Genomic DNA, 139,959 nt, shown 5'->3' with positions numbered 1-139,959 from the left:
CAGCGCTAATGATTGCGGCCATCTTTGCTGCCGCCCACGCCTCATGTTTCCCTGCAGCACCCTTGCCGATTGCCAGGACTTCGGATCTGCCGAATGTCTCCAGCGTCTCCGGGACTGCAGCGTCTTCAAGGAGACCCCAGCAGGGAGAGTGGAGGCTCACGGGAGACGCATGCGGAGACACGGCGCCCTGCTATGAAGTAAGAAGCTTCTGTGTTCTGGGGCGGGGGGGCGGGGTCTGTGCTTAAGCTTAATGAATATGTCCGTTACGTCAAGCTGACATGTCCTCATAAGAACGAGACATTCTAATGCTTTCTCAACTTTCTTGCGGTGGGATGTGAGACGTAGCAAACAAGAGCTCGGGCCAACGCACTTAACAGAACATAGAGGAGATTCTACGCGTATAAAACGTTGACAAATGTTAAGTCGGGCGTTGAGTGAAAGGATGTATGCGCCTTACGGTCGTAGACGTCCTGCAGACAGCCAGACAGACGGAGGACGAATGACCTGTGGTAGAAAACCTGCCTAATGGCGTCTGGGTACCTCAGCTCTCTCACTCACTCAGTCTTTATCCATCTCCTCGCTCTCTCACTTCATCATCTGTCGCTCACTCACTCTCTCTCCCTCTCTCTCTCGTGCTCTCTTTTGTCACCATTACCACAATCTGCCACTCTGGCTTTTATAAAACCCAGGTGCTGGCGATTGAGCGAGATCGAGTGCAACGTGCCTGAAGTATGAGGGAAAAGCCTTTCTGATAGTTAAACAAATCGCACCGAGGTCCAAAGCCATCCGTTTCTGCAGACTGGGAACGCTGGGAACGTCACGCAGAGTTCAGCCCGGGCCCGGTCGGCTTCTCCGGCCTGGATTCTGTTACAGGAAAACTGCTGGTTATTGTCTGCCGTGCGTTTGTTTGTCGGTTAATGTTCCTTTTACTAGAAAGCTTCCTCGGATGGCGCTGAGGCGTGGGAAAAAATACGAGTCTCTCCAGCCTGAATATGTTGTGGATGCTGGTGTCGTTTTTTACACAGGAGAGCAGAGCGCCTCTGTCCTTCAGCTCTTTTCCTGCAGCCGCGTTCTCGGTCCCGGTCAGTAGACCGTCATGGCGGACCCCTACTGGGTAAGATGCATGAAGAACACCCCCCCCCCCCCCCCACCCCCTCCATCTTCTAGCCTGCAGCTTCACTGTCTTCCACTGCTTTTGTGTTTGTGCATAACAAAAATACCTTTTCCTTATTGTCAATTATTTTTAGTCAGAATTGTAGTTTTTATTTGGAAGTGCTTTAGAGCAGATCATCCTGATTAAATACAGCCTGAACAGGATTATTGATTATTTACTTGAAGTAAACATCAATGCTGCATCCACAGTTACATGCTACGAACTACGTACCTCCTCCAGGTCCACATGTTTGGGATCCGTCATTAAAACAGTAAAACAGTAATCAATCTCAAAAACGACACTTGCACATTGATTGGAATAAAAAGCCTGTGGGTGTGGACTTTTGGATGCTTGCAGTAAGCTGACATTTGATTGTACAGATTTGATATCAGTTTGTCCTTACGGCAGGTCTAGCGGCGCTCCGACCCCAGCCGGAGGTCGGAGCTCGCAGCCGGACTGGGATCAGTCTTCGTCTCAGGACAGGGAAGATCAGCAGTCGTCGTTCCGATCACAGATCTCCAAAATCGAACAATTCCTCAACAGGGAGAGGCTCCATCTTCCCAAAAGGCGAAAAACGGACAACTGAAGCAGCAAAAGCTGCATCGGTTCATGTTAAATTACAAACTTAGTGTGATAGATAAACAAATAGCTGTTATTCATGATGTTCTAAGAGTTTAATGTGTGTAGAAGTAACACGGATATACCGGCGCCGTTCCTTCGTTTGTGCACGTTCTGCTTCGTTTGACAGCTCGGAGTCGTTGGACTCTCCAAACCGACAAACAGCCATCTGTGCTTTTATAGACGGAGGGGAATTTATTGAAAGAGCAATAGAGTGGGCATTAATTTTGGTTTACTGGAGTCACAGATCCATGCCGCGTGTCCCACAGCAACCTGCCAAACAAATAAACAGTAAAGGCCACCGCCGGCTGAAAGGGCCCGCCACCGTTAACACGCTAATTAGCGTTAATTAGCACCGTTGAACGTCTCGGAGGAGCTCTTACTGTGGAAGCAACCTTCGGCTGTTTCTCCTGTTGTGGAAAGGATCCGTTAACACATATTAATTAAGAAATATCAATTAGCACAGCCCCTTCCCCTCAAAATTCCAATTAACCAGAAATCAATTAGCAAGCCGAGTGTAATTAACACGAGCCTGTCGTTAACTTTATGTTCCCTGTGAGGCCGATGGTTGGAGGAGCACGTGGCCGGACCGTAGCGCACGTCTTTAATGAGCCTCTAGAAGCATGCTGGAGGATTGGCGTGGCGTGGGCGAGGTTGGGTTAGGAGGTAAAGGCAGGAATCCCCCCCCCCCATGTGGAGCCGTTCAGCGAGCACGCAGCGTTCTAACCTGTTTGTCACTTCAAGCTAATCTTTCTTTTGATGTTTCTCCATTCATTCATCGATTCATTGTAAATTTAAAAACCTCCAATTAGCATTTGCATTTAATAGGACTCTTTCCATGTCTGTTTTGCTATCAGTCACCTTACATAGCAGCTTATATCGGCCAATCACAGGTGTTTCAGCCTTACGCTCACGTTGCCCAGGATGTGTTGAATAAATGGAATGTTTCCTGGAGATGTTCAACATTCCAGCTCCATAATAAAAGTTCCTCTCACTGCCCAGAGGCCTCGGCTGACTTTTGTTGGGGGGTATCATTGGGATTAAAGGTGGAGCCGGACAGGTGCTCTGATGAGGAATATCCTGTCCCTCCCCGTTTAAAGACAAGAAGACACCCTTGGTGACCTGATAAAGCAAAGACTCCTCATTCCCCTCACGTCAGAGAATTAACAGTGCTCGTTTTGGTTCCTCTGACTACATTTACTCATAATGAATACGCTTGAATGTTAATGTGCTCATAAAGAAATCCAGAGCGTTTGAGGGGCTCTGCCCACCGCCGCTGACCCTTATCCTTACTGGGAGGATGGGAGGAGCTGGGAGGAGAGGTGGGGGAGGTGTGGAATATAGAGGAGTTCATTTTAATACACCGGCACACACACAAACACACACACAGAGTCTGGGTTATGAAGTGTTGGTGCTTTGAAACAGTCAATTACCCTCTGCCTGGGGAGGATACCTGCTGTTAATTACTGCCCAGTGTTTTATATGGAGGGTAAATAAAGAGAGCGCTGACATTCACATTCCATCATTGTGTCCCTCAGCGCCTGCCGTATCATGCGTGTGTGCCACGACGCTTCAGAGAAGGATCACAAGCGGGACTTGAGCTTCTCGTTTCACTTCCTGTGTTTGTGCAGAAGAGTAGAATATTATGCACCGATAAAATGCAAATGAAAACACACAAAGCTCAGAACAGACGGTACACAACCCCCCCCCCCAGCTCCAATACGGAGGCCCGTACAGTAAAGGAACGGTCAAGTTTGAATTCAAGCCTGATTTACGGCTGCGTTTTATTGAAATTCTGTACACGAGAAGGGAGGGAAGCAATATATTTGCCAGTCCTCTAGCTAAATGGGTCTCGCCACTAAACATTGTTGAATATCCCGGGGTTATTGGGCCGTGTTTTGTCATATTATACCGCTTTGCCTCAAAAGCCATCACTGTAAATCTGGTGGGGAAGTCGCATTAAACGGTGCAGTAGATGTCTGCGGAGACGGAGGCTGAGTGCAATCCTGGCACTCTGAGTGTACTCTGCAGTCTCAAAGTGAAGATGTGCAGCTGCTCCTTTGGCCCTGTAAAATACTTAAACGAGCAGATTATTATAGAGAGAGCAGATTCTGCTCCTCCTCACCCCTTATCCTTTTTCCTCCATATGGTGACTCTTCAACGCACCGTATATCAAGCTAATGTGTAATTCGTTCAGATTTAAGGGCTCGCTTTTTCTGTTTTGATGATTATCTTTGGTTTCAGATACAAGTTGGACGGAAAATTATTCAACCCCCAACGTGTATTAGGGGATATACTGGAATTAACACATCACACAAGAACAGATCAAATGGCATAGGATTATTCTACCCCCCCGGATTGGTTTTGCTCAGAGCTCAGATTTGTGAATCGGCTAGACTTGACTTCAGCAGCAGAGTCACAAAGTTGTTTGAAATAAAACGCTCCGGTCCTGAACTCCGACTCGTTCACCGCTGCTGATACCAGGAAAGCCAGAGAAGTCAACGATCTTGATAAGACCCAGAAGTTCTGGGATGCTGGTTCTGTGCCATGAAACCAAACCGTGTTGGATTGCGGCTACTGTCGCGTTTAACAGGATAACAGAAAACTGCTGGATGGATCTTGGTCTAACTTAGATCCCATTAAATTTTGAGAGCAATCCTGATTCCCGTCTGGATGCAAAAAAAATCGGTATTTTCCCATTTACTTATAATGGAGGCTTTAAAATCTTGTAAAATATGCATTCAATGCACTCACCAGAACTCACAGTCATAAAGGAGTCAGATATGAACCATCATGAAACATGTCTTCTGGATCTGATCCAGAATAAGGTCAGGAGAAAATATTACATTTTAGCATTAAAACCATTCATGGACTCAAAAATACACATCAACTCTGATTCACTTTTACTTAGTGTTTAAAGATACCGAGAACAATCTCTGCACATTTTTTTACTGCGGTGAAACCTCATGACGCTGATAAATAACAGGCCTCACCTTTAGCATGACTCCTGGTCTCTCTGAGAGTCCGTCCTCAGCTGTGAATCACTCGTGTTCCACGCAAACACGTACATGCTCGTCTTTCACTCGCGAGGAGAGAGCAGAACGCAGAAGATAATATCTGAAACGTTGCCCTGCTGTCGAAGGTCAGCGGAGTGGAAAGGTCGCCCTCCTCATCATTTATAGGCTCTTAAATAAGCCCGGCTTCATGCTGCAGCCAACTCTCCCTTTTCAGGCAGATATCAGGCTCTACAAGTTTAATTATGCTCCTGATGTGCATCCATGTCTATTCAGAGATCTGAGAAGGAGTAGGAAGGAGAGCGAGCGTTGGTGAAAGGTGTAGAAGTGTAAGAGAGAGAGAAAACAAAAAAGTGGTGCAAAAGGACAGTGGTGCTCCGTCCGCGGCCTCGTCTCTGGGGTTTTACCACAAATTAAACCGCTTTAAAATATAAAAGTCCTTTGAAAACAAAGGGGAGACAGGAAACAGGTGATAAACACTTATACATTTATGCTTCCAGGTTATTTTTCATTACTCTGCTCTCTCACATTGTTGACCGCTGGGTAGCTGTCACCATGGTGACGACTCGAGGAAAAACACAGATGCAAACAGCATCCACTGCAAACTGACGTTCTAGAAACTGAAAGATGAATGATCTAATAAAAGGTTTGTCAATAAGACTTCATCGTGTGTCAGAACTGCCAAGTCATCGCTATCGCTGCCAAAGAGATTCTCTCGAACGGCGGGGTGGATGTCCATGGAATGTGATAGAACTTTGGGACGTGGGACTATACATTTTGTAATGGATCAGGATTGGTTTGCAATCTGCACAAAGCTTTAAGCAGGTTAGATGATCAGTCCTGCGTAGGGCGATGACTCAGCAGAAGTATGCACGTTAATCCATGCCGTTTTACTCTGCTGTTGTTTTATGGCACAAAAGTTTTATAATCTACACAGCCATAAATAAAAAAAATCTGCTCTTCTTTAAATAAGATAAATTATATTAAAGGCCAACATCGTCTCAACTCGGCTTCCAGCAACATGAATCTTCCTTTTCATCATTAGACAATTGCACCATTTACTGGGCTGCCGTTAGTTCAACAGTGCCGTTTTCATTTCTTTCAACTGAAACGAAACCAAAGGAGCAAATGTGGGTCGTTAATGGACGCTATGCTCTTACCTAACGACTTATATTTATCTTATTGCTTTGCATCAGTCCATTTTTAGTGTTTTCCAAAGTCCTAATCCCCGGGACCCAAGGTGCTCCGTGACCTTATAGAGTCTTCGACAGTAGGAGTCCTTACGGATGTGTCAGACACAGAAACGATAAGAGCGGCAAAGATCCGATGAAGCGGGAGATTGGGCGCGCTGATCGGGCGGGTGATACTCTGCGGGCCGCGCTCGGGACCACCGTGTCCTCAGACAGACGTTTGTGATTTCCTGGGAAGGCTTTAACGTCTTTACGGGTACGCGGCCCCTCCCACAGACCAGCACCGTTGCTGATGCCTATACACCTAGTGGAATGTGTGTGGCTGTCTGTTCATATACGCCACACTCCAGAAGACTAAGCCATGTTGTTATTGATGGAGCCGGGGGCCTAAAGCTGGGCTCCGGGTCACACGGACACCGACACACAAACTCAGGAGGTGTCGGTTGGTGAGTCCCTCCCTCGCCGGGTGTGATGGAGAGCTCTTCCGCACTCCAGGGGCTCCTATAAACCTGTCAGGACCATGATCTCTCTCCCCGTCCCTCTCGCTCTCTCTCTTGCTCTCTCTCTCTCTGCTTTTCTTTTTGTCTTGTTTCGAGATTCCAGTTTTGTTTCTGCAAGTAAATGTTGCTTTTGCAATGTCGTCTCTCTTTTATCTCCCTCTGGCTCACACACTGCTCTCTAAATCAGAGGCCTAAAAATGAGCTGCCAAACCCGCCTGAGCTACAAAATGTATTCATTTATCCAAATAGCAGAGATTGCCGTTGCTTCAGTTCATGAAAACACCTTTGTGTTCGCCTCGCTTTGGCGTCCAACCTCAGCTCGAACCGACGGGTAGCGGCTGCTCTGTTTGACCTTGTATTCGTGGATTTTGTTTCAAATAGATGGCAACCTGTGAGGCTGAGACAATAAGCCCAGGGTTTGTTGTGTAAGCTTCGGACTTTGAAAAATGTGTAAGAAGTGGACACTGAACATGGCAGTAAAATAAATAAATCAGTCAAAGGAGAAAGTTAAGGCCAAAGGCAGAGCTGTTTGAACCTCCTCAAGTATCTGGGATTTAGTCTTTTATAGGCAACTATGAACTTTTTATCGACTGCAAACCAACTGTGGGGATCAAGAACCGTGGCTGCTCTCCCTTTTCACTTCCCCTAATGGGATGGGGTGCCATATTTGCTTCCTATTGCAGAGTTAGTCTTGTCTCCGTGTTTACTTCCTAACTTATATCAGCGAGGTCGTAGAAGGCGCCCGAAGCGGCTTTCATTCCACGGACACGGTGACTCCTATGGCTTTGCTAACTTTGACCGGTTCCCAGACTGTTTTGCCCCAACGCCCCACAAACTTCCTGCTACGCTTAGAGTCCTGGAAATCAAGGTAATTAATGTAGCACAGACAGGCTGCATTATGTTCAAGGTAATTTATGCAACAACAAAAAAAGACCGACAGGAGGGCGTGGCAGTCGTGATTAACAATGGAGAAGTAATCCCTGACTGGGCCATTAACCGCTCAGACACGTCTCAGGTCTGTTTGTTGTGATAGGTAAGGCGGCAGGACACAGATGAATGTCTCTCTCTATTATGATTCCATTAGCACAGCCAGTGTCGATTTTCCCACTCTCCACAGCCCAGAGCATCTGTGGATTTCCACGGACAGGTCTGTCCAGATTCCCACTCCCCTCTAACCGGAGAGAGCCTCCTCATCAAAGGGGGGAGGGGGGTGCGTCTGGATGACCCTTTGGAAGAGCAAGGCCAAGAGATAAAGAGCGAATTCCGGCAGAAAGCAAATTCAGGAATAATTGAAGAAATGTTTCTTGTGCTCTCTTGCAAAGTTTGAACAAGGTCAAAGATATAAATATAAACATGAGTGGGAAGTAGGCCCTATGAGACGATTTTGGAACTCCCTCTGTCCATGACTCATCCAGATCAAGTACTGGTCTGGCGATTGGGATCTGTAGTTCTGAGTTGCTCCAGGAGTGGCGAGGTCGCGTCTCACTTCCTGTCCCGCTTGTGGTAGCCGAAGACTTGACTTATTACATATTCCTACGCTTTACAAACACCATAAAAGTGAACATGAGCCGGCCAGCAGCTCGTTCTTCAGAAACCCAAGACACGGGGTGAAGTCGTCCTTCTGAAAACTCCAGAGAATCAAGTTTAGACCTTCGTCAAATCAAGTCCACAAACATTCCCCAAGTCATGAGCTGTGGGACAAAAGTCAAACCCAAGTCGAGGCAAACAAAACCGAGGAAAACCTCAGGTCAAGAACAACAAGATCCATGCCCATGCATTAGGAGCAATAATTCAAAATTAAAGTCCCAGGCAGAATATCCAAAATCCAAGTCAAAATGCTAAAAATCAATAGCAAGAAAAAGGAAATCAACATCCAGATTATTCCACCGATGCGATAAAAAAAAACACAGAGTAATTATAGTTTTTCATTTTGTGGTAAAATTTATGACGTAGATTATTACTGAAGGACAGAAAGTCATTTTTAGTTCATTGTCAACTTTAAGAACTTTGGTTGTTACATATTGATCATCACAACAGTCGTATTTAAAGTCGATCAAAGCCAACGTTCAGTTTTCTATTTTGAGACTTCACGCTCTGACCGGTAATTTTAGAAATGGCTCCAGTGGCTGATTTACTGTTAAGCCAAGGTCATTGGTTTGATTTTCTTGCTTCCTGTAGTTCTTGTCTGTTGTTTGTTCTTTTTTTCCCGTCTTAATGTTTTTACATGACTTAAACATGTTCCATTGGCGATAACTCTTTATCCTATTTTATTTGATTGATTAATGCACATTTATGTAACTTAATAAGTACAAGACACAGAAAACATATGCGTTAGATAAAGGTCACAAGGGGTCAAGTCCCTCTTTTTTTTTTCTCCTGAAAACAGCATGTTGTTGACTAATTGATAAAATGATTGATCAAGTGTTTTTGCTTTCAAATAAGTATTTGCAGGGAGGCAGTAATGCAGGTTGATGGCAGTCGGTTAGTTGTTGATTGATGCCATTCAGTCCGACCCTTAATGATGCGTCACATGGTGGGGAAAAATGAGGTCAAAGGTCATCGGACTCAGCCCAGCGGACCTCCTGCCCGCTGCCACTTGTTTTTTCATGTGGTTCTTCCGCGTCGGAAGTGAAGTCGGGCCGTCCTCCAAGGGCAAGAAAGTGCTAGAAATAGAAAGTGGAGATTTACAAGGGAGTCCTGCTGAAAAGAAAACAGACAATAGAGACGCTGACATAACGCTAAGAGAGCAGAACGATCTCCTGCTGGGCTGCGCCGGCTCGCCACTCAAACCGTGAACCAAACTTCACAGCGTTTCTGCTTCCAATCCGAAGTAAGGATCTAATTTAGCATCGTCTCATGCTTTTTTTTTTATTTGGCAAGAGACGCTTCCAGAGTCCACAACCAGAAAGGAATCTGTTAACACGCCTGACTGAGCCCAGACCGACTGTGACCAAGACGCACAAATCCAGAAACGGCGTCGCTCTGCAGGAGGAGGAGATCAAAAACAGGTTCGCTCAGGCCTCCAGCCTCAAATAGACCCGGTCATCACAGGTAGCGCCAACGATGGGGCTTCCCTGGGAGGTTGTTTCCTGTTCGGTGTCTTGCCTGGCCCGGGGTTTGTCCGCGGGGGAACGGTTTGTTGGATCTGTTGGCTTCGTGCAGGTCAGCAGATCGCAGAACTCGTGTTTCTAATAAATTGGTGATTAAATAAAAATTCACAGTGACCCTTCCTTCTCCGTCCGCAGCAACTCGGAGGGTTGTCTGTGTTCTCACAGTTTGTGCTTATCAAAAATATAATGAGCCGCTTTATTGTTTGTGCTGTGGAGTAAATTAACAGGGATGTCGGGGGCTGTGGAAACTCCCCCGGGACAGTCTGGATCCCAAACGCAGGTAAACGCTCTGACCGCTGAACACGCCATGTTTTACTGCACATTTGAAAACCTTGACCTCCTGGTGGTGCCGGCAAAAATGTCAAAGGATTGCTGAGGTCAGCAGCGATCATCCTCTGGGGAGCATGAATCTCTGTACAAAATAGGACATATCCATCCCCCGAGCTTTGCCACTGTCATAACCGCAAAATGTGACTCGCAGTCGGCGCGGTTCTCCTGCTGGAAGGACAGGACGATAAAAAAAAAGAGTCCTTAGATATGGAAACTCAAATGTGACAAACCTGCAGGAGAATCTCTAACATTGGAATGGACATTTACGGTCTCATGTTTAGGACCTGTGGGGGACGTTCTCAATACAGAGACAACGCCTGAAAGACAGCGGCGAGCCCGATGTGATGTCCTGCCGGTTAAAGCCGATCCACATGAAGGGATGTCAGTGGAACAGAAAACGAGATGATGCTAATCGACTAAAACATGATAGTTGTTTGAATGACATGATGAAACAGTAGGGTCCAAAACAAAGATGGCTCCACGTCTCCCTGCGGGGAAACCCCCGGTTTGTGCAAGCTGACAGCGGCGTTCTGTCTCCGGTTGACCAGCCAGTGAACCCGACACACGAGCACTGGCGGTCCTTCCTGGTATCTTTTTCACTCTTCTTGCCAGCGAGGTCATCGGCCCCCTCCTGCGTCTCCCTGTCTGTCTGCTGTACTGTGCCGGTTGGCTGAACGACTCGGCCTCATTATGAGCAGGTGACGGGGACGAGATGAGGATGGACGCCGGCGTTAGATCACCGGAAAGCCAGGAAGTCAGTCTGCTGTGGAAGGGGCGGGATCAAACGGGCTGAATGTCAACTCGAGCTTTCCGTGTGAAAGAATTTATCTAATATCTTCATTTATCATTTCAGCACTTATTTATGTCTGGGAAGGAGAAACGACTTCTCACACGCGCTAAATATGAAGCTAAAACGCAGCACTTATCTTAGCATAAAGGTGGATCTGCTTCCTACTGGTTATATTTTGTGCAGGGGTAATACTGAATATCATGACATCATATTATCTATATGTCTTCTGTAAAAACATCAAAGTACAGTCAGCAAAACAACATGTTTGTCATTTTTATTACCTCCACAAAGGAGGTTCTGTTTCTGCTGCCTTCACCAAGACACCGGGATTAGTAGAGGACAAATGGATTCGTTGTGTCTTCAAAAGCTCTGGATTGAGACCCAGAAGAAACCGCCATAACTTCTAAACTAGTAATGAGATCAACGTGAATCCAGTTTGTTTTCATGGTTAAAGAATCTAAAAATAAAGAAATAATAAATGTAGGACAATAACGTTTGGTGTAAATCACAATATAGGAGGACTGAGCTGCTTGGCGGAGGTCTGTGCCCTCTGAGTTTCCCAATCTGTTTTATTTGTCAGTAAATCATTATTCCAACAGTTTTTTAGTTTTAGTTTGTCGTTTCTGTTGAGCCCGTGCGATCTCAGTCTGTCCCTGCCTCCTATGTAAAACCTTTGATTTAACCGTTGGACTGTCTTTATCAGACAAGAGTCAACTCTGGTTTTGTGTGTTTACACCAGTCTGATATGTCTTTTTTTTATTATTTTTTCATCCCATTATTTCTGCACTTCCTCTGAACATGACCTGAACAGATGCTGAACACCAGCTCCACGTCTCCCGGCGGTTTAATGGCTGCAATAAACGTTATCGCCTCGATTCGCCGTAGCTGCATTCTTGTTTAAAATGATGGACGGTCACAAGAGGCTGACGAATCGCCAGTTCCTTTTGGGCTGTTTCAGCTTCAGAGTCTGTTAGTTAAATCAAAGTGGATCAGATGCTTCCATCTATTTTCAGACCTACGTTAACTCATGGCCGTAGCTTCAGATCGTGTCTGTGGATTCGGCTGGAGCTGTGATTTGTTGCTCCAGTATGCAACTCTGAAAATATATATACATACTGATTTAAGAGTCTCCACTTTGGCAGTCCACTCGCAGACCGAGATAGTATCTTTAACATTCAGCATCAGTTCATCTCTGCTTCTGGGCTTTCTGCCCAAGAGTGAGATGTGATCTGATCCCTTGCAGCTACAAGGAATCCAGATTATGTGCGTCTCATAATTGGTTTATCAAGTTTGCTTGTTTTCACATTTCCAGGCACATTTGAGGCTCAGCAATTTTCTGTGTCCTTGAACACAAACTTTAGATTTGTATAACTTTTAATAGCTGATTATTTGTATTTTTTTTATAATAATGGCAACCTATCCGAAGGTGGACAAATTAGTGATTCATCCCATTCCACTCCAGCAGATGAGCGCTATTTCAAGTGTTTACTCCTTTTCCTGTGAGTGTATGAGATTGTGTGTGTGTGTTGCTAATTCAAGGTTGCATGACTGCTGCTGCTGCTGCTGCTGCTGAGGCTGCAGCTGGCGCCGTCTCTGTCACACATCCTCACACGGAGGCCGATCCCCCACACGCTCTCTTTCATATAATGAGCAAGGTGGCGGCGGCGCCTCCAACATCTCGGGACGGGGTCCGGTGGAATCCTGCTCACCACCTGTGCTTTCAGGGCGAGGCTCTCCCTCCGCCGCTGGTTGTAAAACATCATTCAGAGGTTGAGGGTCGCTTAGTTCAGTCACAGACGTTACTTATCGTTGTCTGAGAGGCTAAAGAGCTCCAGACTCATTTCTGTGTGTTGATTGAAATATGAACGCATTTGTTCTGGTGACCAGTGCGTAACCTTTTCTCCTTCCATGCCTCTAATCTGACTGGGAGTCGTCAGAGCGATGAGGGGCGAGTTAGAAGGGAAATGTGCACACTTTGAGCCAACTTCAACAAGAATCCAAAGTGCTTCAGTTTCGTGACAGCGCCTAAGCTCCTCTTTCCCTCCGTTTGTCTGTTTGTTAGCAGGATTACAAAAAATGGAGAAAACAAACTTCTGAAGATGGGTCATGGTCTAATTTAGATCCCATAAAGTTTTGAGAGCGATCCAGATCCCTGTCTGGATAAAAGAAAATCCAGACTTTTACATTTACTTATAATGGAGGCTTTTTCATTCATCATTCCTTCATCCTCTTAACATCTTTGTCCATTACCGGGTCGTGCTGGAGTCTATCCCAGCAGTCAATGGGCGAGAGGCGGGGTTCACGCCTAAGCTGCATGTTTTGGGTGGTGGGAGGAAGCCGGAGAACCCGGAGAGAACCCACGCAGACACGGGGAGAATGTTCAAACTCTACATCAACTCTGATTCGCTTTTACTTTTCATGGTTGGCATATAAAGATACCAAGACCAGTTTAGAACCTTTTATAGCTATAAAATGAGATGCTTCCTGTCTGCTGAGGTGTATTTTCTCACGTTCATTTCTCTTTTTACCGTACTTAATTCTAAGTTTTGTTATTTGGATAGGAGTAAAATATTAATTCATGAGTTGAGATATTCTCTCTGGACACTTTCTTGTCTGGAGCTTTGCAAAAACTGAGAAGAGGAGCGTAGCTCATCCTTCCTCCTTCATATCAGTCAGCGGCTCAGATAGGAGGATCCAGGACTTCAGGGAGTCACCATCTGGCCTCCAGACATGACCCGCTGGAACAAAAGAGGCCTTCACACATAAAGATAATGTATGCAGCGGTAGAGCCTTGCTCTCATACGAACGCTCTTTTAATCTGTTGATCTCTAACTGTGATTCACGGCCCATAAATTCATTTGACCTACAGCACATATACATAGATGGTGAGACCTTAATGCTGGTTGGTACAATGGAAAGCTTTGACTTGTGTTTCTGTGTGTGCGATTATAGAGAGGCTCAGTCGGGAGCGTAAAGATGCTCCACCTTAGCATGACTCTGCTGCAAACAGGGAAACTAAAGTCTTCCCGGGAAGCGTGGATCTGTGCTTCCAGAAAAAGCAGCACCGGGGATGAGGTGGCCGGGTTTTCATTCAAGGATAATTTGTTGTTCATTGAGCAGGAATGTGTTCCATTGGCCGTGGGGGCAATCAATCTTCAAACCGGATTGTTCTAGTGGTCGGATGCCTGAGCGCTCCTCTGGGACAGGAGGTGGCCGTGTCAGTTTGGAGAGGGCTGGAGAGCACAAATGCAGCGCTCCTGTATTTATGTGTTCCTAAGAAAGGAAAGGAGTGGAAGAGCAGACCAACTTGTCCCTGTCGTTCGTGTCAGTGCCGCTGGCTTCTTTCTCAGCCCGTCCTATCACAGATCACAGGGCTTATCATGATGGATCAGTGTACATTTATCAGCAAATCACAGAACAAAAGGCACAAATACGTCGTTTTTTGCAGCCGTTATCCCTGCGGGAGATGAAAGAGGGTGAGATTGTGGAATAAATGACACTCAGGGAGACCAGCTTTGGTCCTTACAAATGTATATTTTCTCCTTTCAGCTGTTTCTTCATCGCCTCCAAGTCCTGAAGAAATATCTGCTAAATGCTACGCCACGTTCGCCATCCTAACCGGAAGCTAACCGTGTCGGCCGTGCTGGCGGGAAGCACGCAGCTGCTTTATCAAGGCGTTGTCACGAGAAATACATGCTTTTCTCATCTGAACACGAGTTCTGATGAGAACGGCAAGCGTGAGCATGAAGCTTTTGTGCAGGAGAACCGAAACAAGAAACTTAAGGATGCTAAAACCTCTTGAGATTTGGGGGTCAGATGATTAGATGGATAAAGTGTATGAGAAAAGACTGTATGGAAAAATGTGGCGGTGTGTTCAAGGACACTCCAGATTTACACAAGTCTTTTTTGTCTTTTCAAGTTGTAGCCAAAGAACATTTGCTGCACATTTTGTGCACACTGTGCACATTTTCCATCTGTTTGCATGTTTTAATCAGCAATTTGTGCAGAGAGAGGAGCTTCATTTGATTTCATAACCACAACCTCCATTCATTGTGTTCCTCTGCCAGCCGCTGTCTGAGTCCGGAGGAAACGGCACGAGGGAAGCTGCGTGTGCGTGTGCGTCTGCACATGTGCTCTTATTTCAGGACCCTTGGTGATGGCTGGACAAAGTAGTCTGACATCCTGATTCCTCCTCATGACAAGCACTTTTAACACGGCGCTCCTCCTGCCTCCCTCGCTCGCTGCTCCTTGAGGAGCAGAAGAGTTGAATCATGGGTCAGCAGTTTTTTTTTTTTTTTTTGCACAGACAGAGCCAGACTGGATTTCCAGATGCTCGATTCACCATATATTTCTGCTCACCGTTTTTTTATACGCCCAAACTCACACGTTCGTGCAATTAAACCAATAAATGCCCCACATTACACAATTGCCCAGATGTGATTGAAGCCTCTCACACACACACACACACATCTGACTATACCTGCCCTGCTCTCTTTGACATGGCGTGTCGGGCTAATTGAGACATGTCGGCGCTGTAATTGGTTCCAGCGTAAGAGATGAGCACTGAGTGGACACTTCCGTTAAAAGGGGGAAAACCCACTGCAGCTCTGTGTGTGTGTGTGTGTGTGCGTGTGTGTGGGTGGGTGTGGGTGTGTGTGTGTGTGTGTCCACCAGTGGCAGTTTGCCAGTGAATTACTGGTTGGCTGATCCATTTGTCTTGAATAGGAAGTGCACAAGCTCAGGAAAATACAAATACGTCCCAAAATCAAGACATCATGTTCAGGACGTTTCAGATAATGATGCTGAAGACTAAACATGTCCAGCTGTTTGACGCTGAAACATCTGTCTCGGCAGCTTTAAATGCACATTGTGTTTCCATCCAAAGTCTTCGCGTTGATGTTTTGGGATCTGTTTTACGGGATGATAAGGGGAACATTTAGGTTATCCAGATAGTCATTTCCCACTAACAGTTCCAGAGGCTTGTGTGTGGTGCGTGGCGTCAGGTTGTGGGTGTTGGTTGCCATGGCTGCAGGACAGGAGCGCCGGTCAGGCAGAGATAACCTTAAATTGGTCTCGGATCAGAAGCAGCGGCCTCGGTCGAGGACAACACGGTCAGAGTGTGTGTGGGAGGAAACTTTTTGGAAGCATTCAGCTTCATTCAACTTTGTTTGTTTGTTTGTTTGTCAGCAGGATTACAAAAACACCACAGAAAGGTTTTTCAGCAAAGATCAAACAAGTTGGGGTCTCTCTCTCCAAATTGGTGACATCATGAGATGCCGTTCTAGAAATCTAGAAATCCCAGAACCGACTTTCGCCCAGATTTGCGTTGGGGTCAGACAAGGGACACAGGACGGTTGGACCTCGGCGGAGGTATGGACGCCATTCTATACTTTCTGAATACAAAATGTTGTTGTACGCAACAAAGAGGGTGTCAGATGTCAAAAACTATGATGTAATGCTGTATTTGACTCATATTGGTTATTAATTCAATCATTAAACTATAGGTTAGAATCTTAGAGAGGGACGATTAGGAAGAACTCATGATCCTTCAATGACCTGGTGACTTGTCGAGGGTGTACCTCATCACCTCTCAACCCCCCCCCCCCCCCCCCCCCCCCCCCCCCCCCCCGCAATCAGTGTGGGACGGGGTTGAGTTAGTGCCATGAACATGACTCACTCTCTCTCTCTCTCTGTATACCCACAAATACAAATAGCTGCAGTTCATCTGATCGCCGCTAGGCACTTACTTTTAAGTGCCATAAAATCAGAATGACTGCGGACATCAGAAGCGACTATTTTTAAATGATTCATTCTGAATCATCACTCAGATCTGATGTTTTTTTTTATCTGCTCTCATGTTTCATCTCTTCGGGTTTCATATTTCACGCGTGTCGTGATTTATTCCACAAACCTGTTTGTTTACGTGTTTGTTGTTGTTGTTTACTGTGCTCTGGATTGACAGGCGTCTCGTCCTGCTGCGCGCAGCTGTTTCAGATCCGCTCATCCAACTCGCCTTTACGCACAGAAGCGATTCTTGTTCCCGGAGCTGCCTCCGCTCAAGCGGCCGACAGACGGCCGTGTCACTCTAACCTCGACGAACGCGCTTTTATCAGGCCTGACATTATTCCCAACATGAACCCGCAGTGAATATTCCTCCTGCTGATTGATACCAGCGTCCTGTGGCTGAAGCGCGTCGCTTTGAAACCTTTTTGAAGAAATGTTTGGCAGCTCATTAAATAAAAACGTCAAATAAAAAGAACACAGATATTAAAATAGAGCATGCGTTTGTATAAAAGAAAAGCAACGGCGTGTGATAAAGTTTATATTTGGTGTGTGTGTGTGTGTGTGTGTGTGTGTGTGAAGTGTTTTTGTGTGGTTTCCAGGCCTGGAGGAGGACAAGAAAGGGAGTCGCTCGTTTTACGCACCGAATGTGCCTTAAAAAAATCTGCAAACACTGAATCTGAATTTTTGAAAGATTCAGCAAAGATATTCTCCTGTTTTCTGCAGGCTGTTTAAACGAAATAATTAAATCCCGACGTTTTATTTAAAGCGCGTTTAATAATGATCAGAATTCAGTACTGCACACCGGAACGAATGAATGAATTCATGCTGACGTTTGTTGATCCGTTTCAATCTTGAACATTTCTTATATTTTCGCTCTAGTTCTTCATGCGGAGGTATACACATTTAATTTCAATACTAGAAGTTGTTTTTATTAGTTCTTATTATTGAGGTTTCGATGCAGGAGGTGAAAACTTCATCTTTCATTCCTCCTTTCTCGCAGGCAACGCTCCGACCAAAACACACACACACACTCATGTACATACAAACAAATTATAGCAGGTAGACAAATAAATCAAAACCATCCACATCAATCATAACAATAATTGTTATAATTATAATAATATAATAAGAATAAGAATAAATATTAATTATAATGTTATTTACATATCTCATAAATTTTCTTACAACTGATTAAATGATTATTTTGATTGTTTTAAGGCCTTGTCATGTGATTTAACGTGTCGTTTTTTCGCGACATCGACTGTTTGAAATTTGAGATATAAAAAATCCAGTCAGCAAAACTAATATTTTTTAAAAACCCATAAACATAGATTTTAAAGCCTGGGTGATTTATTCCCCGGCAACTGATGTGCTGAAAATCAAATTAAAATCACCATTTATTTTTTGTCTTAATTACCATAAATCATTAAAAAAAACTTGTAGGCAAACACGAAATAATATTCTGCGGTTTTCATAAGGAGCGTTTGATTTAATTCCTGTCTGGCCCCAATTTGTTCTTCACTCTCTGTCGGTGCTGGTGAATGTGAGGTTTTATAGAGAATTTTTAATTATTTCCCCCCCCTGATTAGGAACTTCTTAAAATATATCATCTGGTGGAAATTGATTAGAAAAAAGAAAAGATCCTGACCCTAAAGAATCAAGTAGCTGAAAAATATCATCCTGTCAGGGAAAGTGATTTATATCCTGAAACAAGAAAGAATTTCAGGAGGAGGAGTTTTCATATTAGCCAACGTGTAAGAACATATTAGATTATTTTTGTTTTAGTTCATGAGTAAAGTGTGTGTGTGTGTGTGAGAGAGAGAGAGAGAGAGAGAGAGAGAGAGAGAGAGAGACATACCGGTACAGTAAATGAATGAAGTCACAGGGCTCCTGTCCTTCATCACCTCCTGACTCCACCTCCTATACCCTCCTCAGACTCTCACACAGAGGCTGAGCCGGAGGGAAAAGAGGGCTACTCCTCCTCACTCCTCCTCACTCCTCTTTCTCCATTCACTGAGAAAGCGCTGAGCACGATCCTCTCTCCTTCCTGGATGGACTTCCATCTCTCCCATCCTAAACATCTCCTCCTGCCGTTGTGGACAGAAGAGGAGAAGGTCCCGGCTGGCCGTTGAGCCACACTTTCCTTCGTTCCTCCTCTGCTGCTGAGAAAAGTTAAGCGCTGCGTTGTCATGAAGTTTTGTCGCACTTAAGAAGTTTCCACAGCAGCTGTGTGGCGTCGCGAGCAACCGATGGACAAAACCCAAACCAGAGAAGCCTTGAAAGAAGAAAAAGTAAAGTTCTTCCAGTGAAAGAGAGACTTGAGGATTTAGAGGGTTGTGGCAGATTTGGGTTTGGGTCGGCAGGACGCTCAGGCAGGGGGGTGAACAGGTAGAAAAGGCTCTGACAGATCAGATTAGACCTCGCCTCGCTCACGCTCCTGGTCCACGATGGGATCAGATGTTCGTGACCTGAACTCCCTGCTGCCGCCGCTCCCGGCGTGCCCCAGCCCCGGCTGCCCTGCCCTGCCCGTCAGCACGGCGCCGCAGTGGGCTCCCGTCCTGGACTTCCACACCGCAGCCTCCCCTTACTCCACCCTGGCTGCTCCACACACCTCCCTGGGGCCACACTCCTTCATCAAGCAGGAGCCGAGCTGGGGGCCCTCCAGTGACCCCCACCACCTGGACACGGACCCTCACTGCGGACTGAGCGCCTTCACCGTCCACTTCTCAGGGCAGTTCACGGGGACCGGGGCCTGCAGGTACGGGTCAGCATTCGGGGCGCCTCCGCCACCGACCCCAAGTCAACCTCCGTCGGTGACCGCGCCGCACCACCACCAGCCCCCCAGCAGGATGTTCAGCAACCCCCCATACCTGACCAACTGCATGGACACACAGCAGGCAGCACGGAACCAGACAGGTAGGGCTGGAGGAAGGGGACAGGTGTGTGTGTGTGTGTGTGTGTGTGACTTTCAGCCATGCAAGAAAACAAAATGAACAGTTTGATATGAGGCGTCAGAAGTACGAGCTGCATTTACGATCTTTATCTGTGTTTTTTATTAGACGTATATGTTTTATAATTTGAAGTTGATGTAAATTCTGACGCTCCACTTTCCAGAACATCAGATTCAACTCCTCTTGAATATTAGAAAAAATATATTTCACAGACAATAAGAGTTTAGTTTTTCTTAGAAATGTAAAAAGTGATTTTTGCATCCAATATTTCTTCCTATTTCTTTTCCAGCTGATCTAGTCTGTTTGTTGACCTAGTGCTGATTTTCATTTCTTCTATTTGAGACATTTATTTCACTTGAAGTTTCAAAGCTAAACTTACATGTTCTGTGCAAAATCTTAATATCTCATTAAAAAAAAGAATCTTGCCGTGTTTTTCAGCTGCCGTGTGAAATGGCAAATACAAGTGATTCACTTTGATCAGTTTACAATTCATTTGGAACGGAGTTAATTTCTTTTTTTTTAATTTGACCTTTTGATAGATTTAATTCATTTTCATTTTCTGGAGCATAATCTTAATCTTTAAGTAATTTCACCTTTCTGCTTTCAGGCTTCACTAAAGAATATCTGATGCAATGAAAGACCCCTCATAGTTTATTATTCCTTTAAAACATGAGACAAAAACTAAATGTTCAACATTTGTGAGATTCTAATTATTTTTCTCATGAAGTGAAAAGTGGATTTTGTGCTTTCACTAATATAATAATATGAAAACCTCTGAGCCTCTCTTGGGTCTAAACTCCTGACCCAATCCCGGGTCCCCTCCATGCGGGGTAATGGATCTGTTAGTGGTTCCCCAACAGATTAAATAGTAATAACATGCTTATCAAGCAGATAATTTAGGAATAACATCATAATCAAAGAGCTGAGCCGACCTCTAACCCGGTTTATCTGCGGCCCGCTGTGGCTGGACGAGCACAGACAAACAAACTAACATCAGGACAGTAGAGCTGATAATGGGGGGGTCACAGAGACTGTCGCTGCAGCAGGGGCCTCCAGCCCATTACTGAGTTTAATATTTCTGGAGGCTATAACCCGATGGCGTAAAATATGAGGCTGTTTTTTCACAATGCAAAAAATAAATAAATGTGCAGATGGACACATTTTACATTTTTATTATGTTCTTTCGGTTTTAAAAGTGTCATAGTTTAGTTTTGCACCGCTCACGTTAAAAAATCTGACTTTTTATGCACCTAAAACTATATCAAATATATATATTTATATTATTATATTATATATTGTAACTTATGTTAAAAGATAACGTGCAGTATCTGCAGAAATGCCTAACTATGATTTTAAGATTCTTTCATGAGTAAAAGTAATAAAAACCACATAATATCTGGAAAATTAATCAGAATTTTCAATTGGTGCAACAACAAAACAAAAGTGAATATTGACACCTCTCCTAAACATGTGAAATATGTGAAAAGTATTTTCTAATAGGAACATAAATACTCAAATATATAGGAGGGAATGTCATTCATCAAATCGTTTTATAGTTGTAGATTTAGACACCTGAGCGCTGGATGTCAGACGGTAATCTGGTATTTCATTGAAGCTGGGTTTCTGCTTGAATATAAGTTGATGTTGTGTGTCTGTGTGGGGGTGGGGGGGCAGCATGGGTTTGGGCCTCACACACGTGCACACATGGGGGAGTCAGACCGGGGTGAGGAGTGGGAGATTAATGGAGAGATTTAATGAGCTTTTCTCCCTCTGCTCCTCTCAGCCAACGATCCGCCGAGCCGACCGAGAGAAAGTGCTGCATTTTAATTAATGAATCATGTGTGTGTGTGTGTGTGCGTGTGAGTGTGTGTGTGAGGATGATTTATGGGATTGTGTTTGTGCCCTTCAGGTCAGCTGAAGTCATGAGTCAGGTCTGGTTTGGGATGTCAGAAGCAGATCGAGTCTCCTTCAAACAGCAGTGTGTGTGTGTGTGTATTTTTAATTGAAGCAAAATGAAGTAATCATCTTTTTCACCCAATCAGAGATTGATCTGTCTCCAGTATCTGTTTCTTAATGGTTAAGTTTTTACTAAATTATATATAAGTGTACAAATATATAAAGTTGACATTAAAGTACACACTTAGAGTTACTGCACTGGAAATCCACCTCAGCGTACGCTAGTGTTTTGTAAAGGTTGTCAGGTATATATATAATCTTCATTCGATAGATAATCAATCTTTCAGATGGCTTTAAAACACTTGTGGAAACAGTTTTTCCAGCTATTTTCCCATCGTCATAAATCTCCAGTGAGGATTTACTCCGTAACCTGTGACTGTCAGGGAAGAAGGGTCAAGGAATTTTTTAGATTTGAAATGTTGCACATTTTTCAGAAGAGAAAAAAAAAAAAACACTTTACGGAGACTTTCTAACCTGATAAGAATCTCAGCTCACATCCTCAGTTCACCTGGAAGCTTTTTAAATATACGGCATAAGAACAAGGTCATCATTCATGAAAAGGAATAAAATACTAACTTCATGTACTTTAGAGGTCAAATGATGAGTGAAGAAGTGAGAGTCGTGTCCGGTGCTGAGGAGGTCACCTGTGATGTCAGGTGAGTCACTGCTGCTCATCTGTCTTGCAGGTTACAGCACGGTCGCGTTCGATGGAGCCGGTAATTACGGCCACGCTCCGACACACCACGGCTCCCAGTTCTCCAACCACACCTTCAAACACGAAGACGCGTTGACCCAGCAAAGCACCATGGGTAAGAGAGTCCGCCGGCCCCGCGAGCTTTCAGTCACACTGTGCTACTTGACACATTTATTGTTATATATCAGTTTTATATTGATGGTTTTATCACCATCTCAACTTCACGCTCTGATTTTATCTATCTAATGTCTCCATTTGATGGTGGCTGTGTTTAGGAGTGACTTAAAAACTGACAATCTAATTTTTAAGTAATATAAATAATTTTCCAGTTAATGAAATGATGACAACGTGCTTTGCAGGTTGGGTCCTTTGCATTATAAACTGCAAGGCGGCCTCTCGCCTCCAAAGCCGTATACAAGTGGGTTTTAATTTTACTTCACGATGTCGTAACATCTCCTGCACAGAGCTGCAAAACTAAAATCATGAAAATAATAATAATAAAAAAACAACCCCCCCCCCCCCCCAAGCATTTTTCCAACATATCCCCGTGTATTTGAATGCACAGCTGCGTCTGCGTGGCGGCGCCGTGGCCCTCACCCAGGGAGCGTCCCTTATTCTGACGTCTCCAGGCTGACCTTGACTGTCGGCGGTATAAATCAGCCACATCCTGACTGAAAAACTCCCTCGTCTCCTCCTCTCATCCCGTCTTTCATCCGCCCACCTTTCCCTTTAATCCCTCCTCCGCTCATGTTATTGGTAAACATTGAGTGTGTTTGTTTTATGCAGCCGCGTTTTCAAAAATCCGCTAAAGATAAGTGGGAGAACCGGAGCCAAGAAGGCTTTAGGAATGCTGGGAAATGTCGAGGGAGCCATTCGCCTCGCCGCCGGGGATGCTTGGCGAGAGAAACACGAAGCGGAGAGTCTTGGTTTGCAGAGACGGATGACAGAGGGCAGAGTTGAACAGGGGTTCGAGTGGATGTTCAGACAGCAGACATTTGCACATGTGAGTGTTTGTGTCCGTGTCCATACAGGTGAGCAGCAGTACACCGTACCGCCTCCCGTCTACGGATGCCACACCCCTTCAGACACTTGTACCGGCAGCCAGGCTCTGTTGCTAAGGAACCCTTACAACAGGTAACACTCATCCAGACACACACACTGTGCACACGTACAGCTCATCTATATTTAGAGTGAACAGCGGCCATTAAAGCTGGACATGTTTCACCGACCATTGTTTGCAGAGCAGCGAAAGGTAGCAGGATGCGGGTTTGAACAGGATGTTCACCTTCGGCGCAGGTCTGTCTGCCACGGCGGCTTCCTTTCTCTTCTTGTTCTCCTTCCTCCGGTTGCGTTTCTCCACTGTTTCTCCCGCTGTCATGCTAACACGCCCTTAAAAACGGCGGCGTTCCTGATTTCGGATGTTATTCGTATGCAGATTAGAAGCCTGTAGAAGTCATGGTGCCCATGAAGGAAGTAAACGAACAGTGGCAGGAAGTTCTCAGGGATTGTGGGTTGAAGACATTCAAACAATAACATAAATCAAGTCACTCTGTCTTCGTGCCTTCTCCCGGCACTCGTGATAGTCCAGGAAAAGCCTTTTTCTTTTCAAGTTTGTGAGCATCATTTGTGACGCATTTATCTCTCAAGCTCTAAAGATCGAATGAAAATTCATTATTTTCCAGCAAAGAAAGGAGGTTTTATCGACTTAAACCGGGATAAGTAACGAAAACGTGCAGAAAGTAAAAGCTAAGCCCCGACGGCAGACTGCTCCTCGTTTCATCGAGTGGCATTAAGCAATTTTCCCCAAACCGTCCGCAGCGGATGAGTGAGTGGACTGAGTGGAACGCTACGTCAGGAGTATTTCCACTCGCCCGCCTTCTGTCTGCTGAGAAGCCGCAGCTGAAACCATCCTTTATCTTGTCACGCTGCTCATTCATTCAGCCGATGGGTCGCTCCATTTTCGCCGATTCTAATTATGACGCTTGGCTGCAGATGTTTGGAACGTTTAACCGCAGGTGTTTTTGACTCCTACAGGTCGCTAAAGCACAAGCGTCCCACTCATGGCAGTGAGGATGGAATTTTTACCTGATTTTTCCTACTCTAAAAGATTTTTCGGTCACTGTCAGAACATTAACGGAATCGCCGATGACGGTTTTCCCCCCCGAAAGGAGTGATTTGTCTCCATTCCGAGCTCAGATATAAAATCTTTACACACATATTGGCGCCTCCAGCCACGCTAAACCGCTCTCGTCCACACAAAGTCAGCACGCTGACATTCTGACCTCGTCGAAGCCGCTAGAGGAAAAACTCACTCGTCTCCCCTGTGACTTCTTCCACGATGCTGGTACTTCATCGAACTACCTGCACACGCCTGTCACGAAAATAAATCCAACGCGGGTTGGACTAAGAAAGATTTCTCGGTTTAATAAACAACATTTTTGAAGGAGCTCCGCCTCCTCGCTCGTCTCCAAACCATTTGCCTGTTGTTATGATCCAAAATGAAGCATTCTTCACATGCCATCGACACGGTGAAGACCAGAAGGGTGCTCGGGGATGGATACCAGTGTGTGTGTGTGTGTGTGTGTGAGAGAGAGAGAGAGAGAGAGAGAGAGGGAGATATGTGAGCTGGACATAGGCTGTCTTGAAAGTCTCTGTTTGAGGGTCCTCTCTGTCATAAACATAACTGATACTCTGAGATAAGCATGCAAACACACACACGCACGCACACCCACACACACACACACACACACACACGCACACACACACACCACTGGGAAGACTCATGTGAGTTGAGTCATTCGTCTAATCTTGCAGCTTGGTACCAAAAGGACTGTATTTACTCTGCAGGCCGACAGCTTGGCCCGCTGGAACAACATGAAATGAAACCATGCAGAGAGTTCAATAATCTACACACACACACACACACACACACCTACACGCACACACACACTACTGTAGTTTAGCCTTCAGTGTGCGTCTGTTGCTCGGTCCATATTTTAACTGGATCTCATTCATGTTTAAGAGAAGAACTTGAATACGTTTTATGATCCCCAGCTTCCTCATCCTCTTCCTCTTCCTCTTCCTCTCCCCACCTCTCATCCCCACCTGATCCATCGTGTCTCTTATCGACCCGGTTCTGGTCCGGGCTGCTGTGGGTAATTCTAGTGTCTTATCACCGGTCATGAGTCTGCATTGGTTTGGTTGGGTTTGCTGGGAGGCTTCTGGGCCCGGTTCTGGTCTGAGCAGAGTTAGCCTAGGACGGCTAACTGCAGCTAGCTTTCTAAGTCAGCGGTTACTCCCGACGGCTTTCCAGGCGGTGTTTCATCCATGGCGGCCATCTTTATGGCCTCTATATCCTCTTCTGCTGCAGCCTCCTTTCCGTGAACTGGAGGGGTTTCCCATGAGACGCCTGTTGCAACACAGACACGGCGTTCAGGACGGCGATAGGACGAAGACTTGTCATTGAATAGATTCGGCCTGAGTCAGCGATAACTTCTCCCAGTCGGCAGCAGAGACGAAAAGCAGACACATGTCATGGATCATTACGTTGTGCTCTTCAATCCCGACGATATTTCAGCAGAAATAACTCGAGCGCTCCGCTGGCTGCGTGCCCCCGCCATACTGTAAAATAATAGCTGCATAACGAGCAGGGTACCAGGCACCACATCTACCCTGCCCCAGCCTGCAGGTGGTGTGATGTGTGTGGGAGGATGAGAGCTATAAATCCACCGTGTGTGAGTGTGTGTGTGTGTGTTCATGTGAAATCACATGGCAGGTCTGAAGAATGGCGGCAGAGTCTGCTGCGTTTAATGAAAGACGGTTGTCCGGGGAGGATTCGGCTTGCTGGGTGCGCTTCTGTTGCGGACAGCGTCACAGACGCAGTCCACAGCTCATGAGCTTTCTACGTTTTGTCCCCCCACAGTGGAGAAAATGTTTATCAAATGGCCTCTCAGTTGGAGTGTGTGGCATGGAACCCTGTCAATACACTGGCGTCCACCATAAAGAGGTAGGAACACACCCATCGCTCTCTCTACGCCGCAGCCCTCAGGGCTCGGTGGGAAACATCCAGGAGACGTGGACCGGCGCCGAGCCAGCCTCAGCTCGGATTTAAATGCCTTTAATAGCAGCTACTTTTGACTTATTTGACCGTGATCGGGAGGGATGCCGTGCAACAAAGGTCCGAAAGGCCGATCTGCCCCCCCGCTGCTCTGGGCTACCTGGATGCCCAGGTGGCTGCGTTTTAGATAATCCATCATCCAGTTGATTTGGTTTAGAATTGAAGAACTGCTGGTGCTTGACAAAAGGTCAGGTTGTCCCTCAGGAACCATGAAACCCTGTAATAGATTACATGTCCAGTTTGAGATATCATGTGTGCCAGGAGCATTGTGCCGGCGAGGAAGAAAAATTACATTTGGATCGTTGAAAATGGTTTGTTTTGCATTTACCAAACTTTTAAATAAGAATAAGAACAATGAGAAAATAGTTATTTAGAAACCCACTTCCCAATCCTCATATTTTCGAGGACATTAAACGGAAATCGGTTGTAAATAATCACCGTTCCCACGGAATGTTCAATAGCGTGTGCTGGCCTGCATGTCAGCGTGACCCGCAGAGCTGCACACGGGTCGGCGCCTGAGCCAACGGGCCGTGATCACATGAATGTGTGCGCTTGTGTGTCTGATAGCAACATGTATGCGCATTGCTGCATTGTGAAGACGTAGCGAGAACGTGTGTGTGATTCAAGATGCTAACAAAGTCGTAAAAAAAAAGCAAATGTGAGGATCGGATTTTCTTTTTCCCGATGTTCAGAGAAGGTTTTTAAAAGTTTGTAAATGCACTTTGCTGCACTTCAACTTCTGGTCACACTGTCGATGAGGGGGAGCAGATGGGAGATGCGAGGGAGTAGTGAGGATGGGGAGGATGAGAAAAGGACAACGGCGGCGAGAGGAAGGCGGCAGTCAAAGACGTGGAGATAAAAAAAGGATTGAGGAGAGGAGCTCAAGATGAGGAAGAGGAAGTGAAGGGAGGTTGAGGTTAGGGAGGAAGAGCAGATAGGCCTGTTTCCAGTGTTGGCGCTGACCACAGAGGGTTTCACCCATCAGCCCCTCGAACATTCTCTAATTCATCTTGTTTATTTCTGGTTGTACTTTTAAAAGCTTTTTGGCGTCTCATCTAGTCTATGGTTGACGCACAAAACACCTGTTCAATACCAAAAATACTCTTTGGTGGAGTTTAGACTCACAAAAAAAGATCATTTTAGCATCTAATGAAGATTGTGTCTGGGGGGATGGGGGGTGTTGGCACGTGGAAGACGGTCTGTTGTCTCCTGATCGCTCAATGCTAAGCTAACCGGCTGAAACCTTACAGCGAGGCAGACAAAGAGTTCCTTTATCAGCCTTCAGGTGCATTAGATCCCCGTTTCAGGGGCACAGCATGCAACCCCCCCCCCCCCCCCCCCCCTGCTGCCGCTGCCCCGCCCCCCAGGACTGAAATATAACTCATTTAATTCACAGTTTCTCCTTGTGTTATCAGGAGATAGAAGAAGCCGCGGCGCACAGAGCAGGTTTTGTTCTGCTTGTGTCTTACCTCATTCTCCGCTTGGGTAGCAGCTGGTGATGCAGCGGGTTCACCCAGCTGATCAATCACCTGATCACCAGATCAATACTGAAGAGAGACATTGTATTCATACTTTAAGACAAATATGTCAGATTCTCTAAAGGAGATTTTTTGTATTTCTCACCTCTGTCTTGTGTTCTTCAGAATCAAATCTGTTTGGGTTTGAACTGTTGATCAGAAAAGCGATTAATGATGATCAATTGATGATGAAAAAGCTGTAGTGTTCGCAAAATTGGTCCAAATAAAAGCGCAGATAAAGTCATTCATTTTTCAATTTAATTAACTTTAAATTTGGATTTAAAATGTTATTTTTAATTACAAGTGTTTAACTAAATTATGGTTAAAAGATCAAAGTGCAATAAGAAGACTTATTAAAATCAGAAAACAAAAACTAAATGTAAACAAACATATAAGTACTGCAGCAACTCAAAACCATCTCAGAGATGATGACTGTGTCTGGAAAGAGGGACATTGCATCCAAAGGTCAAAGGTCAACCTCTGGGGTCGACTGTTTTACAAACACCATACATATATGTGCTTAGACAGAGGCGTCCACACACAACCACAGGCTTCAGGTGAAAGTGTGGAGCTCTGACGTTACACGTCTGCAGCCGGCTCATCTGTGATTGATTGATTGATTGATTGATCGGCCATTTGAATCATGGGTTCTGGTTCTAATAATGACGACTCGCCGTCAAACAGAAGTTTGTCTTCTATTGATCTGCCGCTGGAAGGATCTGTGCATCGAATCATCATTCCGCCCAGCTTCGATGCGGCTGCGCGGAATGCGTGGAAGCGATCGGCATCTGTTTGAACGATCTCATTGGTTCCTCTCTGTGTTTGTGTGTTGGCAGCCACGCAGGAGGATACGACAGCGATCCCAACATGCTGTACAGCTGCAGCACGCAGTACCGCATACACACACATGGAGTCTTCAGGGGCATACAGGTACGACACGCATGCAACAACAACACGCTAAAGAATACATAGCCATCCGCCTGAGGCCACGGCGAGGAGAGGAAACGAGGAAAGGAGGACGATGAGAGGCCAGAAGGAATCTCTTTTCCCCACAAATCCATTAGCACCAGAGAGATGCACGCACGCACGCACGCACGCGGGTGGGTGAAGGTACTATTTCCATGCGAGGAGCAGCATGTTAATAAATCATTAGATTTTAATTACTGTCTGTCAGCGGCTCTAAAGGACAGCGAGCAGAGACTCTCCAGACCCGCAGCAGGACGTTTTCAGTTCGCTTTTTCGTTTTGAGGCCCATTTTCATCATTCACTCTGCCCCCCCCCGACCCTCTCTCTCTTTCTCGTTCATAGAAATAAATTGCACAAAACACACATAAGAGGTCTGGCTCAGCATGAAAGAATAAACAAACTCTCACTCTTCCGCCTTTTAAAGTATAATTTAAGAGCTGCGAAAATGTGAAGTCACAGATTGAAGTGATGCTTCGCTCCGAGATTTCTGTAACGGGGGATCATACAAATTCTCGCTGGTTGCCAAAACAAACAGCGTTGACAGCCGTGGAATTTAATTTGTCACTAATGCTGGGTCAGCAGCAGGAAAAAGGTGATTACACAGCTCGTTGAGTCCTGAATCCAGTTTATAAGAAACACATAACAAATCACCGATTTTTGGATCGTTCTGCCGTCACAACGTCTATCGCTGCCTTCCGCGGATAATTACCGGATTCAATTAATTGCATTGTTCGAAGTTACTATCGCTTATTGGGAAATCAGAGATTTCAATGTGGTCAAAGATAAAGAAAGGAAGCAATGATCCTGAAGTATATTTAGAATTATCATAATTACGGTACATGTAGAATTTCTGTATATTGTTATTTTTTCATTTCGCAATAGATTTTAGGAGAGTTTTGCATCTTTTAAGGATGCTTTTATTTTTTGTCAGATCTAATGATTAAAAATGCAGATCAATTCATAAAAATACCCCCCCCCCCCCCCACGCGATCCTTTTAATGTCTTAGCAGTGAGGCGTCAGTTCATGCATGTTGCAGCCTGCGTTTTGGATTAGACGGCCGTGCAGTAAAGTTGTATGCAGCGCTAATTACAGCCGGGGTGACCTCTGAGCGACTTTATGGCCATTGTGATCGACATTGAAGAAATTAAAAGCAGATGGTTGTAGGAGGATGAAGAAAAAAGGAGGGAGGTGGAGAGAGAAAAGTGAAAGGAAGGAAGAAATTGCAGAAATATTTAGGAAGAAGAAGCAGAAGCAGCTGAAATGTCCTGTAAAGAAAAATGAGGTCAACTTTGATTAAGTTGCAAATGAAGCCAAACACTTTTGTCCACACACGTGTGTCATTCTGTGCTCTTCTTCTGTGGTGGTGTGGAGCGGGCTGCAGGGCTGTGATGGGGTGCTCTGGGGGGGGGGCTGTCTAAACGGCGTGACTAACAGCTCCCTCTGGGCCGCAGTCAGTCTGGGGTCATTTTGCTGCTAATTTCCATTTAATGAATATATTCCCATGAGCCGCACACATCACACACACACACACACACACACACACATTACACACATTTATTTACACACCCAAGAGACTGAGTTGCCTTATTTGAGATGATATTACACCGGGATATTTATTGATGCATTTTTCTTTGAGTGATTTGGCTTCAGATTAAAGTGTTTTCTCTCTGTGTGTGTGTGTGTGTGTGTGTGTGCGTGCAGGATGTGCGGCGGGTGCCCAGCATCGCCCCGGCTCTAGTTCGGACCGAGAGCAGCGAGAAGCGTCCTTTTATGTGCGCCTACCCGGGATGCAACAAACGCTACTTCAAGCTGTCCCATCTGCAGATGCACAGCCGCAAACACACAGGTGACACCAGAGGAAACGGGGGAAAGGAGCGGCTCCCCCAGTTCTCTGAGAGCTCTTCAGTTCGGCTTTAAGAGAACAAACGATTTCCTTTTTATTCTGGTGCCAGAAAGTGTGTTTCCTGTTTGTACAAATTAAATCTGATGCTTTTGCAATGCTGAAAATCCACAGCACAAAAAAAAGAAAAAAAAGAATCATGCATCCCTTTCTCGCTTCCAAAAAAATAGCAATGTCAATATTGTATTTAATATTTTAAGAGCCTACAGCTGTTGGAAGGAAGAGGTGGTGGCACCAAGTAGCTGTTAGCATGAGCTTCACCACACCACTGCTGACTGTGAAGATGAGCCTCCTTGCATTTTTTGCGAAGCTGGATGCGTGATATTCAGGGAAGCGACGGCATCATTTCCTGTGTCCGTATCCTGTGTGTGTCCAGGGGAGAAGCCCTACCAGTGTGACTTCCCGGACTGCGGCCGGAGGTTCTCCCGTTCCGACCAGCTCAAAAGGCACCAGAGGCGGCACACAGGTTTGATCCCCTCTCCACCTCAGCCGTCTGTCTGACTTTCTCATCAGTTCTTGGATTGGCTCTTTCTACTCGCTCTTCTCTGCTGTTTTGCATGACAATTTTCAACAATTTTTTTTTGGACAATGCAGTCTTTTGATTTGCACAGTTTGCATTTTGTGCACAGTTACTCGTGCACTACACTCAACTCAGCTCAGATGACGTTACTAGAGCCTGGCCAAAACTTTGGAATGGCTTCCCTGCAAGCCTCTGCTCTACTGTATTTTTCTATCTCCCTCTGTCTGTGTTTGTGTGTGCGAACTTGGACTTGTGTGCTGTTCGTGTGTGTGTGTGTGTGTGTGTGTGCGCGCGTGTGTGTGTGTGTGTGTGCATGCTTACTGTACATGTGTTTAGGAGTTAAACCCTTCGAATGCGAGACGTGTCAGAGAAAGTTCTCTCGGTCTGACCACCTTAAGACACACACCCGGACTCATACAGGTAAAACAAGTGCGTAAACTTTTATTTTTCCATTTCTTCTTCATCCATTTGATGTTTTATATAAATAAAAAATATGTGTACAGTATTGGAAGGTCACCATGTGTTCTCATGTGATCTTTCCATTTAGCTTTTTATCGCCATGATATTTTAATATCCCCCCCCCCCCCCTTTCTTTTCACATCTCCTCTGACTTCTTCTTCAACCCATCTTCTGCCTCCTCCCACCTGTCCATCCATTCCGCCTCCCCCCTCAGGTGAGAAGCCGTTTAATTGCCGGTGGCCAAACTGCCAGAAGAAGTTTGCCCGCAGCGATGAGCTGGTGAGGCACCACAACATGCACCAGAGGAACCTCACCAAGCTGCAGCTGGCCATCTGAGGCGTGCAGCCGCCGTGCCGCACGTAAACGTCTGGGTTACGTCTCTGTCTTCGGTTACCTCAGACCCCCTCCCCCCACCTTCGCACCCGGTCCTACTGGATCCTTAACGATCAATCAATCAGTCAAACTGTCAATACAAATGCCAGTCAAAACTGAAAGACATGGGCGATTGTAAAATCTGTGGGCTTTCTTAGTCTGAATATAAAAGACAAGGCTGTTCATATTTGCGTTTCTTTAATTGTCATCAAATCAATCGGTTATTGATCGGGAACAGGAGTCTGGACTGTTTCCAGCTGCTGAGTGGGTTGACTTGTGACGGAGTCATTGTTGGTTCTGGTCTTTTGAAAGGATTTAACTACAATCAAAATGTCATTTCATGTCTGTTTTTCCTGCCACCGTCCAGCCCCAATGCGAACCGTGAGGTCAAAGGTCAGCCACACACTAGAGCTTAACGCCTTCAGCAGCTGTAAATATCTCCTTTGTTTTGGGAAGGCTTATTTATTATCTTTTTTGGGGGTAAGAAATGCTTTCACTGGAATGACTGAGTGAGACGTTTGCTCTGTCAGCCTTTTGTTATCATTTCACCGTTATACTATTAGAGATAAACGCTGCAGGGGGGATTAAAGGGACGAGATCATGTCGTAAATTTGCAAGTTTGCAACGCTAGTGTTTTTCGGCATGAAATATGCATCGCAAACAGACAAATGCCGTTCTGGTCGCTTGTAAATAGCTGAGCTGTTTTGGTAGTGAAGACTGCATTTCCTTTCTGGCAGCGCTTTTGCCGCTGCTTCGTCTGCGTGTCTTGTCTCCGTGGTGTGTAAATATTGCTGGACTCCGACGGCGTCGTCGACGCTGCGGGCTCTGAAATATGTCTGCTGGGTCACACTGGCTCTGTGGCCGGGACATTATGGTCAAGATGTAAATAATACGTCTTCGCCATGGGAACTCTTTCCATGGTGGAAATCACGTAAGTTAACTGCTTGTTTTTTCCCTTCGGAGTGATCCAGGATCTGTTTATAAATCCAGTTTTCTTTCTTTCATGTGCGTTAATGTTTGAGTCATGTCAGTGAAGCATTTTGTACTCAAGCGTGTGAAAACGATGCTTTCTCTCTGTGTAAAATGTAACGTGACTCTTTTGATACACAAACTGCCCGTCTCTGTGGTCTTTATTCATCCAAAGGAACATTTAGCCATCATTTATTTGTTATTTCTCATATTGCCACTGAGCTCGTGAAGGTCAAGGTCGTGGTTCTACGTTCTCTGGAGTCTTGAAACATTAATTATTTAACCCACACAGTAACCGCTCTGACACTGTCGGCCCTCTTGTCTTGATACGGTGAATCTGAAGCCTGAACATCAGCTGACCTTGAGTCAGTCTCCCTCCAATAACACACAAGAGAACGTTCTCTCCTTCGGGACGCAATCATGTCCGGAAACACGCCTCTGTGACCTTTAGAGGCTGGATTCAAACATTACAGCGACGACCAGAAGAAGAGGCTGACAGTGCTTTACAGTACCGTCCACTTTACTCTCTTTATCTCCCACCAGATTCCTCGTTGCATTCCTTGGCTCTCTGCTCAGAAAAAAAGAAGAAGAAAAAAGACAGATAAAACCATCTCAGCGTGGTCATTTTCTCTCTTTGTAAATCTTTCATCATTCCTTCCACAATTAGCTTCTTTTCTGGGGTTAAAAGCAACTATTTTGCTGTTTGTTCAGCTCCATCACACTGGATGTGATCAAAACGATGAGTTCCCATGTTTGAAAGCAAAAACTTTAGAAGTGTTGTGGGCCGGCGGAGGGAGGGAGAGAGAGAGAGAGAGAGAGAGAGAGAGGCTGAAGGAGGCAGAGACAGATGGAGGCACAGATTGATAAAGACAGATTCAGCCATGTTTCTTTTGTGAACTTTTATCACAAGTTTAGCCAAAGTGTTAGCGTAAATCAGACAACGTGTCCGATTCCCTGGGTGGAAATCCCCTGAAACTCCCCAGGGCTTTGGTGCTATATCTCAGCTGTCGGACACGGGCTGTATCTCTCATCTGTGTGTGTGTGTGTGTGGGGGGGGGTATTTCATCTCTGTCCCAGGATAACGCCGCTGAAGGCTTTTGAAGAGCGATAGCTGGCCAGTGTATCCGAGGTTTTGTCCACTTTCAGTAGTCACATTAAACTCTGTATCTGGATGTTCTACTTAGAGCAGATACAGAAAACAAGGATTAGGCCCCTAAAAAAGCACTAAGGGAAAAAAGCGCACACACAAACCTATCCTGGGACGCCATCACTTCTGCGGCTCGTCCAATCAGAATGTCTCTATGGTTATTTTAGCGAATAGCTCAGCATGTTCTCACTCGCAAAAATACAGGTAATCGTCACAACATCAGTATAAAAGTGACCCAATATTTATCTGCACAATGGAGGGAATGAGATAATACTATATATTTTGAATTTCCAAGATGGAACAAATAGATGGCTTCCCGTGCTGTCAGGGGAGGCATCTTAAAGTAAAAAAACAATTAATGACAAAAGAAAATACATTTGTAAATATTTGTCTAACTGATTTGTGATGGAAATGTTATTATTGTATGATTCCAATCATTCCAATGATTTTTATTGTCAATATTCCTGAATGTGTTTATTTTCCTGTTAGAATACGGTGGAAAGACGCTACGTGAGGCAGCGATGAGCTGAGCCTCCTCGCAAACTGGGTCGAGCTGCTCGGTTTTTTTGCTCTGTATGTCCCCAATGTAATGTCGGCACACACTCTATGTGTCCTCACATTCCATAATCTAGGTAGTTCATGTGGAAAAAGCAGGAGGGGAGGCAGCCAGTAATTCGTCCTCACTGAAGGGGGCTCATCCTGCTATTTTTCTTCTTCACGTATTACAGACAAAAAGCATTGTGGGTAATATGCTAGCAAAAAAAAAACATTCAAGTGCACCGCGTCGGTTTGTTTATTTTTATTTTTTTACCCTGAATGCAAAAATGGAAGATTATATATATATAAGTTTAAAAAAAAACTTCTCAAAACTAGATGTGATAAATAATGGAAGGCCGATGCCTGAAATAAAAGATTTGCTTCAAACAACGAGACAGAAAATAACAGACTGTCTGTGTGGTTGTACAGTCCACAGCATTTAAATTAGACATTCTACCTGACCTATCTGTGTGTGTATGTGTGTGTGTGTGTAAAGAATGCTACTCTGTTGAATTCATATACAGTATTTGTAAATCTGACTTTGAAAGAGTGAGTGCCTCCCCAGCCACAAACTTCACCGCACGTCACCGGCTTTTATGATTCCACCTTAAATCACTCACACACAGAGATTCTATCTCAGTGAGGATAAAGAGAGCGTATTAAAAACGCAGAGTCGAGATGGGATAGTTTATTATCCAGATAACATATCTGCATGCTGATCCGCCTCTGTGTGTGGTCTCAGTTTGTTTCTGAGGGAAAGCTCAAACCAGAAACAGCTAACAGCTAATATGAATTTACACCTTCAACTTCCAAATCTTTTCTGCATCTCCTGAAGCAGTCAGAAATCACCTTTTTTGACAAATGATCCTGGATCCGGATCCAACTCTGACTCAAGACCTATTCCCAACGCCCGTCGCACCACATTTACTTTAAATTCCTTTTTAAAACTTGAGCAACACAGGTGACGACATTGTCTCCAGCCGGCTCGGCTGCCAGAGGCCGTTTCATGTGGCTGTTATTTACTACTTGTTTCTCCTTCCCAAGAAATGTTTAAACTACAATTTAATCTTAGTTTAAGTCTGTATAATTATTTTTTATTAGTTTGCAGTCATAAATTTTCCATGAGCCCTGAAAATTTTAATGTTCTGGTTCACCGGAATGTCATTTGGATCCAAATCAAACTCTTGAGTGTGATAGGAATGCCACTGGAAGAATTATCCATGAAGACAGATGCGGTGACAAATCCAGATCTGATGACCTGGATCGCTAAATAGCAAGATCAATCAAGCAGACATGGAGACAGATAAGAGACAGAGGCCTGTGGACCGAGTGGAAAATGTAGCTGATGACGTGCTAAAGGTGGAAATTCTCTTATTGTGACATCTCCAGAGTGTCTGAGTATCGACTCAGCAACAGCAACGTTGTGATTCCCCAAAGAACGGAGGCAGAAAAAAAGACAAACTTATAAAGAGCACTGGGATAGGAAGGAGAAGAAGGAAAGGGAGGAGGGTAACGTAAGAGACAGAGACAGAAGAAGAAAAAACAGACACATCCTCCGCGGTCATGATGTTCTCCGAGCCGGCGAGGAAGGGGAGATGATACTGATGTTTAGGTCCTGGTACGGCTCAGCACTGCTCATTACGCTGCAGCCGACACACACACACACACACACACACACACACACACACACACACTGCTGGGAGCGCTCAGTGCAGCTTGTTTCTCAAGAGGCTGCATTCCTTCATTCACTGTCAAAGAGTTGCTTCAAGAGGATAAAATATGCTGTTGTGTGTGAGGCGCAGAGATTAAGAGGAAGTGCTGAGCGAACAGAAAATATATAGCAATAAAATACACCATTTATCATGTCGTTGGTGCTCGTCCTACAGTTTAACATCACTAACTTATCAATTAGTGATTGGCAGCCTGACCAGCAGCCACTCTGTCTTTTTCATTTTGTGCCTCTGGGTTTGGATTGGAAGGAAAAATCTGTTTTATTGCTCTGTGGCACCAAACAGGAAGGAGGTGACGCTCCTGCAGCCCAGACCCGAGGTGAAGCTTTGACAGGCTCTGGCAGCGGCGGATGAGAGGAGTGAAACATGTTTATCCTCTACGGTTCATCCAAGAGAACGAGAAAACGCCGAGATGTGGAGCGGATGAAAAATGGCCTTCTATTATTAATAAATGTGGTTTGGAGATAAACTGGTAAGAAGGGAACATTCTGAATAAATATCAGGACCGAGACCGCCTCCTTTTTTTTGGACCGAAACCCATCTGCTTGGTCCAGACCTTCATCCTGGGGAGGTTTCACACATTCCATTTTGATCCGCATTAAACTTAAAAGCGCAAAAGTCTGGACCAAACAAGACGGGATAGGCCTGAGAGCAACATCGTGACAAAGCCGCGTGATGTGACGAGCTGGGTTGCTGCACCTATGTACTGGTTCACGTAGGACATTGATCAGTGAACGGGAGACAACATCAGGTGTGATGCGCTGCGGGGTCAGAGGTCAGGGCACATTCAAACCTGTTAAAGACATTTTAAAACCATGTGCAGGAGGTTGACGCATCTTGAGACCCCAAGAAAAGAGACTGGTGGAGTTTATCTCTACAGATTTTAAACCGAGTGAGTATCTGTAGTGTATATTCATCTCTTTGATCTGTGTATTGATTATAGAAATATTTGGAAATACAAAAGCACTTGGCCAAGCTCCTCATTCCCCTCCTAACTGGATTTACACCGTCCACATGGTTAAAAAATGATCCAGAATCCAGGATTATCTTCTGGATCATCACCAAAATGTAATCATATTTTCCTGGTAACATTAATTAGACGTTTGAACGGCGGTCTCTACCGCCACCTGGTGGTCAAGGCTGTTTCAAACGATTGGCCCAGTCCTCACAGATTCCACAACTTTATGTCATCAGACTCATCATTCACAGCAGAGTCATCAGCCGCCGTCGCCACCACGAATGCCTGTATTCCATAGACGTGGACCTTGACTGCTGCGACAGACACGGCGTTTCATGGTAGAACGTTGTGCCAGATGAAGGGAGATAAGATGTTAAAATGATCAACACCAAGAGTAAAGTAGTGAGTGCCGTTTTATCTTTATTATCATAATGGACATAATACAGTAGTCAATTACTGGATCTAGAAAAAGAAGCACGGAGATACATTTTAGTGGAAGCCAAAAAGGTTTAAAATTACCATCAAAGCAAAGCAAGTGTAGATATTAAAAATATATTGACTTTGAATTGCATTTAGGCTAAAAGGAATTTGTAAATCAATGCATTCTGTCCTTCATGACATCTGATATAATATCCAAACATAATTAGAATTGCGGGGTTATATAATAATCATCATTTATGCATAGACAGACTTCACTGTAAAGAGGCATAAATGCGTTTCATGACGTAGGCATGTCCTGTGACTGGAGGGTATTTGTTGGAACCGTCCACGCAGGTGATCAGAGCTTCATCATCCGGATTGAGGAAGAAAGCCACAGACAGACGTGTGTTGGAGGCTCCAGCAGCGGGCAGCAGAACTCTGTGTGGCTGAGGCGACAAGAAGAAGACTCGACACGTAAACGCTGTTGGCCGGTGGTGTTGCTTAATCAAGAACTTTATTGATTTTTTTTTTGGTGGTTTGTCAAAAGGATTTATCCTTGGACTTTTGCTTGCTCGGTTGTTTAATCAAGAAAAACCCTGCCAACCTTCTAACTCTGCAACCATGGCATGTTTTGTGAAGGCTTTCGACACATATGGTTCATTAACCGACAGCAGGTGTGTCGAATATTAAATACAAAGCCCACACTTTTTTTTATTGCGTGTTAAGCAACACTTTAAAATGAGGTTATAATTAAGTCAAATAAGAATTTATTGACATCTTATTCATGTCAATACAAAATAATTCACTAAATTACTCCACCAATTGCAATTTTTATTTGTTATTCGTAATGACTCAGTCCATCCATTTGAGCTGTGTTGCTATGGTGATGCTATTAGGGCCATCGGCATGCTGGGTGTTATTGTAGCCTACCATGTAAACTAATGCTGCTATTTTTCATTCAAGGTAAACTATTTCAGATCCGACATCGTTTTCTTTTAACAATTCCGAATGTGTTTTAGTAATTCAAGAATTGTTGGTTGATACCTTTTCAAGCAAAACTTGGACTTGATGAAAACGGGACTAAAACCTTTTCTTTCAGATGTGAGAAACTCACTGCAGAGGTGAACTGATCGCTGGTCCAGCGCTGCATCAGGTCACCGATATTGATGAGGATGGCTCCGGGGATGACGGGAACGTCAATATATTCACCTGAACGAGTACGCACCTGCACATGAAGACGAGCCCGGTGCATTGCATGTTTAATGTCGTATTCGGGCTCCGCCTCATTGATGATGATGATGTTTGCATCTGGAGAGGAGGAGATGTTACCTGCAGCCCTTCGTTATTCTGAAACAACAGCGTGACGGTGCCGTAGTCCGAATGCTCTCCACATCGCAGCTGACTGTCCTTCACTTTCTCCCTGTTCACCGGAGGGTAAAACAGCAGCCGCACTATTGAGGGATTTTTATTTGCTGGAGGAAAGTGAAAAGATGGATGACTTCTGGGGCACAGAAATTTACATTGACCTCAAGATTCATTCGATTCAACCTAGAAAACTAAAAGTGAAGTTCCTCCAGATAGTCAGCCCCTAATCAACATGAGACGTGGAGAAGGCTGTAAGACGTAGCAGCTGTATTACCATGTATATTACCATGTATATTACTATGTATATTACCATGAGTATGCTCTATATTCCTCACTGGACTTTGGCTTTCATTCCACCAAACATAAAAATGATCCAATTTAGAGATCAGTGCTTTTTAATTGATCAAAATGGATCAAGCTGCATGGATTAGAAATACAAATCTAAATACCTGGACTTGTACTAAATCCTAGCAAGTGAGTACGTGTGCTTCCGCCGCTGCATATTTGCCAGGATCGTCCTCACACAGTCCAAAGATTAAATAAACCACTGAGTTGCTTCAGTCGACTGGTCTTGCATTTTTATCTCACTTCAGTGACACACAGCTTGAACACGCTCCACATTCCGAGCTGCGAGTGTTTCTTACATACTTCCAACAAAACGATGAGCGCCGAGGAACACCTGGGGGTCCAGGTCCAGGCTGTGGGCCATCGCTGTTAGCAGCCGCAGACCGAGCTCTTTACTACGGTGGAAGAAAGAAGTTATGACCTCCCAGAATTCTGCGACGGGCGGCCATTTCTATCACAGAGGAGAGACCAACTCAGAGCCTGGCAGGAAAGGTTTTGGTACAGCTGATCTAGAAAAATGATCAATCGCTGATCAGACACATCTTTGGCATTTCTGTGCAGCAATTTCCTGCTCCAATCATTCATCAATACAGGATATATATTCTAAATATTCCATTCTTTCGCAGTCAAACTGTGACGGTGAGTCGTTACAATATCAGGCTGAAGTAGGCCAACGTTGAAGCACTCCTTTAGGTCTGGGGGTCGAAGCGGATTCAACCTGAAATGCAGTTTTTTTTTTCAAATTTAAAAGTTGTGAATTCAAAACAGATGATTAAATAAGAAGTGTGCTCTGCTTTCTGGCCCTGACCTCTCTTCCTCATTAAAAACCCAGCCGTGATTGGGGTTGTTAAAATTTGCCCAGCTGAAAGGTCGTTTCAGTTCATCGGGTTGCTGGAAGAATTCCTGGGATTTGTCCAGAACGCGTTCCATCTGTCCGAACACGGCAGGGGGGGGGAAGGCCCAATTCACTGTGAGCACATTCAGCAGATTGAATTTGACTTTTAGCATCTCCTCACCTCCTTCTGAGTGATCCCAGTGTTCTTCAGGAAAACAAAACCGACTTCTGTAAGTGCTGCTTTCAGCTGTCGACTCAAGTTGTGCATCGGCTCCTCAGGGACTTCCTTCTCATCCAGGCTGTAGGCGCCAAAGTCGATCACTGGGATCTTCATCTTAAAAACCAAAGGCCTGTTTGATGGGAAAGTAAGGCAGAGTTCTGAGTTGTTCCACTACCAGATGCAGGTTAAAACATGTTTGTCTAGTTATGTGATTTTGTTGTATTGTCATGTGACATTTCCAGCCAATAGGAAAATAGGTCAAGAGTTGGAAATGGTTTATCTTATTGCCCTTTGCTGGTGCTTGCAGGTAAAACAGAGGTGAGGTCTTTGTTTACAACCAGTTTTATAATTTGTATGTATAGTTCTTTTTTAACCTGTCCTGTAACCTCAGCATTCAGTATGAAGGAGTCTGTCGTTACCCTGCTATTGTATTGTGTGTTTTATTTATATCATGGTATAGTACTAGTTGTTGTAGTAGTAGTACTAGAGTGGTATAGTAATATTAGAAATATAGTAATAGTAAAATAGTAGTAGTATAGTATCAGTAGTATAGCAATAGTAGTAGTAGTAGTATAGTAGTAGAAGTAGTAGGTATAGTAATATTAGAAATACAGTAATAGTAAAATAGTAGTAGTATAGTATCAGTAGTATATGAATGAAACTGTTCATTTAAAATAATTGGAAAAACTAAACATCTTTTCTAAATTATTGTAAATTAACGTTTTAGTTGTATTGCTTTGCTTTGGTTTTCTGGATTCCGACTCTTCCGCTGCGTCCCTGAAGCCCTCCTGTTCAGCGGTCAGACAGCGACACTCGGTGGCAGATTTGTGAATGGAGGCGGGACATTGTTGTCAGGGCCTCACGCCATTGGCCATGTCGTGAAGGGTTTGGAAATTAGAAACCAAAACCCGCGCTCGCCATTGGCTAAAACGCGAAACTTTCTTGGCCAGTATCCAGCCTCTTCAGCCGACCGCCACACCTACTGCAGCCGAGTCCGGCGTCCAGTGGACTCCTCCGGCACTAAATCCACGCGTTCTGCGTGATTAACCAGCAAACAGGACCCTGCCGATCAGACCCGAAGCTCCACGGTACCGGTAGGTCCCGGCTGCTATGACGCTTTAGCTGACATACCTCCCATTTGTTTCATTTTTTACCAATAAAATGCTTAAAAATCTGCGTCTTCTCTGAATCCGATTAAACGTTCGACCCAAACGGAATTTGAAGATCCGTCATATTAAATAAAATAAACTGTAGATAACATATCCGACACCGTGTTTGCTGCTGCTAGCATGTTAGCTAACAAATTGTTCAGGGTCGATGTTCGCAGTGTCTTCGTCCCGCAGCGTTAAAGAACATCTGCAGATCCATTTGTCGATGATGTCGGGAGCGACTTTACAAAATCACACGAGCAGTTTAAAAACGCTGCTTGAACTTGTACTGCGATCTAAAAAAAATGGTTCGACCTCTGATTGGAGGTCACATTTCCCAGATGATCGATAAGCTGTCTTTCCATCTGTCTGCAAAAAGTACTTGTATAGCAACTGTGGGGAAGAATGATTTAGAGTCTGCAGCAAGTAAAATACTTTGTTATATTTGGGGTAAATATTTCTTCTCTAACATCTTTTTTTTTTTTTGTCTTTCATATTGAACATTGATAAATCAGATATTCCAGAAAGTGACTGTGGAGCGTCATGTTTAAGAAGGAATCGGCCACGGGCGTGGAGAGCCAGACCGGCGTGGAGCGTGCCGTCGCCGCTGCCTGGGGGGCCGTGATCAAGCTGCCGGACCGGCAGTGGAGCCGAGTGGCGATAGGGTGAGCAACATTTAAACTATCAAATGGGAAGTGAAACAAGTCGGGTTTGTAATGGTCCAGATGTGTCTGCAGACCCGTCTTATTTACCAGCTGTGCTGCCTCCTAGGGTGAACGCCTGCGTGGACGTGGTGGTCTCTGGAGTGGCGCTCCTACGGGCTCTGGATGTGGATCCCGGCGCCGGACGGGATCACGAAGTGTTGAGCTCCAAAGAGGATCTGAAGGAGATCTTCGTCCACTACATGGAAAGGGGCGCAGCCGCCGAGCGCTTCTTCCGCGACAAGGAGGCGTTTCAGGGGATCGCGGGCGCTGCAGCGGAGAGCCTCGGTGCACAGGCAAGCCCCCCTCCCCCCCCACGGGAGGCTTGAGTTGTCTTTTTAACACTAAGCTTTCCGTCTCTTCCCAGCTGTTCGTTGGAGGGAACGCTGCCCTCATGGGCCAGAAGCTCGCTAGCTACCCCAGCCTGTCGGTACGGCGACGCATTTATCACTGCATGAACTTCCTGTTGTGGAGTTCAGACTTTTTATTCCCTCACATAATTCCAGGATTCCGTTCTTCACCCACCATAGCAGGAGTTTGTCAAAGTCCAATCAGCTGTTCTGCTGCAGGTCTTGCTCTGTGGCCCAATCGGACCTAAACTTCACGAGCTGCTGGACGAGCGAATGATCGTACCCCCCGAGTCTCTGCAGGAGACGGACGAGTTCCACCTCATCATGGAGTTCCAGGCAGGTAAGAGGAAGCGCCGGCCGCCGGTCGGCTGCGTGCGGAGCGATTCCACAACGCCGAGGTCGGGTTTTCTCGTCTTCTCTGTCTCCAGGCGAAACGTGGGGGTCGACCGAGGCGCCGCGAGCGAACCGCTTCATCTTCTCTCACGACATGTCCAACGGGAGGATGAGCTCCCTGGAGACCTTCGTGGCGAGCTTGGCCGGGTTCCAGCCGGAGCTGGTCGTCCTGTCGTGCTTCCACATGATGGAGGGTCTGGGCAGAGACACGTGGGAGGGCCGGCTGAGAGAGGTCAGAGACTGGGTGGGGGGGGGGCTTTTTTTAGTTTAATTTAATAAAATAAAATAAAATCGGTGGATGCCGCTCGTACTGGCGTGCCAGATCCCTTAAGGACACGTCGATGGATAACTTCGTGCTTCCTGTCCATCGCCATCGTGTCTTTTCTTCTCACCGCCTGGGGGAAACCCCGTTTACTCTTAAATGCATCCAATACTTGAAAATATCCCCTGAGAAATATACTTTTCGTGTACTGAATGAAGGAAATGCAGCGACTCTGATTCTTCGGCCGCCTTCATGCTCCGTTTAGTCTCACGTCTCGCTCTTCCTTCCTCCGTGCAGTCCGTGTCCATCATGTCTGCCGTACCTAAAGGTACTCCCATCCACCTGGAGCTGGGAAGCATGGCCGACAAAGATTACATGAACCGCATCTTGCTGGAGGTACGTGAATCGACTCGCCGCGTCCCTTAAAGAGGAACGAGCTCGTCTTGAAGCGCTGAATACGCAGCCGAAGCTCTCCCCTCCGGTTTCTCTCGGCAGTTCATGCCCCTGGTCAGCTCCATGGGGCTGAACGAGCAGGAGCTGCTCTTCCTCTCCCAGGCCGGCCGGGGGCCGCACGCAGACATGGCTTCGTGGGAAGGCGTTCCTGACGTAGGAGGGGTCAGCGACATCCTCTTCTGGATCCTGGAGCGCTACGGTCGCAGCGGACCCCCGTCGGAGGCCAAGCTGACCCGCGTTCACTTCCACACGCTGGCCTACCACGTCCTGGCTTCGGTGGACGGCCACTGGGGTAACCAGCGGGCGGCGGTGATGGCGGGGGCGCGGGTGGCCACCAGTCAGGCCTGTGGCCCCCAGGCTGTTGATGTCAGCAAGGTGGAGCTCAGAGCGCCGCTGGAGTTTCACAGCTCCTACTTTGAGCCCCGAGAGACGCTGTCCCTGAATCCATCGGAGCCGGTCGCGGTGTGGCGCCGCGGGAACGTCACATTCTGCCTGGCGCCGGTGCTCGTCTGTCTGGAGCCGCTTCGGACGGTCGGGCTCGGGGACGCCATTTCAGCCGAGGGGCTGATGTACTCTGAGTTTAAGGCCCAGTGGGCTCTCTGAAGGGAATCATTTAAAATGATCCGGATAAATAATGGCCGGTCCAGAGGTGTGGTTGCTGGGTTGGTTTTCATGTCCAGCCTGTCCACTGGTCCGGGTGGTTTGGACATGTCCAGAGGAGAGACGGGGACTATATCGGTAGAAGGATAATAATAGTACTAATAGTATGGCAAATAAGAATCTAGGTCAGGGGTCACATTTTGCACGTGGGCGACCACTTCCGGTGCCTGCGATCCTGAAAATGTTGATATTGATCAGTATTTTAATATCTACACTTTTCTCACTATTTGCTCTGATGGCAACTGATTTATTAAACCTTTCTCACACTTATCTTCATGCTTCTTTCTTGTTTAAGATTCAGCTGTGACTATTATGTCCATTATGATCATTTGCTGCTTAACAAAGATAAAACTGCCCACGGCTCCGGTTCGGTTTCGTTTCTCTCTAACGGGTCGCTGCGCCGTCGCCTTCGTCAAAAGCGACGGGAACGCGTTCATTCTGCGCGCAACGGAGCGCAAGGACGGAACGAGAGCCGTGGAAACGCAGAGTGTGGCGCGTCCGCGTGACGTCACAGCTCGGATGAGCGCTCTTTCTCCATCTCATGCGTGTTTCTCCGCGTTCGTTCCAGAGTGCGTTCAGTGTAAAGTGAAGATTCGGGCTGTGCGTTGCGCGGATGAAACCGTCACGCTGCTGTCCAAGGAGGGCATCGTCTCCTGCGTGGACGCGACGCGCACTCCGCTTATTCCACGGTAAGAAGGAAAACACGCCACAGAACCTCCTGAAGTTGTCGCTGCGCCTGAAAACTCAGTCATTATTGGGTTACTTCTGACTCATCCGACATTGTTTATTTCATTCTCCTCAAGGACACCCCCCCCCCCCCCCATATGTAAGATAATATTTTGATTATAAATGTCGCACTGTCGCAGAAAGCGCATTCTTCACCTCCCTCGGTGTGCACTAGTGTTAAAGTGAAAGAACAAACAACCTGCCCTGAAGTTAAATGTGAACCACCGCTACACAACGTGGAATGAAAAAAGTATTCTGATTACATTCTGTGTAATCAGAAAGTTCTTGAACTAAAGTACTTAAAAGTACTGTAGCTGCTCTGGCTGCATAGAAGATGTTAACAGACAAAAAAAAGCAACTTGATGCTTCATACTTTCCTCCAATTGGTGTTCCTCGGGGTTCCTGTATTTAGAATGGACTATATCAGAATGATAATACAAGAAAAGCAAGTCCAGAGTGACTCTCCTGACCAGCACTACCCCGAGTCTCTGACGTGCTACTCCATACTGGTTCTACCCTTATACTCAACCAAGGAGATCATGCGAGACAGACTGACGGAGGCCCTGATGCCAGAAAACATGTTCTTGATGTGATGGTGGACCTGCTAGATGTGGGCGGGTCACTCCTATAATAGATTTAGGTGAAGATTATATTTGACCAAATGCCATCCTGTTCAGTGTTCTTGACATAAATATTAATGTAATTGCATTTTTTTGTTTCTTCCTGAGAATACTCGGTCTTTAAGTTAGTGATGTTAGACCTGTTGTTTGTTGCATTAAAGAGCAGTTCACCCAAAAAGTAAAAATTACCCCCCATGTGGATGGGAAGTCAGGACTTTTCCACATTTCTGGAACGTTGCATTAAACAGCATTGCAGTATTCATCGAAGCAGCATAAAAAAGTCTGAGATATCTCAAGTTATGTGTAAAGTTTCACTTTTTGAATTAAAGTACGGTAAAAACATATTGTGTGTTTTTTTTAATGCACCTTTATTCTCCATCCAACTCTAGCAGAGTTTTTGTGTTTGTGTCTTTCTCAACCCAACCAGTCCAGACAGATGGCCGCCCACTATGAGTCTTAGGTTCTGTTCAATGTTTCTGCCTGTTCAAGGGAGGGTTTTCCTTGCCTCTGTCTCCAAAGTGCTTTCTCTTGTGGGACGAGTTGGGTTCCATCTGTTCCTGCAGATGGAACCCTTTCTGTAGGGCAAAAAAATACATATTAAAATGTATAAATGAGAAAAAAATTAATAATTTAACAAGAGAATATAATTATTACAAAAAAGTCAAAATTTTATGATAATAAAATAATTTTACAAGGAAGGATGTGATTTCCTGTGTCGAATGAATCAAAGGAAAACTAGATGGCGCTATCGATCTGCAAGTTGCGTGGAAAACTGTAACAAAGAGCATCTGGGATGATTCTACGAAGCAGACTCCTGCGTGGGTTCCGTGCAATGTTCCCTCTAATTTTTCATGCGTCTGAGCAAACACACAAACCTGAGCAGCCCCTTGGACAACTTTGAGCAACATCATAATAATACATTTTATTTTAAACGCACTTTACATTTGAAAGCAAATCTCAAAGTACACAATAAAAATAAATAACATAAAAACAAGCGATAAAAAATCAACAAATAAAACAGATAAAATCAACACGCAAAGGATGTGTGTTCTGTGGTCCCGCGAGAGTCCTGGAACTCCGACTACAATGGCGTCTATCAGATGCGTAAAAACATGTGAATCTCATCGTTAGCCAGAGCAGCCAGTCACCGGCCACTCACTGACGCACAGTGGGAAATAGCACAGAATTAATTTTCACAATTTATGTCATTTTCAATTTAGGTTGGATTTTGTTTTTGTGCGCAACGTAGATTTTCGCTGCGGGAAGACCGTATCGGCTGTGCGTAATTACGCACTGACGCGCGCTCGCGCTGGTGTATCGACGTCAGAATGAAGCTGGACGCGCACGCGCGGCTCCGAGCTCGTGACCGTGCGCGCACACATGGAGTATCGTGAAGGAAACGGCGGCGGCGTCGCGGTCCGCGTTTGACGCGTGAGGTTCGGTACCGACAGACGGGAACCGTCCAGCCCAGCGGCGCAGCGATGGTAAGTTGAGAGTGGGTTACCGTGATCGCATCGCCGTGACCGGACCGCGACGTACCCGTCAGGGTTCCGTGGGGTCGTGGGGCATGCAGCGGCAGCTCGCGGTCCGGACCGTGCAGCGTTAGTGGATCGAACCGGTGAGGCCGCCGGTCCAGCTGAGGGAGGCGGGGCTTCGATCGTGTTGTGGTGAAGGATGCTCCGCGCAGAATCAGTGATTTAATCACATTTCAGTCTAATTCAGTGGTGAAGGTTTCATTTAATGACCTAATGAGAATAAATCCATTCATTCTGATTCAATTAACTTGATGCCACCTTAAACTCTTCAGGTCGGGTTTGGGTTCGGGTTCTGGGTTCTGTCCTGTCCCTGATGTGTAACTTTCTATACATGAAAAAAACAAATACTGAAATAGTCTTTGATACTTTTTCTTTTATTTCCATGTCTACAAGTTGAATTTATTTTCACTCTTTTATTGTGAGTTTACTTAAATTATTTCTCACACTCACTGAACATAACAAATTAAATGAGATGGGGGATTTTATTTGTAAATAAAATGCTTATTTGATATTTTAGGCTGTTCTATATATTCAGGGAAGAGGGCGAAAAAACTGACAACAGCTACTGTGTTGATGATGAAGATGATGATCATGGTGATGAAGATGATGGCAGCTGAACCCGCTACCCTTGGGTAGATCTGATGATGACATCATCAGGACTAATACCACCTTCTGACCCTATTAGCCAAGCATATGCCACACACACACACACACACATTATGGTTTCCTGTTACAGTATTGATTGGGCATGCCATTTGTGCTGGATGCGTGTTATTTGAGATAGAACCAAACACAGCCCGTCAACTTCACTGACATGTAAGAGAAGAGTTTGCCCTCTACTGCTCCCACTGTAATATAAAAATATAAATGCATATAAATATAAATAACGAATGAATCTAAATCTTTACGTCTTTGTGAGGTATCAATCTATTCCTGGTCCCGAGCGTGACGTGCCGAGACGTTGGCCTCATCAGCTCCATTTCCTTCTGCTAAAATGTCCTCAGCGTTGTCATTTTGTCTCATTGTCCTCTCTTTGTCCTCCCAGGTGTCCCCCCACTAGTGAGGACTCCTCCCCCTCCCTCTGTCCACAGCGCGTCCATTTTCCCGAGGCCCAGTCTCTCCGTCCGCCTCCCCTCTTCTCCCCAACATGGACTCCTCTGGAGACGCAGCCTCCGCCCTGGACGGACACCCCGACCCCGGGGGCTGCCCCCGGCGCTCTGACCTCAGCGGACTGTACCATCTCGGTCGGACATTGGGCAGGGGACACTTCGCTGTGGTCAAGTTGGCGCGCCACGTCGACACCAAGCAACTGTTTGCTGTCAAAATGATTGACAAGACAAAACTGGACGTGATGGCAGCGAGCCACCTCCTGCAGGAAGTGAGGTAACGCCAACGAGGAGCCGCTTCTTGATGCTATTGCAGCACATTCGTGCGTGATCCGTTGAAATGTTACCGGAGCTAGAAATAGAACCAGAGGTTTTTTCTTTGTGTGTCCTAATGTTTCAGGTGCATGAGGCTGGTGCAGCATCCCAACGTGGTTCGCCTCTACGAGGTCATCGACACGCCCTCCACCCTCTACCTGGTCATGGAGCTGGCCGAAGGCGGCGACCTCTACGACTACATCCTCCGCCACGAGGGAGGCGTGGCCGAGGGCACGGCCAAGCGCCACTTTGCCCAGATCGTGCGCGCTGTGGCGTACTGCCACCGGCTCCACGTGGTGCACCGGGACCTGAAGCCGGAGAACGTGGTCTTCTTTCCCCAGCAAGGGGCAGTGAAGCTAACAGACTTTGGGTTCAGCAACTTATTCCAACCCGGGACGATGTTGGCTACCAGCTGTGGGTCGCTGGCGTACTCGGCTCCAGAGATCCTGCTGGGAGAAGAGTATGATGCTCCAGCCGTGGGTGAGGAACGCACCTTACACTCCGACCGATAGCGCTGTGGGGACGCGAGTAGACGAAACACTTTTGTCGCTGCTCTGGAGCTGCTGATCGCCTGCAGCAGAAACGGGCCGCACGGCGAATTCAGCTTCAGGGTTACATTTGTTATTGTGTGTTCCTTTGTCTCTTTGTCTCTCCGTGTGTGTGTGTGTGTGTGTGTGTGTGTGTGTGTGTGTGTGCGTGTGTGTGCGTGTCAATAAGGGATTACTGCGTGTATCTGGGTCAGTCTGGACCAGCCAGACAGTCATGAGTCAAATGGGCTCGTTCTGCAGTGGAACCAAACACTGCAGCTCACCACTGTGTTCTCTCAGTGTGCAGCAAGCGTGTGTGTGTGTGTGCGTGTGCGTGTGAGAGAGATAGCACCATGTATCACTGTTAATCCATAGCAGAGTGGTTGTTCTGTTGCTAATGATGACTGATGCGATGCAGTAGAGAGATTTGGTCCACGGTAGTGGGTGAGGAGGGGGGAGGGGGGGGTGTGTTTGCTGGACACGATGGTCTGGATTCTATAAATGCATCTGCACAGAATGAAAGTGTTTCAGCTGCACGTGAGTCTGACTTCAAAGGAACGAGTGAAGCCCGTAGAGTTTGAGCTTCAGTGCTCCCGAGCGTTCATGTTGGGTCCTGGACGCCGTGCACGTAGCGCAGCCATTATTGTTCATCTAGCCGTGTTGGGTGCATCGTGCAGATGTCAGTGTGGCATGCCTTATCCCTCTCTGCGCTTCACGTTTGTTCTAATAGATCAGTGGAGCCTATAAAAAGCTTTCAGTGTTGGCTCTTAATGCGTTGCCCCAGCAACCGCAGCTGAGTGTTCTTTCGCTCCTGTTGCGTTTCGGTGTTTGTGCGCTCGTGACGTTTCATCGGGATGCTGATGAAGCTCACATGCATCTTTGGCTTCAGCATGACTCAGCATCAGTTCCTTTTCGTGTGTGAGTTCCCGTTTCTGAAAGTGTCGTCACCAGGCGCAGTCGTCGAGCTCGCGTCCCCCGAGACGTGATCTTTTTCTGCTGCACTTAAGACGCAAAGCTCTTCCCTGGTAAATCCTGCTCTGACTCAACGCGGCCGTACGGTTGCATCATCACTCTGTACATGCGCGTGGTCATAAATATGTGTGTGTGTGTGTGTGTGCACAGAGACGTTCCATCGTGAGGTGACTCGCAAAGCCGTCCACGCCGGATCCTGTCCGTGTCTTTGATATATAAGCAAGCAGCCGTTACGTCCTGTCAGTAAATGTGCGTTTTGTTGATTGTCACATGATTTTCAATACATTTTTTATTTCTATAGCGTCAGATCACAACAGGAAAATTATCTCCAATGAAGCTCAACTGACTACAAAGTCGTAAAAATAAGGAAGAATGTCGAATAAATGGGCCTATTTTTTTGTTTCCCAGTTTTACTTAGATAATCCGATCAGAGTAATCTGATCACAGCTTCCTAGTGGAGTCCGGTTTGTGTCCTTTTAAATCAGCAACCGATGACCCAAATGCACCATTTGGGTGCTCAAACGGGCTGAAAAGGCTAACGTTTATTTTTCGAGAACTTGGAGGACCCTTCAGAATGGGTCAGCCAAGGCGACCCTTTATGACGCACTTGGTTTTGAAAGTAACAGAGACAGAACCTACGAAGACCCACAACCAGCTATAGACAAGGATCATTACTCCTCTCTATTACAGAAGTGTGTGTGTGCGTGTGTGTGTGTGTGTGTGTGCGTGCGTGTCTTTAATGCATGGTGAGAATGTGTGACATTCCCCAGTGAGTAGAGAAAAGTACACTCTCAGCTCAGCCTCTCCTCCTTGTTGCATAATGCTTCTCTGGACTGGAATATGTGTGCATGTGAGCGTGCGTGTGCATGTGAGTGCACATTGTGTGGCGCAGACTCAGGGCTTTTTGTTCTAAATTGGACAGTTGCTGAATGTCCGGGGGGGGTGGGTGTAATCCCTGGATTACTCAGGTTAGAACCAGATGATCAGAGATTTTTTTACCAAAACATTTCCTGTTTTGTCAACCAGTCCAACTGTCGAACTGTTCTGATAAGTATGCGCTATGGAATAGCAATATCTACATATGCACATATAAAACCAGTGTGATGTAAGCCGAGGCATCGCAGCCGTCCTCTGTCTAAATCCATTGTTACGTAAGCGTTAAATCTGCCGATTTAGCGTTCCTCCACTTGTGTTGGGCTAAACACAGGAAGAGAACTCGTGCTCCTTCTCAGAAGCGTACAACAAGCCCTCTGTCTGTGTGCACGCATGTGTACATTTCCTTGAAGGAGCCACTGTGTTCTGGTTCAGGCTGTTCTGGGTTTGTCTGCATGATTGCAGGGTGGGGGTGGGGGGAGGAAAGGGAGTAGAAGGGAAGGAACACAGTGTCAGCAATGTCAGTCAGCAGGACCAGGAAGCCCGGCCAGATCCGGTGCATCCAGTCTGACTTCCAACCGTCACGCCGCCCCTTCCTGACGTTTCCCACAAGAGCAGTGTGTAATGTTGGGATTCTAAACTTTACATTTGTAGAATCAGATGTTCATCTCGTGTTTTTTGGCTGTAATAGAAAATAATGACCAGGTATAAATAAAACAATAGACACCAAAAATACAAGATGTAATTGTTGGAAAGAATGCCTAGATCCACATGGTGATCTGCTTCCTGCTTCCTTCTTTGTCCAGATATCTGGTCTCTGGGTGTGATCCTCTACATGCTGGTGTGTGGAGTTCCTCCCTTTCAGGAAACCAACGACAGTGAAACTCTCGTCATGATCCTGGACTGCCGCTACTGCGTCCCTGAACACATCTCAGGAGGCTGCAGAGAGTGAGTTCTGCCGGACGCCGCTCTCGCTGAGCTGTCTCTGAAATACAAATCTAGCATCTTGATGGTAAACCGGTTTGAATGTCGCCGTAAATGAACTCGTCTCATTAGCACGCCTTCCACTGGACCATGTTGGCGTCCCAGTTCTGTCAGAGGCTTCTCCGCTTTGCTGAGAGACTAAAATATGTCATCGTCTTTAAACCGAGAGCGTTAAAATCTGACTGCATCGTCTGTGTCTGAGTCGTAAACCACATTTGGGTTCCTTCAGCATTGCAGAGTCGGCTGTTTTAAATGGATTTAAATGGTTTAATGGCTTAATTATGTTTTCATGGTCTTATCTGGGTCACATTGAAGCTAATCACGCCGAGCTCTTTGCTCCAGCTGCGTTCTACTGAAACGTGTATTTCTCTCCCGGTTTTCCGTCACACTCGATGATCGTGATGGGGAAACATCTTATTCCATGTTGGCTTTAACTCGGATTGCCCAGCAGAAATGGTCAAATAAAAATAACCCAGGCTACAGGGTGGCATACTCACGACTATTATGGATTAATACACAGCTGAATATAGTCCAATAAACGGGAAATTTGACAGAACAGAAGAAGATTCTGGATTTCAAATCAGAGAAAATCAGACGGAATCAGGCCCTTAGCTCAAACCCTCCTCTAAGCGGCTGTAAAAGCTGATGACAAGATGTGTTACAGAAATTGAAGCGGTGAACTGACATCCTCCCTGTCTTCAGTCTGATCTCCAGGATGCTGCAGAAGGATCCGGCTCGCCGTGCCTCACTGGAGGAGATTGAGGCTCATACCTGGCTGCAGGGGCTGGACAACGCCCTGCTGACCCCAGAGCCCCCACCTCATTGGCTAGCAGGAGCCCTCTCCCCCTCCTCTCCTCGCTCCGGAGGGCCTGAGTGTGGGGACCTCCTCGCCGTGAGACCTCCCAACCAGCAGGCTTTCCCTGGACCATGGCAGCCCAGCCTCAGCGTCGCAGTCCGTCCACCTCCAGCCGGAGAGCCTCCCGTTCCCAAGAATCTGCCTGCGCTGCAGCAGATCTGTGAAGAGGAGGAGGAGGAGGAGGAGGAGGAGGAGGAGGAGGAGGAGGAGGAGGAGGAAGAAGAAGAAGAAGAAGAAGAAGAGGAGAAGGATGAGGAGGGAAGCTTGGGAAGAGAAGGGCCGATGATGTCTCCTGTGTTAATAGAAGAATCAGAGAGGCAGGTTGATAGAACGGATCATCCATGTGGGTTCCAGCCCAGGGCGGATGAACAAACAGAAGAATCTGGAAGCTCCTTGGAGATGCTGGCAGAGGAGGAGGAGCAAGACGACAGTGGGAGCATGATCTCAGACCAGCCAGGAGGTCATGGAGACAAGCTGGACAGTCTGTCACCTAAAGCTCCACCATTGTTCCTGCGTGGTTTGAGGGTTCCCTGCTGCCGGGGGCAGCCGGACCCCACAGACCGAGAAGAGGAACCCAACAACAACACTGATAAAGGTCCTCCTGCCCTCGCAAAGTTCCCTCCAACCCTCCTCCATCCATCCATCCAACCTCCTCCATCCATCCCTCCAACCCCCCTCCATCTGTCCATCCAACCTCCTCCATCTTCAGCCAGGCCCATTCTGAGCGAGAAGCAGGCCGCGACAACGGGCCGAGAACAAGACGGGCGAACTGATGAAGGTGGGAAAGACGACCTCGGGACAGATAGATCTCGACCCCGCAACGCTCCGGGGACCCGGGACGAGAATGCCTCAAAGGCAGAGCCGGGAAAACGGCACGGCGTGAAGCTGCGTGAAAGACTCTTCCAATTCCCTCTGTGTGAGAAGGCTCTGGCCTTCAACATACCAACGCAGGACAAGCCCAAAATCCTGCCGCTGGCTCAGTACAACTGCTGCCGTGTGCTGTGAGCGAACCCGGCGAGCGCCGCCCGCCTGGGACGCGCAGGCTGTTTCACCGTGGACTGGCGAGCTGCACGGCGGCGACGACGTGCTCGGCGTCCGACCTTCACACGCTTAGTGCCGGCATTATGCATGTAATAAACGTGTTGAGCCAGGAGTCAGGACCGAGTCGTGGAACCGCTGCCACTGGACCGTCAGGAGAGGCTGGCGGCGGTGGCGGCTTTATAGAATAAGCTAACGTCTGCGTTGTTTGTGTGGACGCTGAGTCGTTTTAGTTCTGACCCGTCTTTACGGGCATTAAAACGCAGCGTGGAGCCGCTGCTGCTGCAGGGCAGCACAACCTGCTTCTCTGGTATAGTTCTTAGTCAAAGACGGAGACTGTTACGATGCCGTGTGCAAAATACACCGGAAAACTGAAGCCATTGTTTTCTGCTCTGTTGGCTTTATAGCATTGAGGGGATGGATGCAGGACTTCCATAGTATTTTACTATTTAATAATAATTAGCTTTTAAATTATATATATAAACATATTACTTTTGTTTTGGATGTTCAGATATGAAATTATTTGATTTTTTAAGATATATATATAATGTAACGAGGATGCTAAATCTGTGCAGACAGAAGTCTCTTGCTGCATGTTATTTCCGTCGCGTTCGAATACACCTCCATGTGTCTTTGTTCTGACGGGACATTGTTCTGCTTTAAATACCTTTATGGAACCCACTGAAGGATGAATTGCACAAAGTACGACTACTGCTAGATTTCTATAAGGAGTAATCTATTACTGATTTGCTCGCGTAGACAACCACACATTGGTGTGTTTTGGTTCCTTTGTATGGTGCCTCTGTGTGTTTCTAAATTCTTTCATGCACTGTCTTTACCTTCTTTTCAAGATTGGACAAGAAATGGAACATATTGTGAAGTTAAATAAGGCCAAAGTTGTACAATGATCTGCCTCTCACTTTATTCCTGTCAGCTGCAGCACATCGGATTCGGTCCCTGCCTACTGTGTATGTGGAGCGATCCGATTTGCACTCATTTCATCAGCCACGGAGCGGAAAATCTGTGCAGACGAGTTGTTAAATCCCATAATTTGTTCCCCGTGACTGCAGCCTGTGTCCTCGGCGTGTCTGCTGACCTGCATTGTAACTCGGACCACAGCTCTGTGGAGATATGAATGGATTTCTATTTATTTATTTATTTATTAAAGTTGACCCAACCAACAGGATGGGTTGCTGCTGATTTTCATTTCAACATGGACAAGGGCACTGTAGTTTCTCTAACAGATCTGAAAGAAAAATCTGAAGAAGGGTCTTGGTCTAAATTTTGAGAGCGATCTGGATTCCCGTCTGGATAAAAAAAAGAAAAATCTGGACTTTCCCATTTACTTATAAAAGACACTTTAAAAAAAAAAATCCTATCTTGTAAAATATGCATTCCACTCACCAAAAATCAGTCATAAAGGGTCCAATATGAACTACCATATAACATGTCTTCTGGATCTGATCCAGAATGAGGTCAGGAAAAATATTACATTTTAACATTAAAATTCATTTATGGATTAAAAAATCTGTTAAAATAACTGATTTACTTTTACTTTTCATGGTTGGTGTATAAAGATACCAAGAACAATCTAGAACCTTTTGATGATCCAGATCACCACGTGGACGGTGTAGATCCAGTTAGGAGGGGAACGAGCTGCTTGAAGGAGATTTAAAAAAAAATCTCACATTCAAATTTATCAAAAAAAACTCTTGTATAGGCTCTGAGCAGATTTCATTGCCTTTGAACGAAGTGATTATTTTTACTGTTCAATCTGTCGTGGAACATGAAACTAATAACAAACCCTTTACTTCAGTGAGTTTATTTTAGGACAGCCAGCAAAAAAATCAACACCTCACACCTCTGAAGTATACTGATCCTGGATCAGATTGTCTCAAACTAATGATCACACACACACACACGCACACAAACACACCTTAGATGTCCTGCAGCCACCAGGGCTTGTTAAAGAGTGCACAGCCCCCACTGGTGGCTGGAAAGAATACAAAATAAATACAGTTTGTGAAATAAGTCAAATGTTCTCTGGTAAAATGAAGTTCACTCAGAGCATTAATGTGTCAGGTGATGCAGCACAGTGACGTGAAGCAGTCTGCATCGCAGAGGTACACATTATAAAAGAGTAAAGCTGGACTCCAACCACAAAAAAAGCTGATTTTTGTTCTGTTTCTTCTTACCACATTCACTGCAAAGCCAAACTCAGCCCATGAGTTTGTTAGCCACTGATCATTGAACCACAAGCTACCGATCATTGTGTTAAAAATGTATTACTTTATGAAATTAAAGCTATACTGTGTATTGTTGACCACTGGGACACAGCAGAACATGCTGAGAACACAAGGGCTAATTATTGCACAGATCCAGATCCATGTTAGATCTAATTTGGGCTGCCTGCAGGATTGATCTTGTTCTCTGGATGCTAAATGCTCCACCTTGTTCCCCGCCTAAATTAAGGGTGTCTGCTGCTTGATGCTGAGCAGGTCGTGGGTTTATCGGTCTTTAACTGGAAACAGCTGAATGCACGTCGACAACAGCTGATTAAAAATGTCAAGTTTGGAGTTTAATTCAGCTAAGAGATGAAAAAAAAAATCTGACAGAGTTCTCACTCGGAGGGAAAAAAAGAACACCAAAGCCTGTCTTTTGCTCCCCGCCTCTGTAAATATGGATCTCGCACACTGTTGCCATAGTGATTATACACAAGCTGCTCAGCTCTGCCTCTTTATATCTGATCAAACTCTTTGGAAACCTGCTTTATTAAAATTTCATTTAAGGGTTCTCCTACCTGCATTACATTTGCTGCCTTTTACTTGAGAACAAAAAGCTTTAGCTGCTGTTTCTGTTTTACTTGCAGTGACATTGCGGAAGTCATTTGCATTTAGAGGGAGCAGTATTAGTAAAGTATACAGGAGGAGGAAGAGGAGTCGGAGAAGGAGAACACAGCAGGATGCACCGTAGGCGCTTTAGGACATTCTCTTCCATCCAGGTCGACATAATACTGAGAGGTGCTGCATCTCATGGTTGTAGTAGCTCAGCAAAGGATGACAAAGTATCCCCAAATGCACTCAGGAATCTTTACAGGTCACCGTCTAGAATGAAAAGAAAGACATGCTTGTCACACAGATGAAGAGCACCGAGCTGTTAAGTGATGAACCGTACGGCCGGTTACCTGCTGTTTCAAAGCCTGCATGGATGTGTACTCGATGTGCGCTCTCCTCTTCCGGATCCAGCTCGGCTCATCTGGGATCAGCGCTGCCATAACCAACTTAACCAGGATCAGCACATGCTGCAAACACACGGAAATGTCACACACATGTGATTGCCGTTAAAGGACCCTCCACTCCACTTCCTTACCTCCGCGGAAACGGCCAACAGCAGGGTGCTTGTGTTGCTCATCTCGTGCTCCTGAAACAGCTGCCGTAGCCGTGGCGACAGCATCAGCAGCCAGCAGTTGGAGATGACGGAGACATAGCTTAGGACCTCGAATGCGATCTGAAATGCAAAACAATGGCACCGACTGTTCACTTGTAAGTGGGAGGCGTGTGACTGCCTGCGTTTTCAAATGCTGCGTTTTCTGACCAGCCAAACGCCCATGTTAGCCACAGGGGGGTAGAAGGGTTTGCGGAAGAGTTTGCAGATCTTGTAGGCGTCAGTTCGGATCTCTGTCAAGTTGTTGATGAGCAACAGTACGGCCGTCAGAGGGTACACGCAGGAGAAAAGACTCAAATACCCAAACTGCACCAGGAGCTCGATGTATTCTGCAAATAAGCCCTGTGATGAAACGGGAAGCTTCATCAGACGTTTCCCAGAGTGCATCTGAATCCTGTTTTTATGTGACTGCTCTACACTTACAGGAAACACCGGCAGGGAGCCCTGGTTCCTTAGTTTGTCCTCCTCTGGGTCGTCTTCACTCTGTGTCCTGGCGGGGACACTGATGAACCGGTCCACCAGGAAGGGTATGATCACCTCTGTCACCTGGTTGACAAGCTGCGTGATGACCAGCAAGGATGCTAGACGCTTTAGACAAAGACGTTAATAGTGTGTGAGCGCGCGCCCTCGCACTCAAGGAGCCTTTTTCTGTTTCGTTCTCTGGTGCTTTTTGAACACATCCCAGCTTTGCGTTAATTCCAGGAGAGACAATCAAAAGATTCTATATCTGATTCAGTCCTGAACTCGGATTCACGCTTTCATCCAAATCTGTGCGTTTGCGGAAAACTCCAAGTCGGTTGGAGAAAATAAAATGGACCAATTAAAGCTTCAGACGTCAGAGAGGCCGGTGCAGAATTAGGGCAGCTCGTCGGTTACCTTACGAAGCAAAGGCAAATCCTGCTTGAAGAAGGCGATGTGGAAGAGCACTGCAAAGTAGTTGAAGAAAGTGAACTGAGGGAAGAGAGAAAAGAGCACAATAAAAGAGCATGGGGGGGGCAAAAAGGATGTAGGAGCTCGAGGATGAAGAGGAGAAGAGGAACTAACCACTAAGACTTTGGCTGTCAGGTGATTCTGAAAAGCCGACTCCTCTCTGTGGTTCTCTAAAGGGAGACATGAGGAGACGTTAGAGCAGGCATGGGCAAACCCAGGCCCGGGGGCCATATGCGGCCCGTTGGTCTTTTTAATCCGGCCCGCCAAACTTGTCCAAATTATATTATTAAATAAAATTGTATTATAATTAAACCTCATTCATTTGACCTTTTCTCTGTAATGCTACCTGTAAAAGGCCAAATCCTTTAATGCAATAGCTTTCATGTGTCATTTATATTAGCTCACACAAATACTCCATCCATCTGTTCTTGGTCCGGCCCCTCTGCCAAATTTTAGAACCTATTGTGGCCCGCGAGTCAAAAAGTTTTCCCACCCCTGCGTTAGAGGCTAATATTCTAACTTCACCTGGCTGCATCTTCGTCTCATCGTTACTCTCATCAGTAGGACATTCATGGTTCTCACGTCTCCTCACTGCATTCCCTCCATCTCACCAAATTCAGTCAAGGTCTGCGCCACCCTTCTGTAAACGGTGGCGAGCACGTTGGTGTAGACGATGTGAAGTATTGAGGGCAAGTAGACGATCGTCTGAGACAGCAGGGAGTCCCACTCGTTGTGCAGCTCCTGCACCTGGGCCTCCCCCCAGTAGAAGCAAAGCATCCCCCCAACCACCATGCCTGCGGGAGGAGGGCGCGACAGGGTGAGGAGGCGCAGCGGAGGGGAGGTTTAAAACTTTTCTTTAACAGATTCATCCTGTCGACATTTACACAACCCTTTGAAGCTCAATACAAGGATACTTATTGTCCTTTTTTTTAATGCATGAATATTTTTCACTCATCACACGTACTAATCATCCACCCATTTCCTTGTAGATGAGATGATCGTTTCATCTACAGCTGCTTTTTCCGCCTTGCAGGTCACAGGTGCTGCCGGAGCCTATCCCAGCTGGCTATGGGCGAGAGGCGAGGTACACCACGGATGTGTCGTCAGTGCATCTCAGGACACACAAAGACAGACAACCACTCACGCACACACTCACACCCACGGACAATTTTGAAGTAATCAATTCACCCAAATTGCATGTTTTTGGAGGAAAGCAGACACGGGGAGAACATCCAAACGCCGCACAATGGAAATCGAATAAAAATTAAAGATCTACCTAGAAAAAGCAGAACTGCTGGGACCGACACCAGCGCCATACGCAGGTCTCTCTTCCAATCAGGAAATAGGGGCTCCACCCGACCTGTCACAGGGTTGACCCCCAAGCTGCCATGGAAACCAGGCCGGGGCTCTGCAAAGCGCTCTGCAAGGTGCAGCGTCCCCCAACGGTAGGAGAGGGTGGCGCTCTGACGTTTCCACAGCTCCATGACCACAGTGCACCACAGCATGCTGAACATGGCCTGCAACATGTACCCGCTGACAGCCGACACGGACTCCTCCTCCTCCTCCTCCTCAGGCTCCTTCTGAACCTCAGCTGCAACGAGAGGAGGAGCTAAAAGTGACTGTCAGCTTGTTGTAACTCCATTTATGTATAAAATACAGTCTGTGCTAACAGTTTGCATGCATACTGTAAGTTAGCTGTGGATGCAGGTTGGACAAATGATGGGCGTGGCGCCGGAGGAGGCGCTCGCTCCGACGGCTTGTTTTTCTGATTCTCCAAAGTAACAGTGCATTTCTCTCATGTTTAGTGTTTTGCATACATAAAATATGGTATATTTGTGACATGTTGCTCAATTCAGCCTCACAGTTATACATTTGCATGCTAAATCTAAATGCTAATGTGGTTTTTTTTTAACCCTTAATCGGTCCACTTTGGTAGCTTCTCTTTGTGCTGACAAAAAACAAAATACCTGCCTTCTATTAATGGCTTTAGGTGCTAAATACAACATAAAACACACAAACAAATCATAAACACACCCTGACCAGAGAAGTATGTGGCAGAGAGCCCCAGTAACGCTGGTGGGAGCAGGGACCAGGTGTAGAACCCCAGGAAGCCGAAGTAGAAGGCCACAGAATTCCCAAAGTAGCCATTGACTGAATCTGGAGGAAGCAGCAGAGGAACGACAGAAAATATGAGAACAGAGACTTCAATCATGACTTTTAATTCTCATTTAAACGAGAAAAAGAGCGCAGACCTCCGCCAAGCAGCTCATTCCCCTCCTAACTGGATCTACAACGTCCACACGGTGCTCTGGATTGTCATCAAAAGGTTCTAGATTGTTCTTGGTATCTTTATACACCAACCATGAAAAGTCAAAGTGAACCAGAGTTTTTAACTGATTTTTTAATCCATAAATGGGTTTTTAATGTTAAAATTTAATTGAATAAATTAAATGGGATCCAAGTTAGACCAAGACCCGTCTTCAGATTTTTTTCCCGTAATCCTGCTAAGAAACTGACAAATGGCGCCAAAAACAGACCCTCCTTGACGGAGGTAACGAAGGCTGCGATCAGGAACCCCACATGATCCCACATTGGAGGTTGAGTGTGTATTTGGACCCACCCAGTGGCTGAGTCAGCTGATTCCCAGAGTACCAGACCTTGCTGAGCTTCTTCAGTTTGTCCATGTTGTGGAGAGGATACGTATCCATGACAACACCAGCAGATCCAAGTTTCTGCCCTGCAGCAATAGTCAGGGTTATACATCAGCGGTCCAGCCCGGAGGGACGACGCAAAGTGGGACATCAAGTAATCCGCACATATATAGTGGCATACGCTTATGTATACCCGCCACACACACACACACACACACACACCGAGGCTGATGCTGACTGGCAAAAGCAAAGACGCTCCTCCTCGGGTTTGTTTGGGATCACAGTTTTAGCTTCTTTGGGATTATTTTAAACTCAGTGGCTTAAAATAAAGGATGGGATCGTGCTCTTATTTGGATCAGAGTGAGCCATAAACTAGATCCTATATGGTTGCTTGTAGTGGAAAAAGCCATAATGTTAAAAACCAATAATTTTCATCCAGGAGAGATTAAACAAAACCTCGGGATCCTCAGAGTCTGAATTATCTGAAGAAAGCAGAGCAGTTTAATGCATATTGTGGGATATGATTTTTAACAGTTTAACTAACGTGATCAATAGATTTGTGCTATAAATCACTGTAAAATAAAAACCTATAGCGCGTACGGAATCGTTCACTGTGTGTGACACGTTTCAAACAAACAGGATTTTCTTTTTCTTCTAACGATGCTCTGAAGCCGCTTCTGTTCACAAGCGCTTCTGACCTTAAACGATTGATATGCCCAACAGTGACACAAGACAGTATCAGCTTCCATGAGTTTCAGATTGAGGAAGCAGAACAGCAGTCTTCCTCGCTGGTATTTATGCCTGACGTTGCTTCATTCCAACTGCAGAGCTCGGCTGCCACGCAAAACCGCGACACTTCTAAGAAGAACACAAGGATAAGACTCACAGATGTTGTCTCTGCGGTGGAGGGTGTAGTCAGACATCCCGGGTATCCTCAGGTCCCGCTGAGCCCGCAGCCCATCCAGCTCATATTTGATTATGTACTGCTGCTCAGCCACGGTCAGGAACTCCTCCATGTTGTCTGTCACACACATGAATAGACACGGATGCAAGGATGCAGCCAGAGATGATACACAAAGCATGCAAAATATAGCTGAAGAACAAGACAAGTATGTGACACTGTACTTAAAGCTAATGTCCATATGCTAATGAGCCCACAGTGACATTAATATTTACATCTTTATTCTGCATTACACACACAACAAAGTTACTATCGTTACTATGGCAGCGTGCAAGCAATGTCTAATTTGCTCTAAACACAGATTTCATTGGTTTTGCAGGCAAGTTCATTGCAAGCGTCCTATAACTGTTGAGAAATTAAATTTTCAGGACCAAAAGTCCATTGAACAATGACAAAAAATTGTTTTTGTGGAAAAAAGAGCGATGTCGTTCTTTAAATTGTATAATAAAATTGCGTGTTTTTTTTTTTTTTAAATTAACCTCCGCCAAGGAGGCTCTGTTTTTAATGCCGTTTGTTTGTTATATATAAACCTGCTATTTGTAGTTTCACATTAAGTTATGGACAAATCTTTCATTGTCTTTTTTTTTTTTTTGTGGCATAATGTTACCTTGAAAAGAGAGCCTATTCCCAACCTGCACAGAAACACTTTATACTAAAATAGAAGTTAAATGTCACCAGTTGTTTTGCTGGGAAGATGTATAATTATAAATATGAATATAAATATAAATATAATTGAACTTAATTCAAAGCCGTTGCTGCTGTACCTGAATCTTTAAAGTTGTCTCTGTCATCGTAGGAGAAAGCTTCCATAATGTCGCTGCGGTACATCTTACATAGTCCCAACTCCTCAGTGGCTCTAAGTAATGTACAGCGAGGGGCGGAGACCACAATGATGTCACCGCTGGCGTCTTCGCCCGGGTGGGCCAATAATGCAGCACCTGAGAAACACGCAATAGACATTTTACAATATATTTGTTTGAGTCCCAACGAGAGAAAAGAAGTCGTCGTTAGGCAGAGTCAAAAGTGCCAATGTTCTCACTGAGGGCTGTTAAATCACTTTCAATTGTTCTGTGTTGCTTGATCCAACTATAAAATGCGATAATGCAATATGATATACTTTTACTCTGCATGCTTAAATAGCTGCATTCTGTGAAAAGGAAATGTTGTAATGACTGGTTGCATAAAATGCAAAGCTGACAACCGCCAGCAGGACAGTTTCCACTTTAATGCCACTGCTGTTAAAGGTATAATCCCATAATGCCCGATAATCTGGTATCGTTATTAGTCATCAAGGAAATATTTCACTGAATGCGTTTTCTTCTGGGAGAAGTTCAGGAACATTTGAGGAATAAGAACAATCTGATCTTGGTTCTGATCAGATTGTCCATCTATGAATTTAGAACCTGAAATATCATAATCATTAAAAAAGGTCTCAAATCCATCCATAGCCTTTTAGCATTCCTGCTAACAGACAGGCGAAAATAAATTAAAAACTGTAAGAAAAAGTAACAATTATTAGGGGAGGAAAAGATAATTCTATCCATATATGACTAAAGTGGTTTCATATCTGCCTACATTTACATGGGAGCTATTTAAATGTTTTATCTACATTTGCAGCTGGCTAAGAAATGCAAATGAATTCAAATGCTGACATGGTAGCGCCCTCGTTGTAATGGAGCAGCAGCCAGGATGTGATTAATGCAGACCAATCAGCAAGCTGCACCATCAGGGCCTCACCGCCATCTTTCTGAGGAGTTCCAATCAGTCTGATGAGCCACCTTTTGGTCTCAGGGCGAACTTTCTCCCCGAGCTTCACCAGCACCAACGGCTCGACCCGCTCCGACACGCAGCAAGGGCAGCTGGCTTTAGTCCAGCCTGCTCCGAAGGGGTTCCCCGGCCTGGACAGAACCTTCCCCACTGGAGACTTGTCTTCCAGCTGCTGGGCTGTGTTACTGCTGCTGCCATCGCTACCTTCATCAACATCTGGCTTACTCATGGTGTGGCTGAAAGGAATCATCATCATCATCATCATCATCATATTGCACCAGAACTAGATAGATTAATTTAGGGGATTAGGAACTCTCTTTTCTCTTGCTGTCATTTGAAGAAGAATGAATTAACATCATTCTCATCTTCCTTGTGTTTGCCGTCTGCCGTCTCGTTTGGCGCATCGCTGTGATAAATGTCAGTGGACGTCTTATCTTGGTCCTACTGTCCTTTTAGGTTGGACTAGTTTCCATGTCAACGGTGATGTACAACAGAGATAAGGCGCTGATTTAATGAGCTTTTAAATATACTGGGTAGAAGATGCAGCTATTTGTGTTGTCTGAAAAATGAATCCTTAAAAAGATGACGGCATTTGGAAGTATTATATCTATAGCCTTTATACTCATTTAAAAATGTAGATTAAAGGAAGGGCTCAGGCTGCTCCCTGGAACCGAAAACTAAGCATCAAAATCTAGACTAGCTTTGTAACGAAACCTTTGTAGATCAAATAAAAGATTTGAGACTCACCTGAGGATAGAATCTAGTTCAAAAAGTCATGAAGCGATGAAAATAGTACATTTCTGTCAGCAACAAGTCAGAACTTGTTGTGTATCACCAATCCCCCCGCCCCATATAAGGTCCTTCCTGATCTTAAGAGTTTTATAACCAAGTATTTACACATGCATTACAGACTAGATAATGCTTTGGGATAGCTACACAGGCAGGTTTGCACATGATCTGCATTTATCTGTCGTCTCAGTTGGAGAGCTGCATCGTTCGGATACGGTTCTGTCCCGAACTCCCCTCCGGAGCAGTCGGCGGTGACTTCCTGTGTTCGACCGCATCGCAGCCAGAGGCTGGACGGTCCTAAGGACAAGCTGAAGGACGCCAGCAGGAGACTGAGCGAGACACGGTCAGATGTATGGACGTTAACAGAAAGGATAAATCACACCTGTCAGGGCGCTGATGATGAGGCTCTGCTCTGCTCTGCAGTCCCACTGCAGGCCCGATCCGGAACTGAACTCCTGTTTGGAGACAAGATCATGGTCAGGCTTTCCACAAAGAAACTAAGAACAGCTCTCACTCTCAGCAGCACATACTTACCCAACCCCAGTGTGCTCTGACTCACAGCTTTCTGTCTGTGTGTGTGAGTGTGTAAGTGTGTTGGATGTGTGTGTGTATGGTAGGAATGCAGAGGAACTTCTCCAGACTGCAGGGCGTGGAGGGTTGTTTGGTTTATGCACAGGCTCCTCCCTGCTGCTCTGTGGCTGCTTCAGCCCAGGGTCCTGCTGCTCCACCGCTGCGTCCATGCATTAATGGAGTTAAACAACATGCACACGCGCGCGCACACACACACACACACACACTGAAAGATGCTCAAGGCCACAGGATGATTTGGAATATCCAACTGCTGAAAAAACATGTCAGGCTCAGCCATCCTGGCTTGTACTTTACAAAAAAGAACAAAAGATCGAATCAAATAAACCTCAGGAAGGTTGTATTTTCACGTGTTGGTTAGATTATTTCTGTGTCAACAGGATTATGCAAAAACTACAATGGAATATTAAAGACAAGGGAGATTTCACTAATTTGCATAATGGTGAGAAACCTAATTAGCCAATCACCATAGAGATTTGGGACATGGCCCAGGCAAGCTTAACAATCATGGAGAAGCATTCCATTTCATGTGCATCTAAAATGCATCCAGATTAAAGTCTGAGAAGGGGAAATCACTTTTTGAACGAGTGACACAAAAACCAGCCCTGAGCTAAATGCTAACAGCTGCAAATATTCTATAAATAAATATAACACAATGTTTGCTTGAGGCTGAAGGCCATGTTTTGTGAAAATGAGGCACTGTGTACGGTGTCCTGGACGTGCAAGAACACTTTTACAAATCTTGATACAAATTTACATTTCCCCGGATATAAATTTACATTTCAGGAAACAATCTTATGGAAAGGGAGAGTCCCAAATCTGGGGTTGACCCAAAAGTGATATCCTACCGTGGCCGGGTGGTGAAATTGTTGTTTGTCTGTGGCCTGTGATGAGCTGGTGACTTGTCCAGGGTGTTTCCCGCCTCTCTTCCGTAGCTTGACCCCGCCACCCTTAGGCGTTACCGCTAGGTGTCAACTGATACTGGACGTTTCTATCGGAACCGTGCATCAGATTTCATGAACAACAACAACAAAAGAGACCGAGTCAGAAATATTCTTTTATTTACAAATATGTTTTTTCCATTTGCATAGAACATTTAAAATTCCAAAATAAAAGTAAAGATATTATAGTAAACAGATTTAGGGAATCTTGTTGTATGCCGCATAATTCAGCTCGAGAAAAAGTTCACTTGTTAGAATCAAAGCTTCGAAGTTGTTTTTCATCCGTATTAAATAAATATAGATAAATAAGATCTGACTTTATTCCAACAGAGGGAACCATTTAGCTTTTTTTGCGCAGCATCCACAATCAGTATATATTATCACACTCTTCATTACTGTCGTCAACACCAACATTATGACATTACATTTGTTTTTTAGGTCTTACAGAATCAAGACTTTTTGGTACGTAGTGATTATTTTAAAGTCAGAATTCTCTCTTCAGAATGCCTTCAACATTCATCATCTATACTTTGTGCAGCATAAAACAGACAGTATTATGGCTGTATTAAATGGACTCGCTTTGGTGCAGCTTTAGTTCAAAGTAAAACCTGCAAGTCTTTGTAAAAAATCTGCAACACAGCCCTCTTAAATTTTACCTGAATAATTCATTATTGCTGCTCTGGACAGTTAGAAGAAAAAAAAAAAAAAAGCAATGCAATCATCACGCTATAAAAAATACCCATCTGCAACAGTGTATTCTCACGGTGCTCTACCTATTAATGTTAATGTTTCTAATTAAGTTTGTTCTGCTGTAGTTATCAGTGTCACTGCTGAGTGTTTGCAGGAAACATTGCGAGGATCCGCCGGTCACTATGGAGACATCCTGCTGTCCAGTCAGACGGGCAACCCATCGTCATCCTGCAGGGATCTGCAGGGCCTCGTGACCCAGTAGAAAGAGGAGCGCCTCTTACTCTGTGTTGAATCCAATCAGTTCAATTTACTAAACAAAATAAAACCTCTGAATTCAACCTTGTTGACTTAATCACCTTTGACTCTGAGATCCCCACAGCAGGAAGTCTGATAGGACTAGATTCATACCTCAGCTGTGTCCCTCTGTCACCATGACAACACCTGTAATCCATCCTTTATTACACAAACACTCTATTTCGTTTAACTTAAAAAAAGCCATAAGCATCTGCCCCTGTCCTGTCCTGTTTCTCTCTCGCGCCCCCCCCCCCCCCCCCTCCTCCCCGACAATGTAAAGCTGACAAAATGGAACAATTTCCTCTTTGGTACAAATCTTATAAAATAGTTTTGCATCTTTGTTTTATCATTAATGACAAAAAGCAGAAAATGGAGGAAATATTACAACAGACTTGCAAACATATATCTCCACAGTAGTTTAAAACATTAAGAACATCTGCAGCCTTGCTAATAAATTACATCAAACTTGTCAAATTCATCTCTAATCTTTGCTTTTTAGTTCTCGGCTGCTTCCTTAAGCTACAGAGACGGAATGAAGGGAGTTTCTGTGTGCAGCGCCGGAACTTCAAATTTCCCATCCTCTTCCCTCTGCATCTTCCACATCCACCTACCATCTATCACTTCCTTTTCCCCACTCCCCAACTCTGAGAGAAGCTTATGTAATGCGTCCGTGTCTGCATGCACAATTCTAATTGCAAATTCAAATTTTGACTTTGTTTTGCACGTGCGCTGCAGCATTCTACGGTTACACAGAAATCGTAATTATTAAAGTAAACAGATATGGACTTCGGCGTGCTCCCTTGCTTTCTCTCCGCCCACCTCCGGGACGCACGCCATATAATTTGGGTGGTTTGGCTGGTGCAGTCAGTGCAGTGGCGAACATAGTAGCAGATGCTGGATCAGTTATGGCACAGAAAGGCCTCACAGCTGTGCAGAAATGATCACAGGGTGGGGGTACATGTTAAACAAGAACATGGAATCAAAAAGCAGGCCATTTCATGCTCAGGTAAGCATGATTGGATTCGTTGCAGTGGCCCAGGAGTCCCTAGAAATGGAAATCCCTTCCTGGCTGAAAGCTATGCTTGTGGAAATTATAGCGTGAGGGCTGTTTGCTAAGAGGCCGGCTGAAAAGTCCTGTGGCCCTTCAGGAGAGCCGCTTTTTGCGTTAGTACTTCTCCTCGGGGATGACCGTGTTGAAGGGGTGGTCCCAGAACGTGGAGGTGATTCCAAAGCCTGAGGGAGAGATGTGAGAATCGCAATCAGATCAACAGAGCCGAACCTTAAAGCGGGACGTCTCAAATCTCATGTTTCCGGGGCTCACCTGCTCGCTGGTGCTCAAAGTGGTGCTTGACGTGGTAGGCCTTTAGGTTGTACATGTAGGAGCCTCTCTTTGGCGAGCCGTAGTGCAGGTAGTAGTGGATCATATCGTACATGACGTAGCCACACAGGCCCCCCACAAAGACGCTCTTACCAACGCTGTCTGGCAGGATCTTGTCAAGCGTTACGTAGAAACATCCCACCACCAGGGAGGCCAGGCCAGGCGGGAAGACCAGCCGGGAGCCGTCAAACGGAGACTGTGGACAAAAGAGTTGGTGCCATCCCAGGAGCGAGATCAGAACATAAACACGAAGCCGAGGCGCGTCCAGCGGGACCACACCTTTATTTATCAGCCGCACATCACAGCACATTTTGGCATTAGCTGCTCACTCCGAACTCGACGAGTGGAACGATCCGTCTCAGATCAGAGAGAAGATCTCAACTAAACCGGTCTCTGACCCCGAGGCCGAGGCCCAGTGTGCTTGTACCTTGTGGTGCTGTCCATGCAGGAGGAAGTGAAGCATGATGAGGTAGTAGTTATGAGCAGGTGGCTTCATGTGAAAGATAAAGCGATGGATGCAGTACTCGATGAACGACCACAAGAACCAGCCGAACAAAAACAGCAGGGGGAAAAGATACTTATGGACTGGGATGGAGAAGTCTGAGAGCACAAGTAACGACAGATACATGAACAATGCGTGGCTATGTGCATATGTGAAAGAGCTCGAGTCTGGGTCTGAGTCTGGTCCTCATGTGGCCAGAAGGTGAGCTTGTGACTTGTGCAGGCAGGTTAGTGTCACCTGAAGTGAAGACCACCCTGGTGGTGCCCGCTGCCAGGCTGGCGTAGCAGTGCCAACTTAAATAAAACACAATGGGAAGCCACACCACTGGTACCCAGTACCTGTGGAGAGCAGACACAGTGTGGGTTGTTTGGTGGACAAAACCAGAGGAGCGATTGTGATTTACACCAAGAATTATTGTCCTACATTTATTTTATTTACATTGCTAGATTCCTTAACCATGAAAACAAACCTTTAATAATCGTATTCACATTGATTTAATTATTGGTGTCATGGTGAAGGCAGCAGAAGACAGAACAAATCTCTTTACCTGCTATAAGACGACGCTTGTTACAAATCTCTATCTCTAATATTAAATGTCCAGCAGGACCAAACGCTTGTGTACCCCCCATTTATAGAAAAATCTCAAAAATATCCGCAATCCAGATCCGATCTTGACAAAATTCAGTAGTGAGATAGAGACCCCCCAGCCCCACCCCACCCTACATGACTGTACATGACTTTAACCAATATCTTGGTTGATCTGTCAATAATCAACCGAGATATTGAAGAACACACTTTAAAGCTCCTTTTGCTGCAATGTTAACAAAAATTTCAAAGTGCTCCAGAATCAGGGATCTCTTCTAGATCAATACCAAAATGTAATAATCTGTTCCTGGTAACATTCCCAACATTTCCTGAACATTTCATGCAGATCCATCCAGAACCTAAATGTGGCATGCTAAACAGAGAAGAGTGGGGGTCCGATGAGGTGCCATTCTAGTTTAACTATGTTTTATCACACGGTATTTATAACTTCATATCAACAAAAGAAGGATACATTTCTGTTTCATCCTTCCAGATTCTCATGGATAGTATACCCAGTGAACATGACAGTCTCCCACCTTACCAGGAAGTCTTGGTGCTGGCCTCCATGAAGGGGTTTCCGAACAGCCTGATTGGCCTGTCGACTGGCTGATGAACCCAGGCATCGTACTTCTCTCCGAGGTGGCCAACCTGCCAAGCCAGTGGCTTCCCCCAGTCCACCAAATCCTGGGGATGAGAGAAACATTCCACACTGGTCAGGGATGTTCGCCGTTTTCTCCAGCAGGTGGCAGCAGACACCGGAAACCAATCAGAGCAGAGCCTTCTTTGCTGATTGGCTCGATGGGCTCTGCAGGTTTACTCTGCTATAAATGAAAGATTTCCATCTTCGGTCCAAAGACCAGAGAATGAGCTACTTTTTACAAGCTCTTTACAGCCTCCTCATGGTCCTCTCACATGAGACGCATCGCCGTGGCGAGGGCGGACGGCGAAGATAAGTACAGTGAAATACAATGTTGCAGGGTTATTCAGGTGAATGAATAGTAGAATGAAACTCACAGGCTTGACAGTGCTCAAACCTTCAGACTAGATCAATTAGGAAAAGAGGAACGTTGCCAGGGCGACAGTGTCTCCACTTACGAACCCCCTCTGACAGCATTCATGTGAGATGGCCTAACAGGTTAACAGGACGTTAAACTGTACAGTGAAAGTCGTGTAGTAGAAGTACGAGTACAGTGACGGAGTATTCAGCTAGTACTTTACGAGACGCTCCCAAACAGAGCTCAGACTCCACCGAGACTTCCTGTCAGAAGAAGACCTGGATCAATCGAGAGGCCAGTCAATTGATGGGAGTTGAAGAAGGTGGCTGCAACAGGTAAACGAGGAAAATTGAGTCCTTTGTCTGAAGGCGCACCTTGGTATGCATCACTCCTTGGAGGACGGTGACGTCTGCTCAGCACATCACCAGGATGGTGCTGCTGCCCCCCCCCCCCCCCCCATACAGGAGTGCTACACCTAGGAATGAGCTCATCAGAATCATTAAAGCGCCTCATAAACCCAACCAAATGCTGATCCACCTGCTGCGCCTGAACCCAAACCAGCAGGTTCCGGGACAGCTTCGGGGCAAGGCTTACTACGCGAGGAGCCGTGCATCTCAAGACTGCCGAGCAACAGGATGAACAAGACGGACGAGTCGAATCAGTCGTCAGGCCGTGACAAGCCTGAAACTGGTGCAAAATACTTGAATGAATGGGTCATTATGTGCATACGCATGAGGACAAGCGTCTCTGGAAGGGACGAGTCCCGCGGGTTCAACTTTCACACGGTTTCAACACCGGCCTAAACAATACAGGATCAGCATCAGAAGTCAAAAAGCTAAAGAAAAGGACAAACCGTGTAGTTTGTTCATAATAAGGAGCTATTTTTTTTAATGTACGTTGTGAAAATAAGACATATTTATAATTTTCACAAAGTTTAAAAGTCTGTTATAAAGGAAGGAGAAAGAACGGGATGCAGCCGTCCGATGACATCAAAAACACAAAGGCTTATTCTAGTAAGATACGTTTCTGCACACAGAAGCACGGTTTCCATGGTTACACGCTGAATTCCGACTCAGATGAAGGTTTGTGGTGGTAACTTTTTTCACAAACTTTATTAACAAATCTCCATGACTGCGGAGCGTGTGTGTTATGGAATGAAGCAAGGTGAATAACCTGACGGCTGTTCACCCTTTCTTCCCCTCTTATCCACACCCACACATGCACATGCATACACACACACATGCATACACACACACACACACACACACACGCACACGCACACGCACACGCACACACCCTCCATCTTGCTTGCTCTCTCATTCCAACAACATTTTCCACATTTCAACAGACACACATCACACAGTTTCTCCGTGGAGGAATGCTCAATGCTCTCATCAGGTGATCGGATTCCAAATCGCACACAAACACACCTTCTCCAAATCCACGGCGCTGCAAAGACTGAACGGGGAGTTTTCCTCCTCCTCCGTCGCCTTCTTTTCTGTCGTCTTGCCTGCTGTGTCTTCGTTGAGCTGTTTGGGGTCCTTCCTCCTCTCCCTCAGACTCTGAAGAAAAAGACGACACAAAAAGACAATTACCAGCAGGAAGGCTCCATCACGGGGACAAACTAAGTGGCTGATTGGTTTGTTTCTGCCTCGCTGGTCGTCAGAGCATTGAACAGTGTCAGGGCGGTTCTGAACCAGGAAACAGGGGGCTGCTTATTTACAGTCGGACCTTAAACAGCGCCATCTTCGTTCAAGGGTCACACATTAGCTTATGTTCAGGATGGGATTCTCACTTCTTGTGATCTTTCACCTGAGTACCAGAACATTCCTGTTCTGTTGCCAATCCGGTGGCACTGACAGTGAGATCAGGCCCACTGAAGGAGGATCAATACAGGATCAATACTCTCACCTCAGCCCCCGCCCTTAAACCCTCAAAGTGGCCAAAAAACTGATTGACGTTCATTCAGATAACACGTGTGTGGAGTCACACAGCTCATTATTTCCATCAGGGTTGACCTTTGCTCTCTTCTGTATATGTATAACCATGGAATGGTATATTTCATGGTTACGGCCACATGTGACTTTTACATTTCACATTTACAATCCTCAACCTTTGACTGAAACAATAAATGAGGATATGACCTGCTTAGCTGTCAGTCTTTCTAGGAATGAAAAAAAGAAGCGTTGGTGTGGGTGGGCCATGCCTCATCAGAGGCACGCCAAGCTCAGCTTCCCCTAAAATATTTGCTGTGTTTTTCATTTCAGCGACTATAAATACGTTGGAATCAATACTCAATTTTGTCAAGATCGGATCGCGGATATTTTCGAGATTTTTCATAAAAATGGGGGTACACAATATAGGGGAACTGAGCTGCTTGGAGGAGGTCTGTGCCCTCTGAGTGCTTTTCTATCAGAGCCTACAAGGTAAACCCGCCAATGATTACACATCAGGAAATCAGAAACGTGTTGTCCTCGTGCAGCACGATGGGTTACAATACTTAAAAGTGTCTACTAATCAATATCAGTTGGTGCCTGTAGATCCTGAATACCATGCCAGGGCACTGATTCTCTGCTGTAGCAGCGTTAGCTATAAAACCATTTACTCTGAGAGCAGACAGGAAATAGCATCTCTGAAACACACCAAATCATGCAGCGTGATATTTTTATGTCGCTTGACACGCCCTCCTCTGTGTCAGCAGCAGCGAAGGCCATGGCCTACGTGAGGGAGTGAGAGTAAAGAGTGATTCTCCACTTCATCCCACTTTAAAGAACTGGCTCAGCCAAAGGTCAGTGCCGCACCAAGCATGACTTAGAAAATGTGATGCAACTATAAAAACGAAAACCTTTCTTTGATGTGAACGGTGCCGTGAATGAAACCGCCGCTGCTGCGGTCAAAGCACATCTTCAGCTCAGACTCTGGTACGAACCGACGGGCGGAGCAGCAACCAGACTGCGTCACATCCTGCAGACAGATAATCAGGCCTCTGCAGGGGCCTGATTATCTGTCTGCAAGATCTTAAAGCAGCAAGATCTCACCCCAAGACTGCTGATATTTAATTCGCATTCACTTCATGCAACAAGACTGCAAAAGAGGCAATTCAAACACACGCCTCAAGGTTCGACTAATACTATACTTTCACTGTTTATTATTTCAGTACAAACACTCCACATATGGATTCTTTACTGCTTGATGCTCCAATTGTTCCTGCTATGCAACTCAGAGACTTGGTCTCCATGGAAACAACCAACACGGCTCCAAACAAACATTCCGCACCGGCCTCACTGGTGCATCTAGTGTGCAACCTGTAATCCACGTTATGGATTAACTTCAACTGGAAATTATTTAAACGATTGTAAAAAAATATAAAATAAAATTATTATCACATAAAAAAACAAACAAAAAATCATAGCTAAAATAAAGCTGAAATGTTCTCTGTTTTAAAGGTGCAGACGTGCCGCGGGTCTGAGTTCTGTCTTATTACACATCATGCATTTCAAACGGCTGAATCTTCCTCACACTGCATGCGGCCTTCCTCTCGTTCTGCACTCGTCCTGCCGGAGCGCCGGAGCGACGCAGGAAGCTTCCGCCCCTGCTGATGCCTGGGAGCAGGCGGAACAGGCCCTGCAGCATTGTTTCTGAGTGAACAAATCATCAATGTCCCTGAACTGACAATGAAAAGGACTTGTTTTATTGTCCTGAACGAGGTTTCTCTCGCACACATGCACAAACGTTCATGGATTACATGGTCATTGCGTAACATCCGTGACTCAACTCCACCCAGCGCTGCTGGATGGGTTGACTGCTTGCAGACCGGATTGATTCTTTTTGCAGGGTGGGGTTTGAGCAGAAAGAACCCGCAAATCCAAATGAAGGTAACAAATCCAGGACCCCCCCCCCCCCCCCCCCCCTCCCCCCTCCCCCACTAACATTTTCCAACACTGCAAAAGAGACGTTTTTTCCAACAATTTCTCTGATCTCAAAAACGTTTTTTCTCTATTATTTAAACGGTGGCTCATTTCAGTTTGGAGTAGAAGAGGGAAAGGTGAGCGACTGAAAGGCCATTAGGGAAATCCAAAGCCACGGCACCATGGATACACGGCGTTTGTCAGGCCGTTCACCTGAACTGATGCGCTCAGCTGACCACAAACAAGTCGTGCAGCATCAGCGCTTTCACTTACAGCTAAATGGCTTCACCTTTGAACAGCACATAACCTTTCAAACATTCCCAACAGACAGAAATCAATTCTAAACATCTCAACTGAAACCACACAGCTGCAGTTTGATCTGACTTTTAATTTGCCACTCTGTGGAGGCAAAAAGTCATCTGCATGTACGTGGATTTGTTCTCTCACGAAAAGAACGCTATAATAACCCACGCCTTTGATTGCACCTTGGTCAGAAAGGCTGCTTGCGTTTAACAAGAGCTGCTCCGATACCACTCCATCCGACCAGCGTGTTCAGACTAATGTCAGACTAATGCTCTCTAATTTCTATCAGCTTGTCACTCAAACCGTTCTTCCCTTCCTGAAGGTGCAGCCGGACATGACAACATTACATCAGCTGCTGTAAAGGGAACGGTGAAAGCAGCATCTGGGTTGAGGCCCTACTTGCGGCCTTCTCCCCTCTTTGTGCCCGTGCACGCTCTACCTCGGAGCAGAGACAATGGATGCATACCTGAGCTGTTGACATAGCGTTCGTCTCACAACAGCTCTTCATCATGTCAAGAATGGTGCCCGTTGACGTCATTGCTGCCATTGTACTCCTCTGGTTTTTAGGGTGTGATTAAATACATATCAACAGCTCTGTATAGAATTCATTCACAACGCATGTCAACTTTGCTGCTGGAAAGGAAGCCATGTTTTTGTAGTTATTCAAACAGCAGATTCACATTTGCGTGCATCCCCGTAGAATTCCATAGACGACACAAATTGTACCTCAGTGCTACCGGTAGTTTTTAAGTCAGTCAATTAAGTTGTGTTATTGTACAACAGCATCAAACATGCATTTGTGGTGTAATCGTTGTATAAAGGCTGAAAGAAATGCAACTGCAGGTGTGCTGCAGGATGCAGAGGAATTCTGGCCTGATAATCCGTCAAGAAATATGTTGATTGGCTCTGGAGGAGTCTGATTGAGAGGCGGCTCAGAATCTCAGATCAAATAACCAATCAAGAAAACTAGAAAAGCACAAAACTCCACCAAACAGCTCATTCCTAACTGGATTTACACCGTCCACATGTTGATCCAGATCAGCATCAAAAGGTTCTAGATTGTTCTTGATATCTTTAATAGCAGGAAGTGCAATTCGAAAAAATAATTCAGACACATTGTTTTAGAGAAACACACGGTGACTCAATGGCCTCCTTCTGTCCAGGTCGGGGACAAGCAGAGAGACATCAGGAGAGGAGCGCTGTCCCGGTAGGAGGAGCAGTAGAAAACAATGAGAGACAAACGACAAAGGAGATGACCGGTACCATCCCAACAGAGACGCCATAGTCCGCCTCTGCAGTATGAATGGAGGAGGAGGAGGAGGACAGCGAAGAGGAATCTTATATATGAGTTTGAGATGCACTATCTGAGACCCGGACAGCCAGGGAACCATGACGCTTCTACAATTAAAAGGCACATCACTGGGTAGTTTATGGTTTCTAGTGTGTCCTTGTCCCCCTTTGTGTTGAGCCCAACTGATGAACTGATGAAAAAAAGAATTAAAGATTGAAAAAGGGCTGAGTGGGACAGATATTAACTAGAAAAGCACTCAGACAGCAGAGACCTCCACCAAGCAGCTCATTCCCCTCCTAACTGGATCCACATGGTGATCTGGTTCACCATCAAAAGGTTCTACATTGTTCTTGGTATCTTTATACACCAACCATGAACAATAAAAGTGAATCAGAGTTGATGTGCATTTTTAACTGATTTTTGAATCCGTAAATGGAGTTTTATATTATTTTACTGACTCCATTCTGGGTCCGATCCGGATGAAATTTGGTGGTGAGATAGAGACACCATTAAAATAATCAATCACACATCCACGGGAGTGCCAGATGGACGAGACATAAAGACGCCACTGACAATTACTTTGCCTTTTCAGATCGCCTGAACACGTCGAGCTTCATATTTCAATAACCTGTTTACAATCAGGCGAGAAAGCCATGCCGCCATCCTAACCCAATAGATGGCGTGAAACCATTTACACGTGAGACCAGCAGCGCACCATGACGGAAGCGCTGGTTTCGCCGCATCGTCACACCGACACACGGTTTACCGACTTTATAAAGGCTTTCAAGGGTCAATAAATACACAACCAATGGGGAAATCATGTTTCACCACTTTAATGACACCCTAATCCAGAACTTATACACGATGCAGAATAGATTCAACAGTTACATCCAACAGCTTCTCCCTCTGTTCCCTTTTACGTTCCTAAAACGGTATCGTTTTCTTGTTGTTGTTGTTCATTATGCCTTAAAGGCCGTCTCACCAGCGACACTGAATCGCTTCTCTTCCTGCCGTGCGTTTCTGTGATTCTATTGCTGTGCTGTTTATGGCGAGAGAGAGAGAGAGAGAGAAAGAGTGGAAATCCATACCAGTACTAATACACACAAATACACTGCATCATGTCGAATAACAATCAAATAATGGACAAATAGGTTATTAAGAGAGTTTTATGATCGTCGTCTTGGGATGATTTGGTGGCTGGCGATGAATCATCACTAAAGAAACTCAAAAAGGCTGAATTCATTCTTTAATAGGGGAGCTGTAGAAATCAACTTGACAGCATCGCAAACTAGAAGGGCTTTAGCACAGGTAATTAAAGCCTCCCATATCACCACTGGTATATCTGTGAGGTCAGGCGATTGTTTAAAGGATAATAAAAGACAACACGCGCACACACACACATCTGTCTGTTTATTATATGTCAAAAAATGCATCTGCCGCCATGCTATCAGAAACAGAGCAGCTTCGTCCCTCTAAGAAACATCTTAATCCCATTCTGTATTCCTTGTTTAGTTGGTTGTGTAAAAGAAACTGGCATTTGTAAGTCCTTCTACAACAGTATGCTGTAAAATAATAAATAAATCACCCTTGTACCCTGTAATAAATGTTTGGTTTTTATTACAAACGGTTCTCGTATGGTTATTCCAGAAATTAAAGATGTTCTCTCTTAACGGAAAATCAAAGATTTGGAGTTCCACCAATCCAAGTCCATTTTTTAACGGGGAAGAAACTCACAGCAGAAACGCTGTGTTTTGTGATGTGTTTTGTGATGCGAAATGTAAATCAACTTAAGTTTTGTGCCGATCCTTTACTCGAAATTATGACACAAGGCAGTGCGTTAATATACATAAAAACAACCCGCAACTCCCATAATGTTCTAAAGTACTTTAACGTCCCCGTTTATTTATGCAATAGCAGCAAAGACTCGAAACTCACACCGCCTGGGTCAACCTGTAACGAGCTGGGCGTTGTGACAGCTGCAGGTATGTGTGTGTTCCTGAAGGTGTGTCAACAGCGGCTCCCTAGTCGGACTCGTGGAGAGAGCAGGGCCAAAGTTCAGGAACACTTTGGAAAGTTCAATAACACTGAGAAGTCCACGAGCTCTGAGCACTCGGATGGCACATCAATCGCATCGCACAGAGTCGACAGACCAACAGACTGACCAATGGCGGCCCGCCTTTACGAAACCATTTCACACATTATAAAAGCTTTAAATCGTGACCCAATACGCAAGAGCCAAGTCTGAGATACGATCAGAGATCAGAGTTGAAACCCGTCTCCACCTGTTTGTACGCCTCTTATCAAGCAGTCGTGACAGCCAATCAGACGAAGACACTGGCCTCGGCTGATCCGACAACTCCAAGGTGTCAATGAGTCTCAATCAAAAGGCAGCAAAAGCATTATCTGGTTGCTCGCTTATCTCCCTAATTATCACTGCTCTGGTTAGCTATTTAATGATGACATCATCTGGGTCAGCAGGAAGTCTACGTGACTGTGGAAGTGCTCACACTGGTGTGTGTGTGTGTGTGGGGGCGGGGGGGGGGGGGGCAGCCTTGTGAAACAACATCATTAATCTGTGACCAACCGCACATCTGGATCCCCACTCACCCCTGCCAGGTGTGCTACGTGTGTCTGGAGTGTGACGTGCACTTCTAAAGCTAACTATACACGCTGCTGCTCTGGAGCAACGTGGAGAAGAACCCTTCCACGCACGTCCACAAGGCGGCTCATTGATCAGCCTTTCAGCAGCTCGCCGTAGATGCTGGACGGTCATCAGAACGCAAGGCAGTGGTGAACACAGTCCCGACACGCATAATGTGAATCACCTTAATCTGTTGGACCGCCAGCCTCACAGTTTGACTGTTAATCCCTCAAATCCTTGACACACAACCTGAACTCCTTCCAGGAGACGCAGACATCCTGTTCGACGTTTCACTCTCACTAAAATCCCAATTTAGCCTTATATATCATCTCCCAGGTTGTCACACAACGTTTCAGACTCCCTGGACCTTCGAATCGGTAGAAATAATCAAAGCATCCCGTGTTTACGCTCCACGGGTTCTAGACAGATTATAAAGCTTCCTTTATTTTTTCCTTTATTTCACATACAGCACAAAGCAGAACAAAGCCAAGGTCTGTCTGCGATATGAAAACAGTTCAGCTTTCAAATTATTAATATGGATGGAAGGATGGATTGAGGAAGAGCACGAGAAGAAGCGGCTCATTGAATACACGCCATTGTCGTGCCAAGATAACTGGAAGCAGAGTTAAGGTGAGCCTCGGCTTCAAACATCCCCTGGATGTGGCTCACCAAAATGGAATAACACTTTGTGAGTAATCCTTCTTGCAAACACACAAACGCCGCTGGAGACATAACCTCACAACCCTCCTCGGTGGAGGTTAGAACAGTGCACGACGTGCAAATCTGCTTCTTACATCTTTTAAAAGCAATCAAAAGTGAAAATGGTACTTCTTAAAAACACAGTCCAGAAACAGAATCACTCGACAAATACTCAGACATCCTTACTGTGCGTACGCGTGTTGATAAAAAGGATCACTCATCTCCATCTAACTCAAAGAACCAGCCAAACCAGAATGACCAGGACTCCAGATTCCACCGGCGCTCTCTCTCTCCCTCGCTCGTATTTGTGTAGGAATTTAGAGACTCTGTGTAGCCAATGACTTTGTGCAGCGGGTATCATGTAGAGGCAGTGACTGGTGACGCACGTGTCGGACAAGCCTTCAGCTTCAGCACACGCCGCTGCATTCTTTACATGAGAGCTGTTCACATTAACAGACGAGGCGAATCCGGTTTCAACGTCTCCACCCGCACTTTTGGTGCAGGAAGCAGGAATTCAGATCCGTGCTGGAGGAGCCGTGGCCTCCTGGGCAGTCTATACCACCGCCAAGGAGGGTCTGTTTTTGATGCCGTTTGATTGTTAGCAGGATTATGGAAAAACTGTTGGATGGATCTTGACATTTTTTTGAGAGCGATACCCGCCTGGATACAACAAACCCCACGCCGCGGATTTTCCCCATTTATTTCTAATGGAGGCTTTGTAAACAAAAAAATTATGTTTTGTAAAATCTGCATTCAATTCACTCACCAAAAATCACCTGAGCTGAAACCGGCTACGCCTCCTAATCCGGACCAGAGTGCACATTTCGTTCCTTTCATGCTAATGTTGGAATAACAATAAAGATTCCTTTATTCCTTGAACATGCAACATCCTGGCAGAGAATGACTCCGAGCTTTTTACTTGAACGGAACGCCATAAAGCAAAGGATGTTGGATTTAAAACAAAGAAAGCGCATTATCTTCCAATGGAATAGAAATAGTTTTATCTTAATTGCATTGTCTTCATTATCATTGGAAGCCAAATGCATAATTAAAAACCAACTCCTGAATCTAAACCATCATATGCATCCACTATCTTACACTTACTTTATTGTATTGGCAAGAGTGTTTCAAATCATGGAGGAAATGGACAACCAGTTCGCCGCTCACAAAATAAGTGACATCAAAAACCTTTTTTTGATGTAATATTTTACAAACCTAAGTGGAAACTCAATCCCAGTGTTACATATTCTACTCTGCGCTTGTATTAATGGCCACTGGCAAACATTAGCAAGGCGTCACAGCTCTCCAGCCAATCAGATCCAATGTGGGATCACAACAGACCAATGAAAACGAACAAAATCAAAGAGAAAAGATTCATGAACACAAAAGGTGCACTGTGAGGACGAAGGCTTCTCTCTGCCGCTCAAATCGATGACGCCTTCCAAACATATTTAATCTCCATTCCCTCTGACCATCCACACAGCCCCCCCCCCCCACCTTGGCCTCGCTTTCCCAAGAGTTACCATGGCGATGGCAGGATGAGCCACCCGAGGTCTGCACCTGAGCACTAATTGTGATGTCAGCAGTCTCTATGGTAGCAAAGGTAAACAACGTGCTGGGTACTGCGTTACCACGGTGACGAACTAAAAGCGGCTCTTCAGAGTTCGAACGCAGGCGGTTCACCCGGACGGCGCGACATGCGCAGCAGGTCTGATGGAAGAGCAGGTAAAAAAAAAAAAAAGTAAAGTAACTACAACGCGGTTAATTTACATTTACAAAAGCCCTAAAAGGACGACGCCTTGCTCATCATCTTCAGTTTGTCCACCTCTTACTCGGCTTGGCCTCCGGAGAAAGACAAGCGCATCATTGAGAGACGGGTCCATGCAGATAACAGCCTGCATTCCAGCGGCCCGTTTGGCTTCTCCTCCGCCGAGTTCGCTTAACTTCCACCACACTTCCAGTCTCATTGTCTGCACAGCTTCTCATTTTGCCGAGCTTATTCCATACGGCTGCCGTTGTTCATTCTTTCGTTTACGCTCTCTCACATTCGTCATTCCTCCCACACAACAATCCGAGCACTATACTCCCGAGTGCGGGACCATAGAGCCTGCATTCTCCCGTACGTGAGGTTTAAATACCACAGCCTCTGCTGAACTCATTTACGTCTCATTCCATGTATGGGCAGAGACGATGAGAGCAACAGATTGAAAAATGGAGGAATGTGCCAAGCAGAGCCGAGCAGGGAATTTCAACATCCTTTCCTCAGGTAGAGCTAAGCTTCAAGGCTTCTAAAGGTGACAGGAGCACAGATCAAACAAAGGTGTGCCCCGTAAAGCTCCGCCCATTAAAGGAATGAGCATTATGATGGATATGCAAATATTCAGTATTAAGCCTCGTAATATAAAATCTGAGCATAGTTATCCCTGAGGAAGCAAAACAGAAACCGCTTCATGAATTGAGGTGCCGAATCTGAAAATGTGCCCCAAACGGAATCAGACTGGAAAACGTCTTTGAGATACCCTCCATTCCGGGGGGACAAATGGTCCGTTATTGTCCAACTTCATGTAGTGATCAGTTTTTTATTATCAATCTATTCCGGAAGCACGAACCGCACGTCCCCTCATTCTGCAGCGTCGTTACTCATTTAGCACTTTGTGGTTCACTTGTCTGACAGCTCCGACTCTGCTCTGATACCGGGTCTATTGAAATCTGCTAAACTCCAGTGATAATGAGGAACTTGTTTGACGTTGTCTCACAGGAGTGAAGACCGACCGTGTAGAAAATGCTCATGAGGCTATTCCTCAATTTAGCTGCATTGGCCTAAACACGATGATGATACCGGGATCACGAAGCAACAGCGAATTTATCATCTGATCTTAATCAAACTGTCAAAGTAAAGAACAAAATAAAATAAAAAGATTCTTCTTTGAACAATCCAAACCTTGATGGAATCTGCTGAACCGATCCAGACATAAAATTCTATCCTCCAGCCTTTCAGTATTAGCGTGTCAAACTGCGACGGCTCCGTCTGCTTTCGGGTTCCGACCCTGGATCTGCAGATATTCTGTTTATTTAATAGACTTGACTCAGGTTCAAATCAACATAATAATTAGGACATCCCTTATGATTATTATTAAAATCACTGAGCTGTTTGTTTTTGGATAATTCCTGGTTTCATTGTCATCGTGGAAAAGCACACACACACACACCCACACAAACACACACACACACAGGTACCTAAAGGAGGTTATATCAGCAGCTATTATGAAGCAGTTGAACTTATTGACGGTGTAAACGGAACCTCTGTTTGATTGTAAACCTTCCTTCTTACACACACACACAAACACAGAAGGATGTGAAAACCGAGGCATGAATAGATTCAAACAAAAAGTATAGTGGAGGACAGAGAGGGCAGCCTCCTCTGGAAAAAAGAGTCATCAAGACAGAAAGCACAAATCCTGCTCCAGAAGACCTCATCAGAATCTGAAGAACGAATCACAACAGTCTTGTGGCGTCACATTTGAAGCAGAAAGAAATCATTTGCTGTGAAAATTAATAGCATTGTCTAAGGATGGAATCTCAAAATAAAAGAAAGAGAAAAGCACTCGGAGAGCGCAGACCTCCGCCAAGCAGCTCAGTCCCCCTATATTGTGATTTAAAGCAAAAAATTATTGTCCTACATTTATTTGATCTATTTTAGAGATACTATTGAAATGGTCCAAGAACTAAATCGTTTTGTTGTGAAAATTCACCCAGATTTCAACTGGATCTGTCTCCTCAGGGATTAAAGACAGAACAAATCCGTTGACCTGCTCCGATGTGGAATCGACTCATATGACGACGCTAGTTACTTTATAATTTAGAAAAATCAATCGTTAAATGACCTTTCAAGCAAAAACCACCAAATTCAGCACCCTCTAGTTCCCTGTTCCTGCATCCTCCAGTTGCCTGTCCCGGCATCATCTAGATCTCTGTCCCAGCACTGGAGGATTTCTTCCTCAAACCAAACAGTGAATGGCAACGCTGGATTATTTCGACAATATTTAACATCGTCATCTCTCGCCTGTATCTGACCTCCCGGTTGGAGGAAGTCCAAGCGTAATAACACGTCTTTCAAGGCACAATGTCGAACTGAACATTAATCCCCTTTCTGCACTGGTAATTTGCTGCCTGGAAAAAATGCCGTTCAGAAGCCAATCATTAAAGAACAAAAGGTGGAGCAGGTTTGTCATTTGTAGGCTGCCCAAGGTCCTAGTGGAAAAAGAGACGAGGCACTGACTATTATTTGTTCTCCAGCCATACGTGGAGAACAAATCATTTCATTAGCAAATGGAATGTCCTGGTGACTCGGTCAGTGGGCTGAAATCGGTCTCATGACCTCCCGACTGTGGCGTCCAGAAGTGCCATTTCCCGAGAATTCCAGAGTATAATTCATCATCGTTCCGTGCTAAGCATGTAACGAGAACAGGCACTTTAAATACTTAGAGCTCGTTAAATTCTAAATTTCGACAAAAGTTTGCTTTTGACGTAAGGTAGAACAATCCCACAGTATGCGTCTGTTTAGTTCTAGAAAAAGTACGGGAAAAGGAAAGTATGACGGAACAAATGATATAGTAAGCGGTAAATAATAAACATAACATCTTATCTTTTACTCTTAACTTCGTAAATTACAGTTTATAAGGCTAAATACAAAATAAAATCAGGCTTTCTTCCAATAAAGCTCTCAGTGTAACAATAACAATTTAATTCAAACCTTATGTGAGCAAATCTTTATTAACACCATTAAACCACATGATTATTATTTAGTACAACCAAATTCCAATACGAGTCAGAATCTATGCAACCCAGAGGTGGATCCACACAGACAAAAAGTAAATAAATACATAATTATATTAATCTGGATATATAATGTAAAACTGAAGGATAATAAATCATTGGTGGCGTTTCTATTCCCATTCTTCACCTTATAATAGCGACACAAAGATGAGCCCAACAAAGTAAAACCTGGAGCCAGTAAATCTGGCACATTAAACACATTCATATAATAGATTTATAAAGTTATAAAATATACATATGTATATATAGAGTCCATCCCTGCTGTCTAATCAGGTTAAACCCGGCTACAGACGACAGAGAGGATAATTAATTTTCACCTTTTGGGGTTGATCAAATAACAATAGCAGCTCACAAAGACAAACAATTAACGACCTGTGTGGGAAGGCGTAAAAAATATATGCTGGTTATTGTAGGTGAACACAGCAGACACACCAGCGTGTGTCATCCTCATGGCTATAGGATGTATCAGGGACTGAGCCACGATGCCAATCCAGAAGGATAGGTTTAACCACTGGAAATCATACAGCCTGACAAGATGCATCCGACAGGGACACACGTGGAACACACGAGTGGGGGGAGACATGTAAATGTAGACTCTGTTGTTCAGAGATTTATGCAAACTCTGTGCTTCTCTCTCCCCCAAGGCAGAGAAAGTTCAACTGGATCCATTCCATCCAAATGGAAGCAAAGAAACGTCTCCGGGTTTTCCCCTCAAATTGATCTTGCCGACAATCCTTCCTGTCCCCAGTGGGACAGGACAAACCAGTTTCCCTCTTTCTCACCTATGCACACACCTCTTGAATCATTCATTGCACCACATACCCCCCCACCCCCACACTCCACCCAAATCTTTATTGCATCGCCTGCACGCACCTCCCTGCTCTGCTCCACCTGAGCCTCCCCTCTGTGACCCCCGCCCTATCATCACTGCAGCTGGGAGTTCCTCCTCTGCTCCATTTACAACCTTACACCGTTTTTAACATGGTCACTCAGTTTATTATCACAGAGTAGAGAAACATTTCCAGCTTCGCGCTCCCACCAGAACGGAACCACTGGATCCACCTGCCAGGTCTGGCAGTCATCACGGCTCTCTCCGGATCAACCCCCCCCCCCCTCCCCCTTTTTTGTCCACCTACGTTGTACATATTATGTGTCTTTTTAATTTTAATGTATTATTTTGCATCAATTTAGTAATTTATTTTTATTTTATTGGTGTTGTTAAATGTTGATGATTTATGTACCAAGGACTTTCAACGGAAACAAGACCACAAGGGCTTTTTTGAAATGCTCCTCTTAGACAGGATGTTTGACTGTACTTGTACTGTAATACATGCTACTATTTGACTGTACTTATACTGTAATACATGCTACCGTGTGACTGTACTTGCACTCTAACATTCTATCTAATAAATATATTCATCATCATCATCACGGCTGTTGTTTCCACAACAACGAGTTCACTCTAAACTAATGCAAAATGTTTAATTTGTTGCGTAAATAACGCTCCAATATTAGAACGCGCAGCTCCGAGCTCTCTGAAGCCCAGCCGGCAGGAGGACATGTCGCCATGTCCCCGTCATGTCCACTCACCCCCGGGTCTAGCGCCGCTCCGTCGCTGCCGTTGTCTTCCAGCTGCCCGATGTAGTACTGCTCCATCCACCGCAGCGCGTTCCGGGAGTGCCGGTGGGGGGGTCCTTCCATCTCACGGCTCACATCCTTCCCCGAGCGGCCGAGGAGCAGCGCCTCCCCGCCGGGGTGCAACCGCAAGAAGGCGGTCACGTCGTAGACCCTGGTCCCCTGGAGCACCCAGCAGGAGTCCTCGGTGCAGTGGGACGCCACGTCCTTCTGCGTAAAGACCAGAGGGGACGAGGACGGAGACATCCTTGGACAAGGGAAGGTGCGAAGTGTCCACCTGAAAGCCAAAAACAAAAGCGAACCGAGAGGAGCAGAGACACCTCCCCGGACGACCGTCGACCTGACTGAGAGTTAAAGTTCACGTTTACGCGCAGCGTCCCAAAGTGTTTAAGTATTCAGGAGACGACGGCGACAAAGAGGCGGAGTTTCAGAGGAGTTCAAGATTGATTGTTCCCGTTTGACGGTGAACGCAAGCCCATAAGTGTCTTAAAGTTTGACAATGTAATCAATATTCTCCTCTAAAGAGTTATTCTGGTGTTAAGAACGGCAACCGGTCTTTTGTTTTAGCGCCGTCAGCCACCCTCAAGAGAAAAGACAGCTTTTACGCACGGCTTCCGTAAATACCTGTCGTCCATGGATAGCGCATGACGTCGGGATACACCTGTCGCTGGGAAAGCTCTCTTCACGGGAGAGATTAAAACGCGATGGATCAGTCGTTTGGCGCAAATGAACCGTTTTAGACTCATTTACGCACGTTCTCTAAATGACTTTTCGGTCATATGGATGTCAACTAACGAATGGAAAAACATGCAGTGATGTGCTTCCTGATTGATGAAGTGACGTCAGTGAAAGCGCCTGTCCTGGAGCTTTTACCACAATGAGACGCAGAAGATTCCGAATTCTAAGCGTCGTCAGCCTCGAGATTTGGGGTTTTGGAGGAAGAGACAGCAATTACTAGTCAAGATGGAATGAACGCACGGCGAGGGACCTAAATGACAAAATTACGGAAGTTCCACCTCGATCGAAGGGTGCGCGCCACGCACGCAGCGCTTGTCCACGAGCGCCGCCCTGCGTATTTTCGTGCGTACGACCCATAAAAAGAAACAATCACAATTGATTTAATTATCCTCGATTAAACTTTTGGGCTGCTAGTTCCCTTTTTGTAATTTCTAGACTATAACTGTTGTCCAAGTTGTCAAACTTAATTCTACCAAGCCACCCTAACGCAGTTTGTCATGAGGAGTGGACCAAAATACCTGGACAGGTGCAGAAATCATTTGATTGCAGTTATTGCCTCAATAAATGTACCCTCGTGTTTGTCCAGGCCTGTTTCATTAGTTTAAAAAAAAATGAAAAAATGAATCTGTTGAGCCACAATTCAAAAGCAAGTCTGATTATCATTAGTTCATTTACATTTATATTTATTATATTTTATATTTATTATTAATTTAGTCCGTTTTAAACAGAAAGTATACCAACGGATTTGTCCACGTGTCTGTGTGTATGTATATACATATATAATGAATATATTTTATTTTCCTTTGATGTACACATGGTTTTCTTATCTGTACAATAATTAAATAAATAAAATATTTAAACTCTACAGCTGCCACGGACAGGAAAGATCTCATTTCAATGTTATCTTAAGGGTAGTACTTTAGTCATACACTTGACTTCTTTTACGTTCTGGTGCAAGAGAACTCTGTTCAACTGAAGGTTTTGCAGCGTATCAGAGTGTGAACACATTCTATAACATTTGACATCTATAGACGGATCCGTCTCAGATCATTACACTAAAACACCCAGAGATGAGATGAGAAGAGAAACAGGAAGCATTCTAGTATTCATGTTCTGCATCATGCTTATGCATACTTGTAGCATCCATTGTACTTGTACCCGTCCTATGGAGAGGGACACTTCTTCTGTGATTCTACCAGAGGATTCTTTTCTCCCTGTTAGGCTTTTCATGGAGTTTTTCCACAAGGATCTAACGGTGTTATTCTGTACAGATTGTAAAGTCCTCAGAGGCAAATTGTCATTTGTGAATTTGGCCTATACAACTACATTTTGCTTGATTGCTTGATTGCTTGATTGATTGACGCACTTTTTATTCCTAGAAAGACACTGCTGAGTAACCATGCTGTCCCTGCTCGGTCTACAGTATGTTGCTGGGGAGTCACAGTAGAGGAAATAAAGTGTTTGGTTACACTTCCAGTTACGTAATTCCAATTATTTACTTGTGTTACTTTAATGAGTGTACAGCAGGTCATTCAAGATTACAACAATGTGATCTAGACACAAATATATAATTCAATGTAGACAACTGTATAAAATATGAGGATTTGTTTTGTTCGATTTTTTGTTTGATGTTACATAAAACAATAAAGACGCTTTGTAAAAATGTTACATAAAACAATAGAGACAGTGTAAACATGTTACATCAAACAATAGAGACCGTTTGTAAACATGTTACATAAAACAATAGACACGGTTTGTAAATACGTTACTTAAACAATAGAGACGTTTGTAAACATGTTACATAAAACAGTAGAGACGCAAAGATATGCAGATTAATTTCCTATCCAAATGAAGTTGGTATAAAGTGTGCTTCCTGTTGGTCACAAGTCAAAATGTCAGCACCCCTTTCTTCTACTTGTGTGTTCATTATTGTGCGTGACGTGAGGGAGGCTTTGAACAGCCCTTCTCCGATCACACATCTATTGTCTCTTCCCGTCAGTGATGTGTAATATTCTACCGCCTGCCGATATTTAATGCACTGATGCATGACATTGTGGAGGCATGTCACCTTACACTGTGTGCTCATGGATGTCTTCCACCTGTTTATCTCTCTCCATCCCCCTCTTTTCCTCTTCTCCTTGCCTCTTCCTCTTTTTAACATCCCTCTTTTCTCCTACTTTTGCTCCAGCTTCTTTCGACTATCATTCTTCCCTGTTATTTCCCCTCATTCCAGGAGTTTCAGCTGCTCCCAAAAATAATCTGCGTAACAAAAGAACTGTCAATTACAAACCGTGTGTCGGTGTGCTGGTAACCTGAGGCTAAAGGCAAGGGGTGGGGCTGAGGAGGACCTCGGCGTCACAGGTAGGTGGGGTTACCTTGTGTCTTCTGATGGATGATTGGCCAATAACGTGCTCATGAAGGCATGTATAAGCAGGTAAGGAATCCCATTCTAATGATTGCTTCTTCGCCACAGAGCATTAACACTCTTCCATGGCTGCTGTCGTCCCTGTAAGTATTTCAGTGATGCGTGCGTGCATGCATGCATATCTTTAATGTGCTCAGTTTAGACTTACTCAGTTACAGAAATGCAGTTTTTCAGTGGTTTGCAAGCAGAAATCAACGATTTAATTCAGGGTTGAGTCTTTAAATCACATTTATGGGTCGTTTTAATCTTTACAGCGAAACATTCATGTTCACACTGTCATAATGTTTACAAATTCTAATGGGATGAACAATAGGGCAGAAAAGAGGATTATAGTAGAATGGGCATGTTTGAGATCAAGGCTCTACTTTGCTCTTTCAATAGTTTATGATCCCGTAGCAGGTCAACCATTGTGTTCCATTTGTGTGTGAACGAGAAAACAAATGTAAATGATCAGGTGTCGCTCCTGTAAATGAACCTCCACAAGTAAATCGTGTGCATGATCCAATACGATTCTGTCTTGTGCAATAATTAAAATGGTGATATCCAGAATATGTGTGAGTGTGATTGATGGAGGCGCACGACAGCTCACATTGCCTTATTCCGTTCCGCTGACTGAACCACAGCACCGATCTCATCAGGAGATTAAAATGTCGGAGCAATTTAGCACAATTTAAAATTAAATCGCTTTCAGTAGCAGTAATTAGGTCTTTATACATTCGAGCTTTATGTCTATATTTCAGTGCATCCTGACGCACTGCAGGCAGACTCTACTCGAAGTCGTCGTTCAGTATATGGTGGATAATGTGGTTTCATTTGCCTTTGAAACGGAATGAATGGCTGTTTTTTAGGTCACTTATCTGCATTATAAGGGGAATATTCATCAGATCAGATTACACATAAAGACAGACGTTTCATGAAGGCTTTGAGTTCGTACAACAGAGGTTGTGGACCATGAATAGAAATGATTACAATTTTAAGAGGGGTATTTTTGTACAAACATCATAAGAAAAGCAATAAATTAGTATTCAAACCACAGAATATATATTAAAAACAACAATTCGCTCTGTCTTTTCTCCATAACCCCAGTTTGCTTCCTGCTATGCCAATGCTCCGCTGCTTGGGAGGGGACCCAGAGGGGGCTATTACTTGTCACTCCTTACATACCGGGTTCCCCGCTGCACCCCAAGACCCCGTCTGGTGTGCCACGCCCCGAAGATGACCCTGAGACAGATCTGTCACACGCTGAAGGTGATGAAGCAGGTCAGGAAAAGAGAGGCTGCCGCTGCTGCTTCTGCCAGGTGAGGAGCGTCCCTCCTGCAGCGGCCTGGAACCGTCCAATAAATGATGCCGTAAAAAGGGTTACGTTTATGCAACTATTTCTGCCATCATTGTCTCAGTCCCACTATATAACCTAAAATATCTGCGATAGAAATAACACTCACATTTGGATAAGGAGGTTTATCTCAAGTTTTCACTGCAAGTATTTGTATGTTCTATTCTACAAGGAGGAAATCTGGCCCAATCACAACTTTAAAGAATCCTTTAAAAGTTCCACCAGCCTGATCCCACTGCTAACAATCAGACAAACAAACAAACAAGCCAAAACAATTGTCTTACCAAATTGGTGAAGAAAAAAGAAAAAAAGAAAAAGGAAAAAGAAAAAAATAAAGAAAATAAAATAAATAGACACAAATACTTGCATTTAATTTAAAATAGCAAAAAATGTTATTTTTGATTAAAGCAGATGATAGATACATACATAGGACTTCCTCCAACATGGAAACCTTTTAGTTTGCATATCAGTATAGGGATTGCGATGCTGACAAGCCATTTAAAAGTTGTGTATTTTTGCTGTGAGCTATTATTAGTTATTGATTGGTGCAGTAATGATCAGCATATTTGACTGGCTTACACTGTGATCATATCATGAATCTCTGGTTAGTTATTAAACACTCTTTGGTCCTGTTGATTCTCTTTTCCTCCCTCTTCCTGTTTCTCCACAGGAAGCAGGGTTCTGCAGGACCGGCCCCGGAGTCACCGGCCGGTAAAAAATGTGTCCCGAGCTTTCTGAGGCATAAACGCAGCATCAAACGAGTGGGCTAACCCAGAAGCTCGGCCCAACCACAATCAGCCCTCAGCGGAGATCAGAAATCCCGCATTGGGAAGGTTATTCCGATTACTACAATTGGGATAGCACAACATTTGTCTGAGAAGAAGATATTTGCTCTTATTGCGGTCTGATAGAAGCGATTCCCACACACCCACGCTGCTCGTGATATTTTTAAGACCAAACATAAGCTGTGATTCTTTTAGACCTCCAAGTTTTTTTGTTTTGTCTCCCCTCGTCTTGCTATTGTTTCTCTTGTCCAGCCGAGTGGAACTTTTACTGACTTCTGTCATTCTTTACAAAAAGTACTTACATTTCTTAGGATCAAAACTGTTATAGATATGGAGCTAGAAGAGGCAGTGAAGTCCAACTACAATTAAAGCTAAAAATAAAAAAGCAACATGGAATAGATTTCAGTTTCTGTGAGAAATAAGACGTTTCACGCAGAGAAAAATTACATGCATTCACATCCATGTCTGACGAAGGTCACCCCAGGAATGTGAACCATCAAAATTAAGCCTAAACCAAAATAACCAAATCTGATCGGAGCAAAGAATCAGAAAAGAACAATGAGGATTATGTTGTGAAAATCAAAACGTTAGCATAAATAATGATCAAATTAGCATAACGAAAGACAAATGCAGGTTTACTGCAGGACTGCCAGGTGGTGTGTTCCTGTTGTTGTGTACTAGTTTTTCTTTCACCTTCAAAAGATATGACCCCCCGAGCAGTAAATTCACTAAACACACAAGTTCATCTAAATAAAAATCATTTATTTTTCATTAATATCATCATCATCATTCTATCTAGAGAGTCCACCATGCCGCTTTCAGAACTGGAGTAGTGCTAGGACATCTGTCTGTCTGTCTGGTTACAGGATGGAGATGGATGGGGGGGGACAGACAGACAGACAGACAGACAGACGGAGGGATGGACAGCCCAGAAGGGACAGGGTTGGGCTCATACTCCTGTTCATTCTTCATGCTGATGCGAACAAATCGGGGATGACATAAAGGGGACAAAAGAGGATGGGGACTTTAAAAGTAGTTTGTCCTTGTTGACCTACATGAGACTGAGCTGGGGTGGGAAATTGATTGGGGGGTAATGGGGGAGCAGCTTCAAGCTCATTGGTCAGGCTGCTAGACAAGGAACCAGAACAAGCCAATCGCAGACCAATACTGAGGAGGGTGTATGTATGCGTCTGCAGTTATATAGTGTGCTTGCATTATTGTGTGTCTGTGTGTGTGTCCATATGCACATATCAGTGAGGACGTAACTGGTCAGTTACTTTGATCCATTGTCACTGTACACTTGTCAAAGTTACTGTCACAACTGGGTACAAAGTTGAGGTAACAAACATCCTTTTTCTTCCACTTCTGTGGGGAGACGGCAAAAAATGGGAGAGGAGAGGAAAGAAAACAAAAGACACAATTAACATCGCCCATAAAGGATAGGTCACAAATACAGATGATTGATAAACTAGAATAAAACACTGTCAATGAATGGCTGGGCAACATCTCGTATTGAGGCGCAGGTCGTTTCATATCCACGGTCGTTCCACGTCTCAGCAGGCAGTGCTTATAAATCATCTGCAAGACTCAAAAAGCAGCTAGCAGCCGTTAGCAGCTAAATAAAAGAAGGAAAAGAATGGAAAATGTCTGCAAACTGGACAGACGGTGCAACGTCCAGGACCCCTGACCCTGGGAACAGAGGATGCGTTGGACGGACAAGGACAACATCACACAAGACGCTGGCGCTGCTGCGTTGGAGGTCATGCCTCTTTGGCTTGCAGATCATTGACATTTTTATTCCAAAAGCCCCGTTGAACATTTACTCTGGAGTCTTAAAAGTGATTTAAAGGCCGTATTATGCATGCCAGGCCACTAGATGGCAGTGGTAACTTTGAACTTTTTTTATACAATGCTCCAAGTAAACACACAAAGGCACAAACTGTCAAGAGGTCGTTTAGTGGCAATAAGAATAAAGCATCTCGTGTCAAACTAAAGCTCTGCGACTGACGAGTCTTCCGGTGGTTACCTGCGTTTCATCGCGCCGTCGTGTTGCCACTGGAGACCATGTTGTTGTCGGAGTTCGACAACGACTGCTCCTTTATTACTGGGTCTGCAGGGCACGAGAAGAACGACGTTACAGAGAGCCTTACAAACACGAGACACAGCTGCTGTTCACCGGGTCTCCCAGCATGCATCACCCCGTGTCGTGTGTCTCATACAGAAATAGGGGTGCTCCATGGCCTCTGTGGCAGTCAGCCTCTGTTGGTGGTCGTAGCGTAGCAGCTTGTCCAGCAGGTCCAGAGCCTCCGGACTCACCAGGTGTTGATTCTCTGTCTGCACGAACTGGTCCCAGCGCTTCCGGCTCTGCCTGCAGGAACCCAAACGCAATCATGACCACTCCCGAGGAACAAAGACACTCTATTACGTTTCCATAGCAGGACTCCAAAAGGTGTTTCACAGCGCTAGGGGGGGGGGGGGGGGGGTGACTTACTGCCCCAGCAGATCTTTGAAACGTGGGTCCAGTTCGATGTGGTATTTACGCAGGTAGCCAAAGAGTTCATCCGTCCCCAGGACCTTGGCAATTCGGACCAACTAGAAAACACAACAAACCGGGATTCAAACTCTCTGCGCCATTAATCTTTGTCCTCACTAACCTCGTGTGAATAAACCGCGTTCATGAAAACTGCTTGTGCCTCAACAACCAACCCCGTTGTTCCCGTCCCAACTCCCAGAGCACTGGCTCTATTTGCCCTGAATGACAGCGCCCTCTTCCCGTTACCGCTGCCGACACCTGAGAGCGGCTCCCTGGAGATTCCACCCGATAAAAGCTCCAGGATACAGATGCAGGCTGCCTTCATTACACGTGTGTGTTTCCTGCGCCTAACGGAGACAGGAAGTCCCACGCAGCTCACCGTACACGGGGAAAGGAAGCCAGCCTTGCTTCTTTTCCGGGTGTTCGGTCACTGCTGCCGTGTCTGTGGAGGTACCTGGTCATAGTTGTCTTGTCCATGGAAGAAGGGCTCTTTCTGAAAAATCATACTGGCCAGCATACAGCCCAGGCTCCACATGTCCAGACTGTAATCGTACATCTGAAAGAGAAAGCCATCAAAAGGCGAACAGAACGCAGACATCGGGATCGTTGAAGGGGGACGACCTCCTCTCAGGAGTCTCACTAAGCATGTGTTGGTGCTTTGTCGGCGCGTTACCTGGTAGTCTACCAGGAGTTCCGGGCCTTTGAAGTACCGCGATGCCACTCGGACGTTGTACTCCTGCGCGGGGTGGTAGAACTCCGCCAAACCCCAGTCTATCAGGCGCAGCTGTCGAAAACAGACAATCGATTATTGTTCCGCTCCGCTGCCGCTCGAAACACGACACGAAGCGCGAATGGACGGCACTATCAGGTGCAACCAGGTGTCAAAATGACAAAATAATCTGAGGGAGGGGCAGATTGGGCTAATCCACACCACTGATCCTCTGCTGCTCCCTAGTGGCCACATTTGGATGGTTGGTTTGGGATTTAATACTGCTGGTGAAGAGGGACAGTTCATGACCTTGTGTTTGCTTCTCGTGTTTGCTTCTCGTATTTAACTCTCGTGTTTTCCTGGTCGGAGTGATCGATTCATCTCATTTGCATGTTTTGGAGGCGGGAGGAATCCGGAGAACCCGGACACGGGGAGAACATTACAAACTCCCCCCCGGGTGGAATCAAACCCGGGCCACAGGTACCAAACACGCACTTTCAAAACAAAACAACAAAAGTAGAAAACGTTTCCACAGACGCCGCCACTAAGAGGAAGACTCCTTTTGTGTATTTGGACAGAAATGCCTAAGAAGAGTAATGAAAAGAAGAAGCGGGCCAGAGAGAACATAAAGAGAACGAGAGGGTGGGATGCGCGAAAAGACTATTTTGGGCTGCCACCTACTTTTCTCAGCTGGTGGTCGATCATCACATTGTGGGGTTTAACGTCACGATGCATGATTCCCATACTGTGACAGTAGTCCAGAGCCTGCAGATGGAGAACACAGGCGTCCGTACAGGCGGGAGGAGCTCCGGCTCATTCAGGTTAGCGTGTCAAACACACACAGAGACGGCTCACCTTCAGTAGTTCATACATGTAGAAACGGATATCATAATCTGTCAACTTCTGGTACAGCTCCTGCGGGAAGAGCATTTGGACTTTTCATTGGAGTTCTAGATTCGCTTTAGGCAGAACCCCCGAGGCGTGCGGACGGAATCGCCGTACCTTGAAGTCCGTGTTATTGATGCATTCAAAGACGAGCGCTGGAGTTCTGGACTGCACGGTCGGCGCGGAGAAACAAAGAGAGACAGGAGAGTTGGCGTCAGTAAAAACAAACAAACAAAGTGAATCCAGAGAAGGATGGAGCTCCTTACCGATTCAACGATCTGAGGCCCAAATGGGCCGCCCAGCAAAGCAACCTTAATCAGGAGCACATATCAGAGACGGAGAGGAGTTCCCGTCACTGCCCTGGGAGAAATCTACCCTCTATTGGTTAACTCGGCTCATATCATCTCGACAACGGGGCGGGAAGGAAAGGAAAATGGGGCATTTGTCAAATTCCCTGATAATCCCAAATTTCTCCAGAAGACTTCGGACTCTTCTTTGGATTAAATTTCTGTAAACGATAGTGAACCTGCGGCGTAAAACTAACAACACACGTGCTGAAAGCAGCTGGCTTAAATCAGACCGAAGGCATCCATCAGGCCATTAACCCCGTCATGACAGCGCCGGCAGCCGCTCGCTTGTGCTTTAAACATCTCTTGTGACACAGATGTAAGAATTTACTATCGACTGATAGTAAATTGAACAACAACAACAACAACAAACTTCTGCAAGTATATTTTAAAGCAACAATTTACAACGTGAACATTCCATAAGTCAATTCCACGATGACAAATACAGTCATGTGCTCTGAAGTCTAGGAATAAGCAGCGGCGATCTGGGCGTGTGCTCGCGTCTCCTGACCCGCCGAGGCAGAGGGCGAGGACGAGAGCCATGCCACAACAATGCTCAACAACTGTAAATAATCATAATAACAACAATAACATGGCAACAAAGAGGGCTGTGATGAGCCTACCACTGGATCCTTGACCGTGTCCACCAGTCGGATGATGTTGGTTCCTCCTCGCAGGTTCTCCAAGATCTTGATCTCTCGCTTGATCTTCTTTTTCTTGACCGGCTAATTCCACAGGAGAAAAACAAGCAGAGCGAACGCAGGCAATGATTTGCAGGCGGCGTGTTTTTCCCTGCGAGCTATTTCTGACTCCTGATCTCGAAGCTGCCGTTTCCACTTGACTTCGGCGTTTCATTTGTTCCCAGCACCTACGATGGGTGTGGAGTGAGGCGTTAGAAAGAACCCACGGGCCTGTGAACGCAACGTTAGCGCTGAGCGCCACAGGCGGGTTTCGGAGCGACATCTGCCGCCATCCAGAAAACCTCCGGCTGCGTCGTGCATCGAACGAGACCGAGACAGAAAACGCTTTAAACGTAAACGCTCGCCGGCGGCTCTTCCTCAAACGCCGTTCAAAGAGGAGACCACGACGGGAAACTGGCCCAAGATATTCTGGGCTATAAAAACGGCAGCTTCGGAACGAATCTTTGCAAATCAAACTCTGTTTGGCCAACTATTGGAAAAATACATGTTGGTGGAAAAAAAGCTGTTTTAATTCTCCATATTTAACATCCGTTAAACAGAAGAGATCCAAACACTTCACTCATCACATAAACAATCAAATCAAATGAGGAAAACGATGACACATCCTGGTTGGCGTGGCAACGCGTTACGAGGCACGGACACACAGGAGACTCCTCACCTTCAGAATCTTGACCACCACCTTCTCGTTGTTGGTGATGTTGATGGACTCGAACACTTCGCTGTACTTCCCTCTGCCCAGCTTACGAACCAGCTGGTAGTCCTCCTGGTTGCTATGGGGACAGACACAGAGAAACAGGGCGGTCCCGTGTGACAATGTGAGAAAGAAAGATGTTTTAATGGACAGAGCGTAATTAACTCGGTGAGTGTGCCTGTTGAACGAAGCTCCTCTCCCCCAAGGAAGACGGAGAAGCCAAAGAGAGGACAGAATGGTACAGAGATGGGGGGGGGGGGGGTATTCAGAGACACACTTCCCCTCTCCGTCCCACACGCTCAGAGACCAGTCATCCGACATCCACAGAAATGTCCTCACTTCCAGTTGGGGACGTGAGCCTCGTAGTCCCAGTACTCCCGGCTCTTCAGCGTGTTGACGTCTGCGTACACACGGGACTTGCTACCGGCCACCGGACCCGGCATGGCGAGACCCGTCCGGGTGGGTCACGGACAGAGTGGAGGGGGGGGTGGGGGGTGCAGAGGTAGACCGGTCTGAGTGGGCGGAAAGCCAGCTGGGATCTGTCTTCAGACGGAGTGAGAGGAGCGGACCGGGATCTCCAGCCGCGTCAGTGCGCGCGTCTTGGGCGGATTGTCAGAAGCAGCAGAGCCGGTGTTTGGAGGGGGGGGGGGGGGGGGCTCGACTGGTCCGGAGCCGGGCTGGCAGGGCAGCAGAGGTCAGACTCGGCGTCTGGGAGGCATCGGGGCGTTGAGGTAGAGCCGGTATTTGCCCCTAAAAAAGGGCCACGGAGCAGGAGAGAGTCGGGGATTCAAATATCTCGGCTTTAAACTCTCATCCGACTCTATCTGCGGGCCTCCAATCCAAAACGGGGGGGGGGCTTCTTGCGTTCCGCGAGGGAGGGGGGTGCCCTCGTTGGTCCAGTGTTAGCTTCGGATCAACTGTTGTTGTGATGGATCGGTAGTAGGGGGCGGGGAGCAGCCGAGAGATCGATGTTGTTAGCTAACGTAAACCAGCGATGCTACTTCTGCGCCGCGCACCACCGTCGGCGGAGCACGCGTCCATGTGTGAGCGGCTGTGCGTGTAAGCAGCGCCTCGGGGGAGGGGGCCCGGTGCCAGACCCCGACGGAGGGCCCGGGATTACGGTGTTTCTTCAGAAGCCAGACCTCCCCCGGTCCAGAGCACAGGGAAGGGAAACGGACTGCGATTGAAGGGGAGCGAGACAGCCGCCCGGATGTGAAAGCAGCTGGGCTGCCGGGGTGTTTGAGTGAGCAGTCGGCTCACAGCGCCCTCTAGTGAGGAAGATGTGTTATTATCGCAGCGCACCCCAGTGAGGAGTATGTTATTATCACAGCGCCCTCTAGTGAGGAGGATGTTATTATCACAGTGAATATGTAAAACGTTCACATTCTGGAATTGTGGTTATGGTCAATATATTTCACTCCTCATTTTTGATGGGGAACATCCTCTCGGACCCCTGGGGGTCCCCACTGAAGGGGAAAATCTCTGACAAATACAGCTTGTTCTTAAAAGATTACATAAGTGCATGTTAAGGTTCATTAATAAAATATTGTGGTTTGTAAAAACCAAATGAAACAAGAAGTTTAAATAGCTTGACACAAGAGCTAGTACAGGTGTTACACGTTCAAATATAACACCGGATGCTACTTTAACGGACATTTTGGATTTCAAAGTGATTCGCATCCTTCCGTCGTCCTGCTCCCAGCTGTAACTGGAAGTATTCTTCCAGTTCACCTCAACACAGATGAAGAGCTGCCCATTGAATGTTGTCTGATGAAATAAAAGGTACTCAAAGACTTGACGCGTTAAGAAATCCAAGTCCTAAAACTCTCTGAAATCACACAATTTACGAGTGAAACGATTTCACTTGATTTCCTCACAAACAACATTTTCACTCAGGCAAGTTTATAAATGAGTTTAAAAAAAGGTTTTATTTGTTAGTGCTGTGTGTAATTGAATGCTACATACATACAGACTCTTAGTCTAACTTTACACGTACTGCACGTCAGCACAACTTTTTTCATTTTCTTTTTTTGAACATCATTCACTTGAAGTACAGTACAATTTGAAAAAGCTATAGTAGGGTCCAGTGCTGTGAGGAGGAGGGGGGGGGGGCACTGGATCCAAGGGACAGAACACAGGAACTAACACAGCAAGCATGCAGAGAGCGGAAGACACCAGGGTGACGGGACCTGAACTGTTGCATTCGTGGACTTTCCCATTGAAACCAGGAGTCAAACCACAGAATGGTGGATTTACTCACTCTGCGCTTGTATCGATGTTCCCCTCCAGACCCTGACCGCTTGTTGGATATGAGAAGTTTCCTTATGCACAACGCTGATGAAGATGTAACAGCAGCTTTTCATTTCACTTTAATGTATTCCTCGCTGAATGCTCCGATTGGTCTGTTAATGTTGGGCATGCCTGAACATACAGGACATAAACAGGAACAGACAGGAATGCTGACTAAACCAGATCTGCTGACTCTGACTTACATCTGTGCTATTACAGCTTTTCATTGCATGAAGCACAGTCCCCATCCCAAGTCAGCATCGTTCTACAAGTCAACAGTCCTGGATCGCTTGCAGCTTTTGGAAAATCACACTTAACTGATTTATTGGAGTTAATCAGCATTTACTGACAGAAATCAGGACGTAGATCAGCTCAATTTGGCTACAACATGAACGCTGTGGCACCAGTTTCAACCCAAACCTACCCCAGAGGCCCTGGTCTCTCCCTCTCCCTCGAGGAGTATAAATATTCAGATCCATTTAAAACAATATTCATAAAAATATAAACAAATGTGGAAAAACATACAATACTTGTTCACTTTTATGTCCAAGCTGTTCTCATATAATGCCAGATTAAGAAAAGACAGCTGATGGATCAAACCAGTTGACCTCGCATGAAGATGATGAGGGCAGAGGAGGAAGAAAGACAGGAACCGTTGCCTGTGTAAGGCTAAAATTAAAATAAAAACAAGTTCAAGCTTGAATTTAAAAAAGAGAAAAGAAAGTACTTTGTGTTCCGTGGCTTCCTGCTGGGCTTGTATTCAATACGTCTCAATACTGCACTAGAACCAGAAATCACCAGTGAGGAAGGAGGGACAGGGACGGAAAGGGGGACAAACCAAAAGAAAACAAAAGCAATCACTGCTGACATGTACATTTGAATCTCGCTGCATTCAAAGAAGAGGCGTCATTCATTCTGGTATAAACTCACTCTGACTGACGTTGACTTCATCGTGGCACAAGACGGGAGAACAGCGTCGGCGTTTAAGCTCCCTGTTTAACAGCATACCGTTTTTACATTCACACGTTCAGGGTGCCTTTGAGACACACTGACACAATCGACACGGACTACAAAAAAAAAAAAAAAAACACAAGAGCATTTGCAAAAAACATTTCACGTGGTAAAAAGTAGCAAGAATACAAAAAACTCTTCTTACATATCGTTTTTAAGAAAAATACATTTCCAACTCATCTGACAAAGACGCGCGTCTGCAGTATGTACAGGCTGGAGAGTGGCCTCGATCCCCAAGAGCACCGACCTCTGCAGCAACATCACAAGTACATTATTGTGAAATGTACATGTCTATATGCGCCTCCACGGAAGGGTGAGACATACCGGTTTCCATCAGCGGTTTTATTGGTTAGTCTACACACGTTTGGGATCAGGTGCGTCCGACTGGTGTTTTTGGTAGAGACAGATTTTGCTATTTGAATTATTTCACTATAGGACAACAAATCCCAAAATTTTCTGCAACCATATTTCCCTCTACGTGGGTTGTGGAGCCTGCTGGCTACTTCAGGATATGTCATACAGCAAAACTAGTTCTGCTGATGTCAGTCAGACAGGGAACCATCGCTACGTCCTAAATGAAGCTTTTTTTTGTAGATGCATCAGGGCGAGTTCGGGACCAGGAGAGCCAACACTATCTGCGTAAATGCACTTTAGATGAAACACAAAAGCGTATATCGAGTCATTCCTTCATCCCACCAGAGACAAATGAATATTATTGCAGGTGTCGGTCAAACTTTCCATTCTTTTGATACCAAACAGTGACAAGCTGAGCCTCGAAGAGGAGGACCCAAGTGACGGAGAGGAAAACTGAAGGAAGTGGTGGATTCCCCAATAGCACCGCATGATATCGGAATAATGAAGGAACATATAGAATTATATTTTATTTGTAAGGAATAGAGGGGATCTATGCAACAGTTACATCGACTCTCACTATGGCACCTACTAACGGAGCTGCGGCCTCTTCCTTGCAGTCACTCTTGTCTAAATGGGGGGGGGGGGGGGGGGGGGGGCTGAGCAAACAGGTAAAGAAGAACAACAGGTAGAACAAAAAGGAAAGTACAGGGACACAAGAGCACCTCTTCTTCATCATAAGGAACAACAGAATCGAGGGGCTAACGGCAGTTTAAACTGTTCGTTGAAGGGGGGGGGGTCAGAGGTTTTAGATACACTGGGCCACGGGGTAACCCCCTCCATCGGCCGTGTGTTGAACCGTGTGATCCTGCAAAGACCCCAAGTCACTGAAGCGCTCGCCACACCAGACGCACTTGAACTGGCCCTCCCTGGAGTGCGTGCTCTGGTGCTTGACGAGGTGCTCGCGCTGCTTGAAGCCCTTACTGCAGTGGTCGCATTTATACGGTTTCTCCCCCGTGTGCACGCGCCTGTGTCGGTTCAGGTCCGACGAGTATTTGAAACGTTTCTCACAGTCGGGGCACTTCAGCGGCTTTTCCCTCGACGGGTCGCAGCGGTGCTGGACGAACTCGGAGGACGACAGGAAGCGGCGGTCGCAGAGCGAGCACTTGAGAGGCTTCTCCTGACAGTGAGCGTTTTGGTGACGCTGCAACGTCGCGCTCTTCTTGTAGCCCTTGCCACAGACGTCGCACTTGTATGGCTTGTCGGGCGAGTTGTCGGACGTCTCGCCGCACTTGTGTCTGAGCAGCTCGCCCGACTGGCTGAACTCCTTGTGGCACGAAGCGCACTTGAAAAGGTTGTCCATGCCGTGCACGTGCTGGTGGTAGAGGAGGTGCGAGGGCTGCATGAAGCCCTTGTCGCACAGGTTGCACTTGAAAGGCCGGTCGCTCGGGTCTTTGTGCGTGCGTCTGTGGCGCGCCAGTGCGTACTGCTGCTTGAAGCTCATCTGACACTCGTCACAGTGGAAGGGGCGCTCCTCCGAATGCGTGCGCTCGTGCTGGCGGAGGTCGGAAGGCCGCTTGAAGCCCTTCGCGCACGCGGCGCAGCGGAACGGGCGCGAGCCCTGCGGGTGGCACGGGTGATGAAGGAGCTCCGACGACTCTTTGAAGTGCAGCTCGCACAAGTTGCATTTGAACAAGTGCTCTCCGGAGTGCACGTACATGTGGCGCACGAGGTGGGAGCGGTGCTTGAAGCTCTTTTCGCACACGGCGCACTTGAACGGCCGCTCGCTGCTGTGCGTCCGCTGATGGTGCTGCAGGTGCGACGACTGACTGAAGGCCTTGTCGCACGCGTCGCACTTGAACGGCTTCTCTCCCGTGTGCACCCTCTCGTGCCGGGTGAGCTCCGACAGGTGTTTGAAGCCCTTCTGGCAGACGGAGCATTTGTACGGACGGTCCCGGGCCGAGGGAAAGGGGAGGATGGATGAGCTGCTGCTCGCCGACGCCCCGTCGCTGGCAGACTGCGGCGGATTATTTGAGCTTGACATGCCGCTGCCAGAGGAACCGGGTCGGTAGGTCTTCTCGCATATCGAGCACTTCATCGGGTTCGAGCTGTTGTGAGACGTGTGGTGCTGGGCTAAAGAGGTGAGCAGTGAGAAGCCCATCTTACACACGCCGCACACGAACGGCTTCTGCTCCACCTGAACGCACTGATGTTCCAGCAAATCCGTTGCCTGGTGAAAGATCTTCAAGCACTGCGTGCACTGGAACGACCGGTCCTGAGTCGCCATGCACTGGTGCTCGTGAGGGTTAGCCAGGTGGGAGATATCATGTCCACAAGCCCCACATTTGTGTCCTCCTTCAGCCCCTACCTGTAAGGAGGCCTGCTGGGCCTGACCAGGGTGCTGCTGCTGCTGCTGACCGTGCTGCCCGCCGCCGTGCTGCTGGCCCCCGCTGTGCTGTTGACCGTGTTGGTTGTGCTGTCCATGCGGAGTCTGTTGCTGCTGTAAGGACATGGCGTCTGGCTGAAGTACAATGCCATACACAGCACAGCCCAAAGAGTTCTCGGCTCCTGAAGGGATGGTGTGAACGACTTGAGGCGGGGCGACTGCATGCTGCTGCCAGGCCTCCGTCACGCGGGCTCGGTTGTAGGGATTCAGTTTGGCAGCCGGTGCGGCCCAACTGCAGGAGCAGAGGAGGATAGGCACAAATGTAAATAACGGATCACAGGTTTCAGCGTGTTTTATAACAGGAGGACAAGAAAACTTACTCCATTTCAACAAGTGTAGATCTGATGGAAGGTTTAATGAAGGGAGCAATGTTGTGTAGAGGAAAACGGCTGTGTGGAGAGTTGGAAGAAAATTCCTGACCTTCAAGAGGTATCTGTATGAAAAGGAAAAATCAAAGTGCGACAAAATAACAAATGAAAGTATTTCCAACATTCATTGATCCAGTGTGCGATGCACGGCTTGCTCCAAAAATTAAGGAATGGGATTCTCAAAAATATTTATAGATTCTGCAAAGCTTGATGAGCTTTTACATTCATGTGCAATCAAATTGAAAAGCCGCTTCTAGGCTTTCATGGCTGTCTATCTAGAAATGAAATGCTGAACGACTGGCGTAAAGAGAGAGAGAGAGAGAGAGAGAAAGAGAGAGAGAGAGAGAAGGGGGGAGGGAGAGAGAGAGGGAGAAATAGAGAAAAGTGGAAGGCAGCGTCTGCGCATCATAACGTGTTTCGTCTCCAAGCGAAGATCACTGTAATCAGAATAAGTTAGCTAGCTAGCCTAGCCACTTGCTAACGCCAAAGAGGCACAGGGAGGAGGCTAACCATGGGTAAATAACGTGACAGCAACTGCTGCAGCTGCACTTTTGTTTTGTTAGCAATGCATGTACGGTTGATGATAAACTCCACGCACACACACGCACACACATACCCGAGGTATCCATTGCAGCCCGCCGATGGTCCTTGGTAAAACGCCAGTCTGTGGTGGGTTAGCTTCTCCCCCTAAGAACGTTCGGATCCGTCCTCTCATCCGCAAGCTGCGCTCGGATCTTCTCTTGTGGCCACACAAAAAACGAGTTCAATAAAACAGGCGCAAATGCCCCCGCGATCTCCCGAATCACGCCATGAACGTTATCGTGTCACTTGTGCATTAATGTGCTTCTAAGGCATACTTCCAGGGAAAGTAAACGCATTTGGTTATAGAGAGCTAGCTAGCTAGCTATTGGCTAGCCTCTCTGCGCTCCTGCCCGCGCACGGGAACATGAATAAACCATGAGTTAATTGGCACGCTCACAGGATGGGTTTCGTGAAACACGCGTGGAAACTTATTTCCTTTCGCATCTAATCGTGCCGTTATGGAGTAAATGTGTTAATGACGAATCAAACGATCATTATAAATAAATAGATAATGTCATTATCATCATGACGTCCCGTTTCAGTTGAAAATACCACTTTTATAAATGTTGTCATGAACTGTTACAATATGTTTCTATTTTTGGCAAACTATTACATTTCAGTTAACATTTTAAGACGAGACCAAGTTATATAAACACTTGTCCATCGGTTGACTGTTTGTGTATTATAGCAAACGTCTGTCAGGGGGAACTTATTGTAGTTGGATTGTGTTTCCCTGGGACTTAAATAATTGTGGCAATAGTTTGTTTACACCGGAAGTCCCGGATTTTGTCTGACTGTAGAAACCGATTGAAAACGATATTGGAAGCAGAATAAAAGTGTTTCCTTTCAGTATATTTTAAGTGAGCTCAATATTTGTAATTTAAATATCTCTGATGAATAATTAAATGCTGCTATGTCCTGACGCATCACGCGATTTAGGATGTTGGTTGGCTACAGCAGCAGCTCGGAGGAAGAGGGGAGCGAAGTGGCAGCGGCGACTGTTCAAACCCATGGCGGCCCTGGAAAGTGCAACGAGGAAGACTGTGGTAGGAAGAAACCCAAAATCGACCAGGAGGTTCCTAAAGCAAGGTGTTTAGAGTTTTCTATGAGTTGAGATAGTGTTATTTACCGAATACTGCATATACGAAGATAGAGAATATCACAAAACACGACTATTCAACATTTTAAAACTGTTTCAATTGTAGTTGTATTATCTAGTCATGGACACCCTCTTTGGCTGATTAACCCTGTGAATGCTGTAATTCAAACTGTAATATTTTTGACATGTTTCCAGCAGACTGCCTCTTCCTGGTTGCCTGTTGGACATGTTTCAAGAGGAAGAGATCTCACAGACTGAAGACAGCGCTCTTCATGATGGACGCATCCGTTCCTTCAAACACGAGAGAGGCAGCTGGGCCACCTACGTTTATTTGCAATGTCAGTCCAACACACCGATCATCACATCACCCACAATGCTAGCCACCCAAGTGCCGTTCCAGATCGTAATAAACCAGATGGATCACCAAAGTTTAGTTTCCTGTGCGCATGTTTCTACTTGTCTCTTCTTCACATCAGACCATCCGAAGGAGGATTTCAGGGAGCTGCTGGAGGAGCTGCTCTCAGTAGCAGCAGCTTGTGGTGTAGTTCTGAAACAACAAGAGGAGTTCCACCTGAGCCTTTCCCAGACTGTGGTGCTGAGACACCACTGGATCCAACCCTTCACACAGAGCCTCCGGGCAGGTCTGGTTCACTACAAGAGGTTTGCCTGCTTTAAATACCCATGCACAACTTAATTAATAAAATATATTTAAAGAATCCAGGCCATGCTTACAGATTAGTCTTCTCGGGGAATGGGGGGATTTTCATTCTTGCTGTGTTTCTTGTTGCCAGGTTTGCTTGCTCAGGGGACAGACTTCGGGTTTATTGTAATGCTGAGAAAACAAGGTAAAGTCTAGTTCCTTTATTGTCTCTGTCCTAGCTCAGATACATCGCTCGTCCACTGGCCATGGTGATATTCAGAATAAATGAACTCTGTGGCACGTATGATTGTTTGAGGATCCATTTGAATGTATTTACCGGTATGTGTTATCTCCTGTAGGACCTTTCTAGGGATGGAAGTGTGTGCTGGGCATGTCCAGTTGTTGGATCTGGTCCAGGCAGTGGACAGAACAATGAAGGAATTCCACCTGGACACTTTTTATGAGGTTATTTAAAACACACTCTGACACACAATCATTTCTTTGATCCTCTGTGGTCTGCAGGTGAACCAGTTGTTGTGCTCTGAATTTGAATCTAAATTTGAATTAGTGCATAAAACCATGTGTGTGTTTGTAATGCGTTTTGTAGGATCCATCTTTCCACGTGAGTCTGGCCTGGTGTGTCGGAGACGTGACGGGACAGATGAAGGAGTGCATTCAGCAGCTGCAGGTACTGGGACAGCGGCGTGCTCCTTTTTCATTTGACATGATTTCTAAAGGCTTCTGCTTGTGGCGCTACTTTTTAAAATCCTCTGGCTGTGTTCAGGACCGTTTTGACAGCTGCTGGGATAATGTCAGAAGACTCAGTGACTTAAATGTCAGAATATACCAGCGAGTTTCTGTTCATAGGTCTCTGATTTCTGACCGTTTAGAGTCTGGTTGATGATCACGAAGGACCGTTTCTGCTGAGGTTGGAGTGTTCAGAGCTGCGCTGCAGGACCGGGAACAAGACCTTCTGCTTCCCTCTTCAGCCCTGACAATTCACACATTTACCGACGCCAGTAAATCGTCACAGCTTATGTCCTGAAGAGCCACAAAAACAAGTCGGAAATGTCATCAAATAAAGATTGTGGCTTAAATGATATGCTTCAAGCAAATGTGTAATGTTTGTTGAACCCTCCTGGACTTGCAATCCATAGTAACCAATCAGCTGCCGCCATCACACAACCATCAAATTTCCTCTAATTACTGTTACTTGGTAATAAATGCTTACAGATGTGTAAAAAGTATTTTTCTTCATTATTTTAATACTGTGTCTGAATAAAGCTGTTATCTGTGTTGGTGTTTCTTTTTATAGACAATTATTGATGAGCTGAATCAAACAAACAGAGCTGAACTGAGCTAAGGGCCAGATCTGACCGTTAGTGACATCATCATCGTACCAGTTATTACAATAATATAAAAGGTCAAGTTCACTGAACTAGACATCAGATGCCTCAAGCTGCAGCATTCGATGAAAACTGTTCCTTGATTGGACGTCAGGGGTACGCACTGGTTCATGAGGATTTACTGCATGAAGAAAAGTCAACGGATGTAGTATTTGAAATATTTACTCTGTAGAAGGCAATACACATTCATGAATGACAATAAAGATAGCAGACGTGTGCCAGAGGCTCGGTGGCACAGTGTAATCCCTCAGGTCAGCCGCAAGTCCACAAGAACAAAGATTTGGCAGACAGAACTCTTAAAGTACATCCAAAGAGGATAAAACAAAGAAAGCCCCCCCCCCCAATAATTTCTCCAGGTGTAAATCCAGCCTGTCATGGCACGTCGATAAAATAAAACAATCAGAATCATTAAAAAATACTGCCATGACCCGGAACAGTGGCTAATTTACTTTTATCACACGAATGCACCAAAACAGATGCTAACAGGTAAAATGCAGCATCTGCCTATCTGGTGTTTGATACGCAGAACAATCAGAGTCCAAATTTAATTTCCTAGTACAAGATAGAGAACATTGGGACATGATTGAAAAGCAGAAAAAGGGGCAGAGACAAATAGATTTCACCGTACAGCCAAACAGTAATATGTCAAGAAAAAACTACCAAATGCTACAATATGGGATTTGTTGCATATAATCTGAATTTGTTACCAACATTAAAGTCAAAGGAGTTTATAAATCTCATTCACAACATTAAACGAATCATCTTTGACAAATTACTCGGTGGCACGTTCAGTGTTTCCCTGGTTGTGGTACGTAAACACGTCATCAGAATCATTCTGGAAGTAAAATCTCTTTTAAAAACTACGATAAATGTAAAAGTATCTGTATTCAGGCTCCACAGTAAACAACCTGACATTAACATGCAATTTATATTCACAGCTATAAAATTAATTAAAACTTTGATTCAACAATTATGGTACAAAATGTGAGAGTTTTCTCCTAAGCGGCGTGGCGTATAGCACGAACAGCTGCAGCTCAGACGGGCGAGTCGTTCCACGTCTCTTCCTCGCACGGCTGCGTGTTCTGGACTCTGTTACCCTCGTCTTCCTGCTTTTCTTCCCCGCATCACGGGGAAAACAGCACATTCTTGATGTAAGCCACGGTCGTGGCGTTCAGCAATATGTTCACGTGCTCATTCCCTGGCAACTCTTGCAACGTAACAGGCTGTTTCTGCTTCCCCAGCCACCGCTTGCACTGCATGGCGCTCTGCAGGTTCACCGTCCCGTCCCCGTCGCCGTACGCCACGGCGGGCTCCACGTCCGGGAACTTGTCCGAGTAGCTGAATGCCTCAGACGTGTCGATGCCGCTGCCATACAAACAGTGGACAGCCACCCCAGGGGGCGTGAGGTTGGTCACCAGCTTCTCAGTGTCCTGCCGCATCAGCCAGCCGTCCACGAAACCAATGTCCGAGTAGAGGCGCTCGTAGTCCAGCACAGTGTAGTTTGCGGTCGGCGTCTGCAACAGCACCTGGTGGGAGAAACAATTATAGGTTGACTTCCTCTGATGCAAACCCACTAGCTGTTGCCTAGCAACGGGTTTTATTCAGGACCTCCACAACAACTGTTTGCCAGGTTTGCCTTCACTGCATTCATGCATTTCTAGCCACTTTGGGAACATTTTTCACTGACACATCTGGCACAAAAAGCAACATCAGGATTTATTTTGGTGCCGTCTCTACTGGAATAAAGAAAGTCCAATATTCACCATCCTTTTAACTTTTTGTTTCCACCAACTCGAACAAACTTCTTAGCTGCTAAACGCAACACTACGTTAGTCTTCAACTGTGTGAGCGAAGCCAAAAGAGATTTAAAGAATTTACAGGAACTACGGAAACAGATCGCATCAGTCTGGATGATCCTCTGTGGGCTTGCCACAAAATCACAAAATTCTACTTGTGACTTAATACAAAGAGAGGCTTAAGAATGACAGAAACACACCAAGCATGATATGTATATGTGCACACGCACCCAGAAATACTCACACACACACACACACACACACACACACACACACCTGATCTTTCGGCCATGAGTGGGAATAGGGGAGCATCCAGGAGGTTGTGACAGCAGTGCGTTGCTGGGAGCGAATCTTTAATGAACTGATGACAGGAATGTGGTTATTATCACCTGGAGGCAGAGGAAGAGGGAATCATGTAAAATGGAACTGAAACGGAGCAGAGAACTTTCATCCATAGACCAAAAACCAGTGACGATTTGTTGCAGGACAGATGCTCATCATATTCTACAACACTGCTCAAAACATTTATTTTCTGTCCTCCAACAAGAAAAATAAAGAATAAGAGCAAAAACTAGGAAGGAGAAACGAGAATAATAAAATAAGGAGTTACCACATAGGTAAACTTATCAAACTAATACATATTTAAATTAAAACAATAAAATAGAATATATAGTCATGACTAACATTAAAATGTTGTGATAATTATGACTACAAAACACTACATACATGCAGAATGAATAGATTTTAGATTATGCTTAAAAATAAATCAACAGTTGTAGTTTCTCTCAGAGACTCTGGATGTTCCAGTGGTTTGGAGGGAAATGAAAGCTTCACCACATGTTTCAGTTCTGCTTCAAATAACAGCTAAAAGAGAAGAACCTGAGGATTTGAGAAGTGTCACTAAAATACCTGAGACCCGAAGGTCTTCATGTCTAAATCCCAATTTAAAAGTAACTTTATTAACTAAACATTGCCGCTTGTCATCAGGACATGTCCACATAGACCGAGTGGCATCAGGAGACATGTCCACATAGACCGAGTGGCATCAGCATAGACACTGACCAATGTTAGTCGAAAAAATAAAAATAAATTATTGCCCCTATAATAGATCCTTGTTGTGGTACTCCGAAGAGTTGCTGCAACTGCCTTTTATTTCCAACTTTCCTAACGCTTCCTGAACCAATTTTCACAGAATTTTTTAGGGCTCTAATTATGCATTAATATAAAAAGTAACTGACCTGTACAGTTTAAAAAAACTAAATCCAAGAAATGTATATATTTTCAATTTTAAACTCTTCATTGTAATGTTTGCAGAAATGTAATATTGCACACGTGTGTGTGTGTGGGGGGCAGGTCTACCGTGTGCATGACAGCCCTTACATGTAGTATTACATAGTGAGAGAGTGCTCAGATTTCTGCTTAACTAAATTTCCTTGACTTATTTGACATTTTTAAAGTGTGAGATCCATTTTTGTAATGTCAGTGTATAAAAGACAATCTCATAATTGAACCTTTATTTGAAATACAATTTTGAGGAAAGAAGGAAAATGAATGCTTCTTCTCCAACACGAGGCATGATAACAACAAGAACACCACAACAGCTACGCCGTTACACAACAGTGGTCCCATTTCTTACCAGAGGTGAGCACGCGGAGAGTCTTGGCCACCCCTGCCCACGGCGCGCCCAGAGAGACGAAAGCCTTGATGTACCTGTCTTTCCAGGCCTGTGGCTGGTGGTTCAAGAAATACAAGGTGTACAAGTTGCCCATGCTGTGTGCAATGAGGACCACAGGCCCACCAGCCTTGTTCGCCATCTCTTCAACCATCTTCTGCAGTGCCAGGAAATAATCTTTATTCTCATCTGATGAAACAACAAGGGGCACAAGCAGACAATTATTAGAATGCTTCCAAGACATGATGCGGCCTGAAGGATGACATTCTCCACACCAATCAAGCAAGTCAGGCCCACCTTTCTTCATTCATTCTTCCACATGAGCAGCGAGTCAGCGACTGTTCTGCCGATGGGTGACTTTGGCATGAAGCAGTTTTTGTGCAGCCATAAAATATAGCAGCACTACTAAACATTACAATCTCGTTACTGCTTCCTTCTCACTTATTCTGATTTTACTGCAGAAAATAAGTGGGAATAAGTGACCGATCCTAGCACTAGGGTCAACAAAATATTGTGCATGTACGAAGTCATCTGCTAAGGTTGCCGGATCAATCAACCAATCAATAATTTCATCAGCAGAGTCCAGTTGCCCCGAGAAGCAGTGCCGAACTGCTTTCTGCCTCAAACTATAGCAACGCAGCTTCACACCACGTGATGCAAGCGAGGTGGAATGTCTTGGATGTAGAAGCATTTCAAACTAGAAAGGAACTCTGAGAGCGCAGACCTCCGCCAAGAAGCTCATTCCCCTCCTAATTGGATGTACACTGTCCACATGGTGATCTGGATCATCATCAATACGTTCTAAATTGTGAAAAAGTTTCAATTATAAGTAAATGGTATCTAAATTTAGACCAATATCCATCTTCATTTAAATAAAATAAATCAAGACATACCAGCGGTTTTTGCTTAATCCTGCTGACAGACAGACAAACACAACCGCCTTGGCGGCGGTAACGACACATTCAACTTGTGTGTGGCTTTCCAAGTCCAAACACAGATTGTCTGAACACCAGCAACAAACCCACTTTTCCATTCTTTTATTGAGCAGTCACACAAGTCAGACAAGTCCTGCCAGTCGTAGCATGAACAGGAGCGAAGAAACCCGTGAGAACCAAAAACAGCGCACACGACTACTTACTGGGGGCTTTCCTCCAATCATAGGGCGCTCCTCTGACATCATCACCTCTGGTGTAACCCCACTCCACCATAGCCTGCACTATAGTGAAGAAATAGATGCCTATAGGCATCAGACAAACAGGAACAAAAACAAGCAAAGTGTGAACGTTCTCAGAATCATACGCCAAAAAAAAGACCAGTGACAAAAGCAATACTCTCTTTCTTGTTTGCATTTTTTTGCAAGGACCCATTAGACAAAGTGGGGCGGGGACATTTTGACCTCATCCAGCAACTTTAAATAAACGTTTGAATCTTAAACTTACCCACATCGCGTTTGCTGGGGTCCAGATACTCCAGCGGGTATGTCTTACCAAATCCCGGGACACGGACATCGACACCCGGTGGGGATGAGGATAAATGTGTGGTCGTGTTGTAGATCAGCCTGCACACACGCGCACACACGCACACACGCACACACGCACACACATACAAACACACACACACACACACACACGCACACGCACACACGATGATCAGTAGCACTTCTGCATCTGTGGTTGCTACACTTAAAAAACAATGGTTTAGTTCCCATTTCCGGCACCGCTGCTCTACCTCTGCGTTTGTCATATCATGTTTTATAAATGAGTCTCTACAGAAATAATTCACCATTATTGGATCAAATCTCATGTAATGGAGACAATATCTATTTCCTGGAAGAGCAGCATTTTCACAAACAAACCATATGATAAATCTGTTAAGCTGGCAGAAGCACTAAACGGAATGCTTCTTTCTATACCAAACAGTTCAAAGGTTCAGATTGTCCTGTGTGCACTGATAGCTGCAGAAAACCAAACATGCCATCGAACCCATCTCCCCCACTGCCTCGTGAAATTAGCAGCGTAATCTGGGATTTGCAGTTTTGGAATTTTCACCACTGCATTTATACACCCTGTGTTTGGTGAGACTCTTCAATGTCCTACCTTATGTTGTCTATCCAGCAGTCTATGGCCAGAGGGACCAGGAGCTCCAGGTTGAGCCACAGAGTAAAGAAGGTGTCCGTCTTCTTGTAGCAGATGTAATGGACCACACTGGGTTTATCCAGCTTTGCTTCCAGTTGGTTTCCAAGATCTCCTGGAACTACACAAGATGGCAACGAGTCATGCATCTGAAACACCAGTGTCAGACAGGCCAAAATAACATCGGTCACCATGGATACAATAAAGTCAAATGGCAGGGGCGCTCTGCTCTTTAATGTTATTCTAACGCTTACTCCCCAAACCCAAGGTAGAAGGGGAGTAGAAATCTTTTGCATCATCATTTTTAAATAATGTGAGACTAAAATAAATTGCAGACTCTTGAAAATTTGGTTGAAATGCTGTAAATCCAGTTGAGACGTAAATGACAAACAAGTGTAAATGTTAAAAGAGGTGCAATTTTACTGATCTTCATTTTAAAAAGGTGACCAAAAGTCTCTTAGAGATCTGATGAATAGTCATCACAAATACAAACATGACATGAAACAAGCACAAAAGAGTTTGAGAGCGGCTTTCAATAACTCCCCCCATGATTAAATGGTCATTATATCCCATTCAGCGACCGAACAAACGTTTTTTGTCAGTTCCAGTAAGAGGCAAGAAAAGGGAAACTATGAAGCCAAACATAGAATTTTGTTTATTTCGTTAAATTCTCTAATTTGACCACAACCAAAAAAATCAGGAGCCAGAGACGATTGCAAGTCAAACAGTTAGACTGGCTGTTATCACACACCCGAGTCAGATAACCACAGATAAGATTCATCCAAGGCCCTTTCAGTGATGGAGTGGAAGACGATTTACCGGTAATCATGGGATTTAAAGGAATATTGTGTGTGATATTTTCATTCTTAAACTATAGCCTGTGAATTGAAATGAAGAGAAATTGCGCATTTAATTGCAAGATTAATTAAATAGCAGATGTGCTCATGAGTGAAGAGGAAATTCCATGTTCCAGCTCCAGTCATATGATCAGAGATCACAACCCGAACACAATCAGCTCTCAGAAGACATCCAGAACAGCAGATCAAGAACAGCAAGTCTAGTTGATACTATATTGTTGCTCTTCTCTGCGTCAACCTGGATGACATTTCTTCCATGCATGAACCTACATCACCAAATCTCACAAAAAACACGTCAACAATTGATCAATGGTGCAGTAATGGATTCTTACATCCCAAATTGGATGAATACATGACAGCCGAATTAATGTCTAGAAAAAAACGTGTCTGGATAGCGTTGAATGTCACTTGATGGGTTTGCACCGCGTCTGCGATACGTCGACACAATTATGAATGGAGTCTGGCCGTGTTGACAGTCGCCCACCATTGCCGTTTACGAGCTGCTGTGTGTTGACAAAAAAGTTGTGCAACTATTCGGCAACAGATAAAACACCGAAGAGAACCAAAACGGTCAGAACACACTTACTGATGACGACAGGAGGTCTCGGAGGAACACAAGACTCGTCGCCGGAACATTTCTCCAGCGGTTTTCCGCTGCTTCCAGCCAACAACAACAACAACAACAAGCCGGTCGGGAGCAGCGCACAGAAGGTCGTCATCCGGTACCAAGCCGCCATGGTTCCTGATATTTCATAACAAAGACGCCATCGCCGTCTCCCCTCGGTGTGTCCACAAAGACGCGCAGTGAAGCTTCAGCAGGCTTCCCCCCCAAAGTTCTCTGATGGAATATATCGAACGGCACACGTTCACCCCAAACGCTCATATAGGCATCGATCACGAGGATCAGATTACGCAAGACGACGTGATGTCAATACTCTCGAGGCGTGAATAATCGAGCGCAGATGCAATCGGACGCACGATCCTCCGACATGTGCTGTTTGTAAAAGTAAATACTTTATTATGGTGGAAATTATCAAGTACAATTTGTGTGCTCTGTGACTTAAAAATACCGCTGCGGCATCGTACACAATGAAACATGCCTTTATCCAGCGTCACCCTCCACTAGCCGTAGAATATGGTAAATGTGCTGTTTATTTATTAACCCATCTTCAAATTTGGGAATCACACCGGTGTCATTTTCAGATTGTTTGTTACTTTAATATTAAGCTGCGCCAAAAACATAACCTCCTACTTGGCAGAGGTAAAGATGTTGTTTGATGTTTAATTCATCATTAATCATTGCGTGATTTTCCAGAGGTGCGTGCAACAGGATTAGAAGTAAATGGACTGATAGAACCACACATGCTACAAAATGAAATAAAATACCAATAAGAAAGCCACACTACTATACTTTAATTATGTGTACATGTTTGACATTCATCTTCATTATGATCCACATCAAATATAAGTGAACTAGAACAACTTAAACGAACGTTATCACCTTTTAGTTGAAATAAAGAAGTCACCACTATTCAGGGTTATGTTACTCGATAACCCAGATTGATTTGGAGCTAATCAAAGACGGGCTGCTGATAGATGTCAGAACAATGTGAAAAGACCTTTGAACATGCTTGACCATTGCCTATAAAAACCCAATGCTCCTTTATGTTCAAATATTGTTTACTGTTTGTTAACTTCTCAATCGGACATTGACCTCTCTGGGTGCATCTGAATTACCCTCCAGAATGTCCTGGATCAGGTCGAGCACTTTTTCATGGAACACGATATCCAGGTGGGGCAGCCCTCGGTACTCTGTAACATGGACGGCCTTCTCCTGCTGCCCGATCCAATTTTTGCAAAGACTCATGCTAAATCTGTCCACGGTGTCGTCCCCGTCGCCGTAAATAAAGCCCACTGGGTCCACGTTGGGAAAGTTCTCATTGTAAACGTACGTCACGGGTGTCTGACGCCCCACTCCGTACATACACCACACCTCGACACCAGGCGGTTGCAGATCACCAGTGAGGTTCTTAGTGTCCTCCCACATATGCCTGGAAACCAAGAAGACAATGGTGGGTGTGAAATGTAGGCAGTCGCACCAGAAACACAAAGTTAAGGCTGTTCTGAATTCAATTTTCACTTTACGATGGATCGCATGACAACTTGTGAGAGGTTTGTGATGGTGAAAGAATCTTGTCACCTGACTCATTCCACTCAGATACACTGAACAAACAGAGCCTTGAATGAATACGCCACAAATTGGCTATTGCAAGCCTTCAGTGGATTAACAAGGAAATGGTCAAAACTGCAACAAAACCATCATTTTTACCTTCATCAAGAAGGTTATGTCTTCGTTTCTGGAAAGGACTGGATAATTTATAATGATTACATAAAAACTTTCCATGAAACTTTGGGCCAGGCAAGCTAAACGGATGAATTATTTGACCTTTGCAGGCGTTTGTGCTCAGCGCCATTCCACTCAAGTACCTACCTCTTTATTCCTTGTAAACATTCAGCATCTCTTTTTTTATTTCCCACAATGCAACCCGACCCAATTCAGTCCACTGGACATATTCAATTTAGTGATATTGATAGCAGCTAATGCAGCTTTGAGCATCTTATTCTAACTTCACACCCTCACATATTTACTATTTTCATACTTTCTTCAGTCGTTCAAAAGTTCTGTTTCACGGCTGGGTGGTTTGACAGCAGGATAAGTTGCACAAGCAAATCTAGAAATCGTTTACTTTTATTGGAACTGCAGAGAGAAACATCAAAGATTTGCTTTAAAAAATAAAGAGGTTATCAATAAATAATGATATAAGAAATCATATTGATATTTTTCAGTGTGCATATTGTCTTTCAGATCCAGATCCACCAAACTATGCGGGGAAAAAGTTATTTCAAGATGTTCTGATTAAATGGATAATTTCCTGTCGCTATTATTCCTGACAATGAAAACACTGTAAAAGCAATAAACAGTTCATTACCAGCCATCCTCAAAATTGATGTCAGTGAAAAAGCGCTTGTAGTCCTGGTTTGTGTAATTGTAGCTCGGCGTGGAGATTAACACGTGATCCTTGGGCCAGGCTTGCTCTCTCGGAAGCATCCAGGGGTTAGTTTCTGTCCTCCTCTGCTCCTCCCGGATCTTGATGTTGGAAATAATAGAGATGCCATTGTTTTCACCTGCAGCAACCAAGAGATTAAAAACATGCAAGGGCTATAAATCGCAATTAATGATGCAAATATGAGAAACAAGAATCAACTGTTTAGGAAATATTCACCATTATGAAGGAATAAATCAAATCAGTTGGTGATTTTATTGATCTATGGAAAAAGTTAACACCTTTCAAAGGTAATCATCATTAGCAACAAAACTAACAACAATTAGAAAAGCACTCAGAGAGCACAAACCTCCACCAAGGCACAATAAATAAATAACCCAGTCATGGATTAAAAAAATCCTGGATCAACATGGTGATCTGAATCATCATCAAAAGGTTCTAGATTTCTCTTGGTATCTTTATACACCAACCATGAAAAGTCAAAGTGAATCAGAGTTGATGTGTATTTTTTAACTGATCTTTGAATCCATAAATAGGTTTTAATGTTAAAATATAATATTTTCTTCCTGACCTCATTCTTGATCAGATCCAGAAGACATTTTTCATGATAGTTCATATTGGACCCCTTAATGACTGTGATTTTTGGTGAGTGAATTGAATGCAGATTTTACAACAATTCATCTTTTTTTTAAGCCTCCACTATAAGTAAATGGAAAAATCCAGATTCTTTTTTTTATTTGTTTATCCTGCTAACAGCCCCATGAAACAAAAATCTAATATCCTTGGTGGAGGTAAAAAAATAAAAAATAAAAATAAAAAGACTTAAAAAACTCTTATTGTACTGTATTGCATTTTTCAGAACAGTACATTACCAGACGCCATGACTCTCAATGGTTTAACAGCGCCCCCCCATGGAGCGCCCAGGGAAATGAAGCCACTGATGTACTTGTCCTTCCAGGCCTGAGGCTGGTGGTTGAGGAAGTAGAGGACGTAGTGGCAGCCCATGCTGTGTCCCAGCAGGTACACAGGTTTCTGGTATTCTTCATACATCTCCTCCACCAGGTCCTGCAGCTTTGTGAAGTATTCTGCATTCCCATCTGTGGGAGGAGAGGCAGACTGATCTTCAATAAATACATGTAAAAGTGTGAACTGAATAATTATTATTATCCTCCTCATTATGACCAGGTTTATTTATTTATGTATGTAGATATTTATTTATCCACAGCGGATATATTACTATAAGTTTGTTACCATATGCCTACCATGTAGCATTTGTATTTATTCAGAGCCGCCTTTCTGGACATCCAACATCTCACAGTCCAACGGTTTTGCTTTTACAATAAAAATTTCCTGTTTTAATTCCCACTCCTTGCTCAAAACCACTATTCACTGCTCTTCCACACCCAAAAGCCCCAGAGGCAATGCCAGCGATGGTTAACATAATGGGGTATTTCGCTGATGAGACCAGTGATGGGGGGGGGGGACTTCATCACTATGTCACGCTGGGTTCATAACAGAGCAGGGAGGTAGTAATACACATAAAATAAAGTAAATATGGTGTTGCTACTTCGTGGATTTTCATATATCGCTGGGGGTCTTGGAACGTAACACGCGCGATAAACGAGGGACGACTGTATTTTTTTTCCGTTCAAAGCAAACACATGCAGAATGACACTCTCGTGTTTGTGTGTGAGTGTGTGTGTGTGTGTGTGTGTGATGGTGGATGTGTAACTTCACTACATACTCGGAGCTAACCTCCAATCGTATGGTGCTCCTCGGACCGTCTCATTTCGAACGTAGCCCATATTAACCAAGTGCTGCACCATAGTGTGGAAATAACCTGTAAAAAAAAACAACGACACAGCAGACTAAACCAACACTGGGTGTTGTATTTTAAATCAGTGTTGTTACGCACAGTTGAGCTGCAACACGCCTTTATGATGCTCAGTTAAATTACATAGAATGAAAGTAATTAATTAGAAAAACATGTGTAACGACTACACAGATGGATCCTCTCACCAGCCAGTCTGCCACTGTCAAGAAACTCAATGGGATACGTCTGCCCAAATCCTGGCACCCGAACCTGCACCCCGGGCGAGTTGGACGACCGCCGAGATGTTCTGTTGTAAACAAGTCTGGAGCACATAGAGATCCACGTCAGAGCAGCCGGTCCAAAAAACACCTCTATAATGTGACTAATGACACCTGAAAAAGAACAACAGTCCTGCGGAGTTCTAAATGGGTTTTTCTGCTGCTCATGCCAGTTTAGATTAAGGAGGACTGGGGGATTAACTATCGGAAGATTAACAAAACCCAACAAGCCACACAGTCTACAGGAAGAGGAAAAGCAGGACAACATGATATCAACACCGCATGGATTTAGCTTTAGCTTTTAAACAGATGTGAAGCAAAATATCTGATCCAAATAAAGGTACGGTGAAGGTCATTAAAGGGGCAGTGCACCCAAAAATCAAAGAAGATGTCTCCGTACAGATGTCCAACTTCTGTCTCCTATAATGGAACAAAACACATTTGGGGTTCAGAGCATTAAAAATATATATAATTTATAATCTAGAACTTGTTTAAAGTATTAAAATATTTGTTCCTTTCCAGCAATCATAACCTGGTGACTTAGGACAATAACAGTTGTGAGCTGTTTCAAATAGGAAATAGTTTCTCTCTACTCTACTTGGCACGGATCAAAACCTGCATTAACCATCAGAATCAGACATATTTTATTGACCCGGAAGTAAATTGAATCATTGCAGTTTCACGGGGAGCGAAGAGAGAGAAATAAAACCATGAATTACCAATAGGAGAAAAAATAGTCTTAAATGAAGCCATATAAAGTAACACTAATCCAGTGAACACAGGGCATGGTAAAGATATCAGTGGATGTTGCATGGTGGCAAGATGAAACCCCTGTCCTGTAATGACGTAATACATCATGTGACACATGAAAGGTCAGGGTGAGTCACCTGATGTTGTCAATCCAGCAGTCCACAATATAAGGTAAGAACATGTTGAGGTTAATCCAGAGCGAGAACCAGTTCTTAGTTGTCTTGAAACACATCCAGTTGACCAGAGCCGGCTTGTCTAACTTGGCCTCCAGACGGTTTCCCAAGTTTCCTGGTACTGAAGACACACACACATACACACACACACACACACACACACACATCTGTCAATAACATTGATAACGGTAATATTAGTTGACGAGAAGGCAATGACGTCACCATTTCACAACAGCAAACATGGATGAAGGTTAAAGCAGCAGCAGCGTAGTTTCATTTGGTTTCAAAGGCCAGACGTTCCACAAATAAACGTTTATTTAAGTGTAAAAAAATCACCTCAAGCTGAAGGATCTGTTGATTAAAAAAATCATTTCTAAACCAATGGCACTTTTGTGAAGCTTCTCGTATTGTCTCGAGGCTATTGTCTTTCTGTGGTACCACAAAAAGAATATCAGGATGCTTTCTGTCCATCACTTTGTCCTGATAACAGTCACAGAGCCTCGTTTGCTTTCTCCACTGCGTGGATCCTGATCCGGACTCTGACCCTCTGGACTGCAAACAGTGAGGAGGAAGGCCAGGCAGAAAACGACTCACTAATGTCATCAAAGTATGTGTCTATGCACGCTACTGTCAAAATACTACAGCTAAATACTATGCATTCAATTCACTCACCAGAAATCCCAGTCATAAAGGGGTCTGATATGAACTATCATAAAAAATGTCTTCTGGTCCAGAATGAGGTCGGGGACAAACATTGCATTTTAACATTAAAAGCCATTTATGGATTCAAAAATCAGTTAAAAATACACATCAACTCTGATTCACTTTTACTTTTCATGGTTCGTGTATAAAGATATAGAGAACAATCTTGAACCTTTTGGCGATTATCCAGATCACCATGGGGATGGTGTAAATCCAGTTAGGAGGGGTATGAGCTGCTTGGCGGCGGTCTGCGCTCTCTGAGTGCTTTTCTAGTTCTGACAATATTATTTAGAGATTAGATTATTCATTTAGGAAGAAATCTGGAGGGGCATTTACTATTGCTACAAATCCAGAGATTTAAAACAGTAGAACTGTAATGCTGAACGAGCGTGACCTTTGAATCGTGTTTTGGTATTTTGAGCCTGTAACATCTTAGATAACTGCACGTCATCATTTATAACCTCATCATCAATACATAGGCAGAGAGACATAAGAAGATGACAACATAATAGAAGAATAGCCCATCTGACATCTGATATTTGTTGAAAGCATAATATCCGAAGCCAATGTTATTACTGCATTGTTATTATGCCTAAACTTACCGATAATGAGCGGTGGAGTGCTGTTACTGGATGCTCGGGTTTTGGCACTTGGTGGGAAGACAACGTCGAGGAGCCAGAAGCCCGAGGAGAGATGAAGCCCCAACAGAAATACCAGCAGCAGCCCCGAGCAGAGGCGTCCCGCAGTCCCCATGTTTCCTTCCAGCGGCTGTGGAGTTGCGCAGCGTGTGTTGTCGGGTAGTGCAGAGCTGGGGGGAGCAGAGGGCCAGTCAAAAACTCTGATATCTCACAGTTGGAAGGTTAATATTATGATCTATGAAGATGGAAATATCTTCTTAACGCGTGTCGCTTCTCTAAATCATTGAAACATTTGGATGATTATTCAAACTCGTCGGTCCACGAACCGCGGGGGATGCGCGAAAGACAAATACAACGTGTGCAGGTGAAACATCGTCCTATTGATCGCTCAAAACCAACAGCAGAATGTAGATGATTTACAAAGAGCAGAGCCCAAAACTGATTGTTTCTATCAAACCGAATACAATTTTAGCTTTATTGTTTTTACAACTTTTCTATATTTAAAAAAAAATCCAACTTTGATTAGGCGATAAAACTTACTTCGTGACAACGCGTCCACTTCACTTCAGTCCAGAAACCAATGGCAAACCAGAGAATTCTTATTTCTTGGGTGGTGACGTCATGACCCTTCTCTGTTTCTTAGTGGTTTCGTGGCTTCTTCGCGCTCGGATTGTGATTGGTTAAGATTAGATTGGAATTTAATCGTGAGCCAATAAGAGATAGAGAAGGGAGGGAAATTTATTTGCTAACAGAATTAGTGTGTAAATGAATTACTTGCTTAGAGTATGTGCGTAAATTTCAACAGGATTATAACAGGGTTTAAGATATATATAATTTTTGGGTATTTTTTTTACATCACCAATGATTTGCTTTTATGGAAAAGATCTCATGTCTAACTAAAAATGTGGAAAATGTGTGTTTCTGATTTCAACCATAAATTGTTACTTTAATGCCCTATAACTCCTAAATATACAAATGAAGATAGTCTTTATTGTATTGTTGGCCTTTCCTAAGATTTATTTTAGAAATTTGGTTAAACCTGGAGGCAGCGCTCTATAAAAGTCACCGTATCTAATTGTTGCTATGGACACAGACTAGCAACGATGTCGCAGGCTCCACTGGCACAGCAGGTTCGACTATCCTAATCCTCTCATTAGAACATTTTATTACTGCTCCCTTTCATGCATTCTTGTTTCATGGGGCTGGTGCCAGCAGTATTGTGCAAGTAAGACTCATACTGCAGCAATTGATGAAAATAATAAGATAAATTAGTCAACACTCATATGCACATTGCGGCTGACCTTCAAAAGGTCTCTTGTAGGCTCAAGTTTAGGAACGTTGCTCTGTGGAGTAATGAAACAACAACCACCACATGTGTGCATGGCAGTGATCATGTGAGGTTACCATAGAGCATTAACCTACAGTAGACCGCATCCTTGACCATGCTTGACTTTATGCTTGACCAACTGTATCACCGCATGCTTAGAACGGCTTTAAGAGTTTTAGAGTATGAATATTGATGTATGTTCATTTATCATGTTCATTTTAGCATAGTGTACTACTGAATGTTTATGTAATATGTTTATTTTAAAATATATACATTTATTTGTTGTAAAGGATATATATAATAGGAGGCTCTTAATACCAAGGTATCTTCCAGGAGACAAAGTGTCTGAGAAGCAGGACAACCGCCCATATTAAACAGGTGTTATGCATGTAAAATCCATCCAGCAGGGTACACCCCAATCAAGTCACCAGCTCATTGCAGGGTCACAAAGAGACAAACATTCACGCTCATATTCACACCTATGACAATTTAGCATCTTCAGCATCAAACTGTTTAGCATCTCCTGTAAGGAGTTATACATTTTTAAACATTAAGACAGGATATATGAGTTTTGTGACGACTTCCATCCAACATAGATATTCAAGATGAAACAGATAAGAAGGCTTTTAGAACACTTTACTTTTGCTTTACTTTTGTGTTTGTTATTTATTTATTTATTCATCTTTATTGTATTTGTTTTCGCCCCTGACGTCATTAAATTACTGTTTTGTATTTAAAAGACTGTGTCATACTGTTCACTTTTGTATTCAATAAAACAAAACAAAAAAATAGGCTGTGTAACCCGGAAGTGGAAGGGACTTCCGGTCTGTAAAAGAAGAAGCTAGTTCCTAGCCGCTGTTGCTACAGCCTGTGGTTCTCTCTTTAGCCGTTCGACATGGTCAATCTGGTGGGTTCCCTCCGAAAAGAGCTGGCCGACTCCATCTCCACCTGCGATGTGCTGATGGTGGGAGCGGGAGGGATCGGCTGCGAGTTGCTGAAGAACCTTGTCCTCACCGGCTTCAAAAATATCGAAGTGGTCCGTCAGTTTGATTTGTTTTTATCTGTTAGCTTGTTCGAGAACATGCTAAGTCTTTGTGCTGCACAGACTGCTTTTGGGCGTTTTACGGGACGTGGCATTTAAAGAAGTGAAACACATTTAAGTGTTCGCTGCGATTTCGTTGTTCGTCAGCCTGTTGGTGTGTGGATGGGCACGATCAAGATGTAAGCTAGTGGCGACATGAATGTTGCTGCAGCAGCGTATATTTGGCGCCATTATCAATGTTGAGTTAGCTATACAACTTGGAGGCCGGCTAACCAGGTTGCCCCTGGTATGCTGGAGCACGCCTTTGTCTTGCGATTGTGTCGGTATATTTGTTGTTATTGGAGTTATTAAGAGGTATAATGGAGCCACTAGCGCTGAACGATTCGGTTGTGGTCAGATGTTTGACTGTCACTTGACCCAAAACCAGGGGTTCAAGTACCTGTTGATCTGGGTTGCAAGAGGTCAACCGTTCTTCATGCTCAGATTGTACGGGTTTGTACTTTTTGACACCGTTTTAGTTAACATTTTACTGGAAAAAGCATATAGTTTTGCACTCAAATGTTTTGATATATCTAATCGTGGGAATTGTTTTTGTTGCTATACCTGCCCTGCTTTGGTAAAGTTCCAAAAAGTATTGTTGAGACAAAATGCCAATACAGGTCAAATGTAAATCAAGGAGAACACTTCACAAATCACATTCATATGTACGTGCAACATTATATCTGCTTCCAAATTCACACTGGCCTTTCAGAATAAATAAAGTGTGGCAGGGGAAATATCAGTGCCTGTGTGGATCAAAGTAATGTTGAATTCAAAATGCAATTAGCTCTTCTTTTCGGTGTTTGTATGGTGGATATATTAATTCCAGTCCATTAAATCCTTACATCCTCAAAGTAGAATAAACATATTTCTCTATCAGGCTTCGATCAATACTACATGTGTAAGCAAATCAAAATGCTTTGTCTATTGAGATCCAGCACCTACACACTTGTGGATTTGCTTAGCCCCCCCCCATGAAAATGTCCCATTTCTGTGCAGAAATGGATTCTGCTTTTGTGACCTACAACACACTCCATGCAGGGTAGTTGCACTGGCTTCATACAGAGTGTTACAGTTCAAATAAATACTTCCTCTTTCAATCCTGTCATTATGGAAGAGTTGTTTTTCATTGCCAGTGATTCTATTATTGGATAAAGCCAGTTGTTGTTGTGGCTTCTTTTCTGTTCTGTCCAGACTTGTAGAAATCTGTCTGCTGCTTTGAAGCAGGAAGACCCGAGAAGGAGCCTGATGTTCTACTGACATGTTGTGCCTGGCCATAATTTAAAAATAGGCTTTCTATATTTCATCCTTTTATGGCAAAGGGCTTTGGTGTCCAATTTAATAAAAAAATAAAAAAATATGTTGAGAGCCAGTGAAAGTACTTCTGTACCAGTCTGATTGGCTGTCATGTGTTTATACAGTTGACGTTACAATCCAAAATTGTTTTTTCCAGATTGACTTGGACACAATTGATGTCAGCAACCTGAACCGTCAATTCCTCTTCCAGAAGAAACATGTTGGCAAGTCTAAAGCACAGGTAAGAAAGGCACCTTTTAGTTATTGCTGTAGAGTTATTAATTAATAAAGTATGGTGTATGTTCGTTCCACATATTCATACCAATGCTATTTGTAAATTACAGCTTTAATCAATTTCTTTGTTTCTGCTGTTTTACAGGTGGCCAGGGAGAGCGCCTTGCAGTTCTGTCCCACTGCAAACATCACTGCCTACCATGATAGCATCATGAAGTGAGTTCCTTTCTCTTTGTTTTCCATTTACTCAGTGCTTTACTTTTTCTTCCCAGACGTAAACTTTGGGGCAGGTGAACGATAAGAGGAAAAAACGGTTCTATACTTTGTTGATCGCTGTCCTTTTAGGTGTGGAATTGATTGTGTCTGTTTTTCCAATCAGCCCTGACTACAATGTGGAGTTCTTTAGGAAATTTGTGCTGGTGATGAATGCCCTGGATAACAGAGGTATTTTCATGTGACTTCGTTATTCAGACATCTGATTTTACTTTATAATGCAAACAATGCATCTTACGATGGGGGGGAAAAACATCCTGTCTCTTTAGCGGCGCGTAATCATGTGAACAGGATGTGTTTGGCAGCCGACATCCCGCTGATAGAGAGTGGCACGGCTGGATACCTGGGTCAAGTCACAGTCATAAAGAAGGTAGGCAATGCATGTCTTTGTTATAGAACTTGTTGTGACCATTGCATAGATAAATATCAGGCTGTGTAACCTCGCACTGTTTCTGCGTCACTGACAACCTTGTTTTCCAGGGAATGACGGAATGCTATGAGTGCCAACCTAAGCCCACGCAGAAGACTTTCCCAGGATGCACTATAAGAAACACCCCATCTGAGCCCATTCATTGTATAGTCTGGGCAAAGTATCTCTTCAAGTAAGGCTCATTCTCATACCGAAGTACAACCCAATTGAAATTATTTAGGACAACATGTAAAAGTACAGTGAATGTCAAAGCCTTTTCGACATAAATGCAATTTAATACAATACAAAAGCAAGATATTAAAGTATTTGGGAAGAGACAACAGTAGTATGGGGACAGCAGACTATTCTAGTACATGGATTCTTACTCTGAAGTCATGTATTTGTGAGGCATCAGAACCGGACTGGCACTCAGATGCGCACGTTGTTGCTCCACCTGTATTTTCAGCATTTATGGTTCCTTCACAGATGTGCCAGTTACTCCGGCATGAGCACGAACAACATTGTTTTTGATTTGTTTTCAATTTAATTGGATTCTTTATTATTTACAATTCACGGCAGCTTTAATTTAGAGTACAATGCCACATTTAAATCCTCACCAGAGTTACCATGGACATTTGAGAGGGATCAGGAGGAATGTAGGATATATTTTATTATCCAACCAAGGTGTAAAAACACCAGTGTGTTATTAATGGACACAGTGTGTTGTGGTCTAATGCTCTTTTTAAATTTTGTCTATTGCTCCTATAGTCAATTATTTGGCGAGGAAGATGCAGATCAAGAGGTGTCACCTGACACGGCAGACCCGGAGGCTCAATGTGAGTGATTTATTAGTGACCAAAGTTAACCCCTAGTTTGTGGTTATTGATTCAATAAAATAAAAAATAAAAAAACATTACTTTGTGAAACGTTTGTGGATTCTGTCAACAGGGAATTCAGAGACGGTGGCTCGCGCCACGGCCACAGAAAAGGACGGGGACATCAAGCGAGTCTCCACCAAGGAATGGGCCCGTTCCACAGGATACGACCACATCAAGCTTTTCAATAAGGTAGCAGTCAGATCAGTTTGACAGAGTTGCACTGTGTTCTTACGCCAAGTTGACCTGCACAGATGCCTGACTGTGCTCCCCAGGGGCCGTTCATGCCCCCCACCCACTCCCCCGTCCCTTTGTGCACGTTTCCTGTAGTGTCCACAATCTTCAACGTCATCAAGAGCATCAAGTCATCGCAGTACTGTTTAAATATGCTTGGAGTTTATTTCTTGGCTCATGCAGCTGCTAGGAGAGACAGTCATTTACCCAACACAGCTGAAACCACCTGTCTAATTATTCTGTGTTGCTTTTATTTTTGTGTTTTCCTTTTACTGCAGTTAAAATGGTTAACTTGCTCTTTTGTAGGAACACCCAGTCATAATTAGAATATTCATAACAAATATGGGCATATTTAATAAGAAAACATCAGTTATTTCTGGTTGTTCTCATCAATATCCTGACGGAAATGGAACTCGGTGGTGTATTGCTACTTTCTGAGCTTTTAAAGAACATTTTGTAAAAGCTGAGCTTGCATTAGTTTGATGTAATCGGATAACAATCCCTACAGACATAGCGGTAACATAACTGGTTCTGATTGGCTCTCTTCCCCAGCTTTTCAAAGATGACATCATGTATCTGCTCACCATGGACAAGCTGTGGAAGAAGAGGAAAGCTCCGATTCCTCTGGACTGGCAGCGTCTCCAGGACAGCGGTACACCTGTTTGAATATTTCAGTAAACCACTGAAGTTTTTGTTAAATTTCATCTTTCAAGCTTTCAATCTTTTAAACTTGCTCTGAGGGGGAGAGGAAACCTTTCCTGCTGTGCAAAACTACAAATGTCAAGTGTTGTCAGATCACTGTGTTAATGTAGAAGCAGCCACCGGCCTTATGCCTGCTCTTTGCAGGTTGAAGACATTTGAAAGTCTGTTCATCCATCAATCTTTGTGTCCCAGCATGTCCTCAGGGGAATTCTCCGGTTTCCGGTCTGAAGGACCAGCAGGTTCTGGGTGTTTGGGGTTACTGCCAGCTCTTCCAGCGCAGCGTGGAGAGTCTCCGCTCACAGCTGAACGAGAAGGGAGAAGCCGCCGAGCTCGTGTGGGACAAGGTAACACACAGAATTCATGCGAATCACAATAACTACAAAATAAAAATAGAATCATTATAGACAGGATTATTCACGTTTGTCTTTTGAGTTTTGGAAATTAATATACAATCCCACAATGCAGGAACTTACTCACACTGCATTCATGTCAACATTCTTGTGCTATTTGTTTATTCATGCGAGTTGCGTGTCTCCCCCTTGTTGTCAGGACGACCACCCGGCTATGGACTTTGTTACTGCCGCAGCCAACCTCCGCATGCACATCTTTAGCATGAACATGAAGAGTCGCTTTGATGTGAAATGTAAGTCATGTCATACGCCCTCATCCTTTTTTCTTTTTTTTTTCCATTCATGTCATATGAATCTGGATTGTTTGTTTGTTTGTTAAAGCCATGGCTGGTAACATCATCCCAGCTATTGCTACAACCAACGCCGTCATCGCTGGACTCATTGTGCTGGAGGCGTTGAAGATCCTGTCTGGACAGCTGGAATCTTGTCGCACAGTAAGCTAAAGTCTGACTGGTTAAACTGGGCCTAGTTGTTGGGAATTTATATGGTGGTGAAAGCGTTTACTTTTGTTGTTGTTGAAATAATACATTCGGATGAAGGGAAATAAAATTATGCTCTTTTTCTTTTTAAAATAAGCACCATTAGCCAAACACCTGTATGCTTTTCAAACTTCCAGAGCAGAATCCATCCTGCCAGCTCTGCCTTGTTTTCACATGCCATGGCTTCTTTTCTTCTGTCTTTTCCAGATCTTTCTCAACAAGCATCCCAACCTCAGGAAGAAGCTGTTGGTCCCGTGTGTCCTTGACCCCCCCAGTACTAACTGCTATGTCTGCGTCAACAAACCTGAAGCCACAGTCAAACTTAACGTCCAGACAACCACTATCCTCTTTCTGCAGGACAGGGTAAAATGACAAGCCTTTTTCTGCATGCACAAAAACCTGCCACAATGAAGCGGCAGGGTTTTCGTTTCTTTCTTTTTTTTAAAAAAATCCAAGATCCTGACAGTCAACTGGAAAACTCCTCTCTTATAAAGGGATGAGATACTTAGTATTGCTTTATTTGCATGTTTTTGACAACCTTTCCCTTTGTGTTTGTTGCAGATCATGAAGGAGAGGTTTGGCATGGTAGCTCCAGACGTCCAGATAGAGGATGGAAAAGGGACCATCCTCATCTCTTCAGAGGAAGGAGAAACAGAAGGTACCGTAGAAACAGCGGGGTGAACTAACCTGAGGCTGACAGTTGAAATGTTACGTTAGTGACTGATTGTTGGAAGAGTTTGAAAAGTAAAATGTGGTGCATCCTCCGGATCACATTAACGGCGACTAAAACATTTTTACGAGTGTATAACTCTGATCTTGTGTGACCCTCCACAGCCAACAACAACAAATATTTGTGTGATTTTGGGATCTGTAATGGCAGCCGTCTCCAAGTTGATGACTTCCTTCAAGACTACAATCTTCTCATTAATATCCTTCACGCGTATGTAGCTCCGTTTCACAAATGCACTAATATGATCCTTTGTATGTCCCTTTGCTTAATTTCTTCTTTATCGAGACTCAAGTGAACTAAACAAGGATATCTATATCTGTGTGTCTTTGGCAGTGAGAAACTCGGGCGAGATGTCGAGTTTGAAGTAGTGGGAGATGCCCCAGACAAAGCTCCGCCCACGCAGACCAATCAGGAAGAGGTTAACAGCATCACCAACGGCAACAAGGACTCTGCGCAGCCGTCCACATCCTCTATGGGTCAGCAGCCGTTTTGTCTTAGTTTACACCTGTCAACACCTACCGGATTGTGGTATTAATACGTAATTTAAGTGGACTTTTAGCTTGTTTTAAAGCTTTTTTTCCCCCTCTGATCTATGATGGAATCCATTAACATGCGCCTCGCTCTCCTCTCCAAACTCCAGCAGCTCCATCAGAGGCCGATGACATCATGCTTGTTGAATCCGACGAGGAGAATGAAACTGTGTCTTTAAGCCCAGCGGCAACGGCTGCCGGCACCAAGAGGAAGCTCTCGGATGCAGAAACGGGCGAGGCCTTCAACAAGCGCTCACGGATGGACCAATCAGGTGCAGCAGGTGCCGCCATCAATGTTGATGATGACGATGACATTCTGGTTCTGGACTAACTCAACCCCAGGTCTCTGGACTGAGAACTTTTAGAAACTTGACATTTTGACAGGAGACTGACCGTAAGTTTAAACAAAACACCTCTTTTAAGATGGATAATTGGTTAACTGCCCTGGTTAGTTCCCCCATCTCTGTGTTTGTGCTTTCGTACTCTCTGCTCTCTGATATGGTGTAAATAGTTCCTGCATTTAAAAACTTTTTGTGACATGCAAAAATACAACTGATGTTATTTTTATTCATTGTTCATCCCTATAAATGCTTTTCTTGATGGTTAATAAGTGCCCTTTGTATTATGTTTTTATATATACACACGCACACGTACTGTATTTCACATGCAACACACGTCAGGGTTATTTTCTGATTTCTGGTCCAGTTAGATGAGATTTAAAAACCAAAAGTTACTGGTTGGCAATGTTAATTTCAGTTGTTTTGAAGGGCCGAGAACATAACTGGGAGTCCGCAGCCTTCTTGGTGCGTGTTGATGTCTAAGGAGGTTGGTAAAGCACAAAGGTGCTGACAGACTTTGGCCACATTGTGCTATGAGGTGTTGATTTGCTACCTCCTTTCTATAATGAACGCATTTTGGCTGGAATTGTGAACATACGTGTCCTCCATACGCCACCAAATTGATGCATTCAACTGTAAAGGAATTAACTAGTTGTTGTTGCTCAGAAGCAGCACTGTGGAGCTAATGTGGCTCCCTGTCAAACTGCAATGCATCATAAAGGCTCTGGTTGAGCACAAGCGGCTTAATTCCAGGCGAGCAGTAGTTTAACGTGAACACGTTGCAGTTGCTTGTTATTAGTAGGACTTGGTTCTGTTCTGAGATACATAATTTCATTGAAAGACAAGATAATTTCCATAGTGTAGAGGTCAATCTGGAGGCAGTGAAGTCCTGCACTGACGAATCACTGCTACCATATCCGGTCTGACGGCTGCGGCTGTAATTCTACATTTGATTTTGATCCGAGTTGTTTGTGAGCTCTTTGGACCAATTTACAATAAACTCAACCAATGCAGAGGCCTCCTGTGTTCTTTTTCCAGCCATGTAAATACAGAGTTCCCCGAATCCGTAATATCTGCTTGTGAATCCTGTCATAATAAAAGATGGGTAGAATAAGTGGGTAAAAATTCACCATGTATAGAGAAAATAAAATTTGCATATGACTCGTACGATGTTCAGATTGCTGCGATTACCAGACAGGATATACCTGGGCTCTGCACAAATTCAAGTTGTACGTACATTTGTAATATTCTACTTTTATAAGTCAGTGGTGTATGGTTGCGTCATACTACGGACATCCTGATAACTCGTCAACAAATAGATTTCCATTCCCATTGCAACTGTAAAGAGTTTAGGCTTCTTGTCTGGAAGTAAACATTTTTAAAAGTGAGACTTTGCCAAAACAAACGAGCACAAACAGTAGCATAATGAGATTCAGAAATCAATACATCAAATAGCATTTTAATGAAAGGAGAGAAATCAGAGGAAAACATTGGCGATAAATTCTGAATTAAAGCCCACCTGCCTGTCAAGAGCGCGCCGCCCTTCAGCGGAGGTCGCTGATTGGGCAGCGGGACATGAGCGCCCGCCTCCACGTAAACGTAGGAAGGCGGACCAACAACAGTGGGAGGCGGCCCACGGACCCACGGTTCCGTCTCCGCCGCCTGGACCGAGAATTCAACTTCTGTGGAACTCAAAAGGCTAAACGAACTCTTAGCTTCACACGGAAAACAACGATAAAGGGCCCGCGTCAGCGCTCGACTTGGCTCAAGTGACGTTAGCTTGATCAATATGGCGACTTCGTCTTCCGCGTTAAGACCTCTGGCTCGGCAGCTTCATCGCCAGCTCACCAGACCCGCCAGGAGTCCCCGCATGACGGCTGTCAGAAGATGCAACCTCGCGGCCTGCTCCAGCAAATACGTGCTGTCGCGGAGTAAGTGCTTTCGTTTGGGTTCTCCTTTCGTTTGGGTTCTCCCTGGATCGATAATCGCTTGTTTACATCCGACACTAAGCATGGAGAGCTTGCTCTGGGTTTCCGCCCCGCTGGATTTGCATCATTTACTGCTCGGTAGACTCGGATGTGTGTCCAGACTGACCAAAGGCTCCAGTCTGACGTTGCCAAATATCGATCTCCCACATTGATTAGTGCGTCAATGGTGTTTCAAAAGCAGGCTTTTATAATTGTACGTTTTCACTGGCTTTTGCATCTTGATTTTAGTGTAAGCAGGATTTCCCCAATTGTGGACTTTACACCCAAAATCAGAAATCTTAAGTTAGTTTGAAGCTGTTCATATTAATGTGATCATTAAAACAAGAACTACATTTCACTAATGGTGATTGTTTTCAGGACATGGCCCCTAAAATATGATTTCTTTAATGGCACATTCCCACCAAATTTAATGGTAAATTCCTGAAAGCCAATCTATAACAAAAAACTAGAAAAGCATCAGAGAGCGCCAACCTCCACCAAGCAGCTCATTCTCATTCATGTATTTCTTTTGTATTTAAATGGTATCCGGATCGTTCTGAAAATTCAATGGGATCTAAATTAGGCCGAGACCCATCTTCAGGTTTTTTTTCCATCAAGATCCATCCAGCAGTTTTTCCGTAATCCTGCTAACAAAAAAACTGCATCAAAAACAGAACCTCCTTGGTGGTGGTAATTATTAAATTATTAAATGTGGTAACACATTTTCCAGGTTTCTTTAAAATCCATTAAAAAAATGTTTTATGTGATCTTCTTTATGTGACTAACGAATGCCGGTGACATAAAACTCTTCCTTCATTCCAAATGATAGGGATGGTTTTGATGGTCAAAGAGCCATATCATGGGGGTGAATGGCTCATGGGGTGATTGCTTTAAGGTGCAGTGAGATCATGGGGAAACTGAGCGCTCGCTGCATCGCTGTGCTTCGTCACCGATCCTCCTTTAGCCCACAGAATATCTGCAACACCCAAACTTGTCTGACGAGTTTAACCGCTTCTTCGCCACACCCAGCATCAACCTTGTGTTTTTCCTCCCACTCATGTCAGCGTTCTAAAATAAAACCCCATGAAGTTTACAAGTGGGAAAAAATATTTTAATATGGCAAACCAAATGAATCAGTTCATTTATGAGTTTAAATGTTTTTTGCACTGGTACTGTCTAACTATTGTCTTATGAAAGGGCTTGTGGCTTAACTCCAGAAGACAAAGGAATTGGTGAGACTGTTACATTTAAACTCTGGGACATCGTTCCTTTGTGCCATTTATTCTAATCTTTTTGGGGGTGCATATTTTTTACAAAGGACAAAAAATGAGTGGAATCAGTCGAGAAAGATTAAAACAGGCAACAGTCATAAAATATAATTCCTGTTGAGATGAAGCACTTGTTTCCACCGTCACAGGCTCTGTGGCTTTGGTTTTTAAATGAGCCTGCAGGTTTGGACCGTCTTAGTTCCTCCAGGCGTGTGGACGTTCTTCAATGAGGATTATAATCCTGAATGGGACGCATACTTTCATAATGTCTTCAGATGGATGAACAAGTTGGACGTGTTTCTTCTTTTAGCAACATTCGGTCTCTACATGTCTTATAGACGTGTCTGTCCTTTAGCACACGTTGGCTTTTTCTTATATCACTAATTTAACTTTTTTTGAGCGGCTGGACATCTGTGATATTTGTTCTACTGCTTGCCTGCCGTTTCATTGGCTCCGGTGTGGGTCGGTGATCCCCTTCGTTTGGTCTGACAGGGCACTTTGGCTGGTGGGAGCGTTGCATCTGACATTCTCCTTTTAGTTTTAACAACACTGGTAATGAGCAAATATTCCTAGTATGATAAATATTAACTTTTGTACCGTGGTGCGCCGTGAAACTGTTAACCGCTGTTGACTAGCCCAGGAGGAGCCGCTGAAATCCGAGGAAGATGGCGGGCACTTCCCAGTCAGACGTGTTCGGCCTTTAGCCCTGTGCTGAATGAATAGAGCGGAAAACAGCGGACTCTGCTGCTTTCATGAACTTTGACAGCAATACTTGACGAATGTTCTGTAGGAGGAGGAAGGGAGCATTTCATATTTTCTTTTTATTTCCCCAGAGTAGGATTTATTAGTGGGAGAATGTGTTTTATTTAGAAGACTGGTCCATTGAGTGACTGTTGCATAGCTGGTGGGTTGACTGGTCAGAGGTGCAGGTCTGGTCCCCCCCCCCCACGGTGGAGGAAAGCTGGGGGTGTGCCAGGACATTCCACGTGTACAGACGGCCTACTTCTCTCTTATTTTGTAATTTCCGTCTAGTAAAAAAAAAAAGTGAGGATTAGGAGGAAGTACCTTTGCTCTGGGACTTATTTCATTCAGTTTCTTCAAACAGCTCAAGGAAGAAGTGATTGTGTCTCTTTGTCACTCTTCACTGTGTAGTTTTCTATTTGACAAGCTTTTGACTTCAAAATGGACTTTCTGAAAATGCAGGAAGCGGCGGAGAACAACATGAAAAGTATGTGTCAGCATTTTTATTTTTAGTCGTTTCTTAGTCGTCAAATAGTCAGATTTCTTTTTTAAAATCTAATTTCTTTCCTTTTCTCCTCCTCGTTCCTCTCTTGCAGTGCATCCCATGTGGAAGGGACCCCTCGCCATACCGAGCGGGGATCGTCAGTCTCCAATTGACATCGTTTCGAGAAAGAGCGTCCTTGATTCGAAGCTGAAGCCTCTGGTTGCAGATTACGACCCGCAGACCTGCCAACAAATCTGGAATAACGGTTACTCCTTTCTGGTCGAGTACGATGACACTGCAGACAAATCCAGTAGGTACTTTTTCTGATATTATGCAAAGCCGTATTTTCAATTAGTTTTTATTAGAAAAGTGAAGTAATGATTTGCTTCATTTAACTTTCTGTTTATTAATTAAAAAACTGAGATATCAGAATGTCAATCTGAATGGATTTAATCTGAGAAATGCGCCTCAGTGTTTTTGATCTACACCAGGATTATTCCTCTTCGACCCCGTTAAAGAGCCGAATGTCTGAAGCAAAAGCCACAGATGAGAGCTGCACTTGAAGCAGCTGAGAAATGTTCCGACGGTCACGTGGACCCGGTTCACAGTCATGTGACCCGAATGTCTGTGCTGACCTCAACAACTTCTGCAGGCTGCTTTAGAAGCATCGGCCGTTCTGTAGTTTAATGAGGTGCTCCATAAAACGCTGTAGATCTTTACACACAGCACCATAAACCTGAGAAATAAAATGATGAAATTATAAAAGATGTCAAATAAAGCAGGTTATAAGAGTTCAACGTGAGAAAAGACGCGGTTTATAATCCTCCTCGTATTTCTGGCGCTGATGGCTTCCATATTGATCTCTTTGATGTTTTGATGTCAGCAACTTGTCTGAGCTGGAGACTCGGACCCAGTGTGAGACATGATCCCACTCCTTCAGAGGACTTTATTCTTTGTGAAATGTGACACATCGACCTACCTGCATCCTTTTCTCATTTCTGGTGCAGCGCTGAAAGGGGGCCCCCTGCAAGACAAATTCAGGCTGTGCCAGTTTCACTTCCACTGGGGTGAGTGCAACGCCTGGGGGTCGGAGCACACGTTGGACCGGAGGCTGTTCCCCGCAGAGGTAGCACTTCCGCTTTAGCACATGCTAACACAATGATTCCAGTTAGGAACAGTGCTTTTTTGTGTGTGTGTGTGTGTCACTGTCAAAATATGAAGGAGGAAACCTGCCATGTAAGAGGGACTAACAGATGGAAGGATGTCTCTTCTTTCCACTGCTGGAAAATCCGAGTGTAATGTAACGTGTGTTGGGTCGAAGTATAACAGACCCAAAGAACTTCACCAATACCACACAGAGCAGCGTTTTACTGCATGCTGTTTGTTTGCTGATACAGATTAAGCATTTTAAACTGGAGGCTGGACGACACTGGGGGTGTAAGGAATCTGGAGACATTCGAGCGTTTGATTTTGACACTTGATTTTATTTTATTTTATTCTTAGAGGATCGGTGTGGCTATTTTGCTCTTCCACTCCAACATAACAGCGTCACCTGATAATAAACGCCATCACAATATTGGAGTTTCTCACACTCGCACTCATTTGTGTGTATGCTGTGTGTGTTTCTCAGCTCCACTTGGTCCATTGGAATTCTGAGAAGTACAGTTTGTTTGAGGAGGCGCTGAGTGAGGAGAACGGGCTGGCTGTCATCGGAGTCTTTCTTAAGGTACGCATCACACACTTTGAGTTTGAGTGACACCGCAGGTCGTGCTTTACAGAACAGGACAGAGGTTCTGGATATAGCCTGACACTGTGACTGCAACTGAAATTAATGTATGATCCATGTGTAGGTGGGAAAGAGACACGAAGGCCTGCAGAAATTGGTGGATGCGCTGCCTGCTATCAGACACAAGGTCAGTAAACACATCGTTGGTACATTGTTAAGATGAAGTTCTGTAACAAAATGCATGCATCTATTTAAAATCTGAGTATGAATGATAACACCAGCCTCTCGCGCCTCAGTAGAACCCGTACAGCAGTGGTAAAGAGGCTATTTCCAACAAACAGTCCCGGGTACGGAAATGAGGAATCAAATCAGGGACTATTCCAGACTCCTGTTTGCTCGTCTCTGATCAGAGAGGCAAAAGAGAACATGGAGCAACACCTACTCTGAGTGATTCATTCATGCTCTGGGCAGTGAAAAGCTCAATTTGACTTGTATATATTATTCACAACATTTGTTTAGCAAGTAATTTTGTTTTTTAACCTTATTACTTCTGTAAAGGAGGTTCTGTTTTTGCTGGTACTTGACTGTTAGCAGGATTAAGGACAAAACCACTGGATGGATCTTGATGGGGGGGGGGGGATATGAAGATGGGTCTTGGTCTAACTTGGATCCCATTACATTTTGAGAGTGAACCGGATTCCCGTCTGGATATCGAAAGAAATCTGGATTTTCCCATTTACTCATAATGGAGACTTTTTCCAAAAAATTATAGCTTGTAAAATATGCATTCAATTCACTTACCAGGAGTCAGTCATAAAGGGGTCTGAAACATGTCTTCTGGTTCTGATCCAGAATTAGGTCAGGAACAAATATTACATTTTAACATTAAAACCCATTTATGGATTCAAGAATCAGTTAAAAATACACAGACTCACTTCTACTTTTCATGGTTGGTGTATAAAGATACCAAGAACAATCTAGATGATCTAGATGATGATCCGGATCACAATGTGGACAGTGTAGATCCAGTTAGGAGGCGAATGAGCTGCTTGGTGGAGGTCTGTGCTCCGAGTGCTTTTCTAGTTATTGATGAATTGCTGTATGTCTCCAATAGAAGATCCTTAGAGCAAGGATCATCAGGAATGAAAGCGTGTATATTTTCTTACGTGTTTCTCTTGCACGTCTCTCTGGTGAATTTGTTTTACCTGAAACATTCCATCTCAGTGAATCCATCTCTTTCTATCTCTGGTGGCTTCAGGACAGTGTGGTGGAGTTCACCAGGTTTGACCCGGCCTGTCTGTTACCCTGCAACACCGATGACTACTGGACGTACCATGGCTCTCTGACAACACCCCCCCTGACCGAGTCCGTCACCTGGATCGTCATGAAGCAGCACATTGAAGTCAGCCACGAGCAGGTGTGCATGTATATAAATTTTTAGATTTGACATTTGTTATATTTTGGATTGGCCCGGCGTCCTTGTAAGAGGGCGGCGCTCCTCTGTGCTGTTCTGGTCGTTCTGTCTCCAGCAGTGACATCAAGAGGTGCAGGAGTTGTTAGGTGAAGCATACTGAGCACAGAATTGTTCTCTGTTCTCCATTTATTGTTTCTTTCTTCATCAAATCTAAAAACATTCCTTATAATATTTCTGAATCCACACAGTTCCTTTAAGTTGCTAACTCACCTTTAGAATGTCTCCTTGATTTAAAGACAGATTACACCACCAGCCTGTAGTCTGGGTTATCTAAAGAAGAACACCACCACCCATCATCTTCCGTCCCTCCATCCCCGTTAAGTTTCTATTATCACTACCTCGGAGATTATTCTCTGTGAATAGTCTGCAATACGTCCTAAAAGCACATATCAGGTAGCTAATTAATAACGAGATTAAGTTCATGGCGCCTTCAGCTCTCCGTTAATCAGAATCAGAATACTTTATTTAATCCCAGAGGGAAATTCCATTTAATAATTACAGTACTGCGGCAGACATGCTAACGCTAGCCTGCGTCTGCTGTGGGGTCTTGACTTTCAGGCAGAATCCCAATGTACTAATAAACTGTATGAAGTTGAACTGAAGCAACTATTTATTGTCTGAAGGCGTCCCACAGGGCAAGAAGTGACTCTCAAACGTGTGAATGTTTCAAAACTTTCTTCCGTCTCTTTCAGCTGGCGGTTTTCCGGAGCCTCCTTTTCACCTCGGCTGAGGAGGAAGTCCAGAAGAGCATGGTGAACAACTTCCGCGTGCAGCAGCCTCTCTGCGGTCGCACCGTGCGTTCTTCCTTCACCCCCTTCCTCCAGGGGGCGCCGATGTCTGTGGAGGACACACACTGACATTGTGTTCAGGTTTGACGGATGAGGGAAATGTTCCGTTTTATCCACATGGATCGTATTTATTGTAAATTTCGTTCTGTTTCTTTACATCTGTGCTGCTGTGTGTGACACTGGTCCACACGTGGAGGTTACAGCAGAATAAGTGTCCACATTAAAAAAGTTATTAAAATGTCTCTTAATCTGTTACAATGGGGATTAAAGAGTATACAATACATCTGACATTCAGAAGCGTTTTTTTTTTCTATGTGACAGAAAGACATCTCACACTGGAGGTTAGAGGAACTATGTAAAAATAATAATATGCAAATAATCCTCACAAGCATGTCGGATTCCTGGAGCGCTCAGAGGCATGCTTGTAGAATGCATTGATTAAATGATTGGTTTGTTTCTGCCTCCATTGTTTCTCATACGACTGTACTCTATTTTTGGGGGGGGGGTTAATACAATTAATATCAAGATGTTTAAATGAAAATGTTGAGTCTGTGTGAAATGTCTCCCCTCAGTGATGTTGCAGCTATATTAATAGGGTCCTGTTTGTACATTTAATGATGTGTGAAGTTTTTTCGGGACGTCCGCCTGTTCCTTCTTTGTGCCTTTAAGACCACAGAATGCGGTCATGCTTCCTTTTCTTCACTCATGGCCTCCTGTGGCTCAGTGTCTCATGTTTGGGCAGGTGGATATTGTGTAATATTCATGCCACACAATCTATGCAGGGTGTATGTTAGTTGTTTATTTGGGCAGTGGAAAGCCGGCGTTCCTGCTCTCCAGGGTTCCACGACGAGGCCCTCCCAGGATGCTTTGCTCCATTTGGTCTGTCAGAAGCAACATTTTTTTTTTTCAATCTAGATCTCATCATCGCACATTGATCTGGTTTATTATAATAAAACGTAAGAAAGATTCCGTCGTCTCTCTGCTTCTTCATACTTGTGTGTCTGTGACAGATGTGGCTCGACTGACTGGAGACCCGGAAGGTTTGATCTGTTCCATTTAAGTCCTCTAGCGTTTCCAACTTTCCTCAAGGGCTGGCATTTCACAGCTACTTTTAAAATCTAATGTCAGGGTGAAGTTGTGTAATGACTATATAATAACTGTTTAACAGATCCCAAACCCTTTTGTGTTGTCTCAATGCCCCCCCTCCAGCCAGAGCTTGGAATGATGTTGAACCGGTTCGTCGTGGATCATGGCCCTAAGACCGTTTCTGATGCTTTTGTTTGATTCATGAATCATTTTGAGCATTTAAAGGTCCCATATTATACCCTTTTTCCACAAGTTAATGCAGTTCCAAAACTCTTATATGAAATATATGTGCCAGTTTTTTTGTCAAAATAGCAAACACAAGAAATCAGTCATTTCTTATGTATATTTCCTTTCGTTTTCAAAGATCGGCCCCATCCACGGCGCCAGAGATTTATGGAATGTAAAGATTCCTCTCATTCCCAAAGGAAAATGTGCTGCCATGGCTGACGGCAGAATCGCCTGCCAGGTGGATAATGA

General features: G+C 44.8%; 13 protein-coding genes across 15 annotated transcripts; 6 read left to right on the top strand and 7 right to left on the bottom strand.

Moving 5' to 3' along the window:
- The first annotated feature begins 18,936 nt into the window (after positions 1-18,936).
- wt1a (WT1 transcription factor a) lies at positions 18,937-31,906 on the top strand. 2 transcript variants are annotated; one of them, XM_068738889.1, is made up of 10 exons: positions 18,937-19,298; positions 19,338-19,405; positions 22,083-22,205; positions 23,122-23,224; positions 26,013-26,096; positions 28,561-28,654; positions 30,393-30,537; positions 30,968-31,057; positions 31,448-31,540; positions 31,785-31,906. In XM_068738889.1, exons 1-10 carry the CDS (start codon positions 18,937-18,939, stop codon positions 31,904-31,906), a joined length of 1,284 nt encoding a protein of 427 aa, XP_068594990.1. The 2 variants fall into 2 exon arrangements, with proteins under 2 accessions (XP_068594990.1, XP_068594989.1); XM_068738888.1 differs by having other exon boundaries at positions 18,937-19,405.
- Positions 31,907-37,721: 5,815 nt separating this feature from the next.
- Positions 37,722-40,638, bottom strand: LOC137894055 (uncharacterized). Its single transcript, XM_068739523.1, has 7 exons — positions 40,430-40,638; positions 40,222-40,343; positions 40,065-40,131; positions 39,717-39,864; positions 39,033-39,175; positions 38,818-38,928; positions 37,722-38,149 (listed from the first exon to the last, which is right to left on the bottom strand). Exons 1-7 carry the CDS (start codon positions 40,580-40,582, stop codon positions 37,976-37,978), a joined length of 918 nt encoding a protein of 305 aa, XP_068595624.1. The 5' UTR covers positions 40,583-40,638; the 3' UTR covers positions 37,722-37,975.
- On the top strand, positions 40,587-53,954 carry snrkb (SNF related kinase b; the record flags this gene model as incomplete). Its single annotated transcript, XM_068739960.1, has 5 exons — positions 40,587-40,618; positions 48,544-48,699; positions 48,823-49,217; positions 51,916-52,057; positions 52,796-53,954. Coding segments are annotated over 5 exons (1,884 nt in total), but the record flags the coding sequence as incomplete, so codon positions are not given.
- On the top strand, positions 42,506-44,686 carry LOC137894162 (ADP-dependent glucokinase-like). The gene is made up of 6 exons (XM_068739637.1): positions 42,506-42,613; positions 42,685-42,747; positions 42,887-43,007; positions 43,096-43,292; positions 43,620-43,718; positions 43,818-44,686. The coding sequence occupies exons 1-6, from the start codon at positions 42,521-42,523 to the stop codon at positions 44,376-44,378; spliced, it is 1,134 nt and encodes a 377-aa protein (XP_068595738.1). The 5' UTR covers positions 42,506-42,520; the 3' UTR covers positions 44,379-44,686.
- A 1,886-nt stretch (positions 53,955-55,840) lies between the features above and the next one.
- ano10b (anoctamin 10b) lies at positions 55,841-65,097 on the bottom strand. Its single transcript, XM_068739347.1, has 16 exons — positions 65,064-65,097; positions 64,912-64,984; positions 63,711-63,976; positions 62,738-62,911; positions 61,899-62,033; positions 60,982-61,098; positions 60,402-60,518; positions 59,638-59,952; positions 58,973-59,155; positions 58,476-58,531; positions 58,308-58,382; positions 57,855-58,019; positions 57,582-57,773; positions 57,357-57,494; positions 57,172-57,288; positions 55,841-57,091 (listed from the first exon to the last, which is right to left on the bottom strand). Exons 3-16 carry the CDS (start codon positions 63,967-63,969, stop codon positions 57,068-57,070), a joined length of 2,067 nt encoding a protein of 688 aa, XP_068595448.1. The 5' UTR covers positions 63,970-63,976; positions 64,912-64,984; positions 65,064-65,097; the 3' UTR covers positions 55,841-57,067.
- Positions 65,098-67,312: 2,215 nt separating this feature from the next.
- On the bottom strand, positions 67,313-86,061 carry fa2h (fatty acid 2-hydroxylase). The gene is made up of 7 exons (XM_068739355.1): positions 85,771-86,061; positions 71,933-72,064; positions 70,049-70,191; positions 69,160-69,260; positions 68,848-69,020; positions 68,364-68,616; positions 67,313-68,275 (listed from the first exon to the last, which is right to left on the bottom strand). The coding sequence occupies exons 1-7, from the start codon at positions 86,059-86,061 to the stop codon at positions 68,208-68,210; spliced, it is 1,161 nt and encodes a 386-aa protein (XP_068595456.1). The 3' UTR covers positions 67,313-68,207.
- Positions 86,062-91,876: 5,815 nt separating this feature from the next.
- Positions 91,877-97,405, bottom strand: csnk2a2b (casein kinase 2, alpha prime polypeptide b). The gene is made up of 12 exons (XM_068739072.1): positions 97,302-97,405; positions 96,930-97,041; positions 96,194-96,295; positions 95,341-95,391; positions 95,194-95,253; positions 95,020-95,103; positions 94,303-94,413; positions 94,084-94,185; positions 93,588-93,688; positions 93,316-93,464; positions 93,123-93,206; positions 91,877-92,461 (listed from the first exon to the last, which is right to left on the bottom strand). The coding sequence occupies exons 1-11, from the start codon at positions 97,403-97,405 to the stop codon at positions 93,130-93,132; spliced, it is 1,053 nt and encodes a 350-aa protein (XP_068595173.1). The 3' UTR covers positions 91,877-92,461; positions 93,123-93,129.
- Positions 97,406-101,421: 4,016 nt separating this feature from the next.
- znf319b (zinc finger protein 319b) lies at positions 101,422-103,384 on the bottom strand. The gene is made up of 2 exons (XM_068739959.1): positions 103,380-103,384; positions 101,422-103,291 (listed from the first exon to the last, which is right to left on the bottom strand). Exons 1-2 carry the CDS (start codon positions 103,382-103,384, stop codon positions 101,422-101,424), a joined length of 1,875 nt encoding a protein of 624 aa, XP_068596060.1.
- A 1,565-nt stretch (positions 103,385-104,949) lies between these two features.
- Positions 104,950-107,044, top strand: usb1 (U6 snRNA biogenesis 1). Of its 2 annotated transcripts, none has more exons than XM_068739663.1 (7): positions 104,950-105,098; positions 105,307-105,446; positions 105,585-105,768; positions 105,900-105,953; positions 106,108-106,213; positions 106,356-106,436; positions 106,639-107,044. In XM_068739663.1, exons 1-7 carry the CDS (start codon positions 104,950-104,952, stop codon positions 106,741-106,743), a joined length of 819 nt encoding a protein of 272 aa, XP_068595764.1. In that variant the 3' UTR covers positions 106,744-107,044. The 2 variants fall into 2 exon arrangements, with proteins under 2 accessions (XP_068595764.1, XP_068595765.1); XM_068739664.1 differs by having other exon boundaries at positions 105,047-105,098; positions 105,304-105,446.
- Positions 107,045-107,300: 256 nt separating this feature from the next.
- Positions 107,301-114,892, bottom strand: pla2g15 (phospholipase A2, group XV). The gene is made up of 7 exons (XM_068739095.1): positions 114,198-114,892; positions 112,719-112,875; positions 112,062-112,180; positions 111,761-111,859; positions 110,587-110,811; positions 109,227-109,339; positions 107,301-108,680 (listed from the first exon to the last, which is right to left on the bottom strand). The coding sequence occupies exons 1-7, from the start codon at positions 114,346-114,348 to the stop codon at positions 108,279-108,281; spliced, it is 1,266 nt and encodes a 421-aa protein (XP_068595196.1). The 5' UTR covers positions 114,349-114,892; the 3' UTR covers positions 107,301-108,278.
- A 112-nt stretch (positions 114,893-115,004) lies between these two features.
- Positions 115,005-121,200, bottom strand: lcat (lecithin-cholesterol acyltransferase). The gene is made up of 7 exons (XM_068739094.1): positions 120,995-121,200; positions 119,655-119,811; positions 118,696-118,811; positions 118,421-118,516; positions 117,549-117,773; positions 116,602-116,797; positions 115,005-115,662 (listed from the first exon to the last, which is right to left on the bottom strand). Exons 1-7 carry the CDS (start codon positions 121,143-121,145, stop codon positions 115,302-115,304), a joined length of 1,302 nt encoding a protein of 433 aa, XP_068595195.1. The 5' UTR covers positions 121,146-121,200; the 3' UTR covers positions 115,005-115,301.
- A 2,002-nt stretch (positions 121,201-123,202) lies between these two features.
- Positions 123,203-130,959, top strand: uba2 (ubiquitin-like modifier activating enzyme 2). The gene is made up of 17 exons (XM_068739295.1): positions 123,203-123,393; positions 124,892-124,975; positions 125,114-125,184; positions 125,348-125,412; positions 125,511-125,611; positions 125,722-125,843; positions 126,419-126,486; positions 126,599-126,717; positions 127,312-127,411; positions 127,654-127,805; positions 128,011-128,104; positions 128,193-128,305; positions 128,558-128,713; positions 128,912-129,008; positions 129,185-129,290; positions 129,414-129,556; positions 129,721-130,959. The coding sequence occupies exons 1-17, from the start codon at positions 123,253-123,255 to the stop codon at positions 129,939-129,941; spliced, it is 1,953 nt and encodes a 650-aa protein (XP_068595396.1). The 5' UTR covers positions 123,203-123,252; the 3' UTR covers positions 129,942-130,959.
- Positions 130,960-131,629: 670 nt separating this feature from the next.
- Positions 131,630-138,684, top strand: ca5a (carbonic anhydrase Va). The gene is made up of 7 exons (XM_068739577.1): positions 131,630-131,879; positions 134,521-134,718; positions 135,416-135,534; positions 136,039-136,134; positions 136,259-136,321; positions 137,393-137,551; positions 138,301-138,684. The coding sequence occupies exons 1-7, from the start codon at positions 131,738-131,740 to the stop codon at positions 138,463-138,465; spliced, it is 942 nt and encodes a 313-aa protein (XP_068595678.1). The 5' UTR covers positions 131,630-131,737; the 3' UTR covers positions 138,466-138,684.
- The last annotated feature ends 1,275 nt before the right edge of the window (positions 138,685-139,959 follow it).

This window comes from Brachionichthys hirsutus, chromosome 5, assembly GCF_040956055.1.
Source record: "Brachionichthys hirsutus isolate HB-005 chromosome 5, CSIRO-AGI_Bhir_v1, whole genome shotgun sequence".
Classification (NCBI taxonomy): Eukaryota; Metazoa; Chordata; class Actinopteri; order Lophiiformes; family Brachionichthyidae; genus Brachionichthys; species Brachionichthys hirsutus.
The sequence above is the reverse complement of the archived record's forward strand: the minus strand, read 5'-3'. Positions and strand labels throughout refer to the sequence as shown.

Coding starts and splice junctions, on each gene's coding strand:
- wt1a (XM_068738888.1), top strand. CDS start 18,937: ATGGGATCAGATGTTCGTGACCTGAACTCCCTGCTGCCGCCGCTCCCG. Junction 22,206..23,121: donor GACCCAGCAAAGCACCATGG/GTAAGAGAGTCC, acceptor GTGTCCATACAG/GTGAGCAGCAGTACACCGTA. Junction 28,655..30,392: donor GAGTCTTCAGGGGCATACAG/GTACGACACGCA, acceptor GTGTGCGTGCAG/GATGTGCGGCGGGTGCCCAG.
- LOC137894055 (XM_068739523.1), bottom strand. CDS start 40,582: ATGAAGATCCCAGTGATCGACTTTGGCGCCTACAGCCTGGATGAGAAG. Junction 40,132..40,221: donor GTTTTTAATGAGGAAGAGAG/GTCAGGGCCAGA, acceptor ACTGCATTTCAG/GTTGAATCCGCTTCGACCCC. Junction 39,176..39,716: donor CGCTCATCGTTTTGTTGGAA/GTATGTAAGAAA, acceptor ACTTTCCTCCAG/CAAATAAAAATCCCTCAATA.
- LOC137894162 (XM_068739637.1), top strand. CDS start 42,521: ATGGAAAGGGGCGCAGCCGCCGAGCGCTTCTTCCGCGACAAGGAGGCG. Junction 42,614..42,684: donor CGGAGAGCCTCGGTGCACAG/GCAAGCCCCCCT, acceptor GTCTCTTCCCAG/CTGTTCGTTGGAGGGAACGC. Junction 43,008..43,095: donor CATCATGGAGTTCCAGGCAG/GTAAGAGGAAGC, acceptor CTCTGTCTCCAG/GCGAAACGTGGGGGTCGACC.
- ano10b (XM_068739347.1), bottom strand. CDS start 63,969: ATGAGTAAGCCAGATGTTGATGAAGGTAGCGATGGCAGCAGCAGTAAC. Junction 62,912..63,710: donor AACTCCTCAGAAAGATGGCG/GTGAGGCCCTGA, acceptor CGTGTTTCTCAG/GTGCTGCATTATTGGCCCAC. Junction 58,383..58,475: donor TGACAGCCAAAGTCTTAGTG/GTTAGTTCCTCT, acceptor CTCTTCCCTCAG/TTCACTTTCTTCAACTACTT.
- fa2h (XM_068739355.1), bottom strand. CDS start 86,061: ATGTCTCCGTCCTCGTCCCCTCTGGTCTTTACGCAGAAGGACGTGGCG. Junction 72,065..85,770: donor GAGCGGCGCTAGACCCGGGG/GTGAGTGGACAT, acceptor CTTTTTCTTCAG/AGTCTGAGGGAGAGGAGGAA. Junction 70,192..71,932: donor GCGCCGTGGATTTGGAGAAG/GTGTGTTTGTGT, acceptor TCTCATCCCCAG/GATTTGGTGGACTGGGGGAA.
- csnk2a2b (XM_068739072.1), bottom strand. CDS start 97,405: ATGCCGGGTCCGGTGGCCGGTAGCAAGTCCCGTGTGTACGCAGACGTC. Junction 95,104..95,193: donor ACATGTATGAACTACTGAAG/GTGAGCCGTCTC, acceptor CTCCATCTGCAG/GCTCTGGACTACTGTCACAG. Junction 93,207..93,315: donor CATGGAGCACCCCTATTTCT/GTATGAGACACA, acceptor CGTGCCCTGCAG/ACCCAGTAATAAAGGAGCAG.
- usb1 (XM_068739663.1), top strand. CDS start 104,950: ATGTTGGTTGGCTACAGCAGCAGCTCGGAGGAAGAGGGGAGCGAAGTG. Junction 105,447..105,584: donor CACCTACGTTTATTTGCAAT/GTCAGTCCAACA, acceptor TCTTCACATCAG/ACCATCCGAAGGAGGATTTC. Junction 105,954..106,107: donor TGTAATGCTGAGAAAACAAG/GTAAAGTCTAGT, acceptor TATCTCCTGTAG/GACCTTTCTAGGGATGGAAG.
- pla2g15 (XM_068739095.1), bottom strand. CDS start 114,348: ATGGCGGCTTGGTACCGGATGACGACCTTCTGTGCGCTGCTCCCGACC. Junction 112,181..112,718: donor TGCTGGATAGACAACATAAG/GTAGGACATTGA, acceptor GCGTGTGTGCAG/GCTGATCTACAACACGACCA. Junction 108,681..109,226: donor ACTCATGGCCGAAAGATCAG/GTGTGTGTGTGT, acceptor TTCTCCCACCAG/GTGCTGTTGCAGACGCCGAC.
- lcat (XM_068739094.1), bottom strand. CDS start 121,145: ATGGGGACTGCGGGACGCCTCTGCTCGGGGCTGCTGCTGGTATTTCTG. Junction 118,812..119,654: donor TGCTGGATTGACAACATCAG/GTGACTCACCCT, acceptor TATGTGCTCCAG/ACTTGTTTACAACAGAACAT. Junction 118,517..118,695: donor TGACAGTGGCAGACTGGCTG/GTGAGAGGATCC, acceptor TTTTTTTTACAG/GTTATTTCCACACTATGGTG.
- uba2 (XM_068739295.1), top strand. CDS start 123,253: ATGGTCAATCTGGTGGGTTCCCTCCGAAAAGAGCTGGCCGACTCCATC. Junction 126,487..126,598: donor GGCAGACCCGGAGGCTCAAT/GTGAGTGATTTA, acceptor TTCTGTCAACAG/GGAATTCAGAGACGGTGGCT. Junction 128,714..128,911: donor TCCTCTTTCTGCAGGACAGG/GTAAAATGACAA, acceptor TGTTTGTTGCAG/ATCATGAAGGAGAGGTTTGG.
- ca5a (XM_068739577.1), top strand. CDS start 131,738: ATGGCGACTTCGTCTTCCGCGTTAAGACCTCTGGCTCGGCAGCTTCAT. Junction 134,719..135,415: donor TGACACTGCAGACAAATCCA/GTAGGTACTTTT, acceptor TTTCTGGTGCAG/CGCTGAAAGGGGGCCCCCTG. Junction 135,535..136,038: donor GGAGGCTGTTCCCCGCAGAG/GTAGCACTTCCG, acceptor TGTGTTTCTCAG/CTCCACTTGGTCCATTGGAA.